This window comes from Astatotilapia calliptera, chromosome 23, assembly GCF_964374335.1.
Source record: "Astatotilapia calliptera chromosome 23, fAstCal68.1, whole genome shotgun sequence".
In the NCBI taxonomy this organism is placed as follows: Eukaryota; Metazoa; Chordata; class Actinopteri; order Cichliformes; family Cichlidae; genus Astatotilapia; species Astatotilapia calliptera.
In genome coordinates, this window is record NC_137443.1 from 41,514,336 (window position 1) to 41,632,261 (window position 117,926).

Below are 117,926 nucleotides of genomic sequence, written 5' to 3' on the forward strand. Positions count from 1 at the left end.
TACTGTTCACATCTTTTGTTTGCAAGGGGCAGCCAATCAGAAAACAGCTGGCTTAAGTGAGTGAAAAGGAAGTCAAAATAGTTTGTTTTCAGACAGAGGATGAACTGAACTGTGAATGATACAAGCTTAATCTGGTACAGTCCAGAATATGGAGCTGAAAGTGAGCGTGATAATAATACTGTTTTTTATGCATTTTTCTAATATAAACATATCAAATAATATGCAGTGTGATACAGATGTGGTTTGCCAAATGAGATGATGACATTATGTGGCATTTGCATTTTCTCTCTGTGCAGGCTTCCTGTCACTGGGCTAGTTTTCTCCATCAGTCAAAAGATTAGACTGCCACTTACACCCTGGTTCTGTGAGTCTTAATGGATCCCCGTCTATATGTCAGCGCTGTGAGTGGCAGCATATCCAGAGTGCAGCCCTCTTTTCGTTCGACATTAGCTGGGATGGTGCAGATAGTGCCAGGATGTGGATGGAGGCCCACCCTCTGCATTTGCTGATGTGACAGGTTTTCCTTATGTTGAAGTGCTTGGGATTGGAAATGTGGTTGAAAACCAAAACCAATACTAAACACTGCCAACACAAGTTAGCTTTAATGGCCTTTAAAAAAAATGACATGTCTGAAAGTTGTTAGAGTTTAAAGCTTTAAAAGAGGCTCTACCCAACCATCTCTTAAATGTGGTTAAAGCTGATGTCCCACTGCAACACTGCAAAACTAGAGAAAAGGGATGATGTCACTGAAGTTCTGCATCTTTTATTTATTGCTGCCACACAGTTAGGACACACTTTTGGTCAGTCAGTAGAAAGTGGTTTGGCCCGAAGAACAGATTAAAGATGTTAAACACTGTCCAAGAGTGGGACTTCTAAGCTCAGAAATCCCATCTTCTGCACTTGGGCTTTTCTTAGTGGCCTAAGGTGTGAAACAGTTATGATGTAGCACAGACGATGGTGTTTCTTACACCACATCTATTCGGTACATACAAATGGTTTAATTTTAAACATTCTATAAGCCTGCCCTGTAGGACCATGATGGTACTCGTGTTCCTCTTTAACTAATGTTTTCTTATGATATAACTGAAATTAAATTAAATGTAAGACACTTTACATACGCATCTTTGCTATTCTGGTTTTAAGCAACATGCACCATCCCACAGACTGAAGACAGCATGGTCCTGACCCCAAGCTGAAAACCTGCAGCATTTTTTTTAAAATATTTGTTTTGCATATTAAAATTCTACTTTCAAGGCCTTCGTTCTGCACATCCTGCCCTTTGGGTGCAGTCTCATCAGACTGCAGCTGGCTTGCAGCTAGAGTCTCCCTGGCTTCTCTTTTAAGGAGATCTTACAGAGAAAGACTCAAATATCCTGAAATGTCAGAGACAAGCAAAGCTCCAACGTTTTCACACTTATTGCACTTTGTCTGCATCGGGACCCCCAAAGGTCTTAACGCTCCTGGAACTGCAAAGTAAGTATGCCTCTACTCTAATACCCTTTAGAGAAATTCACTGCAAATGCTTTGCACAGCACACATGAAAACATACAAACATACCTATGTATATAAGTATTCTAGACCTCAGTATTTCTTAGCAAGAGATTTCAATTCAGTTGGGTTGACGTTGAATCCCAAGCACATGTTACACAGCGCAGCGGCTTTTAACGAGGTAGATTCAATACAGGAAGCCCTGGCGAGTGTGGTCTGCAGATAAAACAAGGCTAAATTAAATCATCCACACCTGCGGCTGTCTGGAATTGCTGCAAAGACTAAAATAGGCTTAGAAGTTACTGTTAGACAAGATAACGGCATCTCGAGAGAAGAGGGGAGCTCCTCTCTGAACTGCTGCAGCAGAGACCTGTCAATCAAAGAGGAGGGGGTGCAGAGAAGAGGGCTGAGGGGAGGGAGGGGATGCAGTGGTGGGGAAAATTGACTGGGAGCTGGTTCGAACCAAAATGGACTCCTTCACTCTGGTTATGATATTGGGAGTATAAACCACAAGCACACTGTAACATTACAGCCCCATTCACAAACACTGAAAACCTGACCATCAGTGGTGTAAGTAAGGCAAGGGTGCCATCTACAGGAAAATCTGAACTATTCTCTAGGTCAAAAGTCAGCTCTTCACTTGCAATGGTGTGTTTCTTATCACAATCAAAGGGATTTTAATTAAAAGAAAAGAAGAAGAAAAAAAGGATATTGTACCACACAGAGATCAGTTGTCTGGATGACTTAAGGGTGATGATCAGGACTAAATTCGTAGCAATGATTTGCTTGTTTCCAGATTCGGAGGAAGCTCCCGTGAAGTCTGAAAATATGAAAGCGTGTAGAGTATCAAATCAGAAGCAGCAACAAAATCCGTACAACAGAACAGCTGTTCAGTGGTTTACCAGCTGGTTAACAGCTTGTGAGCGAGTCTGATTCTGTGCAGAACAGGTGGGTTAAGAATGTTCTCAAGTGTAACGGCCCACAAGAAACTCGCTGTGAGCTCTCTGAGGTCCCAGCTTGTAAGAGAAATCTGAATGTACAGTGCGAGTCTGCACTGCGGTATGTTATCTGTTTGGCAGCAGTGCTTGGTTTAGTGAGATCTGCTCCAGTCTAAACAGCACCTCTCGTGTAATAAATTATACATGGCTATGTTACTGCTGGATTTTGTTTTGGTGGTTTTGTCAAACTGTGCATTCACAAAACACAGCAAAGACCACGTCCAGTGCAAAGATCGCACCTGTTTTCCAGCTTTGCATCATCGAGGCAGTGTGAGCGCGAGCGAGTGAGCCTCCTGCCCTGGTCTTGATTCGCTTATGACCGACTTATTTTGTCTTGTACTCAATTGCAGCCAAAGTTTAGTTAGATATCCACGAGATGATGAGGTTTGATACGCCATCTAATAATGATACTATCCCCAACATCCCTTAAGTAATATCACTGATTTGAAATTCACAGCTATGGCTTAAGTCAGATACAACTTCATAAAGTCAGCCTTGGTGAAGTGGACAGTTTTGAGTTTTGGCCAATATTATGAAAACTCACCCTCCAGACGCCCTCGAGTCAAGATAATAAACCGAGCGGTGGGTTTTTTCCAACCCACCGCTGAGATCTGAACAGTATCCAGGATAATGAGGATGTGTTAGGTGGAAAGACTGAATGGTGATGCTTCTATGACAGGGGTGGGCAATTCCAGGCCTCGAGGGCCGGTGTCCTGCAGGTTTTAGATCTCACCTTGGGTCAACACACCTGAATCACATGATTAGTTCGTTACCAGGCCTCTGGAGAACTTCAGGACATGTTGAGGAGCTAATTTAGCCATTTAAATCAGCTGTGTTGGTTCGAGGACACATCTAAAACCTGCAGGGACACCGGCCCTCGAGGCCTGGAGTTGCCCACCCCTGCTCTATGAGATATTAACCTTTTGATCAATACAAGTGAACGAAGACAAAATGAAGGTTCACTGGTAAACATCCCAGCATCCGATAGATGGATGGATATGGATAGATAGAGTGTGCAAATCAGAAGTAGAGTGTGGTTTGTGCTTCCTCTCCCTGCACAGTGGGAAGTCATTATACATTTTAGCTGTAGTGGGTTGGAAAGAATTTCTATATCAGAGCAAGTTTACAGCAGAAGTGAAGGAGCCTCCTACTGAAAAGACTGCAGCTATTTGACTAGTAGGTCATGCAGGGGATTTGATGTGTTGTCTATTACGCTGTAGCATCCTTCCATGAGTAAGTAAGCCTAAAGGCTCTGGGGCAGTCACCAGAGCAGAGCCAGACTTCCTAATCAGCATGCAGAGCATCCTAGTGTCACTGGATATGATGCTGCTACTTCAACACATGGCTGCAAAGAAAAATGCACCAGCAACAACACGCTTGATAAAAAATGTGCAACAATTTGCTCACACGTACTCGTTCCTCCATAAAGATGACATCTGATGACCTCCCCTCATCCCTTAATGATGAGTTTTGACACAACAGTATTTATCAATACAGACATGGTTTTTCCAAGGGTAGCTGCACAATCAGAGACAACTCTGTCTTCTGATGCACACTCAGACATTTTATTCTATGAGCAGGCCTGAAACAGGCGTACTGGGGTTAGTCCTAGTAGGCACAGTGCTGTATATGATTTTAAGATCTTTTTTTCTATAGATTTTTGCAATAATATATTATCATGATTGTCTGATGCTGCGACAGCCCTACTAGTACTTATAGCTTGAACAATAAAAGTTGCCATGCCGATATCAGCGCTTGTCTAGGATTGGTCAAAAATCAAACTAAAGCAAATGAAGATGCAAGTGAAATGTAAGAAAATGACTGCAAGGCTACAAGGAAATGCATCACTGAATGCATTTCCTTGTAGGCTTGTGGTTTCAGATTTAATCCGTCTATTTGATCTAATTCGCTTTTTATTTGTTTTCTTTACTTGAAAGCTAGCATTTATTAGGAGGTGTCTGCTTTGACATAATCAGTCCTTTCACATCTAAAGCTCCCATCATTTGGTGTAATCATTTTATTTATAATACACATCCACTTTCTCTGTGTGGACTGCATCTAATATTCAAACAGAGAATAAGAATGACCCAAGAAACTATGAAAAGCATGTTTGATCAAAGCTCTTCACATATGCTTTCCTGAAAGCCAGCTCCAGATCATCAGTGCTGCACTTACACTACATGAATTGTTCTGGAATAAGATTTCATGTCTGTGGAAAAAGTTCCCAGTAATCAACATGAAAACTGAAATACCCAAACAAACCATGAAACGAGATCAGTTGCCACATATAGTTCAATCTGACCTCAACCAGTAAAACCGCAGCACACCAGAAAACTCCTCAACAGCAACGATGGTAACAGAATTATACTCTCCAGGAGAAATAAGTTGTTAAAACCTTGATTTTTTAAATGATATGAGTTCATACATGCAGTTTATATGCCCTGGTGCACAGTGTTAAAGTTAATTTAGATGCTGCTTCAAATAAGTGCCCCAAGAAGTTACCATTTCAGCTGACAGTGCTGAAACTTGCTTTTGGAAAGAGTCGGCATGATAATTATAAATGTAAAAAGTAAAATATAATGAATAATAAACGTTTTAACATTTTGGATTGACACTGATGGCATTTACACCTCTTGCCTGACCACCCCTTCTTTCCTGTGTACCTGATTAATTGATGATTGATTAAAGGCACAGGGAAGAAGTGTGAAAGTAATTCTTGACAATAAACACGACCATTGACACAACCACCATCCTGCTTCTTTTTTCACCCGCCTTTATCCAATTAAGCTGCGCTGGAGCCTTTCCCAGCTGTCATAGGACAGGAGACACTGGGTGTAATTTTTCACGATGTCTGAACATTGGCCGAACTGATCCTTTAATAATAATATCAACAATAACAGCAACAGCGTCGCAGTTCACACGAGCCGCCGACAGATGTCAGTGCAGGATTAGTGACAGCCTGCGCTTCTCGAGAGTGACGTAATCCAGTGAAGCCTAAATGAAATCCAAAGGCATCTCCCTCCCCCCTTGGGCTTAAAGTTGTAAAAGCAAGAGAGTAAATTTTTTATGCTTCAGCCTATATATACCTAACAGGAAAAACAGCTGTTTCAGAACAACAGTAATAAAATTTATAAAATACTAAAAATAGACGTTAAAACCCGGAATGAGGAGGAAGAACTGTATTACAGCTTGGACTGATGGAAAGATAGAAGAGAAAAGTCACACAAGCCACTCACAGCTGCATTAAAGGGTAAACCAATCGGACCTGAGCGCGTGCTACTGGGGTGAGCATCTGGCGCGCGTCTCCGTCACTCTCCTCATCTCGAGCGCTCGCGCCCGCGGTGCTGGAGGATGCGTTGCCGCGGAACGGTCTCGCGCTCCGCCGCTCCAGCTCTCCGTCCTCCGTCACAGAAACCGACAGAATAACCGCACAAGCCGCAACCACGGGACGATGTGAGGCGCAGCGGAGGCCACTTCCATTTTATCTGACTTCGCGGCGTCGCGTGTGGGTTTGTTCCCGGTGAAAATGGCGACGGGGGCAGGCTGGCAGCCTCCGTACAACACCTCGACTAGCAGCACCAAATATCCCCCCTGCACAACCTCCAGCATGCTCTACGACGGGAGCCTAACGCTGGAATACACTCAAGACCTGCATTTGAAGATGAGCAAGAAGATAGCACAGCTGACCAAGGTGCGTGGACGTGAGTGAGTGAAGCTCCGTGGAGTGGTTCAGTCATTTAGAGCATGTAAATGAAGTATAACTGTGTAATAACTGTGCTGGTGCTGCATGCCATTTGTAAACATTGCGCTCATTTTTCCTGTATTTTTCATTGACTTTGGTGTGTTGGCATTTTGAAGCAGGTGCTCTGCACGCCTGCAGGGTTCAGAGGTCACCATTAAATACCCAGGCTGGGTAGTTGATAATCAGTGGCTGTGATTGCTGTGCAGTACTTACACACTTCCCCGTGCATGCCGGTAGTATACCTTACTCTGTGGCCAGGCTGTTTTTCCTATGGGTGTTGATAGCTAAGAGCTTTCCAAATGCCCAGAGGAATGTGTTAATGTGCATCCAGCCTCTCCCCACCACAGTTTAACTGTTTTCTGCCACCACTGGGCTGCCTCTGGTACCCAAGGACTGAGAGAAGTTATGTAATCTCGGAAGGATGCAGAGGTTTTTGCTTTCTTTGTAGTCCACCTGACACCAGGGTAGGATTCAGGGATACTATGCCCTGCAGTTGTAGGAGATTTAAAGTTGCAGCTACATTTTTAGAGCATTTAGGTTTTTGTCAGAGTGGAGCTGAGGATGTAATGTAAACAAAGCTGTTTATGCAGATCAAGGAGAGACAAAAGCAGGAGTAGATGACAGAAGATTTTACATAATACTCGCGGGGAATTAGACACTCTGTAGGGTTGGATAAGCTGTGCAGATATCCACAGTATATCGGGCAGATTGGAAATGTGGACATCCAGGATTAAAATTCAGTGTTTCAGTGGTTGATTAAAATGTATTTGGCGAGAGAGCAGCGGCAGCATTAAGGTCCACATTTTGTCAGCAATCCAACTGCGTGTTTGAACCCGGGGACTTTTTCTCTGTTTATTCTTCACCATGTTTCCCCCTCATGTTTGGTGTTTGTTTATGCGGTTTCAGGTTGTTTCCTGCTCCTCACCCCACTTTAAAAAAAACAAACAGCCACAAGCCACAATCATTGATCCAAATGAAAATGAAAATGAAAGATTCACCTCGCCGGCTGAATTACGAAGAAGATTTAGGACCTGCAATCAATCCCAAACTGGCTGAGGGATGTTTTACTTCACAACTCTAACTTGCAGATTGGATCTTTAAATACTTTGCCTAGTTTTTTGGAAAACAGCAGCTTGGCAAAATCTGTCATCTGCATGCCTCTCAGGCTTTTAAAGTATTTTGTGTAATCGATGTAAAATGTTTGCAGCCAAGCCAGCGGTGGTTTAACTTTTTCAGCAACTTCCAAATGAGCCTATTTTTGAAAAAAAAAAAAGATTGTGTTGATGGAGTTCCTTAGATCTAATAGCTACACAAATTGGGAAGCAATGCTGCATAATTAGATTGGAGTATGTGTAAAGCGGCATGTTGTGTGAGCAGGATCTGAAGCCGGAACAGTTTGTTGTATTAATAGATTTAACCAGCATAGCTGGTTAAACACTTTCAAGAAGATATGGTGAAAAGAGATACTCGGCATTTTCTCCAGCGCAGCATCTGCCATGTAGAAAAACAAGCAAACATAAAAATAATAGTGAGCCGCAGCTTCAGTGCCAGTCAGATTTGTCCTAAGGAGATCTCAGAAATCCCTCTGTGTTTAACTTGGATTTTAACACAGATTTAGAGCTTGTTTTGTTGCATCGTCCGTCCTCCCTTAAAGCAAATAGCACCTTCCTCTGCTGTGAATCCATGTGTCTTTCGTTTTTAAAAATTGAAAGCGTCATGGCAGATTTATGCGTCTCTATTTTGTTTGTGTGAGTGCGTAAGTGTGTGTTTATCTGCAGGCTACCGGTATCTGTGGCACATGTGTTACTCTTCTTTGGAAACATTTTAATTTCAGATGAGTGAGTCAGACATTCCCAGCGTTTCTATTCATGTGTTGTTCGTCCACGTAGTAAATCCGAGCTCTCAGCAGTGCTGTTGTGTGTATTTCGGTCATTCTGCCTCTGCCCACAGGACTGCCCACGTCTTTGCAATTGTGCTTCTTTGTTAAATTCACAGGTGCTGCATTGCCTTACCTTTTCATGAGGGTCATGCAGCAGCAGCGTTAGACGAGGAAAGTGGGCCATTTTCAGGCTGCAGCATATTTCTCAAAAAGATCGAACACCCGGTACCATCAGCAAAGAGATCAATGAAATGAAATTAAAATGATACCAAATTACCAAAAATTCATCATCAATCATCCACTGTATAATCCAGGATGAGGTTGTGTTACAGTAGATATGCTGCTGTGCTCTGATTCAGTGCAGTGCTCTGACATGCTTGATTTTTGCCCTAACATTACATCATCTTCACTGAAGAGACGATACAGTGACACGCAGAGCACTAAACTTACTTTCAAGAGCTTACAGCAACAGCTTTGAATAGCTGTATTAAACCAGTCTAATCCTATTGTGAACCTCAAGGTGGAACTGTTTTTATCAGCGAGAATGAGAAATGTCACTTTTACCTGACATTTAAGATGTTAAATCCAGCCTCATAATCAGAGTTGTTGATGCAGTGAACACAAAATTTGCTTTGACCCTAAAAGTCTAAAGGTGATTTAAAAAATCATCACCAAATTAGTGGAAAGTATTGATCATCTTGATGTGAGCAGCATCGCTAACAGCTCACGTTTCAGTGCAAAATCATTTCAGCTGTGTCCTCAGTGCTTAAACATCTGGCCGTGCATATAACCTATTATAAAAGGATTTTTCTGGGAGTACAGCGTTGATTAAATTGAAGGCTGCACTACAATGTCATATGTTACATTAGTTTTATTCTTTAACACTCCAATCTGTTTTAAACATAAGAATTTATTGTAAAGACTCTGTTTGAAACACCTGCTCTACATTCATTTGCTTTCTACTGCTTATCTGGAACCTGGTGGAGAAGGAGATGCCAACATCTCTCTCTCACCAGCTGCCGCCTCCAGCTCTTCTGGGGGAATACTCCCAAGTCATCCAAGAAACATAATCTCCAGCAAGTCCTGGGTCTGCCCGAGGGTTTCCTCCTGATATTTCCAAAACACCTCTCCTGTCCCCGCTTGTCTATTTCTTCCCTATCCATCCGAAACTAATGCTTCATCCCAAAATACAGACACATTTTCAGTTACACTGTAGCCTAGAGAGACTGACAAAACCCACAAATGAGGGATATCGTGATGGTTGGGCCTTAAGAATCATAAAATGTGGTCAACAGACACACCTGATCTCTTCTGTTTGTATTAATATATGAATTACATATATGCCTTTTGAAGTGTGAAAAAACCTTTACATATTAGGAACCAAAGGTACACAGAGGCAACAGAATTGAAAGTTTGTCCAGTGGAAAAAACATTAAACCTAACTTTACGTTCTGGCAGTCCAATTTACAACAGCTATTGGATTTCAGCTGTTGCAAAGGTAATTTATGCTTCAAAATAAATTATTTGTTGTGTTTAAAATGCCATAGAGCAGCGGTCTCCAAGCTTTTTTGCGCTGAAAACCATACATTTCACACTTGAACCTCAACTCTCGCGGCCCGGTACCAAACGACTCACGGACCGGTACCGGTCCGAGGCCCGGGGGTTGGGGACCGCTGCCATAGAGGAATCGGTAAATGACCGAAGGCTGGCTGATAAGACTGCTGGTTGATGTTTATGCCTGGCAGACACTAATGATTCATAACTCTGAAGCTTAGACATTAGTTTGATTGAGTGACCACTTATTAGAAATCCATAATTGCCCGTCTGGGTTTGGCTAATATGCTTTGCAATAACTCTTGCAAACGTAAGTCCGTATTGAAAGATTTATCTAGCCTGAGTTTACAAAAACTAGCTGACAGCAGTGAAAGTGTCAGAATTGAGGACTAATTAGCTAATTAGAGTTTGAATTGATCTGCACATTTGGCTGAAACTCTCAAAACTCTTATCGTCCACCAGGACACTAGCAAACCATCCAGGGTTAGGATTAGGTTTGGGTTTTGTTTTAGCCACATGCTAAATAGGTACGTGTTCAGAAACGTCACGTAATTGCTTTTTAGTCTCATTAAGTCCTCCCAGAATACTCCACCCGACTGTATCCTCAGTTGACGTCAATGATGCCCCACTTGCACTATACATCACATTATTAGAGCGCTGCTTTGCCATAATCCCTCTGAGGCAGTCCAAAAGTCTTTTTCCATGGCCTCACCGAACTCCTCCCACAGCTGACTGGGACCACAGTAGTGGTGATTAGGATGCTCTACAGGTCTGTCATGGAGAAGCGAGAGCTGAATATGAAGCACAGTAGGGCTGGGCGATATGGCCTAAAATCCATATCGCGGTATAATTGGAAGCATGTGCGGTAACGATATATATCGCGATATATTCTTTTCTTTTGTATAACGTATTTCCCACACTATAAGGCACACTTAAAATCCTTTAATTTTCTCAAAAATCAAGAGTGTGCCTTATGTATGAATTCTGGTTATGACCTCGAATCGATTTTGGCGTGCAGAAATCTGTTAAAAAATGTTTTAGTACAACTTTGGTAAGCCGCACTGCTTGATGGATTGTCAGAGCAACTACTGCCGTGGTGAGGAGCTTCGCGGAGTAATCTGGGTCCAAAACTCCGTCACTTCAGGTCCCAAAGTCAAACAAAGACTGAGAGTTAAAAACGGTCTAAATTCTTTCGTCTTTAATAAAATCATCAGCATTGCTGCTTTACCAGGTGTAACAATTAAGTTTAACATCCATGCATCCATGAAAACAGAATTTATTAAATTTAATTTAACAGTTAGAAGTCGCTAGTTTCAACCTAAACATTTCATAGCATGTTCTGACTGAGAGATTTTTGAAACTAATTAAAACGTACAGCTCTGCTACCACTTCCAACATAAATGAAGACAGAAAACTAAACAGCAGTGGCGTTTGAGGGGTTACTGAAGTTGGACTAGCTGGTATATAATGTTGTGCTACGTGATTGCTAGCGACACAGCTATGTTAGCATAACATTAGCACAGTGAAGCTGGAGGATGAAAGCTAAATTTTTTCCCACTCGATAAAAGTTAACGTGAGGGATTCTGGTGGTCAGGGACAAATGCAATTGCATAGCAGGATGCTATACACGGGGCAAACTTCAGTCAGGAGAACAACTAAGATTATTCATCCACAATACAAGATTAGTTGTTAATATACTGCAACAACATGGGAATCGAACAGCTGCGAGAGAATTCAACATTAATGAATCAATGTTACGGAAGTGGAGGAAGCGCAGTTTTTGGCTTTCCCCATATTTCAAAAGTGCTTCATCTCTTTGCTATATAATTATTATGCTATATAATAATATAATGGTTTTAGCCGCTGCGATGCTTTCAACCAAAACAGGCGCAGCTTGATGACATCATCAACATTCACTATCACGATAGAGCGGTATAGTCAAAATCTCTATCGTTTCTATCGTATATCGTTTATATCGCCCACCCCTAAAGCATAGCTGTCCATTTTTCAGTTGGTCTTCGATTGATCTACGACCCCACCCTCCAAAGCTATTCATGTGTTGTTATTCCATGTATTAAATCCCATTTCAGGCACTATCTAAAGCTCTGGTCATAATCTAATCTAAGAATTAGATTATGGATACAAGCGGCTGGAATGAGCTTTCTCAGCTCCACTCTCTCTGAGGATGGCTGGCTTCTCCCTTAGTGAGAGGATGAAGAGTACAGTCATTTGAGGGAGACTCAGAGTAGTGCCGCTGCTCTTCCACATTCAGAGGAGCTAGTTTGGGTGGTTTGGGCATCCGCCTCCTGGGTGAGGTATTCCAAGTAAGAGGAGGCACCGTGGTCGACCCAGGACACACTGGAGAGATTACAGTCCTTGGCTGGCCCAGGAAGCCTTGATGTTCCCCCAGATAAGCTGGAGGAGGAGGAGGCTAAAGAGGGAGGGATCTCTGCTTAGCCTGCTGCCCCCTGCAACCCCGCCCTGGATAAGAAAGAGAAAATGGATGGATGGATGGATGGAGTGCATTCAAAATGTAAAAGATACCTGGATCAGTCCACAGACAGCAGGATCAGTCGAGGCTTACTTTTAGGTTGTAACATGCTGTTATGGCTGTCACAGAAACATTTTTCTGTCAAAGACACAGTGTGCCTTTGTTCTTGCTTTCTGTTTCTGAGGTTGTGATGTAGCCTAGTGATGCTCAGGGAGGAAAAGTGTGCGTGAGCTGAGTGTCCTTGGAGCGCCTGAGCTTCGAAATGAAAACTGAAGGAACAGATGCGAAGTGTCTTTAAACCAGGAAAAAGTAAATGCGCAGTGCTCGTCGGCTAATTGGTAACAGAGCCTGTGTTGCCACTTCATGGCGCGTCTGGTGAAGGAAAACATTGGACTAAAAGCTCAAATGTCGAGGTATCCCATTAAGACTACAGCGCATCTGAGAGCCAGGCTTTCATTAATCCTTTAATTAGTGCATATGATGGTAATCCTCTGAAAATGACAAGAGCAGAGCAACAGAGTTTTGTCAGAGCCAAATGCTGCAGTTGTTCCTCTCCAGGCTTTAGTGACCTTTCTACCGCGGTTTGATCAATAGTGATCGACTTCAGCCTCAGAGAGATCCCTCCTGGGTGCTCCCACTGTCATTTTTAGCATCATCCCTTATCCATCCTGCACACAGAAGCTCTACATTTGAGGCCTCGGTGATAGAGGACTCCGACTGTAAATCCTGTGCATTACTGTTCGGAGGAGAATTTGCTGTTAAACAGTCTGTAATGATAGATGTGGTTCAGTTTGATTGATTTAACGCGTGCTGCGTGGATTTCAGCTGATCGACTTTAATGATACTCTTCTACGATGCTTTAATAGGTGTAAATTTTATACCACTCCGAGAGGAGTAAAAGGACGCAGCAGGAAACTTTTTTAATCTATTCACACCTAACTCAAAATTATTTTAAGATAATACTCTGAAATTTTGGCTTGCAGAGGGCAAAAAGTGGTGTTAACAAGCTTCTGTAGTTCCCTTTTCCTGTCCAGCTAGTCGATCAGCTTGAGCCTGGATGATTGAAAGTGAGACTTTGGTCAACAACGTCTAGAACAGGGCTGCCCAATCCCAGTCCTCGAGAGCTACTATCCTGCAGCTTTTAGATGCATCCCTACTCCAACACAGCTGAATCAAATGTACCTCTTCAGCATGCCATCATGTTTGGCAAAGGCCTGATAACAAGCCATTCATTTGATTCGGGTGTGTGGGAACAAGGATGCATCTAAAAGCTGCAGGACGGTAGCTCTCGAGGACCGGGATTGGGCACCCCTGGTCTAGAAGAAGTAAAGATCATAGAAGGCTTCTGTAGGTGAACCCCCTTGAAGATTAATTAATGGTTTGCTTCCAAGGCTCTACTTTTGGAAGCACTACCAAGGTGTTGCTCTCCATCACACTCCCAGGTTTCCTCGGGTTCACAGACAACCTGCGGTGGAGGCTGCAGAGCCATTAACAGGGGTTAGGTGTTGCCTTTGAAAGATGAGCTTTTTCACTGTGTTATGAATAATTATGTTAAAATATCAAGGCTAAACTAGAACTAGCATGGTAGGTCATGTTCTTCTCTGCATCTCATGTGCTTTTTGCAGTTTAGTCCACCTGTTGGGTTAATGGGAGATAAATACACTGTGTATCTATCTAGCTGTTCTTGAAGCACACTGTAGTTTTTTATTCCTAATGCCAGTAGAGTGAGATGAGCAACAGTAAAAGTGGTACAAAAAGGTGTTTCATGATGTTTTTGTGTTTTTTTTTCCAGCACTGAATAACTGTGTGTAGCTGCAGGCTGTTGTATTGCCTTTAGGCTTGTTTTGATTGGAGCTTCGGGACAGAAAATGTTCCTGTGAGACCTCCAGCAGAGAAGAAAAGAAGAAACTATTGGCTGTCGTTCTCTTCCTTTTGTTGTCAAACTTGTCATATTCAGCAGTGGACGTGTGCATGCTCTGCTTCACTTTCATGCATTTCTCTTTGGGAACCTGTTAGGTAAAAATAACACGGAACAAGTGCCGGTGCATGAACTCCACAACCCCCTCCTAATGGCTACATTAAACATATACAGATAAATAGATAGTTGTTATGTATTCAGCTGTGTGTGTTGCTTAAAATCACACAGTCGTGCTACATTTATCATGGCTGGAAGTTCCTCATTTTCTGCTGCTGCAAACATTAATCAGCTTGTTATGGCGTGTCAGGTTGCATCTGTGTGGTAGACAGATGCCAGTGAAGTCTGTTTATTCTGTAGTGCTCTGAGAGTGACACATATCACACCGTGTTTTCTTTTTTCACCCTAAAATCTGAGCCAAGCAAGTTTTACAGTCTGCTTCTATGCAACCACGCACAACATGTTTATCACCTTTGTAAATCTGAACTGCTGCAGATTTGTTTAATGTGGAAAAATTCAGAACAGCTACAGTAAAAATCTTAGGTCTTTTTAAAGAGTAAGAGCAGGCAGTCAAATAGTTTCACGTCATATCAACTATTAGAGCCTTACTGATATATCGGCAGCATTAATATATCAGTATCAACACATATATTGTAAAAAAGCAAATAATAGAAGGAAGAACCACCATGTAATCATGTTATGTGTTGATGTTGATGATGTAGTTTGTCCACCAGAGGACACTTAGATTACACTTAAAATTACACGAGTTACGTATCGGTATCGGTATCGGTCCGATACTGACCTAAATTACTGGATCGGATATCGGAGAAAAATAAAAAATGTAATCCGATCCATTAAATATCACGAAAGCACCTCACAAAACTTGCAACACCCCGTAACTCACCTCAGAACTTTAGCACGTCGAATGTTTGTAAAGCATTCCTGCTTTAAGCTTAACAAGCGACTGCCTCTTCTTGCTGCTACTTCAATCATGAAACTGCTTAAATGATCAGCTGATCGGCTTTTCTGTCGCGAGTCCGTCTCTCTTGTTTGCTTTTGGCCCACTTTGTACCAGAAAGAGGAAACCAGCGGCTGAACAACAGCAGCACGTTTAAGCTTGATCAGCTGTTGTTAGAATGTATTTAATATTACTTTCTACTCGAGGATCTTTTTCTACGTAGCTGACGCTGGTAACTGTGCAGGGGCGGATCTAGCAAAGTTTAGCCAGGGGGGCCGATAGGGCATTAACAGGGAAAAGGGGGCACAAAGACATACTTTTCTTTCTTATTCTCATTTAAAATGTCTAGCTTTTAATAAATAATTATCTGACACCCAAAGTTTTAATTTGATGCAAAATGAATAGAAGTCCATTACTGCATATAGTAACTATTAAGTCTAATATATATACCCTAGTAAGCTATAGTACTTTTTCCTTTGGGAAGGTACCATCTGTGCAGTCTGCAATTCTGTTGAAGAAAGATGTTGAATCTATTTAATATTTCTTGAAAAATAATTGATTTCTGTGCATTTTTTTTCACACTGCATCAAATTAAGGTTGATTACGTCGATTAAGCATCATGAGGTGGAGCGTGAGGGGTGGTTCCCTATCTTTTATTTATTTATTTTTGTTGTTGCTGGGAGTTGGAACCCTATTAGTTAGGTTGCTTAATATTTACGCTAAGTACTCTTTAAAATACCAGAATAGGGAGGATGGTGTAGGTTTAAGTTTATTAGATTGATCAGTATTGCTGAACTATGAAATATTTTTTTTTGCATACAGGTATAACAGAATAGCTTTAGTGTAGTTGTTGTTTTAAACTTGAGTATGAACTTATACAAAATGCAGCAAGATATTTAAAAAACAGTTTTGTTGATTAAAAAACACTATATCGGATTCATATCGGTATCGGCAGATATCCAAATTTATGATATCGTTATCGGACATAAAAAAGTGGTATCGTGCCATCTCGAATTATATTAGCAAGGATTTGTCAGATTTTTTAAATTGCCAAATATTGGCTTTGGTCTTGAAAATCCTGTATTGGTCCCGCTCCATGATCGATATCAGATTTAGATACTACTATAGAATAAAGGGCAAAAGTTTAGGTTGGACAGTTTTACATATTTTTTAATCCACTCTCACATTTAGAAATGCTTGTGTAAATTGAAGCTTTCTTTTAATTCTGGCTGGATGTCTCAAAGATGTTGCACTGAATAAATACATCCTATAATCGCAGAAAATGCTACAAAGCTCATCACAGACTGTCTTCTTATTGGTAATGTTCGCTGGCTAACCTCAAAACCAAAATAATTTTTTATCAGTGTTTCCCAGTGTACTGTGTGACCAATAAATTAATGGCCGATATGTGCAGCTGCCTCTTCAGTAAGATTCTTGTCTTGTAGATGAGCTCTAACTTCACTTTCATGGACAGCAGGTAAGTGCAGTAGTCGTTGCTCTGTTCTGCAGCCTCACTGAGCTCAACATAGCAGCTTGTTAACAACCTCTCCACCTCAAATCAAATCAAATCACTTTTATTGTCACATCACATGTGCAGGTACACTGGTACAGTACATGCGAGTGAAATTCTTGTGTGCGAGCTTCACAAGCAACAGAGTTGTGCAAAAAAATAAATAAAGTAAAAGTAAACACAGAAAACAGCTGTTGCTTGGGGGAGCTCGTGACGAGGCTGCCATACTCGGCGCCATCTTATCCGTAACCATCCATCCAGCCACCTGTCACAGGCTCTTTTTACACCTAATTTATACTAAGGTGTAGTCTACACAAGTAGCAGCCACCGTTGCCAGCATTTATACCTGCACATCATCATGTGCAGTTACATTTTTCGGTAGCTTTAAGTCAGATTACGGCATATGTTATGGTAGAGGGTTTCAGAAAGGTATGCGGTCTAAGTTTAAGTATTTAAGTATAAATCCCCTGTTAGAGTAGCCATCCAGTTCACAGAGTGTCTTAAGAGCTGAGCAAGAACTGTCATCACCACAGTAGTTCGAGAAGAGTCTACAACAGAAGAAGAGCCTCTCTAGAGGGGCAGCTGAATGATATCGAGGGCTGCCACAACAGCGACCTGATACATCTGCTGATAGGAAAATAGAAGATGGGCTGGGGCTAGTTGGTTAGAAGTATCCATCCATCCATCCATCCATCCATCCATCATCCATCCATCTTCTTCTGCTTATCCTAATTCCATTTGTCAGCTGAGCAGTATCTTCCAAGCCTCCTTGAGTGGCCAATTATACTTTTCCCACAGTTAATACACCTGGGCAGCGCTCCCAAATAAAGTCTATGAGTAGGAAACACTGTCATCTATTTCATGGTGACACCAAACATTGAAAAGCTGCAAATCATTAAATCTGAAAAGCCGTAATCAGAGAGTGTTTGACAGCTTTGCTAAATGATTTATGTAGCTGAAAAGCTTTGTTGACTTTTCTTTTTCATCAGTAAATTCATCACTCATTAACAGTCCAAGTCAATAACACTATCTAATTACCAAGTAAGGTTTTATCAGTGGTTAATCACAGCAGAATTTCCTTTCCAGCTGGGTTACTTTGACACAATTGCTCCGTGAGAAATTATTTATGGAACTCAAGTCTCACTTTTATACCATAGATACAAATAGAGATGTTAGGTATCTTCATCCCTGCGAGATGGCGAGACAAAGAAGAAAGTGTAAGAGAGAAGGGAGAGAAGAGAGGAGGAGAGATAAAGAACAAAAAAGGGAGATGAAAGGATTGGAGCAAAGAGAGAGGAGGGAAAGAAGGAGATGAAAGCAGCAGGCACAGCAGCGTCATTAAAATAATCATGTATAATTGAAGGAACAGTTCCACGGCAGACTTACTGCTGGGAATCAAGGCTCACTCTCAAAGAGAGTGGAGGGTTGAAATCCACCTTCCTCTCACTGATTTTGCTCCCAGCTTAAAAACATAAAATAACCAATGACAAAATTTCAGTTTAGCACCAATAAAAACATTCAGGCGGGATTGTTGTAAAGTGGAAAAACACAAATGAGCAGATGGTATGTCACTCTTTTAGAATACAGTTGTAAAGGATACCAGGCAGTGGTTACAGGGAAGAGAAATCAATTCTTTTAATTTCATTTTATTTCAGATTAATTCAGATTCAAGGCTTTTTGTTTTATTTTGCAATTCCTCGGCTGCAAGTGTGGGTCCACCCCTTCGCACTATGGCGAGTCAACCATTTTGTAGTGCAGCTCAAAGTCTCAGCTGCAAATTGCATTTATATGGGCTCAAATTGTGGTCATAAATATTTTGTACCTGTAAATCAGTTTTGTGTGTGTAAAAAAGGTTTGTGTGTGGACTTAGCCAAAAAATACGTGTGAAACTCTGCACTCAACTTTCAAGCTTCAAGTACGAATTTTGATCCTACTTTTCTTCCTTTCATCTGATTGGCCAATGTCATGTCAATCACAAATTTAACTATCCAATCAGAGAACAGATGGGTTTGGCTATTGGAGGGGTGCTTTATGGAGCTTCAGGTCCTTGAAGGGAATAAATGTCCTTTTACATGCCAGCCCAGCGTTTTCCTTCATCACCAGGAAGGAAAACAGTCTGTGGTGTCTCAGTTTGGTGATTTTTGTGTCACAGGTTTATGTGCTTAATACAGGGACCTCCAGAGCCTTTTCAACAGCGCTGCGGACCTCGAGGGGGGGGGGGCAGTGTTGTGGAAATGACAATCTTCACCAGTACAATCAGACCACTACATTTGGCAACAAGTGTGCTTGTAGCTTAAAACACTCACCGGTACTGAAAATACAATGAGGTACAATTATCCTATTTTACCTCAGACACGCAGCTAGATGTTGCTCCAGGTCAGTTGGCTCACTGAAATGATTTCTCTGCCTCCCACGTGGTCCCATGTCAACTTATTTTTTCTTCACGGTGCATTTTTGAGGATGCAACACATTCAGTGTACATACTTTAGACGGCAAGTTTGAAAAATCAAAATAATGCTGCTTTTAAAGGCACTAGGAGATCAAGTGTAATATAGAATATTAAACAGCTGTTATATTGAGTTGCTGTGATACAGTATGTATCACAGCAGTGGTTTTAGTATTTCTTGCTGAGTACAGGGAAGTTTAATAAAGTTGCAAATACCCTGCAGTGATGATTACTCAATTGTTGATCCCAGTGGTCTTTAAAACGTCAGCAGTGTTGCCCATAAAGGATAAATATCCCCCACCACTATACCTTTATGCCCACTTCTTGCTGTAGATTTGTATGTAACCTTTTCCTCTCACCTGTAAATGGAGCAAAAGGTGGACCCGTTCGTCTCGATGCCAACGGGGCTGTAATTCAGCTGACCGTGACTGAATATTAGCTGCTCTCCCTGCAGGCTTCAATTTGCTGAAGCTTAAGCTTTTTTCTTTTTTTTGCATATCATTTACCTCCAGCACTTGTAAAACCTACTTATATTCCTGGTAGAGAGAGAGCAAGCATGACTGACGAGATGTTATTCACTTAGGCTTGTGCAATGTGCAGCAACCAGTAGAGGGCTTTCCTGTGACCACAGGAACGTCTGTGCTTACTGTGAAATGTTCACTTATCTCCTTTGCACCAAATTTATTATCGAACACCCGACCCCTCGCCCCCCCACCTCCCTTTGTGGGACTTTTGTTGTGTTTTGTGTGTAGCGTAGTCCTGGCACAGTGTGTGACTGTCTTTAATCAGAACACGAAACATAATTCTCTCCTTTCCTGATGCTGTTGGTATTGATTTTGTTGCACTCTCGATGCAGAGCTGAGCTTAGTCTTCACTTCTATTGATCTGATATTGAAACAGTTAATAAGAGCTTTCTTTCCTGTCTTCTGGCTCAAGAGTTGGGAGTTCGCCTTGTAATTGGAAGGTTGCCGGTTTGAGCCCCGGCTTGGACAGTCTCGGTCGTTGTGTCCTTGGGCAAGACACTTCACCCGTTGCCTACTGGTGGTGGTCAGAGGGCCCGGTGGCGCCAGTGTCCGGTAGCCTCGCCTCTGTCAGTGCGCCCCAGGGTGGCTGTGGCTACAATGTAACTGCCATCACCAGTGTGTGAATGGGTGGATGACTGGTTGTGTAAAGCGCTATACAAATACAGGCCATTTACCATTTTCTTTCTGTGATCTAATTCTGCTCATTTCTCCAGGTAATTTATGCTCTCAACACCAAGAACGATGAGCACGAAGAAGAAATCGAGTCCCTGAAAGAAGCTCACGAGGACGAGGTACAGACACCGAACACCCTGTTATTATGTGGTGGAAAATACTCTGTGATTGATAAACAGCCGTGTGGTTTGTCACTTTTGTGGTGTCAAACTGCTGTGGGAATGAAAGTGTGTTTAAATGGTGTTATTTCATTTACATTATAAAAGTGTGGTGAAGCAGAATTCTCCTTAGTGAGGTTTCCCCATCTTCTGTTTGGTATTTTAGTCACTGGAGAGGAGAGGAGCAAATTCAGTGGCAAACTGCAGTTTTGTTATCAAGGCTAACCATGGTTTTGCTGTCTGCCGCCCTCCTGCAGCGAGCAGGTCAGCACTGCAGAAAGGGTTTAATTTGACTGAGGGGTGATTAGGAAAGTTAAACTAAAGATGAACTTAAATCTTAAGAGCATCTGTTACCCACAGCTGTTTCCAGATGCAAAGTTCTGACTTCTCAGCTGATTAATTCGCTTAACAGCTAAATCACCATGGCAGGTACAGATGTTTCCAGTGGTTTGTGGTATAGCTTCCTAAGGGCTGATGATGCTCACTGTTAAACACTTGACTCCAAAAATCTCCCAGAGGTATTAATCTGGGTCAAATCTGTGAAGAAGTCATATTTTACACTCCCTGTTCCCTGATGTCTATAGAAACATCCACATTTATTGGGTTTCTTCGTAATGTGTTCAGCCGTAATGTGCCACAGGTATTGTGAAATTACGTGATTAATCACATCACCAGTACTTTTTATCCCAACCTCACATACAAGAACATAACAGAAGCACAGCACAGCAGAGTTCCCCCAGATTGTCCACTTAATTCAAAGGGTTCAGCTGATTCAGTGTAAGCGGTGTGGATGTTTACTACCAGCTGCCTTATGTTCTAAATGTTACGATTTTCTAAACTGGTTTCAAAGACACAGAACAAGTCTGGCACCAAATCAAAACCCATTATATTCAGTGGTGGGCAGAGTTTATTTGAGGACGTGAACTTGGCCTTTACAAAAGTGGTTTAAACCTACTTAATTTCACTGGTATTTCTTTTAGAGGGAAGCTCTTGTGCACTGTAGTCTGCAAGATTGTTAATTAAATGAGTGTTTCTTTCAAGTGTTAAATTTTTAAAGTGAGAGTTTTCTCCCCCTGTTTTCTTGGAGTCCACGGTGTTGTGCTGGCACCTTTTTCTTATTTATTTTCACATATTTCTCCTTAGGTCTTATTTCCTGCTACTCTGGTTGTAAATTTATGATATTTTTCCACTTTGGAAAAGAACAAAAAAGTTTTAATCTTGCTCATAATCATCTTAATCGTAATTGCCTAAACCTGAGCTGAACTTTGTTTTAAATTCTGTTTTAAATTTAAGTTCTGTTCTGTTTTAAAGCACTGGCTGCTTTCTTTCCTCTTGCTCAGGTCCAACACATTGTGACAGAAACCAGAGACAAGATCATGCAGTACAAGACTAAAATGGCGGACGAGGTGGATCTGAGGCGGCGGCTTGCCAGTCTGGAGGAATCTGTAGAGCTCCACGAACACATGAAGAGACAGGTCATTCAGCGCTGCCGGGCACCACGTGGCTTCATTTAGTTTGGTTGTATCGAGCCAGGCTTTGCTTAGTTTGTGTATTGCTTCACATATTCCTACGTTGTCATCTTTAAGCAATAGTATGTTTTAATGTTGTAGCCTTTTAATATGGATTATTTAGGTGTAAAAAACTGGATAGTATCAACTTAACATATAATACAGGAGTGGGTGTGTTATATTGCAGTTGTATGTTTCCATATTTGTCTTTATGTAACACTGTTGTGCTTGTTGTCTTCAGGCTCTAGCAGAGTTCGAGATGTACAGACAGAGGATGGAGGACTCGCAGCTGTGCACAGAGGCCCAGCACACGCAGAGGGTGGTTTCTATGAGCAGAGAGGTAAGGTTGGGCTCATAACAAAAGTAATACCTGATTGTTAACTTTCATGCATGAACCCAATTATGAAAGGTGTTGGGATGCTGTGTAAAATGTAAATGTAATCACACATACACATGCAGAACATGCAAAACTTAGTGAGAAGATGCTGACTGTATGTGATTCTTGTTGTCATTTTTTTTGCTTCATGATACTCCAAATGTTTCACATGCAAGGTCTTACCTGAAAAAGATGGGAGCATATGTTGCTCTAAATCTGTATATAACTTTCAGCATTGCTGGTGCCCTTCCAGATGTGCAAACTGCCAGTCCCCGAGGCACTTATCCACTTACACCTTAAGACATAAGAGAGTTTTGGCCTGAGTGCAAATAGTTCATTTCTCCTTGAGGATAAAGAATCCACTTTTTCAGATGTGAATTCTTCTGACCACAGAACAGTTTTTCAACTCGCCTCCGTCCACTTTAGACCGTTTGCTCAGAGGATCAGCGCCCAGGGGACGATAGCGCTCCAGGATCATGTTAACATATGGCTTCTTCTTTGCATATAGAGCTTTAACCGGGTGGCACAGTGAACAGTGGGAGTGTTCCTGAGTCCATGCAGTGATTTCCATGACAGAATCACGTCTGCTTTTAATGCATGCTGCCCGAGGGCCTGATGATCGCGGGCATCCAGTATTGATTTTTGGACATTGGAGATTTCTCCAGATCCTTGGAATCTTTTGATGATGTCATGTACTGGATATAAAAATCCTTTTGCAGTTTCTCTTCTGTTTTCTATTTTGAACAAAAGATGAGTTTATTATATTTGCAAATCTTTTCCTTGTGTGTTTAATTACATATCACACAGCATCCCAATGTTTTTGTATTCGGGCTGTAATTGTAAAAATGTAAAGTGTGTTATGCTCTAAATGCACAACAGGAATGGTTTATTTGTGCTGAATGCAGATTAATCAATCAAACAAGACTGATACAAGCATTAGTGAGTAATACTACTTCACACCACAGACTTTATACCTTAATAGGTTATAACTGGCACATATGATAAAATTGATCAAATATGTTATATTATTGTTTAATTTATAAACTGAAAGACAACTTAAATTGACATCAATTAGATGTTGATGCAGGTAAAGGACGCTCGCTGTCATCAGGCTGTAACGACGGCATCAAAATAATTTAAAAATCTATAATAATGAAGCCCACCGAATTAATTCTGAAGGTGTGTGCTTCAGTCACGTCTTGATTGAAAATAGATTTTTTTTTATATCATTGTCCAAATACTTATGGCCCTAATTTAATATGCACTGTGTAATGCTACAGCCACATTTGGGAAAACAGCCGGTGGAGACTGTGGTGTGACCTGAAAAAGATGTATTGGAAAAATAATTATAACTTTTAAAACTGGGAGCCCGTTTGTGACCACTTGCAGTTAGCTGCCATCTTTAAAGCAACTTCAGTGCATCAAGACAGTCATAAAAGTCTGCAGTCAGTTTGCAATTAAATGGAGTCAAGTTGGCAATTATGTGTAATCTGTTTGTGATTGACTGAGACAAATCTGTTGGCATCTGTTTTAAATATTTTGCTGTCCAAACACACAGAAGTTCACATTAACTCCTTACATCCACAGTTCAGCCAGAATCTCACAGATCTGAAGCAGAAATTTCTCCACATATAGTAGCTGAGGGACATGGCACCCAGCTGAGTTTAGTCCCCGACTGCAGAGAGACGAGTTGCAGACAGGTTGCAGTCATCAGCATAGAAAGACATGCTGGCTGTCCTTATTTTTAAATTAGACAGCAATTATTTGCAAACCTTCATCATCTGAGAGTGATTGCAGTCAGTCTGAGTCAGACCGTGATTGTTTGGAGACAGGTTGCCTCCCACCAGGTAATCTGTGCAGACAGCGTGGAACACCCACAACCTCTGTGTCATTTAGCGCTACCAGTTTCACTATTTTAATTTAACATGTGGTACTAGCAGTCAGAAATGATGAGTTGGAGGGGATAGGTATGAACTCCTCTCTTAGATCAGAAAAATCAGATGCATGGCACGCATACTAGGAGACTGGATCTGCCTGTCGGTGTCTCTCTAGTGGTACAGTGTAGAAATAACAATTGAACAAAGGAAATACTGACAGTGTACATTACATACATAAGGCTATCTTTTACTGACAAAATATTATGTCTTACATACAGACAGATACACACACACACAGTTATGCTTGTAGAGTAGCAGCAACATGTTTTTAGTAATGCAGCATATGACACTAAAACAAGGGTGACACACCAGTCACATGGGCAGGAGCATCTGCCAGTGACACACGAGTGGTAAGCTGTTTACGAGCTGCACACAGCAGGGGGGATGTCATAATCGTTACTGGCATATGCTGATAATGAATACGAATTTAACTTTTAGTGCCACAAACGCGCTCTTCACTGCTGCACTCTTCTTTTGTACGCACCTCGCTCCCAAAATTAAAATTACACTCAGAATGAAGTGCTACTTGGCACGTTTGATTAGGAGAAGGCGGTAGATTGCTTATTTATACAGTAAGTGTTCACTTCATTATAAGGAAGTATGATTTCTACTTGTTATAGTCTGCTGTTACTTCAGTATTGCACAGATTATGTTATGCTACAATAAGATAGATAGAAGATAGAATAATCCTTTAATTGTCCCACAAGGGGAAATTTGTTGTAACAGCAGCCAGAAAGACACATATACAACAAACAGTACACAGAACAGAAACATACACAATTCTTCTTACATATTTACATTAAGGACAGTGGTTACTATAAACAGAGTGCTGTACAGTTATTCAATTAAAAAAATAGATATTAATCTAATATTGTTACATGTATCATGTCATCTGTCATGTCATACGATCATGTGACACAGTTTCATATGCACTGATGAATGTGGGCACAAAGGAACATCTCAGCCCTACTTAGATGTAAAGAGCTGGTGGGTAAATAAACTCAGCTCTTTATCTCTTACATTTGGATTGTTGTGTGTTATCTTTGGACTTTAAATGCTTTCACAGTGTCTGCTTCCAGCTTGAACAAAAAGATCTTTACCAGCACTAACAGTTCGCATTACATGACATATGACATCACATCACACGCTACATGTTTCTACATTTTCTTTTGAACTGTTTCAGATCTTGCGCTGCAAAGAACACTTTGCTCTGCTTAGAGGTGTACATAGAGAAGATTCAAGCTTTTATTTTGGTAATAACAGACAAGTGCTGAAAGGCTTAAGATGCTAGAACTGAATGTTTTGTGCCTCCCTCATTGTTACGGGAGGATTTTGAGGCGATGCTGCGATCAGTTAGCGTGACACCATTAGCGACTGGGCTAGCAGTAACACAAAAACAGAATAGAACATATTCCGTGGTTTCAATAGGTGGAGGAGATGCGTCGGGATTTTGAGGAGAAGCTGCGCTCGTTCAGCCAGGCTCAGGCACAGTTTGAGGCTGAGAAGCGGCGAGCGCTGGAGGAGCTGAGGACCACCCACCGCCAGGAGGTGGAGGAGCTCCTCAACAACCAGCGGAACCAAAGCGCCTCCTCCACAGAAGACCAGGAGAAGCTGGCTGAGCTTCATAGACAAGAGGTGGGCGGAGCTCGATTGAGCGAGGGAGATAGATGAGGTTTGGATCGGAGTGATGCATGTTGGGATTTTAGTAGAAAGTTGATAAAGCAAGTTTCTTTCGAGGGTAACTGCTGTTTTTTAAGGCTTATCAATGAAATGAAAGGATGTAGTGTGTTGTAGTGCAGTTAGCTTATGAGCACAATATAAACCCGGAGTGATAATAATTTGGCTATAGAGATTTGTTGCATGTCATTCTCTTATTTTTCTCCCATTTTTCTTTTCTCTCAACAATAAAAAGACTTAAAACTAACTTAAGACTAAACATAATGTGGTTTAGGGGCTTGATCTATTCAAGACTTGTTGTTTTTAAAAAAGGATTTTGGAATGTGTCTTGACAAGCTCTCTGTTTATCCATCTCTTGGCGTAGGTGGAGGCATTGATGGAGAGGGTGGAGGAGCTAACAAAGGATAAGGTCCGCCTGGTGGAGGAGTATGAGGCCAAGCTGGCCAAGGCTCAGGAGTATTATGAGAGAGAGCTGGAGGCCATGAGGAGAACACACCAGCTCACCACTGAGAACCTGCTGGCCTGGAAGAGGACGGAGGTAAAAGCTTATTCCTCTCCTTTTTATGACAGAGAAGAAGAAAAGCAGAAACCACATTTTAAGTACTAAACTCAGGCATTTAATTTGTTTTCATTTGTTAGGAGTACTGTACCGCTTTATTAAACAGAGTCCGAAACATGTTGTTCTGTATCAGGCCTGTAGCTGTTTATGTTCCTGAGAGAGACACAGTGCTCTCTTTATTAACAGGTGTTGTGTGTCTTAAGACAATTATTCCGTTGCAGTACAGCTACAGGCAATAAAATGTGTTGAAACAAACAGGCTTGTATAAAATTCTTGAAAAAAGTCAAGAAATTGGTCTAGAATAAAGCCGTCAAATAGTGCCGAGGGCTTTATTTCTCTCAATTTTAGTAGGTAGAAGCCCTTTATTGAAACAGTTTTATATTAGATGTGAGACCTTTTCTAATTCCCTCTGTTTGTTAAGTATAATATGTTGCATTAGTACAGTTTCCGCTGCAGGAACAGCTTCATTTTTGGGTCTGTTAATACAAAATCAGCACCTCCTGAATGCATTTCTCGTCATTGCTTAATATGATTTTAATTGTAAATACCATATGTAAGAACAGGCAGATGGTGTTAAAGTTAATAAATCAAACATAAGAGCAGCTGTTGAAAACAGCAGGGTGATATTGTTGTCTTGTAGATGTACTTTTGTGATTAGCTCACTCGCACACTTGCACGACCGACGCCATGATGGTGTTTTTGTTTTGATTTTTTTTCTTGCTCATTATTTGGTACATATTCGCTGCTATTTTTCTCAAGCTGCCTAGAGCAGTCTCTCCCAACTTTTGGAGCCAGCGCGTATATATTATTATATTTCACATTAGAAAAATCACACGGCACACCACCAAACTAAAATGCAGTTTTCCCCGCGCACCGGGTATAGCAATCGGCTCGGTTTGTCCTCAGTGTACCTTTTTTGCTTTCTTGTGACCACTACTCACGCTAGGGCCTTCATCTGGGTTGAAATGTTCCCCGGGACCCAGGTCAGATTGACTACTTTTTCTTGTCAAATATTTATCTATTTCTAATACACGCTGCGTTGTCTCACTCACAGCATGGCTATATAATTTCTTCTTCATCTTCTGTTTTACTGGACGTTGGCAACCCATTTAATTGGAGCAAAACGTTGTACTGCACTCTAGTGGAAGAGAATGTAATTGTTCTGCCTGTTTCCCATGCCGGTACCGGTCCGTGGCCCAGTGGTTGGGGACCGCTCGCTTAGAGTACTAATCAGGTGAAACCAGATAATTTTCCACAGCACACCTGATCATTTCTCACTATGACACCTCGGCACAGTTGTTGGGAAACACTGACCTAGAGAAAATGACCTCTGAATAACTTTTGTTAATTTAGGGAAGCACAGTATGCCTTTGTGAACACACACAAACTCACCATTAAAGGATTACCTAACATTAAGAATCTAAAAGCAGCATTAGTTGGTTGGTTTACTCACTTCAAACACAATGCTGATAGTTTACATACATTTTTCATGGGAATGTGTTTTTGAATGTGTTATTGTTAGCAAACAGTTCTCCGTTTTTGCCTTTAGTAGATCTACGTTCATTAGAAGTCATGTTTCTGTTTGATTACCAAACACGTTTAAGCTTACATGACTCCAGTGTGTTGATGTGAGTATGTCTTTGCGAGCTTACTTGCCAACTTTGTGTTTGCTGTTGGGCAGGTGGGTTGGGTTTATTCATGGTTTATTGCTCCCTGCTGCTGCTTGAAACGAGGTTAATTAAAGCCCTGAAAGCCAAAACTGTATTTGAAAAGAAGCCTGAGGTAATTACTCACACCTTTTACGTTACATACAGGCGTTTGATCTACTGTTTATATTAAAATATGGATTAATTAGTCCAGCTTTTATTGCGTCTTTGTCAGTGGTGGTGGACTTGCGTGTTATTGATACATGAGTAGCAGTTTTTGAGACACCGCCTTAAAGAAAGCCTCATTTATCTCAATGCACCTCTCAAGGTTGCTTGTGTCGTCTCCTTTTAACTCACACAGGCAGGTGTTGCTGGCTATAAGCGTTGTGTTCTTGTGTCAGAGTGACTAATTTAATTCTGTGTCCTCGTGAAGGTCGAGCTTCGTAAGGAGTTCCAGGCGCAGGAAGTGGCATTGCAGCGTTCACTGTCCAAGCTGAGGAGTGAGCTTCAGAAAGCTCAGGAGGAGGCCAGAGAGAACCGCGACAAGACCAACAGACTGCAGACGTCACTGGCCAACGCAGAGGGAACCATCAAGGTGTGTGGGGTACGAGTGGCTGAACACCATGTTTTATTGTCAAATCAAATGAATAAGACAAAACAATGAAAACCCTCTGGTCCAGATTCCCTTGATGTTTTTGTAATGACAGAAAAATAATGTAGCAGTATATACTAATGCCGCTACTGCTGGTTTTATCATTCATCTGTTTGCAGGATTTCCCAAAATAGTACAAATAATATGAAGAGTTTTTCTTTGCTTCAGTTTTAAGTACAAAGTGGGATAAATTGAATGGAAAATGTTTTCTGGAAACAGAAAGCCTCGGGGTGGAGAGTGTTTTTAAGAATCTTAAGGTGGTGGGAAATGTAGTGTGCACTGATGGTCCTGCAGGCAGATCTGTTAGGAAGTAGCTGGAGAGTCTGAGCTGAGGTTTTAAAATGCCAAACGTTGTATTGTTGTAACATAGCTGAGCGTGCGTGTGTGTGTTTCTGTGCGTGCTGCAGAACCTTCACAAGCAGCTGGAAGAGGCAATCCAGGACGGAGAGATCTGGGTGATGCAGCTAAAGGACACCGAGTATGAACTAGAGAGCAGCAGGGAACGAGTTCAGCAGCAGGCTACTGAAATCCTGCACAAAGCCAGTAAGATTTGACTGCTGGCGTTCACCACTGTGCAGTGCAGTGCTGTGTGCAGATGTTTCACACATCCATTAAAGAGGAAGTCTGCTATTTGTCATCCTTATTCTCACGATTGTGTTTCATGTTCCCCAATTTGCAAAAGAAATCCTCACACACTGCTGCAAACGAAAGCGATGTTTCACAACGTGTTTTATAATTGATCGTCGCTTGCAAATTTCAGCTAAATTTGCGAGTCCAGCAGAGCTCCTCATGCTTAATTAACCGATGTTGTAAATCTCGGCTTGTATGTTTAAAATTTGATGAGGTATTTCCATTTATTCTAATTGGTCCATTCGTGGCTACGTGTGGCTTTTAGCCTTTTCGTAGACCTCTGTAACCCGTGCAATAAAGTTTGCTAATGACATGATTTAAATTCAGCAGTCAAAACGTGTCTGCGTAGAAACAAATGCATTATAATTTGTTGTAATTTTATCAAAACCGTTGGAGTAAAACAACATTCAAAATCCTCAGACACACTGAAAAACTCTGCTGTTAACTGGACTCAAATTCATGTAAAGATTTTTCTTTTAGTTTGAACAACATTCATAGCCGTTCAGCTGTAGATTTACGAGTTTACATGGTGCACCTGAATGCACCACGAATAGAATATGTTGACTGATTTACAAAGCGGTTTAGACACCCAATTGATTAAAGTGTAGTTGGCAATATGACTGCAGGGAGTTTGTGTGCAGCTTTAGCAGTCACGGTCAACGCCTGTTTGTGAGGATATCACGCAGAGAGTGCGACAGCGGGGTGCCGGGCTCCAAAAATAGAACAAACCATTTCGTGGAGGGCAAAGTTTTATTTTGTCCAGCTGCCACAAACGAATGGTTGAAACACAGTTTTTTGCACCTTGAGGAAATGTATGTGCATGGATAATTTTTTTTCCCTCCAGCATTGGTGCAGCGGAGCATTTTTGTATTATGAAGGGAAAAACAGCTCATGTCTCGTAAGGTCCAGGTTGGTTAGTGATACAGGGCTCAAGCCAAGGGGTGTCTGCGTGTCATGGTGCCTGTGCTCACGCCTTATACTGTGTGATCTCTACAGAAGCGTCTATAGAAACTTTAAAGCTCTCCTATGATTACTAGATTGAAATTGAGCTTTTATGTCATAAATAGTCTGAATAAACTCATCCCACATCTTTTCCTTTGACTGCTTTTCTTTTTAGAACATCTGCTTTCCCTCTGGCTGCTCAGCTAACCACACTGTTGCACCACACTGTTTTTCTTGTTTGTTATTTAAAGTTTTTCCCACCAAGTTTTACAAGCAGCTGATATTTTAAATTAGCAGACTGCCGACTTCCTGTTTAATAACTCTGCTGCAGAGGCCACTTCTTTGTTCAAACAGCAATAACAATAACAAACATCTAGTTTAAACGTTAGCTCAGATTCCTGATTGTAGAGCCTCTTTAACACACACACATGATTTCAATTTGACTGCTTTCAGGTCAGATCGGCTCCTTGCAGGCAACCCAGATGGCCCACGAGGCGACCATCAGGAACTTGGACCAGGAGCAGAGCCGCCTCAAGGAGAAGATCAGCAGGCTGGAGGAGGAGAGGGAGGTTCTGCTCAGCCAGAGCCAGACCGCCAACGACCAGCACAAACAACAAGTGCTCAAACTGGAACAGGTACTTTTTTTTATCCTTTCTTTGTCTGTCACAAAAAGCCTTTTTACTTCCTCTAATCTGCCTCTTGTCCTCAGTCTCTGCGCGAGGAACACCAGGGCTATGAGAAGGAGCTCTCCAGGTTGAGAGCGCACTATGAGGAGGAGACACTTCGCTTCAAGGAGGCGCAGGTCAGAGCATTGGAGGAGCTCGAGGAGAAACACCAGGTGATGAGAGAGGAAGCCCAGCAAGAGAAAGAGGAGGAGAAGAAACTCCTCATCACGGTGAGTCCAGTGTGAAGGTTCGGTGTTGATGTTGAATCTGACGAATGGAAACTTTTTGGTCCAAAAAACTGTCCTAAAATCCTTCACAAGGTTTTCTTCATTATTTTCAAGGATATCAAACACTAAATATGATACAAAAAAGTAAAATATGAGGAGCAAAGTCATCATTTCAACACAGACAGTGTGACAGACAGATGGTATTGTTGCACATGTAAGATGCACACGAGCACAGTCGCAGAAACGTAGCCATGACACAGTAGGTCTGTTTGTACTTCATGATCTTAATGGGTTTTTATTAATTGCATTTGTTTGTGGTGTCCTCATTTGGTCATAACATGTTTGGTCAAAGTCTTCACATATTTTTAAAAGCTGAAAACAACATTTCCAACATCCTGATTTTCTCTGCCTCTGGATATAAGAAATTAGGTTCAAGGAACATTTCACCATCAAATTCTGAGTTCACTGCTACTAATAAATTTAAACACTTTGGTAATAATAATGTTGAGAAGAGCCTCTGCAAATGTTAAATGAAAGACATTAATTCTCTGTAGCTCTGAGCTGAACATTACCCGCACCATCATTTTGAAAAGTTGTAAGAGTTGAGGAGGGTATGTGGATGTTTGAGGCGGGAGTACCTCAGCGGTCCTCGGGGCATAGGAAAAATACAGAGTAACACAGAACCTTAAACCATCTGTCACAGAAGTGGACGACTTTTCTCATCCACAACCCGCTGAGTCAGACATCGCTGTGGTGGAGGACCGTGATTGGTCCTGAGCTGTGTCATCAGTTAGCTAAGCCTATAAACTGTAACCCATTGGTTAGCATTGTCCCGTTGAGACGCCTCGAGCCGTTTCGTCTTGGTGTTTTGAAACCGTTAGTGGAGGTCGGATCCATCACACCCCGATGGTGGGCATACCCAGCTTTACGGTCCTTTCCTCTCCAATGAAGACGGTTAATTACAAAATAAAAATCTTAAATTGAACTCTGCCACACTTTAAACTAGTGACTGAGACTATAAAGTCACCAGGAAGGGTTTGGGTTTTTTTTTCTGCAGCCTTCTTGTTACTATCAGAAGTCTTCACCTGGACGGGATGCAAGAAGGAACAGAGGTTTAAGGCACTTCACATTAGCTTTACAATTCAGAAGTTATGTCCATCATTTATAGAGTGAATGCTCCAGCTCCAGTAACGGCGGAAGCCATGGCTCACTCATTCTTGTCTCCCTCTCGCTATTGAGGGAGTATCCTGCCATCTGCAGTCTGATAAGTCAGAGCTACACGAGGGTCTGGAGAGTGTCATGCGGCGGTGCGTCTATTCCCCTTCAATCACTTTCAACCAAATTGAAAAGCCTTAAGTAGAGGGTTTTTTTTAAAGAAAATTAACACTCGTATGAATGAAGATTATGTTTCATAGACTCCAAGTAAAGGGCACAGGCTGGAGGCGGTGGGTTGGCCATTTCTGATTAGATGGTATTAAAATCTAATGCCATCTAATCATTTCTCTGTCTTTGTGTATTTTTAATCAGTTTTGATCAGACTGACTCTGTTACGTCTTTACTCTGCTGGCTGCATTTCTTTGTGTTGGCACATGACTGAGAATTTACATTTACATACTGCTGTCTTTGGCCAAACCCACTGTCAGTGTCACTGCAAGGAAATCACAAACTCAGCAAGTGTTGGTCACTTGGATTATTTTAAGATATTCAAACTAAAGGAAGATTGTTTGTTTTGACTTTTTGCTGTGTAACCATCTTGATCATCATTCTTTATAAAACGATAAAGCATGAAAGAAGCCATAAAGATGTTTTCGGGGGGGGGGGATAAAAACAGTAATTGGAACACAAACAGCCGAAGGTTTCTCTCAGGGTTTATGTCTCTCACTTTTTTCACGGAAGCATTTGCAATTAATTTCCCTCAGAGCAAATGGCTTTAGTCATTAAAAAAATATGTATCTCTAAAAGAAACGCGCAGCCCCCCTCAACATTTAATTAGGTCAACATTAAGACTAAAGACATGAAGCGCTGCATCTCTCTGTGCCTGTGTTTTCTCCTCTGCGTCTTTCAGTCTGTCGCCCGCTCTCTTTCTTTCTTCTTCAGCTTTTCTTTTTTTCACTCCTGATTTGCTCTCCTCTCTTTGACTTCAAAGGGGAGGGGTTACGTGAGGAGAATACGAACGGCCTTATTGCCAAAGAAGCAACGACAACTGATGAGATTACCCAGGTTAAATTAATTTAACCTGATCCATTTAATATAACAGCAACAACAAGACTGCTGGGCAGACTCCTCTCTTTCTTACTTGTCTCACTTATTCTGGATAGCTAAATAAGCAAAAACAGGCCTTTATACAATACAATACAATACAGTTTTATTTATATAGCACATTTAAAAACCCAAAGGCACACCAAAGTGCTTCACAGTAATATGGAGAATCAACATAAGTCAATAACAGGGTACAGATCGGGCACTAGCACAGACAGGATAGAGGCACTAACAGACCAGGAGAGTTAGATAAATACAAAATCCACTAAGAAGACAAAAACAGCAGTAAAATTAGTAATAAAATAATAAATTTAATAAAAGATTTAAAGATTTAAAAGTTTAAAATTTAAAAGGGTATTAACTGGTCAGGAAAGCCAAGTCCAATAGATATGCTTTCAATCTTGATTTAAAGGATTGGATAGAGTCCAAGGCTCGAATAGAAGCAGAGAGGCTGCTCCAAAGGTTGGGTGCAGCTGAAGGCACGATCGCCTCTGGTCTTCAGTCCAAACTTAGGTTGGGCCAGGAGTAATTGACCTGATGATCTTAATGCACGACAAGTGTGTACAGATTGAGGAGGTCAGTGAGGTAGCTGGGCGCAATGTTATTCAGGATTTTAAAAGTGAGTAGCAAGATTTTAAACTCAATGCGATATTTGATTGGTAACCAGTGCAGATCAACAAGAGCCGGAGTAATAGGGTCAAATTTTCTAGCTCCAGTAAGAAGGTGAGCCGCAGCATTCTGAAGGAGCTGCAGTCTTCGAAGAGAGAAGGCCTGGAGACCACAGTAGAGAGAATTACAATAATCTAACCTGGAGGTCACAAAAGCGTGGATACGTTTTTCCAGGTCCCCGTGTGGTATATAATGCTTAGCTTTAGAAATCTGGCGCACTTGGAAAAAAAAACAGATTTAACTACAGATGACACTTGCTTATCGAGCTTAAAGGAGCTATCCAAATAGACACCCAGGTTACGCATAGAATCAGAGAGAGAGTTAGCTAGGGGCCCCAGCAGGGCAACAAGCTGGTCTCTCAAGGAATATGGCTGTCGAACACCAGAACTTCAGTTTTTTTCTCATTTAAAACGAGAGAATTATCTGACAGCCAATCTTTAACCTCGCTCAGGCAATCGAACAGGGAGTTCAGTGGTGCTGCCAAATCATCAGTCAGTTGACAATAGATTTGAATGTCATCAGCGTAAAAGTGATAAGAAATATTGTATTTTTCAAATATGGAGCCCAAGGGTAGCATATACAAAGAGAATAATAAAGGGCCCAATACAGACCCCTGGGGAACACCACAACAGAGAGGGGCAACAGAGGAAGAGTATCCTCCCATCACAACAGAGAAGGATCTATCAGTGAGGTAAGAATTAAACCAGTTAAGGGCAGAACCCTTGATGCCTACAACATGCTCTAGCCTCCTCAAGAGAATATTATGATCAACCATGTCAAAGGCTGAAGACAGATCCAATAAAACTAAAACGGCAGCAAAGAGTCAGCAAATACAAGAAGATCATTATAGAATCTTAGCAGGGCCGTTTCAGTGCTATGGTGTGGCTTAAAGCCAGACTGGTATTTGTCAGTAATGTTATTTGGGGCGACCGTGGCTCAGGGGGTTGGGAAGCGTATCTGTAACCGGAAGGTCGCCGGTTTGATCCCTGGGCTCTCTGTCCTGGTCGTTGTGTCCTTGGGCAAGACACTTTACCCTACCGCCTACTGGTGTTTCCCAGAGGGGCCGATGGCAGCCTCGCTTCTGTCAGTCTGCCCCAGGGCAGCTGTGGCTACAACCGTAGCTTGCCTCCACCAGTGAGTGAATGAATAGTGGCATTGTAAAGCACTTTGGGTTCCTTGAAAAGCGCTATATAAATCCAATCCATTATTATTTGCAACTAAGTAAGCCTGTATTTGGAGAAAGATGCCTTTCTCTAAAATTTTTGAAAAAAACAGAAGTTTTGAGATTGGCCTATAATTGGCAGGGTCTTTCTGATCAAAATTGCTTTTTTTAAGAACGGGGTGCACTACCGCATGTTTTAAAGCAGTCGGGACACAGCCCACTACCAATGATAAATTCATTAAAAATAAGATGCAAGGCCCAATTTCCTCAAAACTTTCTTGATAATTCGGGATGGAAGGATATCGTGCACAGAATTTGAGTTTCTCAATTGTTCAATTATTCCCTTAAGAGTGGGGAGTGATAACACCTCAAAGTGAGAAAAGGTGGACATGCATCCTAAAACTCTTGTGCTGAACAGGATTCAGCACAAGAGAGTGAGAGTGTGAAGCCTTCAGTAATAAAACTTTTCCACTAAAATGATTAAGAAATTGCTCACAGAGAGCCTGAGAGGCTGAGCTCGAAGAGTCTGGACAGGGATTTATCACCGAATTAAAAATTTTGAATAACATTCGGGGGTTGTGGCTATTAGTCTCAATAATGTCTGATAGGAAAGCTGCTTTAGCTGCTTTTACTGAGTTCTGGTAGAGAAAGCGGCTCCTACAAAGAATGTCATAGGATATCTGAAGCCTGTCTTTTTTCCACCTCCTTTCAGATTGACGGCAGACACGACATAAAGCTCGTATAGTGTCATTTAGCCATGGTTGATGAGAAGTTCTGGGACGTTTCATCTTTATAGGGGCCACAGTATCTAAGATGGAACAACAGGTGGATAGCATAGCTTTGGCAAAATCATCAACCAAGGGAGGTGTGTAACAGTTAGTATCAGTGAAGTCTGGATCAAAAAAGGCAAAGTTTAAAAAGGCCGTAATGAAGTTAGCCACAGTCTCAGAGTTAATGATACGTACAGGGCGATGACAGCCTTTAGAATTTAAATCAATTGCACATAGCTCAACATCAAACATGACCAAAAAATGGTCAGAAATACCAGCATTATCAACGTCCATAGTACAAATATCCAAAGCATATGAGAGGACCAAATCCAAGGTATGGCCTTTAAGATGAGTTGGTTCCCTGACCCACTGTGTAAGGTTAAAACAGTCAATTAGGGCATGAAAATCCTTGGCTAGGGGGTCATCAGCACAACAAATATGTATGTTAAAATCTCCAGTAATAAGGGCTTGGTCATAACTTAATAAAAATGACCCCAAGAAGTCAGCAAATTCACAAATAAAAGACCTATTATATTTAGGTGGTCGATAAATCACAGCACATAGAATCGTTGGGGGTCCGGCAAGCTCCAATAGTTGAACCTCAAAACTAGAATAGGTAGGAGAGGGCAGTTGCCGAACTTTTTTAAAAACAGAGGCCACGCCTCCACCTCTTCCCGAGGGTCTCGGTGAACTGAAGAACACACAGTCCGGAGGTAGTAGCTCTGAAAAGGAAGAGGACTCACCAGGACGAATCCAAGTTTCAGTCAATAACAGAGCATCAAGCTGAGAGGTGAGGAAGAGGTCATTTAAGATGAAGGTTTTATTCACCAGTGATCTTGCGTTTAATAAAGCCATCCGAGAGATCGGCATCTTATTTCTGCTGGAAGAACGTCTTAGCTGGCTTAAATGCCTGTGCCGTACACCATCGCTGGGGGACCCAATCCAAACACGAACAGGCAGAGAGACTACCGGAGAAACCGGACAGGCTGTTTACCGACCGGACAGATCCAGCGATGGCTGAGCAGCCTGAAGGACAATGGACAATGGATCCCGAGCGGATGGAAGTCGTATAATCCCCGCGGTGGTGAGGGAATTAGCTGCAGCTGATGTTTTAAGGTAAGCCTTAAAGCGAACCCGAAACCCACTCCGTTTGCCCCGCTTCCTGTAACGCTTCTTAGGTGGGGGGCAGAGAGAGGAACCGTATGAACCAGTGGAGAGATGATACGTGGAAAGGAAGCAGCTCCCAAATTCCAGCCTTGATCCAACCCAGCACAGGGGGAAAATGAAGATTTAACAGAGTATCCCGGTCATAGGTGATTAATGCATAACCATCTGGGGGGCATAGTGCCAGAAAGATAGCAAATAATAAACAAATATCAAGGAAAAGAGCTGAACAACAGAGAAGACGATGGCCTGCCGTACACGCTGGCGCCATCTTACTCTCTGTAGGTATGAACTTATTTTCAACTACAGGGAATAGCTGTCTAATCAATGGGCACAGACACTCGTATTCCCCATGTTCAGTAATAATAATATATACTTTATTGATCCCTGTGGGGAAATTCCTCTCTGCATTTAACCCGTTCACTCAGTGGGCAGCCATTGGGCGCCCGGGGAGCAGTGTGTAGGGATGGTGCCTTGCTCAGAGGTACCTCGGGGGAGCCAGTCAGTGGATTCAAGCTCTCGACCTTCCGATCATGGGGCCACTACTCTACCTACTGAGCTATCCCTGCCCCATCAAGGTAACTCTTAGAATTTCCACCTTTTAGTTATAGCCAAATTAACATCTTTTCAATTCTTTGTGTTTAGCAATAGGTGGGCTTGTGTTTTTCTCTTTGTTTTTTTCTTTTTTTGTGAGCTCACATCTAAAATTGCTGATCTCCTGTTCTGTGCTAAAGGACAACTGTGGGCAAAGTCCTGTCCAAACCTTGTCTGGGGTTAATCTTACATTTCTAGTATGTTAGCTTGTTGATGCTGAACCTCGGAGAGTGCTGGCAGCGCCGTGGACCAGGTTGCTGCGGCACAGTGTGAAAGTTGTGAAAATCCACCCACACCTTTAGTCACAGGCCTGCTCGTCACATGAGCACAAAATCTAGGATTTCTTGTCAGTTTTTATTCATTGATTTTGATCTCCTGATGATGTACTCGTTCAGCTTCTTTCCAACTAATCATTTGATAAAACGAGTTCAGGATCAGGAAAATGCAGAAGGTCAGTGTTTTTAAAATCACAATAATCTAATTACTTCATAGTGATTTTACTTATTTAAATTTCCTTTAGGGCTAAAAGAAATAATATAGAAAAGTCAAATCAATTAAGAAACCAATTTCAAAGGATATTATCCTATAGATTAAGGATAATAGGATTAAGACCCATAACATTTTAAAGGTTCAACTTTTTAAATGATTTATTTCTGTCTGTGTAAAATTATATAAGCCTATAAGAATTAAGAATTTTGCCTATATTAAAAAATATTATTATAAATTGGTTCTGACACACTATTTCAGATTTCTGCCATCTGGTTATTCTTACACACACACGTATAATATCAGTATCTTCTTTAATATCTGTAACAAATTTCTTTGTTTTAAGCCTCACGTGAGTCATAAGGCGATAAAAGTCACATTAATGATCTGCTTTGACAAAATCTTTTGATCACGCTATTACACTAACTAGCAGATGCCTACGCTGCAGTAATGTTTAGTCTATTGTTATGTGGTTGCTAGGCAACATGACAACGTCTCATAAAATATCACAGATAATCAAAGTTTTGCAGATATGAAGTAGACGTTATTGTGATAACGCTGTAAGGTGTTCGAGGTGGAAAAATGTTCAAAGCAAGTCATTTTTGCCCGTTGCCCCTAGCAAGGTGGTTGCTAGGCAACATGATGATATCAAAATGTGTGACAGAGATATATAGATGTACCCCTGTGCGAAGCTTAGATGATTGTGTAGGAGGAGTCTGTGGACAGACAGACAGAGAGAGGTGTGGCTCAACTGTGGTGGCTCGATCAGACTGAAAATCTGATTTTTCACTTGTTTTGTGTCTTTTAAAATATTGTTAAAAAATTCGAATTGAGAAATAATGAATGAATATTGATTATTTTTTATATGTAAGAAAAACACATGAGTATCAAATTGACTAAAGTTCCTGATTATCCTGAATGTCCAGTAACCTCTAACCTTTCCATCAAACTGTGTCAGGAAGGATAAACTTATATTGAGCAGTATAGTATGACCAAGACATGCCTTACAGCTTCAGCTGGTCCATGGGTGCTGCACGCTGCCTGCCCACTACTCCCAATGCTTAAGATGGGTTAAATGCAAATCACTCTATGGGGCTCGGTAAAGGCTGCACTGCTCTCTTATCTTATTATCCTATAGGCCAGTATGACTGTTTTGCTCTGAAAAGGCAAAAAGTGAGCAGAATAGTAGGTGCTATTGTTCTCTCTTGTTTATATCTGTTGCAGCACATTACACCCCCTTTATTCACGCTCACATGGCTCCAGCTGCATTTAGAGCTGAAGTTCAGCAAAGGACAGCGTACATACTGGAGTTTGCTTCCATCCAATTAAAATGAATTAGCTAAGAGGCATGAAGGCAGTGTAATATATGACTGGCACAGAGTAACACAAAACACTTTGTCTCAAAAGTCATTCCTTTAATATTAAAGCCTGCCGTCCAAAATGAAGACGTATCTTGTTGGTCTGAAACGATTAGACGCTGCATTTTAAATCACTTTGCGCTCGGTGTTTTCTCTCTTCCGTCTCGTCCCATATTTCTCCTCTTTCATAATGTTGCTCTCTCTCTTTTCCTTTCTTTTCGCCCCTCGTGAGCTCACACTTCGGATGCTGTTTGAAGCTGACTGCTAATTGGTTGATTTTCATTGACATTAAATCCTGCCTCTAAGCCAAGTGAGAGTCGTGCATGAGCGTGTGGGCGTGTGTGTATAGATTCCCTGAAAGACAGAGCGACGGAGAGAATGGATGGAGGGGTTGATGAAAAAGGGAAATATTATGTAAGTCGAAGCTGCGTTTAGATTAATGTCTGCTTTTGTTTGGGCTGAAATGAAAAAGGGGATGCAGGACGAGAGACGGTGAGACAAAGATGCAGACAGAAAAGAAAGAGACAGAAGTGGTAATTTGGAAGAAGAAGAAGAAAAAGGCGATTTATTCTAAAACGTCTTCATCTTTGTACTTGTTAGTTTTACGACTGTCAGCGGATATTAACGAGTTCTTCAACCGAAGCAATAAAGCGACTAACTCTACAAATTGCTTGTGCTGTATTAATTCATAATTCACCACGGTCTACTTAAGGCCAGATGAGACAGCAGTAGAATAAAGACTTTTCATTGGTGTTTCTAATGTCCCTGCACTGCTGCACATGTAGATTCATTCCTCTGATGGGTTTGTTTGCAGGTGAACGCAGCTTCTCTCAGTTTAAAGAGGACAGTCAAAAATGAAAGTGTCCATAATGAAGTGATAGGCTTTTGGCATTGATGCAGCTTTCTACTCAGTGTCAGCACCGTGTTGTCTTTTAAATATGGCAGCAGCTGAAGCTTACGAAAGCGGCCAACTGTCACTTTCGGCATTGTTTACTGTGCTGATTGTTTTCTAGATCGGGGATGTCAAAGTCATTCATCGAGGTCCACATAGAGCCTGTTTTGAGCTTAAGTGGGTCAGACAGGTGGAAATCCCCTCTCTGTCACTTTGAAGATGTTTAACTACACATTTAATCCCTGAGATATCTCATTATAAGAAGGAGAAGTGCAGTTTCAACAGCTTGTCTCAGTTTTTCTAATAAAGAAATGCTGCTGTAGTTAGAGAATTCTGTCTATCAGTAAAGACAGATCTTGTAAGAAATAGGGCTGGGCCATATCATACCGTTCACGGTAATACCGGTATAATGTTGGGCAACGACAAGAAAATGAAATATCGCGATAGAATATGGGTAAAACGTACATGCGCAGTGCCTTTGTTTACATACATACATGGCGGCAACGCAGAATGAGAAGGGCGAAAGCGGATCGTTAAATGAAACGGATGAACCAGAATTGGTTTGTGAAAATGCTGCAACTTCAGTGGTGTTGAACTGGTTTGGCTTTCGTCCGTCAGATACACAACAAAGCACTATTTTTGGTGGCGCATGCTAGCGGGCCGTCGTTATTACCGTGTTGTTTGGAAAATACGGCACACTTAAAATCAATCCTTTGATTTTTCTGAAAATCAACAGTGCCCCTTATAATCCTGTCTGCCTTATGTTTAAATTCTGGTTGTGTTTACTGACCTCGAAACGATTTTATGTACACGGCGCTCGAAAATCTGTCAAATGTTTCAGTACGACTTTGCTGAGCTACGAAGCCGCACCGCTTGATGGATTGTTGGAGCATTACGGCTACCGTAGTCAGGAGCCTCGCGTAGTGATACGTACTGTGCTTCAACATAATATTACCGTATTGTGTGTTTGTTTAACCTCTTTTAAAGTTTTGTGGTTATGCTGAGGATATGCCGGCCAATTTCCACTGGAAATGCCTTTTGGTCAAACTGTCAGCAAGGAATTTGCACTGTTAAATTTTTATATAACTTTAATGCACATAAAAAAACAGCTGCTTGTTTAAGTGAAAATACATTGATTTTTTTTTGCACTAATAAACTTGTGGAGTTGTAAAGTTTTTGTCTAGTGTCAATTATATCGTCAGTTATATCGTTATCGCAAATTTTCAAATCTATATCGTGATAAATATCGCCCTGCTCTAGTAAGAAATGTATAGAATTATAAATGATTTGTGGCAGCACATCACCTCCACAGTTTTGGAATTATAAAGCAGAAAGTTTTTATTTATTCATTTATTTATTTATTTGACTCTACATTGTAAAAAAATAAAAAATAAAAAAACACATTTTTATAGCCGATATTTAAAAAAACAGGAACTTTTTTCTATTACGTCATTACTTTAGTGTCGTATGATGGCTCTAGCGGTGGTCTTTATCAGCAGGAAAAGCTGTAAAATTTATGAAAATGTAATTAAAAGTCCAGTATTTTTGCCCTCCTTTACAAAGGGAACATTTCCAAAGATGGAAATAGGCCGGACTGGAGTCTTTTCAGGGCCACCGTATTTTGACACCATAGTTCTAGATGAATTGTTTGGTTTTTAAACAATCGTAAAAATGTCCTTAATCAAATTTCGTGTTCTCTTTTCTATTTGTGAAACTTGAATATGTTTAACTGAGGCAAGGATCGCTGTAGTCAAAGACGATTTCATTTCCACTTGCAGTCATTTCAACACAAACACTATACGCGTGCGTACGGGTGAGGAAGACCCCTCACAGACCAGAGCAGTAACACGAGATTTGACATGGATTGAGTGAAGCACTCTGTGGAAGGTGGTGCTGGATTGCAAAGCAGCTTGTGGATGTGCAGCAACTCTAGGCGGGCTAAAGAAGCTTAAATATTGCAATCCTATATGAGATCATCAGTAGGACGAGCCATCAGCTGGCGTGGGCCGGCATAACTGTTGCCCATTCAGTTTGTTTAAAACCCCTGTACATTATCAAAACAAAGAGTATGAAGAGATTACAAGTTCCAGCAACAGTGCAGTGGCCACAGTGAGGTCCATCCACCAGTTTTCCATCTTAACCATGTAAGAAATCCAGGGAGTTGGAGACGATCCCGCTCTCAACAACATGTGAATCAATATCATATAACTAGGTGACATAAGCTAAGCAGCCCTCACTATTCATTTAAAAGTGAAGGGTTTCTTGTCCTTGACCTGCCGATTGATAGAATTATTGCCCCATCCAGGTAAAAAATACTCTTAACCAGCTCTACTTTTATACACTTTCATCCTGCCGTGGTGTCAGCGATGTATGACTCTGCAGGTGATGTTTGACACATCGCTGAGGTGGATCTCTGGCAGAGAGTTGAATGATTGAAATGCTGCGTCTCGCGCTATAAATCATTTCTAAGTTCTCAAAGCTTTCAGTTTGTTCACATGTCTTTGTTTCACTTCTTCTGAGACGTGATCTAAATATTTATTGGCTGAAGACTTGCACTTGCGTGGTGGTGTGACCGGCATGTTGTAATGCTGCAGGTTTTATTTGTTTGCTTGGCTTTTTTTCCCTTCCAAGAGTTTGTGCTTCTCACCTAATTCAAATCTGTGAGTCGGGGCTACAAGAGTACAAGCTCTGATTTAATTTTAATCTTGTGGCTCTAAAGCTGCATGGGAAAGGTGGCTCTCCTGTGAGTGGGTTAAAGAAAGAGGATGTGGATTACTGGGTGGCTCCCATGTGGGAAAGATTAAAAGGGGGGTTGCTTTGTATTTTGCTCACGTCATTGAAGAGATTCTGATGGATACAACTTGCCTCAACCCAACGGGGATGTCAAGATGATAAATAATAGCTGCAAATTAGACACTAATGACTGAACCCTTATTGATCACTGGTAAGGCAATTGCACAGCTGAATAAGTAGATGTACGTGCCCTCTTTTTGTATTCGCCTGTAACGAACATCAGATGATCAGAAGATCCAGAAAATATTCTAAATTCACCTTTACAGTAAAATAATAGTATCTGCAAAGAACGAACAACCAGAAACCTGTTGCTCAGCACTGTTAGTACAAACAGAGCTCAGTATTGTTTAGGTGTATCATAAAGCATAGACAGTAAGGATCTCAGCAATTTACTGAAAAGAGAGACTTAAGAAGTAGATCAAAAGGAGATTTTCATAAGAGAAATCCAGAGTGGCCCAGAAAGGATTTGACGCTCTGGTTTGAAGGATTATAGAAACTGGATGTTTTGAAGAGATGGCCTTTTAAGTGTAAATGACAGTTCACGTGTCTTTTCCTCATTCAGTAGCCCTGCGTCACGCTCAAACGCTGCCATGACTCCACATTGTGGCAGAAATTGGATTTTCTCCTCATTTTTTTTAGAGACTTTAAGTTTATATCAGAGGAAAACGGGCAAAAAGCATTTTCATATTGAAAACATGCATTGAGAATTTGTCTCACAAAGACATTTTAGACATGGAAGAATGTAGAATAAATCTCTAGTTTCATGGTCCAGCACTAATCAACTTGCCCAATTTCTTGTCCTATTATCCTTCCCGCTCTTCTCATCCGTCTTTTCATCCAATCTCGTTCCTTTCTTCCTCTCTCTCTTTCTTCCCGTCTCCAGAAAATGAGCCAGGAGTTTGAGATTAAACGGCTGTCATTAGAGGAGCAGAGAGATCGCCTCCAGCAGCAACTCGACAACTTGAAAGAGGAGCTTTCGGCCAAACTCAACATGGCCAATCAGGAAGTATGAGTCAGCTCTTACTGGAGCGCTAACGCATGACCAGCATGACCTGATCGTCTCCATGCATACCGACACGTCTCAATCAACTGAGTGGTTGTCTCCTCAGGTGTCCCACCTTCAGGAGCTGGTGAGAGAGGGGGAACAGAACCTGAATTCAGCTCAGATGCAGATTACCTGTCTGAAGGAAACTCAGGAGAAACTCAAGATAGAGCTAGACGCGACTCGAGCCCGCGTCCGAGAGACGAGCAACCTGCTGACTGACCTACAGGTGAGGAGAAAACAAAGACAGTACTGAGGTTTGGAGAACCTGAAATGAGGGTCCTCCTGCATTAACGCCCCAATAAAATAAAGTCTTACTGAGGATAATCACTTCAATATCAATATCACATTTATTTCTATAGCACATTTATAAGCAACAAAGTCAGTGTAAATTTGCTAAAACTGCAGTGATGTGTTCATACGTTCTAACACCTGTTAGAAGACGCGCAGCAGCACTTTAGATTAACTGATGGAGACATGAGTGCTGAAGACCCAGAGAGAATTGCAGTAGTCCAGTGTGATGAAGGCATGAATACGTTTTTCTGCGTCTTTAGGAGGAAGATAAGGCTGAGCTTTGGCAATTTCAGGTAACTGATAAAAAAGTGTTTTTCACAACTGTGGACACTTGCTTCTCTAATTTAAAAGAGCTTTCTAAAAACACTCTGAGATTTCTTACAGTGTGGGAATGATGACGAGCAAGAGGACCAAAGGTATCAGTTAACTTATCCAAAAGGGGCGTGTCTTCCAAAAACAATAACTTCAGCCTTATATTTTAGGGTGAGAAAATTTTGTGTTAACTGGTCTCTAACATCATGTAGACAGTTAAGCAGAGACTGCAGTGGGACAGAAACAGAAGTAAATTTGGATGTCAGCATAACAGTGGAAGGAAATGTTGTATTTCCTTCAGTAGTCACAGATCAGTTCTTAATATTTGTTTTAGAATCCTGTAAGATGTAAACATACAGAGTGTCAAATTACACAGATTGGTTATCAGTGTCACACTCAGATATTCAGATCTAGACAAATGAACAGAGCGTTAAACTGCAGCTGAGAATATGCAAATTCTATCGTCTTTGTTTTGTTTTGTAGAAAGTGTTGAAAGTATTAAAGGTGCAAATACTGAAGTAAACATTTGTATAAGCATAAAATTAATGTAAAAGTAAGCCACTGATAGCTTTCTAGTCTGTTTTCTTTCTGAATCAGATTTCCTTATAAGGTCATTGCCCCTCAGTGGGCTTCCAGAAGATGGCCAATCAAAAGAGAGTGGGCTTTTAGGGACTGGAAGAGGACTTTTTATGGCTTTATTTTTGATAGGGACAGTGAAGACTGACAGGAAAGTGGCGGAAAGAGAGAGGGGAAGACATGTGGCAAAGGACCGCGTATCAGACTCTAACCCTGGCCGGCCGCTCTCAGCCGTGGGGCATATGGTCGCCTGCTCATTCCAGTGAGCTAAACCGGCGCTCCCCAAGGATAAACTTAGAGCTGTTAGTTTCTGGCTCTTGTTTTTTTGTCTAATGCACCTTGTTACACACACTCAGTCACTTAAACTTAATGGATTAAATCCCAGCTTTTATTTTACCAACTTTCTGGGACTCAGATTTTACTGAATTGAAGTAACCTTTGCAAAAGTCTTGACAGGTTGGGTCAACCAGTCAAGAGTTTTCAGACCCGACACTGAGACTGGCAGATGGTAATTTGCCTCCTGACATAGTAAGTCAGTGTGACAGCCTGTCTCATAGTCTGACAATAACAGCTCAGTCAGTCAAATAAATGTGGTGATTAAAAAAAAAGCCTTCACTGATGACCGAATAGAGAGAGACAGAGGGGGGGGGGGGGGGGGGGGGGGGGGACACAGGCAAGGATCGGAGGATAGAAGGATGGGAGAGGGGAAGAACATTTTGAAAGCAGGAGAGCAGGAAATGAGAGTTAACTGAGAAACAAGCGCGGTGCTGAAGGCCAGCTGTGAGATAATGATGATGAGGCCATTATGAGCAGAGTGGGCCTATGTTTGAAAAGAGCCCTGCTGGTGTGAGACGCAGGAAGAGCGTTTGTGATAGAGAGCGTGGCTTACTGGCAGGGGAGGAGGAGGAGGGAGCGACTCGATCCTTTCATTAAAATTATAGCTATTAATACTGTTATTAATAATAGGGATGATATTTGTATTTAAAGGAACTTATTCATGATAATAAGTCATCAAATGAGAATTTGGGGAGGCTGAATCATCATAGGACTGTACAATAAAAAGGTTTAAAGTAGAACAAAAATGCAGAAAGGGACAGAAAAAGTGTGGAAATGTCTTAGCTTCAGTAACAGGAATTAAAACAACTGTTAATAAAGGCAGAAAGAAGAGTTAATAAGAAGCACAGTGCAGAGAGGCTATAAGAAGAGCGATAATTAAATGAAACTGCAGAATGGTGCTCTTTGAATTCCCACCAGGCTTCTTATTTAAAGGGCTATTTAAAGAGCAGGACTGGGGCAGTAAAAAAGCCAAGCTTGACACAGGATTGTATCCTGTGTTCACACTGAGCTCATTAGCATAGACACAAGCTCAACACCAGCAGAGGCCGGCCTCACAGTAAATTTAGACCAGCTATTGTTTAGCACAGAATGAACCTTTAAGTAGATTACTAGGTTAGGAAAAGTAGAACGAGAGATGGTTTCATTTATACTCATGTTTTATTTCTACCTTAAATACAGAAAGTTCACAAAATTAAAAAAAAAATGTTATAAACTATGATGTCATTGTAGAGATTACATCATGTGTTCCTCAGACAAGCAGCCTGTTGTTAAGTCATGAGTACTTGAGCATGTTTCGTGCTTTCGATGTGTTGTTAGAAGTTCCACAAAAACAAACTAATTTCATGTTTTTTTTCCAGTATTTCACACAGCGATTGCAAACATGCTGGTTTTATTTTGGATGCTTACACTATTACACTTTGCACAAAGAATCTGAACGTTTGTTTTCAGCAAGTCTCACACATGCCTCCTGATCAGTCTTAGCCCATTTTTCTTTAGTGAATCTCTCAAACTCCTCCAGATTAGGTGGTCAGTGGCAGTTAAGTCAGGGGTTTGTGCAGGACAGTCAGTAACATTCACTTCGGTCTTTGTCGTGTTGAAGACAAAGCGACGGCACAGACCCAGCTTTGCTCCCGACTTTCAGAATCTTCACACATCCTTCGTTTTTCATTGTTCCTTCCACCTTGATGAGATTCCCAGTTCTAGTTTAATCTCATCTGACCAAAGGACATGCTTCCAGTATGAATAGTCTCCTGGTCATCTTTAGCATACTTCAGTCTGGCTTGAAGGCTATTTTTCTTTCCAGAGTCTTTTTTTATTTGATTTTATGAGGTTTAAGCATCACAGAGTTCAAGTAGAACAGTAGTTTGTGCTATGGCTCACTTAAAAAGGTCCGCTTTTAATATTAAGCTTTGTCATTTTGATTTTTTTCTGAAAAAATTCTTCTATTGTGTGCAGAAATGTTTATAAATGCTCTGTTAAAAAAAGAAATTCATAAGGGGGCTAATAGTTTTAACCTCAGCTTTACATTTTCTTGTTATATAGACTCATTTAAATTTATTTTTATTCTTAACAACATATAAATATAGATGTACATTTGTAGTGCAAGATTTATCTTGCGACACTTTGAAGGGCCCCACATGCTGGAGTGAACTGCACCACCCTCACTAACCTCTGATGCAAATCCAGTCATTTTGTCTATAAGCAGCTAAAATATGACGGAAACTGAACAAGGCGATGGTTACTCACAGTTAGCTTTAATGTAGGTGGGTAAGCCTTTACTATAGTCTCTGATTTATCAGAAATGAATGATTCAGAATTATAATTATTCAAGTGAAAGTATAATGAAACAAATACAGACTGTTTAGGATAAAGTAACAAGTGAAACATGAGTCATGTCTGTGGGTTTTTTTTTTTGTTCTTTTCTTAATTTGCCGTTGAGCCCATCGGTCGCTTTTTGAGAGAAATCCAGCCCACTGTGGCTTACTGAAGCATATATCTTTATTACTATAAATATCTAGTCCCCAGATAACCTGTGAACTGTTCCTAAAAAAGGCTTTTAAATAATGAACAGTAGCTAGTAAGAGTCACAAACACTCAAATCCAACTGGTCATATGTTTCTTCCTGCATTGCTCCTCCAAAAATCATCTCCACTTGTGAGAAATCTAAAAGCACAGATTTTTTTTAAAATCTTATTTAGATTCCCAGAAATGTAAATTGTCCTCACAGTGGATTTAACCACTCATGTGCTTCCCCTTGCAGCTAAACAAGAGAGCTTTTAGCTCTTCTAATGAGCTCATCAGCACTTACAGCCTGCAGCCTCTTCAGCAGCTGGAAACAGCTGACCCGGTGAAGTTTGTTTCTGCCTTGAAACCAGCACATTATAAATGCCCTGTAGCCATGGCATTATAAATGCATGTGGAAGTGGGCATTACAGTATGAGTCATCCAGCTTCAGCTATTGAAATATGGCATCTGGTCAGAGATGCAGACTTGGAGAAAAAAGAAAATGCACTTTTTTACTTTATGCGGCTTTAAACTTACACTATTAGGGCATCAGCACTTTAAAAACACCAAGGTTATTTTAGATATTACCTGCCTGCTTTATTATAGATTTTACTCTGAAAGTCTTTTTTTTACATATTTATTGATTGGGGCCTAAAATTATGTCAAACGAACCAATACTGTTACTAGAATCTGCCACAAGACAGTCAGTCTGATGTCACACTATGATTGAATGGGGTCAGGTTGACAATTATAATTACAAATTCACATTCAATTATTACATTTGTGCTCATCAGTCTTCCTGTCCTATAGGAATATAACCAGAATACAGTCCCTTCAAGTTGTGCTTATTGACAAAGGCTCATTCAGCTCATTTGTGCTCTGAATTAGGAGGCAGCTTTGCCAAGCTACTGGTCAGTGTGTCCAGTTGATCAGTTTATCATCAAGTTTTCTCGGCTACCATTATCTCAGGATGGATGCATGAGGAGATGAGCACTCTTGTTCGCAGTAATCTCAGAGTTCTTTAATTTATTTAAAAAATATATATTTGTTGTTTTCCTGTATTGATACAATATTGCAATTTTTTTGTTTTGTTTTTGTTTATTTGCCGACCTGCAAAGAACTCAAACACAAGCTGTGAAACTGAGTCGTCTTGCACACTGGGGTTAGGGACTGGGACTGGGATGCAGTTATTAGTGGAAGAGGTCACATATTCCAAGACTGAAGGTGGCACTTCACGCTGTTAGCAGCAGCAGTTTTTGTTTAGCTGTAAAAAACAAAATCATTAAACGGGGCCCTGAGATAAAATTACCATAAATTGAAAATCTAAATATCAGATCTGTTTATGTTGAGAATGAGTTAAATTTTATAATCTTGAGATGCTTACATATATAATTTATTTGGTAAACGCTTTTTTGGGGGGGTGTTCATTTGATTTCCCCAAAATGAAGTCTGAGCTCAGCCTGCTATGGGTTTAATATGTATTATCTGTGGCGGTGATACAATAAAACATGATGTCTCCTCAAATGTGCAACTCATAAACAGTGCAGATGTTTCTTACCAACTCAATTGCTGATTTCAGACTAAGATAGCAAAAGAAAATATCAGGAATACTGATAGTGTGTGATTTCTGTTGGAGTTCAAATTTGTGCACCGCTTTGTATTTGCAGGAAGAGATTGAAACCCAGAAGCAGCAGCATGAGGCCAGAGTGATGTCCATCAGAACAGAGGAGAAGCAGAAGATGGACAAGATGGCAGATGACTTGGATCGGAAATGGAGAGATGCACTGCGGTAAAAGAGAGAAAAACAGGAAGCCCATCTCCCCTGATGTCTTTTCTCATTCGTCTCTGTCATCTCACAGCCCTCTTCACAATCACACTTATTATCCCAACAAGTCGGCGTCTCCCCAAAACACTCATGTATATTGATGAGAACGAATAGGAAATGAACACAGTCGGAAGCAAGTTTATAAACGCATGCAATATTTACAGATGTCTTTTAGCAGGACAAAACCGAGCAGCGTGAACACACACGCACACTGAATGTACAATGTAATTAATTTAGTCAAACTTTGTGTCTTTCTGTAGGGAAGAAGTGCGTTTGCTAAAGGAGGAGTTGACCGAGGAGTATGAAGCAGACAAACAGGCGGCCATGACTCAGCTCTCCCAGCAAAAAGAGCTGGAGATGATGGCAGCGAGGGAGGGCTGGCAGAGGAAGGTCGAAGACCTGCTGGAGCAGGTAACGCACACATGCGGACACTGACACGTGAGGGTCCGGCCTGTTTTGGTTTTGTAAGGTTACCACCAGTGTTGGTCAAGTTACTTGAAAAAAGTAATCAGTAACTAAAAACTGATTACTTCCGCAAAAAAGTAATCCCGTTACTTTGCTGGTTACTTATTTTCAAAAGTAATTAATTACTTAGTTACTTAGTTACTTAGTTACTTTTTAAAAACATGATGAGGTGATAAAGCGATAGATCTTTCAGCCTAATTTTACTTTTTCTGCATAATCCATCATACAAAATGTAATCAAATGGAAAAGTCTCTTTTTTTTTTAAACTTGTTTTGTTAGTTTTAATCTTTTAACTTTATGCATCAAGCAAAAATTTAATTATATGCAACATTCTCTGACTGGAAGAAATTAGTTTAACATTTAAACCTATTTTCTGCACATTCCAGCACATAAAATAAAATATTTTTTGTGTTTACACTCAGTCTTTCAAATAGATGCAAGTAAAACACAGCAGAAAATAAATAACATCAAAGACTCAGCGGTCCTGTTGCTCTATTTTCACCTGTAAAGCAGGAGTAGGGTAGGCGTAGGTTTACCCTGGTGCAGGTGTGCCGCGGTCAGTTGAAGAATCCGCGAGTTTCTCTGTGAGTTTCCCATTACGTGGTAGCGCACTCGGTGCTTGTTTAGGGGTTTTTTTTCGCTGTAAAAAGAAGTTTTCTTCCCACGCACAGCGGACGCTAATGTTTTTGTCACTTTTTATGGAATCAAACTCACAGTAAGGTCAGTACTTCCACGCTTTAAACGCTGCACGCTCATACTCTCTCCCGCACTCGATATATGATCCATTGTTGATCTGCACACAGCTGTTGTCACGAACGTTGCACTTGCTTACGTCACTGTCATGAGACATTCTCGCAAAAAATCACGGTTTTAGTAACGCAGTAACTCAGCGTTCCTACGGGAAAGTAACGGTAATCTAATTACTGTTTTTGCAATAGTAATCCCTTACTTTACTCGTTACTTGAAAAAAGTAATCAGATTACAGTAACGCGTTACAAGTAACGCGTTACTGCCCATCTCTGGTTACCACATACAAGGTTTAAGGGCTTTAACTCCAGAAAGCCTGAACCATAAAATAATTACGAGACATTTGTCTGTTTATCATATCTATTTTATTATTAGAGTGCCCTCCAGGTCGTTGTGAACATTTTAATAAACACTGTTAAAACACAGTTAAAATGTTGATTAATTGACTGTATTTATTTTATTTCACAGACATTGATTTAACTGTAAGGCTAAGTGTAAATGTATTGCATTAAACTATGACATATATGGAACTTTGATATTCTGGATCTTTGTTTTCTCTAACCGGACCTCCTTACTTTTTAATTGAATACCCCTGCTGTTCAACATTTCAGTGATGTCAGCTGTAGACATGTAGACATTTCTCCCCAGACATTGATCAGTTTCATTTTTCTGTCTATCAAACCATACCCACCGACTGTGTCAGGAGGAAGTATTCATCCGCTGATGATGAGACGCTCACATAATTGACAGCAGGGCAAGATTTTAACATTGTAGAGACCCCCCGTCAGCTGAGCTTTCATGTTAGCTAGTCGCGCACTTCTTTTAATTGGCAGGCAGCAGAAAGAGATCTGACGTTGCTGGATCCTTTTTTTCCTTCTTGTGGTGAGAAGGACATGATTTTTACAGATATTTTTAAAACTGCTTTTTTTTTTTTTATGTATTTTTAGTGTTTTGAGAACCACAGGGTAAGTACCATTTAGTTTCATCATATACAAGCAAAAGTAGACCTTTATATGGCTGATGGCTCAAAAACTGGGAACGTCACACCAAAACAATCCAGATGGATAAATAGCTCTATAGTAAATATGACTTGCTGTTGACGTAGCAACTCTTAAACTCTTATTCTTTTCTTAGAGCTGCCTTACAAACCGACCCCAGTAACTCGTTTACTATGTCAGCTGATGATAACAAAAACACAATGGCAGCCTGAACCAAGAGAAAAGAAAAGGTCATGTCAGTCTGAGAGACGGCGAGAGGCTGATTTGACCAACTTCTTCTTCCATGTAAACGATTGGCTCTCGTCTTATAGTAGTTACTAACCAACGTTGTTAGTATGTTTGACTTTGCCTTTATAGTCAGACCCACAAACAGTAGCTTTCTGAGTTTTCTGTAAACAACCAAAAGCTACAACATGAGGTCGGGAGCACATGCTGGTGATGCTGCAGTCATCACTGTTTGCAGTATGTTATAAAGCATTGATATCACATGCAGGTGAACTCTGTTAGTATCCGGGAATGCAGTTGTTCATTTTTTATGCATTTTTTGTTCTTTGACAAGCAGTTGAAATTATTTATCATTTACTTCAGGTTTCTTGGTCTATTCCAGAGTAAAACTTGATGTAATTCAATGATTTATTTGATAATTGCTTGTGGCTATTTAGTCCTTAGAGTGCGGCTCCGCATGGTTTGGGAAAATAAATTAGAAGTATTTAGCTGAAGTGTATTTTATTTATGTTCTTTTTTAAACCTGTACTTCTAAATTGGAAGATTATTGTGATATTGAAATAAAAAAATAAAATTATATTCTATTATTTTTTTCATCGCTCAAAATAAGCTTCAAACTCGCGGAAGCCGGTGTACCCGCCGAAACGCCGTGCATTTATCGAGACTTTCAGCCCCAGGTAGGCCAGTTATGGATCTTCGGATCCACATTATGTCAGCAGCTCCACCATGAACTATGTTAAAACAAACACCGCTCACGCCTCACAGATGACAGCTTACAGTCCTGCGTAAAGATGAAAGTGACTTCTTACAGCCCCGATCTGCAGACGCTGTGCGCAGAGGTTCAGGAGCAGAAGTCCCATTGTAAACTTATCACGGCAGACCCGACGATGTTTCCATGAACAGGCTTTTTAGCATCTCTTTATTGACCACTTTTCACACACGGTTGCTGTACGCACACAGCCGGCTGTACCTTTTCAGTTCACAGCCCGACAACACAACAGCAGAGAGAGCACAGACTTTAAGGCGGCGAGGCGTGATCGCGGGTGCCGCTCAGGTGCGTCCACCTCCCCTGCAGCGGCGCTGCAGACCACGCCCCGCCACACACATTAACCAGGTAAAATACATATTTAGGCAGAATTTTGCAAATATCTATTTTTCATCTTTCAGCAGCATAGAGCTTTTTTTCCAATTATTTTTTAAAAGTCAGCTCAAGGCTCCAAAAGCACAAAGGAGATATAAGGGTGGCTCACAACAGTTTTTGTTTGCTGGATCATTTTAGTTCAGCTGGGTGTCTTTCCTTTTGTTATATTTCTTTAAGAGTTCAAAATGTGTTAATTACATAAATAAAAATGTAATTTTCTCTGCAGCACTTCATGGATTTCATAAGCAACACACCTTAGTTGTTCACACAAAGCATAAAGATAAAAAACAATATATACAGTGTTATCTTCATTTTAGATGTCACAAAGTATTTGCGGCTCTCAGTGTTTTCTTTTGCGTGGAAACCGGGTCCAAATGGCTCTTTGGTGTTAAAGGTTGCAGACCCCTGACTTAAGGACAGCCTGAAGCAAAAAAAGAAAATCCAAATCAAGTCTCACAGGCATTCCTGTCTTTCAATAACTGTGTGAATGTGATTAACAGCAACGCTGTAAATAGCTTCTTCACCTGCTTCACAACTCATATAACTCCCACAGCAACAGTAAATTGGTATGAAAACAACAAAGGCTGTAACAGTGTTAATTTTGTCCCGTCATAGTGAGGTAGAAGAAAAGGAACAGCCTCTTTTTTTTAAACCAGGTTGTCTCTAAGCCATAGTGATGCTTGAATACATACAGGGAGTGCAGAATTATTAGGCAAGTTGTATTTTTGAGGAATAATTTTATTATTGAACAACAACCATGTTCTCAATGAACCCAAAAAACTCATTAATATTAAAGCTGAATGTTTTTGGAAGTAGTTTTTAGTTTGTTGTTAGTTTTAGCTATTTTAGGGGGATATCTGTGTGTGCAGGTGACTATTACTGTGCATAATTATTAGGCAACTTAACAAAAAACAAATATATACCCATTTCAATTATTTATTTTTACCAGTGAAACCAATATAACATCTCCACATTCACAAATATACATTTCTGACATTCAAAAACAAAACAAACAAATCAGCGACCAATATAGCCACCTTTCTTTGCAAGGACACTCAAAAGCCTGCCATCCATGGATTCTGTCAGTGTTTTGATCTGTTCACCATCAACATTGCGTGCAGCAGCAACCACAGCCTCCCAGACACTGTTCAGAGAGGTGTACTGTTTTCCCTCCTTGTAAATCTCACATTTGATGATGGACCACAGGTTCTCAATGGGGTTCAGATCAGGTGAACAAGGAGGCCATGTCATTAGTTTTTCTTCTTTTATACTCTTTCTTGCCAGCCACGCTGTGGAGTACTTGGACGCGTGTGATGGAGCATTGTCCTGCATGAAAATCATGTTTTTCTTGAAGGATGCAGACTTCTTCCTGTACCACTGCTTGAAGAAGGTGTCTTCCAGAAACTGGCAGTGGGACTGGGAGTTGAGCTTGACTCCATCCTCAACCCGAAAAGGCCCCACAAGCTCATCTTTGATGATACCAGCCCAAACCAATACTCCACCTCCACCTTGCTGGCGTCTGAGTCGGACTGGAGCTCTCTGCCCTTTACCAATCCAGCCACGGGCCCATCCATTTGGCCCATCAAGACTCACTCTCATTTCATCAGTCCATAAAACCTTAGAAAAACCAGTCTTGAGATATTTCTTGGCCCAGTCTTGACGTTTCAGCTTGTGTGTCTTGTTCAGTGGTGGTCGTCTTTCAGCCTTTCTTACCTTGGCCATGTCTCTGAGTATTGCACACCTTGTGCTTTTGGGCACTCCAGTGATGTTGCAGCTCTGAAATATGGCCAAACTGGTGGCAAGTGGCATCTTGGCAGCTGCACGCTTGACTTTTCTCAGTTCATGGGCAGTTATTTTGCGCCTTGGTTTTTCCACATGCTTCTTGCGACCCTGTTGACTATTTTGAATGAAACGCTTGATTGTTCGATGATCACGCTTCAGAAGCTTTGCAATTTTGAGACTGCTGCATCCCTCTGCAAGATATCTCACTATTTTTGACTTTTCTGAGCCTGTCAAGTCCTTCTTTTGACCCATTTTGCCAAAGGAAAGGACGTTGCCTAATAATTATGCACACCTGATATAGGGTGTTGATGTCATTAGACCACACCCCTTCTCATTACAGAGATGCACATCACCTAATATGCTTAATTGGTAGTAGGCTTTCGAGCCTATACAGCTTGGAGTACGACAACATGCATGAAGAGGATGATGTGGACAAAATACTCATTTGCCTAATAATTCTGCACTCCCTGTATGCATGCTATGTATTTGCAGCCTTTAAATAGGTTCTTTAAAGAAAGCCTTTGAAATTAATGCTCCTTCAGATGTTCCAGTAGCTACAGTTCAGGAGATTTTATCTTATGAGGACTGAAGTTAGCTGCTAGGGTCAGAATGAAAGCACTGTAGGAACAGAGCGAGCCGTTTGACGCTGGTTTGGGAGCTCAGACGCTCGTCTGCTTAGACTCATGTAGCCGTTCCTGCAGAGCATACTGCCTCTGGGTAATTCAGAGCTGAGTCACAACTGAAACCTCAAAGAGGCTCGTCCTGAGTTTGCCAAGACGCTGGTGGCTCCAGATAAACATTTTCTGACAAGCTGGAGTCACCAGTGCCAGCTTGGCAACTTTTCAGACGCCCCCAACCAAAACCGTGACAAAAGCAGCTCATGGCAAAACGAGACAAAGTTAAAGAGTGATCTGACTTTAACTCCAACACAAGATACAAGAGATTCTGTTTCACACAAAGTTTTGTTCTTCTTCATAAAATATTTTCGTTTACCAAAGAAAACTTGTCCTTTGGTTTTGAGACATCTGTTTGTGGTCGGCGGCTCTGCGATGGACCTTTGACCTTTGATATAGCTACTGTGTTGGAGTTTCTTAATTACTCCAGAAATCGTTTGTTCTGCAGACTAAAATGTAAATATTTATTTGCTTAATTGAAAAAAATGTGCAAGCTAAGGTGGCAGTTTTCAAAAGAATCACCAAATATCCAAATAAATGATTGCTACCTATTTGTTTCAGCTATAGATATGGTATCATTTTAAGATGAAAGGAAGCAGTCCTCATTGATGTGGCTGTAATAATTAAGATGGAATTTCATAGTGGGCTCTTTAGGGAGCATCATTTCTTATCTGCAGCATCTGCAGATTATAGATGCCAGATTAGGAATCATGTAAATGTGGGTCACAGTATAAAAAGGAGCATTTTAAAGTTATAGTGCCGAGTGGCTAAAAATAAACTTCAAACAATATCACAGATCAGATATCTAAGGAGCTTACACTGTATGTGTACTATATGTGAGCCTCTGCATGTGCGTCTTTTTTTGCCCTCACAGGGCTGTGTGTGTGTGTGGGTGGGTGGGTGGGGGGGGGGGGGGGGGTTGGTTTAGGAGCAACAGAAAAGATGGCTAATGTGTGTATATGTAATACTGTAATCCACGGATATTATTAAGTGTATATACACTTACCGGAATCTCTTTAAATGTGCTTTGCTAGTACCTCTTTTGATTTCAGATCTGCATTCATTCCTCGCGGCATAATTTCAACAAAGTGCTGGATAAATTCTTCAGAGATTTTTGTCCATATTCACACGACAGCATCACAGAGTTCCTCATCACAAAGGTGCTCTATTAGATTGGGATCTGGTGATTGTGGAGCCCATTTGGGTTCAGTGAACTGAATGTCCAAAAAAACAGTTTGAGATGATTTGAGCTTTGGGTAAATACGCACGTAGGCTGTGGCAATTAAATGATGCCTACCTGGTACTGACGAGTCCACAGTCTGTAAAGAAAATATTCTCTACTCCATTGCACCACGAGCGTCATAAATCATTGATACAAGGCAGGATGGATCCCTGCTTTCATGTTGTACACACCGGTTTCACACCCTACCATCTAAATGTTGCAGCAGGAGTCAAGATTTATCAAAGCAGGCAGTGTTTTCTAATCTTCTGTTGTCCAATTCTGGAGAATTATAACCTCAGTTTCCTGTTATTAGCTGGCAGGAGCGGCATCCAGTGTGGTCTTCTGCTTTAACATTTGCATGTAGAGATGCTCTTCTGCAGACTCACTTGTTACAAGTGATTATTTACTATAAGTGGTTGCCTCCCTGTCAGTTTAAAGCAGTTTGGCCATTCTCCTCGGACCTCTGGTAGATGGTATTGGCCACCAACCAGAGGTAGAGGATTTCACCCAGAGAACTTCTGGAATTGAATTGCTCTGAGTTTGATATGGCCGGGGGCACCAGTACAGCATTAAAGTGAAGTGCAGATAAGCATAATTTTCAAAATCCAAGACCATGCTTTCAAAGGCTACATGAACATCACCTGAAAAAAACATTCCCAAGTAGTTTAATTCATGCTTAAAAGATCCTTTTCAACCCAAAATATTTAAATTTAATTTGAAAGCCCAGTTAGGAATGTTTTAGCTTATCCCCGTAATACTTTCAATCATAGTCTTGCACAAAGATTAACTAGAAAAAACAGCAGACATGCAAGCTGGGCCACTATGAAGACAAAAGCACGAAAGTATTATTACAGTGATCTGCACGGTATTGACCTACTTACAGCTCTGCAGAAACACCAGCCCTACCGGGGGCTCAGAGACTCATCAGTCACAATGCAAAGAGAAACTCGCAGTCCCCTCAGATATAACACATCACGTTGCATTTTAAGGACAAATCTCAAACTGTTCACACATAAGCCATGATTACAACTAGCATCTGTCAGAGTGATAACGGAAATATGATGGATGTATATTGGTCGATTACCCATTAATAACGCTAAGAATAATAAATTCTCCGCTTTATTTATCAGAGAAGGGGATATTATATTAGATTGTTACTTTCCTGGTGTGGTTTTAAGGCTGTCAGTGCTTCTCTGTGTCTCTGCACCTCTTCTGTATCATCCTTACAAATTCAAGTTATTGTGCATTCAGACAACACCAATCCCATAATTGCATCAACATTCCACCCTCATGGTGTGTACAATTTCTCTTTCAGTCAAAAAGTAATTCCAGTAGCAACTACTGCATTTCTTTTGATCAGTGTTAATACTTCATACGCCGACCCTCCAGCCTGCCAGATGCTCAGTTTGCTCAGAACAGCAGAGCAGTGAGCATGGTGGGACTCTGTTCTTGGTTGCTGTGTGATGGATTTAATGGTGGGACAACTGCCATATTGCTGAATTTATTATTTTAATAAATTTCAATACAGATCAAAATTTAAGTAGATGCAGGGCCTTTCCTGGCTAGGAGAGGGTCTTGAGGGGCAGCTACAACTGTCAGCACAATTAGTCTAAAAGTAAGGGTTTGTTTTTCCAGGAAAACCCCTGTGATTGATAGGGTAGTTTTGTTTATTAACTGGAAATGAAGATGCATACCAAATCCAATCAAAATGTTTCCCATTTTTTCAGAAAATCAATTGTGATTTAAAGGTACAGCCATTAATTTTAAGCATTTACTTTTCTTCTGCTACATCAGAGTAAACAGACTAATAAAACATGGTTAATGCATTTGTTCTTTCCATACCAGTCTGCCACAATCACTTATTGTCTGCAGATTAGACAAGCAACTGGCCCATCTCCAGACAGCTGACAACTGTTATGGCTAAACAACAACAGCTAGTTACAAGCTAACGCAGGGGTGGGCAACTCCAGGCCTCGAGGGCCGGTGTCCCTGCAGGTTTTAGATGTGTCCTTGAACCAACACAGCTGATTTAAATGGCTAAATTAGCTCCTCAACATGTCCTGAAGTTCTCCAGAGGCCTGGTAACGAACTAATCATGTGATTCAGGTGTGTTGACCCAAGGTGAGATCTAAAACCTGCAGGACACCGGCCCTCGGGGCCTGGAATTTCCCGCCCCTGGGCTAACGTTATAAATGTAATGTTTGGCTCAAGTGTCCTAAAAATCACACTTTCCCTCTGATAAAGAGTTTGATTACATTCTCACATCGTATCAGCGTTCAGTCATGACGTTCCTGAGTCCTTAAAAGTTGCAACCATTACAAAGACAGTTTCAACAGTTGCTAACAGAGGCTAACAGCTAACAGTGGCAAAAAGGACCTCAGTATTGCTGTCATTATTCACAACTGAGCTTTTTTGACTCCATATTGGACTCCTTTCACAAAGTTTTATAGCCTCTTCCAGAGTAAATAAAGATAGATGCTTCTCACCCGGCTTTGACAGCTGAGGTAAACAGTGGACTGACAGCCTTCCACAGGAGCAAAGACATGCCGGCCGGCTGCATCTCTTATAGCATTCAGTCTCAATTGAATGTTTTTGATCTCTCTTGGCATGTTTCATTGCCAGTGTCAGTGTTATTTCTATTCTAAAGTTAAAAACAACAAAGTATCCAAAGTCTTTACAAGTTAGTTAATGAACAAGCAAGATATAAAAAGAAGCAAATATGATATATTGTGACAACATAAAAAAGCTACAGTGGCTATCCTACAGCAGCCACAGTAACTAGGATTATGCGCTTGAATTGTGAGGGTACAAAAACAGACCCCAGTTGCCTGCAAAATCTGCAATCTACTGACATTTGGCGCTGAATAATTTTACTCACTAACTTTAAAGAATTGCCAAGACTCAACAGGATGAAAAAATTGAATGATTTCCCTTTTGACTGTTTTGTGCAGACACACTAGCAGATGTAGTTAAAAATCACCCCTGATGTCCTGAATTTTTGATTAACCTGTTTCAGTGAAGCCATTTATGCCTTTGCTGCCTTAGCCTCTCATGTTTGATGGACGTGGCAGCTACATGTGCTGTTAAAGTAGAAAAAGACATTCCTGAAAGCCCTTAAGTGAGCGCAGGTCCCGTGCGGTATTGTGCGCCTGGGCGGATGTGCCGTCGTTATCTATAATGACTTCTTTTTCATTAAGATATTTTCATTACCAGGTCCGAGCCCGAGGCTCCAGTTTGTGCGAGCCAAAACTTGTGCGCTTGGGATTGTGTTTAATTAAGTCACAGAGGGCTGGGTGCATGTTTTTGCAAACAAGGTCGCTTAAGGTATTTCCACATTGCTAATCTCACACATCCCATTATTTTGCTGTAAATGTAAAAATGATTAGTTGGAGTAGACAGAGAGGATAAACTGTGCAGGCCATCTTTTTTTATCCGATGTAGAACCTCAGAAACTTCATCCCAGCCCTGCTCCTCATCCTCTCATTTTTAAATCCATCTTACCTTACACTTGCTAATGTGGTACTTCTTCAGCACTAAACCCTGCGGGGGATTTAACTGCAGCGGCTCAGAGAAAGAGTGGCATGTGAAGGGCCGGAGGCGTCTGGCTGAGAGAGTTCTGCCACTCACCGGCAGTTAGGCCTCTGATAGCTGCAGTATCTCCTCGAAACAAAACACTTTGGCGTGCTCTGATGGGGCTTACGCTTGTTGGCTTTTGTTATTGGGCCGTGCGCGCTGTCACTCGTCGTCGTGACGGGCTGTCAGCTCATTGACACGAGTGGAGAAATCTTCATCCGCAGCCCTGAAGTGGTTTTATTACATCTGTGTGTCAATATCACCACCAGGGAGTGGTTGTTAGAAAAAGGGGGAAAAACCTAGGCTCTCTCCCTGGTTAAGAGCGATGCATTGGAAAAAATATAGTGGAGCAAAAGAGAGAGTTTTTTAATTAAATGTGTGTGCTCTGTTAAGTGAGTTGCTTCTTTCCTGGAGGTATGTCTTCCTTGTAAATTAAATGTGATGTCGCCGCACAGTTGGAGATAGAGAACCACCTGGAGAGAGACACAGTGTTGTCCCTGCAGTTCAGCCTGTAATTACTGCTTCTATCGGATGTGGGCACGCTGACCTGTTAACATTTGCTTTTAATCTAATTTGTTCTGTCTTGTTACTTTTTTCTTTTTTTTTTTGAATAAGCCTTTGCTCATTATAAACACCTAAACACCATATTTTTACTACTTCCCCCTTTACGTCCCTTTTTCCTCAGATCTCTCTGCTGAAACAGTCCCTGGAGCTGCAGCTGTCTCAGTCTCAGTCAGCTCTCCAACAGCTGCAGTCTCAGTTCAACCAGGAGAGAGAGCTCCTGAGCCAACAGCTCAAAGGTATGCACGCGCTTCCTCCACGTGGCGACTGCGGCTACAAGCTGCCGCTGGAGTTTCAACATTTCATCCTAAAATAACTTTCTTAAAGTAGCGATTTTGCATTTGTATGTGATTTTAACTTAAAAACTTAAAAACTTTAAAACAAGAGATTTTTTATTTTTTGATTATGGGAATTTGAAAGAGAAGGAAGGTTGGAGCTATAACAGCCAGTTTGAGCTGTTAGATGACGAGTTGCAGTCTGACAAGTTTTATCAGGGGAAACCTGCGTGCCTCTAAATCAGCCATTCCCAAAGTCAAGAGTGCTGCAGCCCACTTAAAAACCTGAAGATCCATTGGGGCCACCCAATCTTAAATCTTCACTCTAATCAGAATCCATGAGAATGTGATGTATTCCTCGAAAAATGTCTTAAAAATAAATAAACCACACAGGAGGATGTTGGCTATAAATTGCTAATGCTACCTAGTCATATGCAAAGTGGTAAGGCTAACTGGGACATAAACTTTAATACAGGGGAAGTAAATTTAGGTCAAAATATAGTAATACCACCTCCTATTTCCTGTTTTAATTCCATATTTATATAACTACATTGATATAAATATGTAACTGTGCATACTACTAATTTCAAGTTGAATTTCTGTTATTATTGCAGCCAAGCAGCCATGAAGGGGGCCACTGCTCCCTTAAAAACTTTTGGGAATCACTGCTTCAAAACATCCATGAGGGAAATAACTGAATTCACAGCCCAGGATGTTCACTAGCATGAGATCGTCAGCATGTCGAGACAAATCATGCTGCATTGCACTGTAACACTGCTGAAAACGATTTTTTATTTTGTTGTGAAGAATAAATAAAAATCTGAAATGTAACCTAAATATTTAATACAAATAGTCCGAGCATCGAGTGTGTAAATATTTTGTTGTCACCTTCTGTTCAGCGGCGCATCTCCTGCCGCTGTGCGACTGGCTCAGATTGTCATATTGCCTTATCGTGTCAAACAGAATGGAAACACGTCTGCTGTTGATGCATCTCAGTGTACACGTTGATATCTCTGTGTTTGCAGAGATGCAGAGAGAACATCAGAGGAGAGAGCATCGATTACAGGAGGCTCACTGCTGTGCCCTCAGCACCATGGAGGAAGCCAGGCAGCACCAGATAAGAGTACGACACACACACACACACACACATATTTGCAAGCATGTAGGTTTGCATCGGTTGTCTTGGGATTTGTCACATAGTTGCACGACACTACCTGCCTTTTGTTCTCTCTGAAAAGAAAAGTAGAGCAAGTTCTAACTAACTTCTCGGGGGCTTTTACTAAATACATTACAGTAGCCTTTCTTGTTCCACTGTGGACTTCACTGCAGTCTTCTTTGAACTCATCTGTTTGTACCCACAGTAAAAGTGCGACGAGGACAGTTTCAACAGCCTCACTAGTGCAGCAACAACAGCTGCTAAATGCTACCATCGTTCACTAACAAGTGCTGTGACTGAAGCAATAATGTGCTGCAGTAATTCTAGTAGCAAAAATGCCTAACTAAGTTAATAAAATCTGTGATTTTAAATATGATTTAAGCAGCAAACCTTTGACTACTGAATGCAGCATTTGAGAGATTTACTGTTGCTTTGTACTGTAGTATTAACGTGACTCTAGAACACTGTATGTTGGTGGATCCTGTATGGCTAGGCTGGAGTTTGGTGTTGCAGAGATTTCAGGGTGACGATTTTTTATAAAATTTGGTTTGATCTGTCACCTCAGCCGAGTCTGGCATCAATAAATGTTCAGTTTAACTCAGTCTTATTTATATAGACCAGCACAAGTCACTTCAAGGCACTTTATATTGTAAGATAAAGAAAATAATACAGAGAAAACCTCAACAATCAAACAACTCCCTTTGAAGAAGAGGCAAAAGTGGGAAGGAAAAACTCCCTTTTAACAGGAAGAAACCCCCAGCAGAACCAAGCTCAGGCAGGGGCAGCCATCTGCTGCGACTGGTGTGGGTGAATGGATTTGATAGTTAACTCAAAAACAGGATGATGATGTACCGTACTATTAGCTAGTATTTTTTACCTATGTGATTAAAAATGACTACAAGGCAACATTTGAGCAGAAAATATATTTTATATATTTTCTTCAAGTCATCCAAAGCACATGTGACAACTGCAGCAATAAAACTATGAAAAGGTTAGCACTGCATGTGAACCATGATTGGTATTCTGTCCAAAGCTAGCTCTGCTTATAGGTTGATTTAGCTGCTTGAACAGCAGAGTAAGCAGTGACCTTGTGTTGAAGTAATGTTGACTGAGATTTCTTGAAGAAATGTTTTTGACTAAATCCATCAATACAAGAGCGTGAAACAACACGTAAAACAAGACCACTCAGAGAGCGCAACTATCAAAGGGCAGGTTTATTAACACTGATGTTTTATTACAACATGATGATGTCAACCCGTTATGTCATCATGGTGACATCATAGCAACATCATAGGGACAGCAGTCAAGCTCATGTTTAGCCAGCATATGTAATCATGTCCCCCAAGGCCTAATATGTTGCTGTTATCGGTATCACCATCACAGAAAATCTGAAAATGCTGTTTTGAAAACTGTGGACAAACAGACAGAGTACACACTCCCTCCATTAGGGAGGAGAACAAACTAAAAACTTGCTGCTAAACTTAAATTAAAGAATTAAAGTGTCCTTTAGCTGTCTATCGGCAGGAGAGTAGAGAATTGTGCTTCAGTAGCTGATATATCCACAATGTCGCTTCCCGTGAACTTTGTAATACACAAGTAAACGCCTATTACCATTATAAAAAAAATGAAAGAAAAAGACTGACAAAAATAAGAGTTGACCTATCGTTTTACTTTTAAATCATCAAATTAGTTCATGTGCTCCTCTGGCTGTATCCTGTGTCTTTTTATAGTTCTGTAAAAATGTGACTTTCAGTACAGAAATCTGCAGCTGCTGTTCCTCTCTTTTCACCTGTGTTCTTATCTACTTTTTTTTATGTATGTAGCAGTCTGTGATCAGCAAAAGTCCTTAAAATAGTGCTTTATAAGAGGTACACAACTTGATTTGTCGTCCTGGGAGCTTCTAGTGTCTGACGTTATTTCTTCCAGAGAGGAAATTATAGTGTGGAAGGTGCTGCAATTTGAATTTCCAATATAGTCCACAGCACAGCAATGATTACGTGTAGCAGAGTATCCATTGTGAAGTTCAGCGAGTGCTGGTCAACAAAACTACTTGAGACCAAGTAAAAAAGTTTTTGAGCTTTTCTAATATTGTTTAATGATCCTTTTATGTCTGCCACAGAGTCAAGAAGTGCAGAAGATTCATAGCACAATCAAACCCCTGAGGAAATTCCCGGCTTTCTGAGCCATTTTATTTGGATCATTTACTTTAATTTCACCAATTTTCTTGTTAAGTAATATTAAAATGAGCCAAACGATATAAATTATGGTTGAGGTAGTTTTTTTTTCCGTTATGTGGCACTGAGAGGATGTGTCAAAAAGCTCAGTGATTTTATACTTACACTCTTTAGTCATTTTCAGCCTGTTGATGGATCTCGCTGTCAGTTCTGCTTCCTGAAGCTGAGTAGCTTCCTTTTTTTATGCAGTACATAGTGGGACAGTCTCCAAAAGTCTTTGTGTGTTCTTAATATTGTCACTTTTCCTGTGCCAGTCTGTTACTCAAAACCAGCTTGGAGCTGTGGTTCGATTACACTGTTCATTTTCTCTCTTTGTCTTCTGGCTTTCTTTTTACAACATTTCACTTTTATTTTTCAGCCAAAAATAAAAAGGAAATATTGAGTCAGACATCCAAACTACACTTTTCTCAAAACCATATTTTTCATGTAACATATTGTGTCTTGTCATCTTCGTCCTTTCTCTTCTCCTTCCTTTCCGTCCCTCTATCCTCTTTAATCTCCCTCGCCGTGCCGTCTGCCAGGCCCTCGAGGAACGTCTAAAGCAGGAGCAGCGGGAGGAGGTTCACGCTTTGAAGGAGGCCCACAGGAGGACTTTAGAAATCCTCAGACAGCAGTCGGACCAGGAGCTGCAGACACTGCGATTTGAATTGGAGGACGAGGGGAAAGCAAAGCTGGGTAAATGATGATAGATATAGTAAACGTGGCTTTGACACGTCTAGGTTTGTAGTTATCGACCGGGGTTGTTTCCACACTGCCAGGCTCGCTCTGTGGCGTGGTTTTAAATTGCAGCAATGATTTTTTCCCCACCCTTTGGTGATTGTGTTTCTACCTACTGAGACGTTCTGGTTCTGTTTCGGCCTGCTGTGATGATGTTTTTGTCCATAGTGATTACAACAAAATCACCTTCATTATCTGCCTATTGCTGTTTAGAAGAATAGGAGAAGAAAGAAACATTTGGTGGTTAAATCGTAAGACGCTTTAGGAAACCAGGATGAAATTAACTAATGGTGAAATCAGCTTTCTGAGATCTGTGAACATGTGCTAGGTGATAAAATTGATCTCAGTAGTTGCCTCCAATATTAAACCAACTAAAAGAATAAGTCGTGAAAGTACGATGTAGGAAAGGAGTCACAAAACATGAGAATATCTTTCATTTCTTCGCACTGTTGTCATTTTTCTACATAAACTACATAAGAAATGATCCCTCACATTACCTGTGGCGTCTCTTTCCTGCAGCCTCTCTTCGTGCAGAACTGAACCACCTCCACGCGACAGCCATCGAGCATCTGAAGCAAATCCACCTCAAAGAACACGCTGCCACCAAACGAGAGCTAGAAAAAGCCATGGAGCACAGCCAAAAGCAGGTGACACTGACAGTGGTTTAGTTCTGTTTTTGTTCTTGTCTCTCAGTGTTTCGCCCTAAGTGATCTCAAGGTTTAAAAGCCTTCTAGCAAATAACTGCCTATTCTGTCTTATGTGCATCCTCTAGGAACAAGATCTCTTAATTCGTATCTCAGACCTGCAAGCGGAGCTGTGTTCCCGTAGCAACCGTATCACCGATCTGGACCATGAGATTCACTCTCTGAACGAGACCATCGACACGCTAACCAGAGAGCTGGAGCTGAAGGGCAAAGAGGTGCTGCGGGTCCGCAGCGAAGCTAACCATCAGATAAGGTTCAGTAGCTCAGCAGACATTATCCTCCCATTACCCTTAAATACTCTTGCTTATATAAGAGTATTTAAGTAAATAATATTTGTGAAATTTTTGCATCAACCATCCAATTTTAAATATGCATTCACAGCATAAAACTAGAATTTCACAGCTGCCTTTTAAGTAAAGATGACATCACATTTGTGAAATCATGTTAAACTTGCGTCTGTATTTTTAGTCTTTTTCTGAGGATTTACTGAAAAAAGTCACGTTTATTCATAAGTGCAGTTTTTTCAAGCCACTTTACATTAGACGTGTTTTTCACAGTCTAAAAATATATTTTTATTTCATTTTCACATATGTAAATTTTTTTTCCAGTGTAGCTCTGTCTGACCATTTCAGTTAAAACACCAGTACTTTGTTTATTGAAGCCATAGCTATATAATACCCAGTAAAACAACAAAGTCTATAGATGTCCAGATCTATCAGTGTAAGCATTTATTTATATTAATACTGTATTCTGATCAGTTTCTGGTGAACTTTAAACATGTTTTGCTCTAAATCAAGCACAGTGTTATCAGCATCATGCTTTAGATAAAGTGGGTAAAGGACCTCTCAGCTCAGAGTTTCATGTTTTACACGCCTGCTTCCACAACTCCAGCCTATCTGTTCTAAGCCAGCAGAGTTTGTATTGACTTAAAATGAATCAGTGTTGCCTTCCAGCTTTACGACAGGCAGTATAAAAGATGGATGTAGCTACCATGAAGACATTCATGGTATTTAATTGCCATCTTGGTTTGGAGCAGGGCTTGGTCTGTCTGCATATTATACCCTCATTGTCAGTCACAGGTGGCTAGCCAATCAGCATAGCCCAGATAATCCTCCGTTTTGGAACATGGGATGATCAAGATTTACAAAACAGACTTAATTTTTTATTTAATAAGATCCAAAATTGGCTCATAAACTCAGCAGGAAAATGTTTATAGAGGTCAACACACAAACCACAGGTTCCCTTTCAGTCGATTCACTCGGTACAACACATAAGTATGGGATATCACGCCCTCGCGTGTCCTGGCTGAAGAAACCTTTATTCACGCCTTTACGGCAGATGACGTGTGATGACACGCGCAAGGCCCCGCCCGCACATATAGCCGCTGCCATCACCGTCATCCCTCAGTTCTTACGCTCTTCACCTCGCTGAGAACACCTCTGCTGAGTTGGGCTAGCTAGCTACTGCTAGTTAGCTCCGTTGTCTGCCAACTTGAACCTAGCTTAACTGCCCCTGTTGGTGTTAGCCTCCACCGCCCAGCTGGTGCGTAGGCTGCCCGCGGAGCGCTATTTTCAAGTTTTTCTTGTGCAGCGTTTCGCTTTGCGTTTTGGGAATGGACTCCAAACCGAAGCGAGCAAAGCAGAAATCTTCTGTTCGCCCCTGTCCTCAGGGATGTGGTTTCTCTTTGCACGACAGCGACCAGCACGATGCCTGCCCTGTCTGCCTGGGGATCGTCCACGCTAGGAGAGCGTTGACGGAGCCCGAAGCTTGTGCGTTTTGTCGCCAGCTCCGACGCTCGACCCTGGAAAGACGGGTGACGTTTGTGGAAAGAGTGCTGGGACGCTCGGCTGTCGCACGGCATGACCCTCTTCTTTCCGAGTCTGGAGCCCCGGCTTCGTCCGAGTCCGAAGACGAAAATTTTCAGGTCGATGTCCCCGCGATTAGCTGGGCTGACCACATGGAATACGTTGACGGGTTAGCCGATGACGGACCGGAACCATGCAGGAGCGCTGACGGGCTTCAGCCTGGGTTGAAGCCCGCCAGCGCTCCCCAGGAAGACGATGACGTGCTGGACATCGGCCTGGACATCCATGGTTTGTCGGAGGATGAGCAGGAGAGCTCATTGTCGACCCAATATGCCGCCGCTGCTGCGCCGGTCGGCCACGATGACACCTCTCTTTTCTCCCTGTTTCGCCGTGCCGCTGAGAAGCTGCAGGTGGACTGGCCCTCTCCTCCACCAGCTCGGAAGCCGTTGCGGGCTCCGGTGGAAGGAAAAAACCCGCAAACCGCGACGGCCAAAAACTGCCTCCCCATGTTCCCAGACTTTCTCTGCGAGCTAACAGCGTCATGGGACAAACCTCTGTCTACCCGCGTCACTGTGCCCGGCTATGGACAGTACATGGAATTGGACGGCGCCGAGGGAGCTTGTTTAGCTAACCCACCCCCTATGGAGCCGTCTCTGGCTGCTTATCTGGCCCCGTCCCATAACCATGGTGTCGGTGGCCCCGCAACTCTGCCGTCCAAGCACTGCAGATTCTCGGCCTCGCAGCTGGAGAAGATTTATCGGGCTCAGGCCGGCACCGCTCGAGCCATGAGCTCCGTCACCATGCTCCAGACGTACCAAGCAATGTGCCTGGCGGAGCTTGGATCGCTGGTTCCGGAGGACAGCCCGCTGTCACCTCTTCTTAACGAGGTTAGAGTCACCACGGATTACATCCTCCGTGCGTCTCGCTGTGCAGCGCTCTCCCTGGGCAGAGGGATGGCTTCGACAGTGGTGGCGCAGAGGCACCTGTGGCTGACCCTCTCCGACGTCCCTGATAGAGACAGAGCTGTGTATCTGGACGCACCAGCGTCTGCGGCTGGGTTATTCGGACATTCACTTGAAGCCATTCAGGCTAGATTCGATCTGAGGAAGAAGCAGACGGAAGCTCTGCGCGACATCATCCCCAGACGCCAGCCCCAGCCCAAGCCCACTGCTAGCTCTCACAGGCCCGCCGCTCCTCTGACAGCTGGCAAGAGACCGGCGCCCACTGCTGGAGTGGGAGGGCCGCCGGCGAGAGCACGTACTCCGGCCCGAGCTCCACGCCAGTCGGCCTGGGGCAAAGGCCGGGAGACGCAGGGAGACGCTGCTCTTACCCCTCTGTTGCCGCACAAGAGGTGCCGCTTAAGTTCTGTTCAGGTTGTCAGCCCCAGAAGGCGCTGCACTTCCCTATCGCGGTCTCCCAAGCACATAACCCCTGCACACGGTTCAGATGTGTTGAATGTTCAAGCGACCACATCGAGTGTTCCCGCTGTTTTTCATTGTTATGCCCCGGAAAAGGTGCACCCAACAAAATGTATAAATGTACATGTTCCCATGTTGCAATCAATAAAGAGTGTTGTTTACTCTCAAACAATCTCAAATGCTCAACCTGCAGGCGAAATGAGCCAGGTCAGGCAGGGGATGCAGTCCCCTGCAGACACACTGGGGGGCGACGGCGCCCCGCCGTCAGTGCTGCAGGCCAGCCGGCTGGCTGCTCACTTCCCTCAGTGGCGCGCTTGCGCCCCCTCTCCGTGGGTGCTGCAAACCGTTGCCATGGGTTACCGGTTGCAGTTCCGGGTCAAGCCGCCTCGTTTCCAAAGAGTCGTGAACACGATTGTCAACCCCGAGGCAGCCTTGGTACTCAGAGAGGAAATACAGGCGCTATTACAGAAGAGAGCAATACGGGTGGTCCCCGCTTCGGAGACGGACAAAGGTTGGTACAGCCGTTATTTTGTCATTCCGAAGAAAGGGGGAGGGCTTCGTCCCATCCTCGACCTGCGAGTCTTGAACACGTACCTGCGAACGTACAGGTTCAAGATGCTAACACTCAGACAGCTCCTGAGTGCAGTCGGCCCGGGAGATTGGTTTGCGACAATCGATCTAACAGATGCTTATTTTCATGTCGCTATACACCCGAAACACAGGCAGTTTCTGAGGTTTGCGTTCGAGGGCGTAGCCTACGAATACCTAGTGCTGCCGTTCGGGCTGTCGCTCGCTCCCCGCACCTTTACGAAATGTGCCGAGGCAGCGCTAGCGCCCCTCAGGAAGAGGGGCATCCGCATCTTGGCCTACCTGGACGACTGGGCTCTCGTGGCTTGCTCCAGAGAACAGGCGGAGACGCAGCTGTCGCGGGTTCTGTCACACATTCAGACACTGGGGTTCTCTGTGAACTTTCAGAAGAGCTCGCTAATCCCAGGTCAACAGATCGCTTTTCTCGGTCTGGACATATGCTCTCTTTCCAGCCGCGCACGGTTGTCAGAGCACAGAGTGGCCGCGTTTCATCGCTGCCTCGCTCAATTTCAGCTGGGACGCAGACTGCGTTTCCAGACGATATTGCGCTTGTTGGGCATGATGGCATCTATGATCGCCGTAGTGCCGCTTGGGCTGTTGAAAATGAGAGCGTTTCAACGCTGGACTCTCTCTCACCGTTTGTGTGCTTCGCGTCACCTCCGGAGGAGGCTGCCGGTAACTGCGTCTTGCATGCTAGCTCTCCGTCCTTGGAGGGAGCCCGGGCTACTGCACCAGGGCTCTCGGATTGGGAGGGTGTTGTTTCGCAAGGTGGTGTCCACAGATGCTTCCCTAAGTGGGTGGGGAGCGCTGTGCGAGGGTGCGTCAGTGAGAGGGATCTGGTCCGCGGCTCAGCGCCAGCTGCACATCAACCACTTAGAGCTGTTGGCAGTGTTCTTAGCTCTAAAGCGTTTCCGTCCAGTCCTGCAGGGCCAGCATGTCTTAGTCAGGACGGACAATTCAACAGTGGTGTCTTATATAAACAGGCAGGGAGGAACACGCTCTCTTCCCCTGTTGCAGCTGTCTCGCTCTCTGCTGTTATGGTGCAGTGTTCATTTTCTGACTCTAAGAGCCACCCATGTCCCGGGCCACCTGAACCTGGGGCCGGACCTTCTCTCCAGGGGGGGTCCTCTGGTGAGAGAATGGAGGTTACACCCTTCAATAGTGGCTCAGATTTGGGATCTATTTGGCGAGGCGCAAATAGATCTTTTTGCTTCCAGGGTGAATGCTCACTGCCCCCTGTACTTCTCCATAATCGACCACGATGCACCCTTGGGCTTGGACGCGCTAGCGCACCAATGGCCAGACGTGCTCCTGTATGCATTTCCCCCAGTGGAAATGATATCTCCAATTCTGGAGAGGGTGCGTCGGCATTCCCTCTCTCTGATCCTGGTGGCCCCTTGGTGGCCCGCGAAGTCGTGGTATGCAGAAATAATCAGCCTGCTTGCAGCAAGTCCTTGGCAGCTTCCTCTCCGCAGGGATCTCCTCTCTCAGGCGGGGGGGGGAAGTGTTTCATCCGCGCCCGGATCTGTGGCACCTTCATGCTTACCTGCTGAGAGGTTAAACTTGGTTGCTAAGGGTCTGCCACCTAGTGTGGTAGCGACGATTCAGAGCGCCAGGGCCTCGTCTACTAGAGGCTTGTACGCTTACAAATGGCGAGCCTTCGAGCGATGGTGCCAGGACCGCCACACTCTCCCATTTCAGTGCTCTATTGTGGATGTTTTGACATTCCTGCAGGAGCTGTTGGATAAAGGCCTTTCGTTTTCAACGATCAAGGTTTATTTAGCGGCTATATCTGCTTGTCATATCGGTTTTGACGGGGTGACACCAGGTGCGCATCCCCTCGCCGTGCGTTTTCTGAAAGGGGTTCGCCGGCTGAGGCCCGTGCTTAAGTCCAGTGTCCCGGCTTGGGACTTGTCTTTGGTGCTGGAGGCCCTTTGTGGCCCTCCGTTTGAACCCGTTGAGTCGGTAGATATGAAACTTCTTTCGTATAAGACCGCATTACTTCTCGCTTTGGCCTCGGCGAAGCGAGTGGGGGACCTTCATGCGCTGTCTGTGCATCCTGCCTGCACACAGTTTTCTCCTGATGGCCGCAAGGTCGTATTGCGTCCGAATGCCGCCTATCTTCCCAAGGTCATGCCTGCATCTTATAGTTCAATGGAGTTTGAGTTGCTGAGCTTTTGCTCCCCTCCTTTTGAATCTGAGGAGCAGAGGAGGGTGCATTCTCTTTGTCCGGTGCGTGCGCTACGCACCTACATTGAGCGCACTCGGGATGTGCGTTTGTGTGACCAGTTGTTTGTCTGCTTCGCTAATCCGAATAGAGGTAGAGCTCTGTCCAGACAGAGGCTGTCCCACTGGATTGTGGAAGCTATCTCGCTGGCATACAGCACCGGAGGTTTTGCGTTGCCCCACGGGGTGGGAGCTCATTCCACCAGGGGGATGGCGACCTCATGGGCTCTTTTTAGAGGGGTGCCTGTGGCTGATATTTGTGCAGCGGCTAATTGGGCGTCGCCGCACACTTTTGTGCGGTTTTATCGGTTGGACGTTACAGCCCCTTCGGTGGCTCATGCTGTCCTTTCTGCTGGGTCTACCACTCACTAAGGATGTGGTGGTCCCGTTCCGGTTCGGTGGCTGCTCTGCGGGGCGTGTATATAGGTCCCATACTTATGTGTTGTACCGAGTGAATCGACTGAAAGGGAACGATTAGTTATGTCTATAACTTCTGTTCCCTGAAGGAGAGGAACGAGGTACAACACAGGGTGGCCCCACTGAGCAGTTGGCTCGGTGAAGAGCGGCTATCGAACTGAGGGATGACGGTGATGGCAGCGGCTATATGTGCGGGCGGGGCCTTGCGCGTGTCATCACACGTCATCTGCCGTAAAGGCGTGAATAAAGGTTTCTTCAGCCAGGACACGCGAGGGCGTGATATCCCATACTTATGTGTTGTACCTCGTTCCTCTCCTTCAGGGAACAGAAGTTATAGACATAACTAATCGTTTCTGTAGGATCCAGTCTTTTTGTAGCCACCACTGTCGCCATCTGGTGGCTAGAATGCAAGTTAAGGCACTCGTGCACTGGTTTCATTTTTCTTGCGTGGAAAAACGCCACAAAGTCTTTTGCCTACCGCATTTTGACTCCCGTGCTCTTTTTTATAACCTAAAGACCACTGTGACTATGTTTGCTTCTCCAGCTTTAATGAAGTATTCCAACAGGGTAAATGTCAGCGTCTTTCAAGCTTAATTTGTTGTTCGTAACACAGACTTTCTGTCATATTTGTCTGCCCCAATGTGAGAAAACACTAATTATATTAGGATAGTTTTTTTTAAATTAAAATTCCTCAAGAATTGCTGAAATGCCCTTTTCTAGTGGTTTGAGTGCTACTGTCCAGTGTTAAGCTTGTAAAAACAGTTACTTTAATGAGTGAGTGATGCTAAAAAGAAAATGTGAAAGCAAAACCACAGCCATTAAAGACGGATGTTCGTCCGCTACTCGTGCAAGCGTTGGCAGCCTGTGCCAGTAACCCTGGCTCTGCTTCTTCACATTTCTTATAGGAAGTTTAATTCTAATGGTCCCCATATGTAAATGAAGCACACTCTTCATTACGTTCTTTAACTTAGATTGCAGACACATAAATTAACACTCTGACATTGACACAGTAAGCACTGAGGGACCGGATGCTCCCTGTACCAGCTGTGCTTTGTGTCCCAGCAGAGTTCACTTTGCAGCTGCACATCTTGCTGTCGGCCTCTATAATTTACTGAAATGCGATGTCAATGTCACAGGTCCCCCTTCCGGGAAATTAAATGTACTGGTATAGAGGCAGAGGAAAAGTCCCAAAGTGATTATTATTTAAGTGTAAACTTGTGATACTTGGTGGCACTTTAGGAAATATGCATCTAGCAGAAAAGTTCGCCTAATGATTTATTCATTTATGACTTCTGTCTTTGCTGCAGAGCTCATGAACAAGACCTTGCAAAGAGACACGAGCGAGAGATGGGGGAGCTCAATGCAATCCATCAGAGAGAAACACAAATCATGCTGGCTGACTTCAACAAGGCCCAGGAGGTCCTCAAAGACAAGATTTCTGCTCTACAAATACTGTAAGACATAAAACCGTGTGATGAAACCTCTTCTGTGGCTCTTTTGGGCTGCTACTGTTTCAAGATAGATCAAAGTTGTCTCTGTTTTGTCTTCCTTTTGTCTCTCTGGTGCCACACTTTGTTCCTGTTTATTTAACTCTTAATGTTTCCTGGGTGCGTCCAGGTTGGAGGGCACAGAGGAGAAGTTAAGAAACAGAGAAAGCCGACCAGAAGACCTGCATGTGATCGCAGAGCTCAGAGAGATGGTGACTGAAAGAGAAGCTCTGGTCAAAAAGCTGGTGGTGAGTAGACGCGGGGGTCCATGAGTCCAGATCTTGGCATGGGATAGTCTCTGAGGAGTAAACTGAAAAATAGACATGCAGTTCGTGAGAAAGTCTAAATCAAGGATTAATCGCTGGAAGCGAGGTCAAACAGTCAACAGTTCTCAGGGTTAAAAATGTATTTCTTTGAAAGTTCCTTCATCTGACTGCATGTAAGGGTCTCGACCAGCAGATGTTGTTTACTTAGGAAAGAAAAGTTAGCGAGCAAGCTGCGTCTTTGGGATTTGATAAAGATCCTGCGATGCAGTTAAATGTTGATAAGCAGAACTCGGTTTGAGCGATGTCTCTACTTCTTCACTCTCACTCCTTGTGCGTGGCCCTTCGAGGCACTGTGGAGGACCTGTGTCTTTGCAGCATGCTGCTGATAACTTCATGAAGTCTTAATGTGGAACCACCCTTTGTGGTTCTGCTGTGTGTCAGTCGGGATCTCAGTAGACTTTTTTCAAGATGCTGATCCACAATTCACTTTGTTATTCTTTAAATTATGAATCCATGTGTGTAAACAGGATCGTGTATGTGCGCTTGCTTATCCTTCGAATGCAGGACAGTGAGTCAAGAAATTATTGATTTGGTGTAGTTTTAGTTGAAAATACTGAGGGAATGCAAACTTTATGAAACTGTGACTATTAAAAATGTGTGTTGGCAAACAGACAGAAGAATAGTGGAGTGTGTTTTGATTGGGGTGGAGTTTGACTGCAACATGTTGTCATTTTTTTATATAGGATGACAAGAAGTTCTACCAGCTGGAGTTGGTCAACCGAGAGACGGGATTCAACAAGGTCTTTAACTCCAGTGCCAATGTCGGTGTCATCAACCCTCTTATTAAGGTGAGTGGGCTCATTCCACACTGCTTTTTTTCACTGTGAATGGTGTGGATGCTTCAGGCTTACAGCATACCAAACTTCTGTACAGCTGAAGTCATCTGCTTCACCTGTTTACCCGGTAAGTATTAAGTCGTTTTCACACATGAACTCTGGTGGTCCCTTCTGACATGTAGCGCACAGCAGGACATACGATGCCTGCTCGCTTGCTTTTAACTCTCTAGATAATTGCCTGCATTTAGTTAATTGCCACAAACAAGGACCACACGGGTTAAAAAGAAAACACTGTTTAATGCCGTTCCCACTGCTGATATTGAAAAGTTCAGGCCTGCCGTGCATGTGTGAAAACGGCTTAAATGTATGACTGAGTGTTTTACTGTAAGGATCTATCTTTAACACTGTATGAACTCCAGAGAATGTAAAGACCCACATCCACGTACCAAACACATATTTCTTATCATTTATTACATACTCAAACACCCAACATATGATATATAGTGCAAATGTACTGAGATCATCCTTGAAGATAAATGGAAGTAATCCCCTTGAGTCATAAATTCAAACCAGTGAAACCTGTAAAGGTGAGCTGCACTCTGCAATGAATCAACTCATCCAACAGGCTGAGGATTGGAGAAACACCAGGGCAGTAACTGCATGCGTCTTGGCATAGTTACCCAGCTTTGTTTACAGCCGCCAGATGAAGTTATTGATCATTATCCCGCCTAATGAGGGTAGCAAACATAATTTATCCATATAAACTATGTTTCTTTATTATGTAGAAATAGATTTGCAGCAAGAGAAAAGCACAAGGACACTAAAACCTTCTGTGTTGCTATTGTACCTGATTATCTTCACGCATTGTTCTGCTACCAGCTGTAAGAAAAGAAGAATGTTTGCGGCCCGTGTGCTTGTGTAATCTTCTTGTCTTCCTCTTTATGCTCCCATTTTTTCGTCTGTTGTCTGAGCGCCATTGAGCGTTCTTCCTGAAACCTGGTGCCCATTGCACACGACTCATGATAACTGTTATCTTTGTACAAAGCTGCTCATCATCCTTCATGTGTGAACACAGCTGTCACAGCTTCAGTTTGAGTCATTCAAGAACAATAACACTTGATTTCAGTATCATAACATCAGCTCATCGTCTCCTCATTTCCATCCTCCTCCTCCTCCTAATCGTGCCTGTGTTGCTCGCTGTGGGTTGTTTATATTGAATAACATATGCATCTTCAGTCCTTCGCTCACACGTCTAAGCTTCCAATGTGTAGGACTGGAAAATCTCTCAGTTTGCCAACTAGTGGGGATATCAAGAAAGTGAGGAAGATAGCAGCTCTCTCTCTCCAGCAAGTCCCCTCAGGGAACACTGAGAGATTATTCAAGGCTACTCTGTGCCTATATTTTAATTTATGCTCTTTTTTTCATGCATTCTTTGCTGACTTGCGCTAAACATATTTGGTTGATCCCCTACAAAAATATTGCAATGCCAGTGTGTAGAAAATATATTAATGAGGTTTTGCTGCTGCTTGTTATAATATGTAATCTAGTGCATTGTGCATTTGGCCATATGATAAACCCTTGTGACAGCCGTCCAGTGACAGTTGAGGAAATGTACTTTTCGCCGTACACCGACCAGGCATAACATTATGGCCGCTGACAGCTGAAGTAAATAACACTGATTATCTCTTCATCATGGCACCTGTTAGTGGGAAATATCAGGGAGCAAGTGAATATTTGTCCCCCGAGCTGATGAAGGAGAAAAATGGTCAAGCGTGAGGATTTGAGCGAGTTTAACGAGGGACAAACTGTGATAGCTAGACGAACAGGTTAGAGCATCTCCAAAATTGCAGCTTTTGTGGGGTGTTCCCAGCCTGCAGTGGTCTGTATCTATCAAAAATGGTCCGAGGAAGGAACAGTGGTGAACTAGCAACAGGGTCATGGGTGGCCAAGGCTCACTGATGATTGGGTACAGAAGGCTGTCTGACCTGTGTGGTCCAAAAGATGATCTACTGCACCTCAAACTACAGTGGGGCAAAAAAGTATTTAGTCAGCCACCGATTGTGCAAGTTCCCCCACTTAAAATGATGACAGAGGTCAGTAATTTGCACCAGAGGTACACTTCAACTGTGAGACACAGAATGTGAAAAAAAAATCCATGAATTCACATGGTAGGATTTGTAAAGAATTTATTCGTAAATCAGGGTGGAAAATAAGTATTTGGTCACCTCAAACATGGAAAATCTCTGGCTCTCACAGACCTGTAACGTCTTCTGTAAGAAGCTTTTCTGTCCCCCACTCGTTACCTGTATGAATGGCACCTGTTTGAACTCATCATCTGTATAAAAGACACCTGTCCACAGCCTCAAACAGTCAGACTCCAAACTCCGCCATGGCCAAGACCAAAGAGCTTTCGAAGGACACCAGGAAAAGTATTGTAGACCTGCACCAGACTGGGAAGAGTGAATCTACAATAGGCAAGCAGCTTGGTGTGAAAAAATCAACTGTGGGAGCAATCATCAGAAAATGGAAGACATACAAGACCACTGATAATCTCCCTCGATCTGGGGCTCCACGCAAGATCTCATCCCGTGGGGTCAAAATGATCATGAGAACGGTGAGCAAAGATCCCAGAACCACACGGGGGGACCTGGTGAATGACCTGCAGAGAGCTGGGACCAAAGTAACAAAGGTCACCATCAGTAACACACTACAACGGCAGGGAATCAAATCCCGCAGTGCCAGACGTGTTCCGCTGCTGAAGCCAGTGCATGTCCAGGCCCGTCTGAAGTTTGCCAGAGAGCACATGGATGATACAGCAGAGGATTGGGAGAATGTCATGTGGTCAGATGAAACCAAAGTAGAACTTTTTGGTATAAACTCAACTCGTCGTGTTTGGAGGAAGAAGAATACTGAGTTGCATCCCAAGAACACCATACCTACTGTGAAGCATGGGGGTGGAAACATCATGCTATGGGGCTGTTTTTCTGCCAAGGGGACAGGACGACTGATCCGTGTTAAGGACAGAATGAATGGGGCCATGTATCGTGAGATTTTGAGCCAAAACCTCCTTCCATCAGTGAGAACTTTGAAGATGAAACGAGGCTGGGTCTTCCAACATGACAATGATCCAAAACACACCGCCCGGGCAACAAAGGAGTAGCTACGTAAGAAGCATTTGAAAGTCCTGGAGTGGCCTAGCCAGTCTCCAGACCTCAACCCCATAGAAAATCTGTGGCGGGAGTTGAAAGTCCGTGTTGCTCGGCGACAGCCCCAAAACATCACTGCTCTCGAGAAGATCTGCATGGAGGAATGGGCCAAAATACCAGCTACTGTGTGTGCAAACCTGGTAAAGACCTATAGTAAACGTTTGACCTCTGTTATTGCCAACAAAGGTTATGTTACAAAGTATTGAGTTGTATTTTTGTTATTGACCAAATTACTGACCTCTGTCATCATTTTAGGTGGGGGAACTTGCACAATCGGTGGCTGACTAAATACTTTTTTGCCCCACTGTAGTTGATGCTGATTCTGACAGAAAGGCGTCGGAGCATCACAGTTTGTTGACCAGACACGGTGATCATGGTGATGATGATGCTTTGGGCAATCACACAGTCTTCTGGGAAACATTGTGATAAACGTTGTGTCCTGCCATCCATGTGGATGTTAATTTGACACGCACCACCTACCTAACCACTGTTGCACACCGTGTACATCCTTTCATGGAAACAGTATTCCTTGAAGGCTGTGGCACAGAATAATCTGCCCTGCCACAAAGAAGAAATGGTTTGAGGAGCACAACAAGAAGTTTGAGGTGTTGACTTGGCCTCCAAATTCTGGACCAATGCTGGACAAACTAGTCCAATCCGTGGATGCCCCTCCGCACCACTTACTGGATTTAATTCAAGGGTAGACCAATGCAATATTAGGCTGGTGGTCATAATGTTATGCCTGATCAGTGTATGTTGAAACATTTTAAGGCATAATCTCTGAAGAGACGATAACTAAAAATCTAAAAAAGATTGACGGTTGTGTTAGCAAAAGCTGCCACAAACTGTATTGTATTCCCCTACCATGTGGAAGGCGGTCCTTCCAGGTAAGATAATACAAGGTGGTGATCAAAAAGTTCTATAAGCTTTACAAACAAAAAAATAAAAGCCACACATCCCAGATGAAATATTCCTGCTCTCCCACTGTGCACCTCTGGTCTACTTCTAACTTGGACTTTTAGATCACTGGGTGCCGTGTTCTGACCACTTTGTGGTCTCTGCAATTTTTTTGCACACAAAAATCTCAACTTCTGTGTCAAACTCACCAACCTTTTTGGATGAACATCATCACTGGTGATGAGTTGGGTCTCCAGCTATAAGAAGATGTGGTACATCAGGTCACAACCAACACCAGGAGCGTGCTTTTCTCTTTTTTTCCCAGTGTTGACACATCTGAGGGAGAAAAACATGGTGTACCTTAATATACCCACTCAAAGTGCACTGAAAACAGTTTTATTGGCCATACCAATGCAAACTTTGTATGACACTAGTTAGTTTGGACTCCCTCTGTCGTAAAATGAAACTGATATAGTGGAAGAGATCCAACATTAATACCTGAATCGAATAGGACGTAATCTTAAAATACCAGGAATGGTACTGGAGTTAGTCCAGACCTGCACGAGGAGATTCCTTGAAGAGGATCACAGTTCATTTTAAATCAGGTAAGATTTCCGCTTTTTATGAGTGGAATCACAGAACTTTTGATCACACTTAGTAGACTGGAATTTGAAAGATGCGTATAAGCACTTTACTCCTGCTCTTCACTGGATTTGCTTAGGCAGGGATGCAAGTTTAGGTTAAAGGTCATTATCTGAGATGATGCTAATAGCTTTAACCACTTTGGTTACCATGGAAACTACACAGCATGACAGGCACGTTGTTAAAACCAGTTAGTAGTTTGATCTGAGTTAGCTAAAGATAGCCGGCATTCATGTCTCGCCTCTCTATGTGTGTCTGTAGTCAAAAACAGGCAGCCAATCAGATCACCGCTTCACCAGCTTTCCTAGCCATTCAGCTCTCCGATTCGTCAGCCCTCCCACCATGACTCATGAAGGACAGGAAGAGGAGGGACGGGAGGTGGAGGAGGTAGGATCAGGAGGCCCTTTTGCGCCTCCTAACTCCCCCCTCCAGAGATCCCTCCCCCGACTTAGGAAACCCCTTCCCCTATTCAGCCCTTATCCTCCTGCTCCTCTTCCTCAGCATCCTCCTCCTCCTCCTCCTTCTTCTCCTCATCCTCCACATCATCCCATGCCAAGCCTTGCTCTTCCTCATGCTCCTCATCCTCAGGAATCTGTGGTGCAGCATCAGGGCCTGCAGAGCTTCGGGAGGTGAGAACTAAAGTGCATTTCTGCTACTGCTGCCCACCGTTCACCTTCACTTCACATATTCAAGCAGTGAATTATGTGATGTCTGCTGCTGCTTCCACTATCCCAATCTTTCACCTCACTTCTTAGTTTCCCTCCTTTCTGTCCTCACCCCCTCACCCTCAACCGAGGTGAGGTTTATATTTGATCAGCACTTATGGACCAGCTGTTACTCCTATTTTTTCCTTTTGTTCTGACAATGTCCAGAGATGAAATATGAGAGACAACTTCTTTTTCTTTCTGTTCTCTACTTTTTATCATTTTAATTTAGGCCCGAGCTAATACGAGTGCAGCATTGATCTTTTCATTTCACGGAACACTGCAGCCTCGCTCCATTACATCGGGGTCAACACCCAAAAATAATGAACATGTAATCTCTTTTTGATACATTACGCACATTAACATCACATTTTTCATTTTCTCAATGTGGCGCAATCAAAGACAGAATCATCTTTGAAATGCACTGTAAATCCTCGTAAAAAATATTTTACAAAAAGATGAGAACCAACCCGGAGACAGTGCACTTACAAATCAGTCTCAGTGGGACTTTAAACTGGGAGTGAAGCAAAGAGGCAAACAAATGATTGCTTTGAAAGCTTTGCAGCAACTTGCAAATGTAAAACTTGAAAGAGAAAGAAATAAGAAATAGTTTTGGGCTTTGTTCTCTCCACAGAAGGCAGTGGACAAACAAATGAAGGAGTTCTGTTTGCTGCGGCCGTTGATTAGAAATCACTGGGAGGTCTGAGGCTCGAGGGTATAAACTGCAGCTGAACCGCAGACTTTGTTTGAAAGTTCTCCAACTTTTTCCCATCTCGTAATCGAGCTGCAGTTTAGTTTAAAGCTGAAGTCTGTCATGTTTTTGTGTTGTTTTTTTACTTTACTGCTTCTTTTGTGCTCGTATTGTGCAATCTTGCTATATCTAAACAGTTACCAATCATTGCCACCACCCGTTATGCCATGGATCCTTAAAAGGAGCAGCCAACTATAACAAAAACTGTTTTTGTTCATTTAAAGTGTCCCAAGCTTTATGCAACATGTCCAAACTTCCACTGACCTGTGCACTGATTGCAGGCTCAGGAATAGCATGGAAACTGAAGCACCTGAGTAATATACATATGTGTCCGTACATTTACATCTACAGTGATTTACATTTGGCAGTAACCACTCTGCTCTGGGACTCCATTCTTCTGCTAACACATTCAAGGAAAGCATGGTGACTGTATCAGAGGGGTGGAGGTGGGTTGCAAAGTATCTTCCACAAAATCTGCAGAATAAGCAATGAAAAAACTTACAGGCAAGACAATAAATAAACCGATATTAACTATTTGTCAGTATTTGCATTTGTAATGGCTTATAAATGTTCAAAAATAAAGAGACAGGAGAAAAAGTCTTTACCATAGTAAGAGTGTTGACATTAAAAAGTTTGTCCACTAGAGGGCAATCTGCAGGTAATCAGAGCACACTTGGGAGAGAATAAACAAGTAAATAAATAACCACTCAAACATTAAGGAAATCTGTTCGCATATTGTATGCCTGAAAGAAAATATCGGCTGATATGTCAGAATATCAGATTTTTTAAATCGCGAGTATTGATATTGATCTTAAAAATCCAATATTGCAGTTATGTTAGTTTCCAGAGGGAAGGGGGTCAGCATTGCTACCTGATAGCAAAAAGGTCCTATTGCTTCTCTTTTAGACTTATTTTGTGAATGAGCATCCCACCTCATCATGGTACACTGGTGGCATGTCCAATTCAGGATGTAGAAAAAGGATTTGGTGATTTGAAGTTTGCGTTATTTATAATTTTAGGTTTGGTGTTTTAGTCCCAAGCTCTCCTTTGTGCATGTGTCCTTAAATGTGGGCAGTCTAAGTCTATGTCCATGCTGGATTTTGGACATTACACCACCACTTCTTCACTTGTATGACATCGAGTAGGAGCACTCACTGGATCTCCCCCATTATGCTCTGACAGTGGCTGCTGCCAACGATCACAACAAACAAGGCAATCACTATTATTTTCTGTTCTGTGAAGCTCCCGAGCTTGTCAGCTAAAAATCTGTGACCATCTGATTGCATACATCTGTAACCCTGTGAATTCCTGACAGAGCATTTCTCTGTCCTCGAGCTTCTGCCTCCTCATTATTCTAACAGATGTTTTTCTTCCCTCCCTCAGCCTTCCTGAAGCCAACTCTGCGACACCATCGGACCCTGCGCGGATGAATCCAGGAAAAAGCAAAGAATACGTCACAAAAGAAGAGGAGCTGTACGCCCAATACTTCACTTTCTGACTCGCTAAATCCCAACTGTGTCAAAAAAAGGAAGTAATGGGACAGAGAGCTAAAGTTGGACAGCGATCAAACTGCAGGTTTTCACAGTCATTTGGGCGACATGAATATGAGACGTCCTCTCCTCATTGCAGCACTCCCATCTGTCGTGTGCATTGCTGAGTGAATTTAACCTTAGGGCTTCCATACGTGGTGAGCACGATGAGCAGTGTGGCTTATCAGTGCTTCATCATGAAAGTGTGCATGGCAGAAAGAGGTGACATGAAACATTAGTATACAACGATTTGTCTTTTACATTTATGCCATCTGCTATTCTGCAAAAGTGGCCATTTGTATGAGCTCTCATGCTACCCAATGTGAAGAAAATTACAAGTTAGAAAGAATTAATGTCCTCTGAATTTAAATTTAATAATTTATATTACACTGAAGTTTAAATGCGTGGCATGCTCTGCAGAGATTTCCCAAAGGGAGTAGCATGTTTATTGATGGCGAAGCTGGTGCTTTTAATGATTCCATCTCATTCTTTTAAGATTTACCGGTTGCCAAGCGATGTGAAAATGTATCCTGTTGTATTTAAAATCTACAAATCAATATGAAGACTCTGATTAATAATGAGAGTAACTCTACACGGTGCTTTTTTGAACACCGTTCTTAGGGCTGCAGTTAATTACATTTTAATCTTGATCACAATTTTGGCTCCTAACAGCTAAAATGTATCACCTGCAAATCAAGTGCTCACTGAATCACTGCCTGCATGTGCCAATCACAGCTTCCTGGATTGTTCCTGGATGTAACCTGGACGAGTAACAACAAAACATGAACTACACAGACCAGATGTCAATATAAAATTCAAATGTCCGGCATGCTTTAAGCGGATCATCGTTATCATTATTTGGAAACACTTCAGATTTTTGGTTTTAATTGCTACAAAGCGACACAGCTAACTAACACTAGTGTACAGAATGCAGTAGTTTGTCATGACCCTACAGATGAATCATTAAATCATTAACTCCTTAATGCAAATCCAGAGCACATTTTAATGACCACTAAATCACTGTGACTTTTACTTTCAACAATATATTAAAACTAGAGATGGACCGATCCGATATTACGTATCGGTCCGATACTGACCTAAATTACTGGATCGGATATCAGAGGGAAATAAAAAATGTAATCCGATACGAAGTATCACAAAATCACCTCACAAAACGCGCTACTTGGCGTAACCCAGCTTGTCGCATGGGAGTAGTAGGTGTCACGTGACAGAGCGGCTGTTGTCTGCGAGACCTGTCAGCGGTCTGTTGGCGCATTTGGAGCCTCGGTACATGCTTCCTAACTGCAGCATTTGATCTCAGAGAAAACTATTCCAGAAAAGTAAGTGTGTAAGTTCATCCCTGAATGTTTGCAGAGTATTTCCACGTTAAGCTTAACAACTGATATAGTGAGCCACAGCTGGACTGGCCATTGGAGTTCCATATTGAGGTGAAAAGGCAGCGATTTGTCCGGTACTTCAGCTAGAATTAAAAAAATAGACACAAAGCTGGAGTTATTCTGTCTTTGCTCCACAGTTGCATCTACTTCTCTCATTCGCTCCCCTTCCCTCTCCTGTTATTACTTCAAACATGAAACTGATCATGATCAGCTGATCGGCTTTTCTGTCGCAAGTCCCGTCTTTCTTATTTGTTTATCGCCCACTTTGTGCCAGAAAGAGGAGACCAGCGGGTAAACAACAGCAGCATGTTTAAGCGTGATAAGCTGTTGTTAGAATGTATTTAATATTAATTTCTAGTATCAGCTGATGTTTGCTGGAGCCACAGCTGTAAAGCTGCTGGTCATGATATTGGTTTGGTTATGTGGTGAGAGGGAAACATGAAGATGAAACCAGGAGATGTCCTTACTGAATCATCAGAGCTGAACAGGTGATGGAGAAACAGGTTTACCTTTTAGGTGACATGAATGAGTTGAAGTTATGAACTGTTTCTGAGAGACAAATAACACCAGGATCCTTTTCTATGTAGCTGACAGCTGGTAACTGTGCAGGGGCGGGTCTAGCAAAGTTTTGTCAGGGGCCAGGTTGGACATTAACAGGGAAAAGGGGGGCACAAGGAAATACTTTTCTTTGTTATGTCATATATTCCTTTTTTAAAATTTTTACAGTTCAGTAAGTTATTTTTTTTAAAACGTTTAAGCAGGATTTTAAACATAAATCACTTAGTTATGTTTAAAAACTTTGAATAAATAATTATCTGAATCTTACAACCAAAGTGGTCATCTGATTAAATGTATAGAAATCCATTATTGTATATAGTAACTATTAAGTCTAATATACACCCTAGTAAGCTATAGTACTTTTTCCTTTGGGAAGGTACCATCTGTGCAGTCTGCAATTCTGTTGAAGAAAGATGTTGAATCTATTTAATTATTGTAGAAAAATAATTGATTTCTGTGCATTTGCTTTACACGTGCATTAAAGTTGATTATGTCGATTAAGCATTGTGAGGTGGAGGGTGGGGGGTGGTTCCCTAATATTTTTGCTGGGAGTTGGCAACCCTATTAGTTAGGTTGCTTAATATTTCCACTAAGTACTCTTTAAAATACCAGAATAGGGAGGATGGTGTAGGTTTAAATTTATTAGATTGATCAGTGTTGCTGAACTATAAAATGTTTTGGGTGGAGTGTATTTTTTGCATACAGGTATAACTGAATAACTTCAGTCTCTTGTTTTTTTAAAACTTGAGTATGAACTTCTACAAAATGCAGCAAGATATTTATAAAAAAAAAAGTTTTATTGATTACAAAATACACTATATCGGATTCATGTCGGTATCGGCAGATATCCAAATTTATGATATCGGAATCGTTATCGGACATTAAAAAGTGGTATCGTGCCATCTCTAATTAAAACACACCTTTCACCTTTTGGTCACATCAAAATAAAACAGATGTGACGGTCAACACAAAAGTTTTCAGACATTTTTCATGGTGCATGTTGGAGGTTTATTTTTTCATTTCCAAAAACATAATTTGTTTATCACAATTCAGTGGGCTACATAGTGGAAACAAAAGTATCCATTCTATCACGCTAGTATCAATAGCGGGGTTGGTATCAATACTATCGATGTTTGATGATCCACCCTACCAAAATCAAATCTTTAAAATTAAAAAAGCATTTTAATGTTGGATTCAGTGGGCATTGACTTGATTTTGGAGCCAGCCCCAAGTGGCCATTTGGGGGACTGCTATTTTTACAATTTGGGGAGCTGCTTTGTTATTATTCAGCAGTCTAACTCAATGGTTTTTTTTTCCAACAAATATGATGAAATAACTTAACTGTAATAATCCTTAAATGTTCTGAACCCTTACCGATTTCAAACATTCAGAAAGTTTAGATAAACACTTGGTCTATATAAAATTATCATTTGAGCTCATGTAAATGTTCACGGTGTTGCAGGTACAATTGGTGCGTTAAACAAAGTTTGTCTTCACAGCTCATTAATGTGTCTTACAATTTGTTGTCTGACTAGAAGTGCTTTCAGAGTTCGGACAGGACAAAGTGATAATGCCTTGATACTTGCCTTTAGTCTTTAATACTGTAGGTCCATCTGTTGTATAAATATGCATTTGTCATTCAGACGTGATCTTGAGGGGATTGGCCTTGCTGTTCATTCAAGTTGTGTTTTTGGCATCTGCAGTATGATAAACTGGAGTGCGCCACAATAACGACACCAGCAAAAAGAAAAAGACTAACTTTAGCTTGCTGTCCCAACACTTTGACCGTGTACATACAATAAATGTTTGAAAGTCCTTTTCAGATCTCTGAGCTATCTGAGGGGTGCTTGATTTACCACTTCAGACGCCTCAACAGTCTCAGGAGGGGAAACATCAAGGTAAAGTGAATCAAGCACCCCTTATCTTTTTATTATTCAAGTATTTATATTGTAATAAGCTACTGTTTTTCTACGGTCTGTTTGTGACAATGGTAGCCCTGAGACGTTCAGAGGAAGAGTTCTGTCAGCGACACGCAGACATTGGTTGACTCCTAGAAACTTTTTTAATGCCAAGGAGTGTTTAGTTCATTACCAGCTAGGAGTTTGTGTCAGTGGCACAACTCTTGTTGCTGCACGTCTCTGCCTGCAGAGCAGACCGTAGAGCATGTGAAAACAGGAACACTATCATAATGCTGCTGTTGCTCACTTGAAATCTTTTCTTTGGTGTACTGTCTTGTTTTTTTGTTTCGTTTTTTTTTTTTTTTTACTTGACTTGAAAGTTTACATAGTTCCTTGTGATGAAGTCCATTCAGTAATCTGTACAGTTTCCAAACTGCATGGTCGTCATCAGCCTGAAAGAGGCTCTATTTGTTACTTCTTAAAAAGCGGATGGAGACAGTAATCTGAAGAGCTTACTTCCTCTCACAGTGACACCGCCGGGTTCCACCTAACCACAGAGACACGTTTCAGCTCAGTGTGATCGATGATCGATGCTCGTCTTCCATAACAGGCTCGACTGAGGCTGCAGGTTTCAGGAAGTGTTTGGTCTTTCACCGTTTGAATTCATTGTTTAGGTGATGTAGGACGGGGGCAGATGAAAGGAAAAATCAACACCGAGTGTCATAATAGAACAATCTGTTGTGTGTGTAAAACTTATATATATTAATTCCATTTTAAAGTCTTTGCATATATTTGAAAGAAAGATTTAAGCAAAGGTTTATATTAACTTTGCTTTTGACTGGAAACTCCCAGTTTAAGATTATCTGTACCTCTGGGACTCACTTATTGACTTGTTTTGTCTTGCATCTCATGTGTTTGTTGGGTTTTTTTTCTGAGCCTGTCATTCCCATCTCCTGGCTGGGGTTTCTGAGCTGGGCACACATTTAGTTTCAGTTAATTATGAACGCAGTCTGGACTGACTGTACAAGAAGAGAACAGGCATGACCCATGATAAATCATTGCGTTCATATTAAGATTTTTTTTTTAAATAATTATAATATTAGTGTCACCAGCGATCAGTCCTATCAGGGACGCAGAGGCCTTGTATTTACTTAAAACATCACTCCTATCTAAATTTACCCCAACTGCAGATTGTGGAAGCAGTCTATAATACCCTCAGTTTTTTAGTATGTGTGTGTGTAAGGTGTAAAAACTTTCATTTGTCAACGAAGCTTCTATAATGTGTGACATGTTGTGGAAAACTCATATTGTGAGAGTAGATGTTTGCAATCTGTCCATGAGGAGAAAGGTCCTCGATTATTAGTTCTCGCTGTCTCTCGAAGACCAGAATTGGCTCCAGAAGGTCTCATGTTTCTGCTCTCAGTGAAGCAACTACCAAGCATAAACAAGAAAAGCAATAATCAGTAATCAGCTCTTTTTTTGCGTGATATATATGTGTGTATCCATTTTCCTTTGCTCGTAATCATCATTCTGTTTTTGAATGTCCTTTAAGATCACACTACCCTTGATATCTGCAGATGCTCAGAGTTCAGGTGTAGTTAGTGGATCATTCATAAGAAACACTCAGTGTTCTTTCATTCTGCTCACTTAGGTGTATTTACCAAGCGTGACTGAAAGCAAGCTCGCAATTACAGCCTGGTCTATATCAATCTTCTCGTTTGATTGAAGCTAATATGACAGACAGGCTGTCTCATTAAAGTGAAGAGTTAAACACTTCCTGAAACCAGATTGAGACATGGTTGTCTGTATTTGTGGCATATGGGAAGGATGGCAAAAATGAGCCATTACATAAAGGAATGTGACAGAAAGTACTGCAGAGCATTCTGTGGCTGACCCTGATTCATTTTCATCAGGTTGAGAAAATAGATTTCTATAAACAGAGAACTGATCAAATGAGAAGTTTGGCGGTGGCGGCATAGTGTCCAACTGTCCCATATGACAAGAATGCAGCGTCATGACACCGAGGCTTTAGTTACGCCGAATGTCATCATTAATTACACTAAAAGGTCCCACTGTAAATACTGACCCATGACAAACCCCAGCAACGGACCAATACGTGAACGTAAACTGGCCATATCCTTCCTGGGATCCTGGCCACGGTACACCGAACCACAGCTGGTTCGTTCCTCCATGCACACTGTGAAGATTTATTCAGATAACTCTGCTTTGAAATCTCCATCCAACAATGCAGAAGCCTTCTGTTTCTTCTTAGAGCTAAGTTCTAATACATTTTCCTCACAATCACATCTGATTTTACTGCCTCTCCTTTCATTTTGCTTGAGCTCACAGCTCTTTCACTCTTTCAGTGCACACTTTAGTTGCATTGTTAACCCCAGCTGCAACCAAGAGGCACACCTTGGGGGACTGTCCTGATAGTTAGAAGATTGTTCCGGCACTTAGAGGCGTTTCACTCTCCAATCAGTTTTAAATTATTATACTATGGTTTAAAATCATAGAGAGACTTGAAAAATGCTCAAGAGAGGTAGCCGGTGGCTTGAAGCAGCTGTTGAGGAAGTAGTCAAAGATTTAATTCTTAGAAAATGATTTTCCTCATCAAGAGGAATTTTTCTGTTTGTTGCACAATTTATTTTTTTAAAATTGTTTTCTGAGCACTTTACGGACTTTTTGTCCATGTTTGTTTGAAAGTTGAGACGTGGAGATCGTTCAGCAGTTTCACCAGGTCCATTAAGTGGTATTTCTGGAGTTCTCAGATGTTCATATAGACGAATCCAGAACTAAATGGACATTATGGTGAGACTGATTAATTTTAATGAATGAACATATGGTACGGTCCTTTAAGTTTGACGTTATTTAGTGGTTTGACATAACCTAAAGGGATTATTTATTTATTTATTGCTGTTTTGTTTTTAGATTCAACATTATGTCCGTGTATTTGGTTTTGTCATTAAATGTACTATTTGTTTTGTACATTTTTTGTATATGCTTATATATTACTTTACTGAGTTGATACTTTAATTTGTTCTTACATGTCCTGCCTCTTCCATTACACATTTTCTTGGCTAATATAAGATATTGTCTTTAAAATTTTAGCTTTTCAAAATGAATTGGGATTCCTTGGTAATATCAAGCAGCCATTGGAGACCCATAGAAACTGCAGAATCTGCAGAGAAATTGAAGTAAGTCTGACATCGGTCCAGTTACAGGTAAATACAACAAATGTGTTGCACTTTGTAACAACTGAATTAAAAAGTAAATTAATGTCTCCCCTGTAATCTGTCACCTAATGATGTCTGTCTTGTCATTCTTTTGGAAGTAAAAAATATATACCAGTAATAACAATAACAATATTTATTTATATTTATATTAATTTCTGTTGTATGTTACAAAACAGTAAAATTATGATTGTGAGATAAAAAGCTGTTGTTGTGCAATTCTTATAAGATTTGTGTTGAATCTACATCTAAATATTAATGGTACTTTTTTGTACTCTGCACATATCTGAACTTGCAGTATTTGAGGATTTTGAAATACACAATTGGATATTACAGATATTTGTCTTTTCTGTTTCTATAAAAAAGAAAAAGTAATTTAGATCTTTTTACTTTTGTAAGCCACCAAATGAGGAACTTACTTTGGCTAGCTGCTAGCATGCACTGTATGCTAGGTTAGAAAAAGTTGGGGACAACTGCTCTTTACTTTTTTACTTATATAAACATGTCTTTTTATATTTGTTTAAGACTGCAAAGCATTTTTCAGTTGTTATTTAACCTACATATGTAGATTTTTAAATGTCAACACTTTTTTCAGAGTCTTGTTTTTTTTTCAGTGGCCATGACAAAAGCTAGCAGATTTTGTTGCTAACACTATGCTCAAAACAATTGTTCGGCATATGGTGTTCAGATTTATTGTTTTTTTGATTGACACTACAAGTAACTATGATCCAGTTAAGACAACAAATGGTGAAACAACTAAGAGAAAACTGGTCGAAGGAGATTTTCAGAAGGCTTTTTCACCCAGGTATTTTTCAACATTACTGAAATTATTACGGAAATTATCCATCTATAAACATTAATATGCATATTCTCAATATGTTTTGGGGCTTAAAAATCAAACATTTCTTCAGACTTGCAGACTGTTTTTCACAATAACAATAATAATAATAATAATGAATAATGTAATGAGTGTTTTTAAGCATTACTAATAAATCAATGCATTTTTTCAATTTCTGAGTATTTGCTAAATAGAACATCTATAATAAATGAGTAAATGAAACAACATTTAAATTTTTTTTAAATAGAATTCAATTCACATCTGGGTAAATAGTCCCTTGGCTGTGGGTGGCAGTGGAGATTTCTCTATGTTCTGGTGATCGCAGGTCAAGAGAAAACAAGCTCTTGGATGTAGGCAGGCGTTCAAAGAGCTGTAAAACCAAAACAGTATGCACATGGACTCTACGGACAGTTAAACACAAAGGATTTCACTTAAGTCAGACGCTACTTTTAATTGTTTTGACATGCAGTTTATTTGGTGTTCCACAGTTTAAAAATCAGGTGGAAGTTTTTCTAACGTACATACAAGACAACAAAAAACAACTAATTCATACTCACCTATGTGCATCTCATTTTTTTTTAACATTTTTAGTCATAGTACGTTTCAAAAGCAATGACATGATTTTATAATTAGGTATTTTATTCCAGCGCTGAAAACAAACAGAGTCTAGCTGCAGTAAAGAAAGTGGCACTACGTGTAATCACACCATGCAAAGTGAGCTTTCTTTCACAACTGATAGTGTATAGACTGCATGTACCTGTAAAGCAAACCTTTCACTGTCACTTTCAGGCTGTGCTTCACACACGCTCGTTAAAGGTCTGCAGTACTTAGAAACGTTCCTAAGTATCATATCAAATATGTTTATATATGTTAATTAAGAGTAAGAAACGCACTGAATAAAATGGCAGACATGCTGCACCTTTGGGAGTGAGCTGACTGGCTCAGCATTATTAGTTCAGACAGTGATAACAGAGCTTCATTTTATAAATAATGCCATGTATATTTAAGATATGTGTCAAATTTCTCAGCAGAATTGATGAAAAACAGGGTAAAAATAATTTTACATTTAAAATGATCCACCATGTCTTTTGTGATTTAACCACTGGGCGGCGCCAGAGGTTGAAATTTCAATAGAATTCCAAATTTTTTAATTTTTTCATCTTCTTCTCTTCTGAAGACGTCCTCAGTGAAGAAATCTGAGTGTCAGTGATAGTGAAACCAGTAGGTTTACATTGTTAGGCGAAAGCAGGTTTAGCAGCGTATGTAAGTGAATTGTAGCCTCCATGATTGGGTCTATGCCCATCTGTTGTAACTGTGGACCAATAAAGAGGGGCAACAACTCAACTACTCAACGGACATCACACATGGCAGCTTTTCTAGGGCAGCAACATTACATTTTGAGGCTCATCTCAGACTTTCTCCCTGCTACCTTTTGCTAAACTTGTGTTGCTGAAAGCTTCTTTTTTTTTTAAACAATAAGCAGTTTCAGGAAACCTCAGCGAAACCTCAGTGTTTTCCTGGTTTCTGTCAGCGGCACACCAAGAAAGACGTGAAAACGCTCATGGAAAAAAAACATTTCCAGCCTGTTTATCTTTCTGCTGGGGGGTTTGGGTTGGGCGGGGGTTTACAGGAAGTAAAGGGGGGCAGGCTTGTGGGAAATAGAAGTCAAACATTGGTGATGTATTGATATTTCAGCATCGCTGCACTTACTCGTGCTTATGCGTGCATGGCGGGAGTCGCTGTCTTCTGCAAGCGAGCACAGTGTGAATCTGAATGAGCAGCAGGAAGAGGTGAAGGTTACAAACTGCTGGAGTCGGGTCACTTTTGATCGTTCCCTTGAGACACAAACAGCGCAGCTGATTCCCGATCAGCTCCCACATCACCCTTGAGCTTTGCTGTGAGTTGAGAGTTTGGCCAATGCCTCTGTGATCCTTTCCCTGCGCCTTGCTGGTAAACGGGGTTAAGCTGATACATGCCAATTATATTATTGCTTCATATCTTTTTTTAAAAATAGATCTGCATGTATCAGTGAAACCCTCATCTTTGCCCAAACTCTCTCTCTCTGCACGTGTCTCTCAGCTGCTCAGCAGGACGATGATGTAGATGAGAAGCAGGCAGATGAGGATGAGGGTGAAGTTGACGAACAGCTCCTGCAGGTTCCTCTTGGCCTGCGGGTTCACCTCGATCTGAGACGCTCGGCGAATGGCCGATTTGGTCATGTGCTGAACGCGCTCCATGGAGGCCGGTTACAGTTTGATCCGCTCGATTGGGAGGCGAGGGAGTTCAGGTCAGGCTGCTGGGGCCTGTTGTTGTAGAGATGGGGGGAGGTGTTGATCTGAAGATGAGCTCGGGTCAGATGGCAGTCACTTTATCTTCTCCTTTCTAGTGGCGAAATAAAAAAAGACTGTTAAACACACATGAAAAATGGGATTTCAGAATCACCCCAGGCCCTCGTCCCCTCATGTGACCTTTCCATATCAGCACTACAGAGTGTGATGATAAGACGGGTGCTCAAGAGGCGCCAGCTGAGGCCTGATGATGTGTTAAGCTGGAGTGTAGTCTGAGTGGCGGCAAGACAACTGTCATGACCACAGTCCTGGGACATGTTTGCAAAGAGGGAGGAGGAAACAAAAGAAGTTTTTCATGACTTTATAATATGTTTTGTCCTCCCTCTGTCATTACATCCCTATCAGCTGGGGGTCGTAGATTGTAAGCAGAGTGCGTAAGCAGGAAATAAAAGCACATCACACAGTGCAGCTGCAGGCTCTCGACACTGGCTTAAATCCCCCTTTGTCATCTGATCTGTGACTTTCCCCAGATCAGAGGCACCGTGACAAGGTCACCGTGCTCTCGCATTAGAGGCTCCTGCACACAGCGAAAAAAAAGAAAAGAAAAATATTCCCACTTGTGCATCGACTGTGCCAAGTTCTTTTCTATTTTTAACAAGATTAAAATCCACGCAGGCGCACCCCTGCTGGGTACATTGTACATTACATCCCACATTACAAAAAGAGGCTCAGCAATCTACACACAGCTTAGGAACCTGAGAGCTTTGCTGCTAGAAGGTGTAGGTGTTAGGGTGGTAATCCAGGAGTTTGGAGGTCCTCTGTGCAAAGTTTGAAGTTTATCCTCAGGGTGGCGCTAAAGGAAACGTGCCCCATACTGCATATATTATGACTTATGCTTATGATACTTGAATTGCACTTTCAAACTCTAATGTGCCATTTTTATTTAAAAAAAAAATCTTGTTTCCTTGTGTCTGTAAAAATAAAAATAAAAAGGCAGCCATGGCTATTTTTAATCATTTCACTTTTGTTCCTTCCACCCCCGTAATCTTCCTCTGAGTCACTCATTATCACTTCACATGTTGACACTTGAGCACACAGTTTCTCAAACCCCACGGGTTAACTCTCCAGCTCGCTTGCTTCAGACCTCACTGAAGTTTAGCGTAGAGTGGCTCTGGAAGAAGGAGGTTTGAGGGGTCTGATTTCTGGAGTGATCGACCGGTACACGGTCGTGTCTTAGCTTTAGATGACCTGTGTGTGGAGGCGTACTGACAGAGTTCATTAATTCAGCGTATTAACCTGATTAAAGAGTACATATGGTGTTTAATCAACACAAGCAATCACTGTTACTCATAAATCCTTCAAAGTCTCTGTATGTCCTCGAACAAATGCACCAAGAATGATCAGAAAGTAATCATGCTGAACTTTTCCTGTCATCTGTTTATGAGTTTTCTTCTTTTCTTCCACCTCACAGAAGCAGCCAGCGAAACTCCTCTTCCTATCAGTGTGAAGAGGTTTAACTACACATTGAACCCCTGACATATATAAACGAGGAGTGGTTTCAACAGTACGTCTCTTTATCTACGTGATAAAATAATGCTGCTGTAGTAAATGAAAGAAATCTGTCTGTGCTGAGTCTGTGCTTAGACAAATCTGGTCCTCAGGCCTTATCTTTGACACCCATGATTTAGAGCGTTTGCGTTCAGTCTGGACTTTTAAACTCATTAGATTCTAAATATTTTGCTCCACATAGAAGTAGCCTTTGACTTTATCAGCTGTGGAGCTTCAGGGTGGCCTGAAAGGGTCAGGCTGAAAGTCCTGTTTGGTTTGGGTCAACAGGTGGCGCTCTTTCAGCTCATTATTTGTGGTTAAGGGCTATTGTTTTGAGGTATTTTCTGTAAGCACAACACCTCAAAATGTTTTGTATTCATGCTGGTAAAACGTTGTATGGGTGTAGAGCGGGGTCATGTCGTCCACTGCGGTCTTCAAGGTCAACTCAAAGATTTATTGGTTGAAAATCAACAAAAAGCCTTAAAACTTACTGAAAACGTACTGATTCTTACAAGTCAACATATAAAAAGTACAGTATAAAGATTTAAAATGTCTTGTCACATTTGACCTCTGACCTCTTCTTCAAGGTCAGCAGATTGATCTGAAGGTCAAAGTGCTAATAATGCTAAATAGAACTGTGACAATGACAGAAAGCTTTCAGACTGACACAACTATGCTTTTTGAGTACAGTTGATACAGGTTATAAAATAACTCTTTAAATACACGTGCAATCCTCCTGAATAAGTATTATGTTTGGCGTTTCTTTTTTAAACCAAATAAACTTTTTTTTCACTTCGTATTTATCACTAAAAATGTCAATTTTTACTAAACAGTAAAATGAAATCTACACATCTCTGTGTATTTCCTCAGCTCCATCTAGTGGTCTGCAGACAAACTGCTTGGACTGAAGCAATCAAGAAAAATCTTTGCTTGTGCGTCTTCTGCACAGACAGTTTGTATTCTGGGCTTCCCTCTGACAGCAGCTCAAACTACACCTAAAGAAATGAATATTCATCCGCCCCGGTGTTTCCCTGCCCGGCTCTGTTCCTCTCAATCATCCTGTGCCCGAGGTCATGAGCCTTCCACTCATCTTTCTCTCCTCCGTGCCTCCTTTTCTCACTTTTTATATGAGAAATTGACATTTTTGTGCAGCTTGTAGTTTGATCTTTGAGGTGAAATTACATTCACTCTGTATGTCAGTCTGCACACCGCGTGTCTGATAACAAGCGAGCCAACGCTGCTCAGCTTCATCCTCGGCTGGTCAGCCAGGCTGTGCTTTTCTTTCTTGTGTCTAGAGTGCAAATAACCCTCATTTGCACTGCATGAAATGAATGAAAATGAAATGTTGACAGTAGATATAAAGCTTTCCTCTTTTTTGGTCCACATAGGCACACCTACATCCTGATGCAGTGCATTCATCTATTTTCTTATTTTCAGCAAACTCTTTACTCGTCATCGTTTCCTACTTTGCTTCTTAGCCTGTTTATACGTCTCATAGGGCCACACAGACTCAGCTGTTCCTCTCTCAGAGATTAATCCACACTACTATTCCCAAAATAAAAGAATGAAATGGGAATATGATGGAATCAAGTGGCTTAAAGCCAAATGTGTCACAGGGAACATGGTCTAGCTAACTTCACAAGCACCTTTATTTAGGTTGAAGCTGTGGCCTTTATTTCAGTGGTAATTCTGTAGTTTAATGGAACACATGAGCCACTGTGTCAGCCCCAAAAGGGCTACTGATTAAACCTGAGGGATTATAATATTTAATAATAAGCTCCCAGGCTTCTAAAAGTGTCGGTGATAAAGGATCATTAGCTGAATGCTATCTTGTGTCCTAAAAAAAAAAAGTAAATAATCTCAAAGCAACTCCAGATGGATTCAATTTCAAATTATTCCAACAATTCAAAAAAAAAAAAAAAAAAAGAGAGTCAAGGTTAACTGTAATTTCCCATCTTAGCCACATCCTGTAATATGGAGAAGGTCCCAAAAAGTAAGCAGTAGATCATTTGGGTGATATTATTTTTCCTCCTGCAGTTTCAGTAAAGCAGGTTAGGAAATGAACCCAAGAAGAATCTATGTTTTCATTCTGCTGCTACTTTTAAAATGTATCTAATAGGCCTCATGCAAAAAACACAGTCCATTTAATCATTTGATTGTATTTACCGTGCAAAGCTCGAGGAGAAGCCTGTTTTTATTTTTAGATTATCACCGTTAAAGTGCAGATTGCTCCTCTGGGCTGCTGAAAGGACCGCATTGTCCTATAAACACAATCAGCTGTTGTTAGCCGTTCTTGCCAAGCATTAGATTTCTCCAGTGTGACCAACACAGAAGTGGAAAATAATGGTGCTGATGTTACTGGTAATAAAGTTTTTAGAGATGGAAATAGTTTATAAATAAACTGAAATTTTTCTCCTGTGAGTTTTGTCGCTGTGTGCCAGATCGCGCAGGTACACGCACGCCACTTTCTGCCCACTTTAGAGTCTAAAGTGACGCTAAAAATAAGTCATTAGCGATGCTTTTTGTCTTTGCAATCAATGTCAGCACTTGCAAGAGAGGTAGCTGGTTGGCATTTCCTCTTAGAAAATGATTGACAGCTGTGAAGTATGTAGGTTAGACAGATGCATAGGCTTACTGATGTTGACCTGCTACTCTAATTGGGTCATGGCTAGCTGCGCCCACTCTTTGATAGCAGCTGTTGGGAGCCAATACCTCACATAAATCACTTTAAATTTGGGGGCATATATATATATATTACTCTAAAACATTAAATAGATATAGTGTCTGAATATAGGCGTAATTATACGTCTATTAAAACAACAACATAATGTCAAAAAATTTAAGGACTTTATCATAAATATACATATGTAACAATATATACATGTGTAAAATTGCATTGTATAGCATGATATAAACATAGTTAGTTTCACAGTCTTAAATATAATTGATTTCTTTTTTTACCAACTGTTTTTTGTATTTGTCACATGTCAGAAAGAAAATCTTACCACCCTCTTCTTTCTAGTGTTGCCTTTTTATGCGTAACTCGCTCCATGTACCGTATCTCCTTGAGAGGTCATTGTGAAGTAAAGATACATCTAAAAGTAGCTTAAAAATCTTCCTCTTATTATTTTTTAATGGAAAGGCATCTAGAAATAGAATAAGATTATCAAATGGAGCAAAAACAAAGAAAAAAGAAATACAGTGAATTCTCCTGGACCACACTGGGAAATATTGTATATCGTACTGTAGCATTAAGTATTATTAAGATAGAGTTGATTTGACTCCTGAGTGCTTTTAAATGAAATCATGTGTTTGAGATAGGAATGTAAGAAGCTGGGATGAGTGTTTATCCCTCTGGGAGTTTTAGCCCAGTCCCTGTTCCCCTGCTTCTTTCTACAAAGCTTTATTTACTGTAAGTGAGCAGTGATTCACATCGTGCTCCTTAATATCTTAACATCAAACATCTCCTGTAACCGTTTAACTTCTGCAAGTACAAATGTCCTTTATGTCCCCAACCAGTTAAGTACCTGACTCAAATAACTAATCTCAGCTACCAATAATAATACGTTTTAATGACTCTTCTTATCACAAGATCCACCCTACTGGGCTTTTATCCTGTCTGTATCATCATTTATCATCATCGACTCTCTGTCAGCCTTCCTAAGGAGCAGCTCAGAGGATGCTGGCTCTTACCTGTCAGATGAGAAGAGAGCTGGTTGGAGTTTGAGAGAGAAATGTCAGATATGCCGTCCTCTCCAAGGCTGTAAACACAGTGAGAGATGGAGAGGGAGGGAGGGAGGGGAGAAATAAAGGAGAGAGAGAGAAAGAGGCAGGACATCCCAGCAAAGATTTCAAGAGAGTGGGGATACCAAATTTGTATTAGGGCTTCTGAATTATACATGCAGCCACCGGCACGTACTGCTGCATTTCAGGGTTCAAGTTTGGGTGAGAGTTCTGAAAGCTGAGATTGTGAGGTCATTCCCTCGTTTAAAACAACTCAGTCATATACACAGATGTTACAGTATTTTTTGTTTCTACCTGCTTTAGAAAGACACCAGTACTGATGCACTGTGCCCATCTGGGAAGAAAGAGATGCTTTATGTGTTACTGCCATGCCATTTTATCCTTTGTTTAATGCATTAATGACGTGGCTGCTGGGAGGGGCCAAACACGTCCCTGTGATCACTTGAAATCTGGCTTCCGATCAAATACCACACCTAGACCATCCCTATTGTCTTCATTATCCTGGCAGCCTGATATACACTTGGCACATGTGTTGTACTTTTGAACAGCTGATGACACCTCTAAATTTACAGTATACATTTGGCCATGACCACATCATTGAAGAGCCCGGGTATTGATCCTCCAGGACCTTGAAATTGTTGAAGCAGCCACAGGAAAGTTATTTCTCTTCTATTGCTTAACTCGCTAACTCTGTCTTTTGCAGCTGGTGGAGAACAAAAAACAGATTTGTTTGCCTGGATGTGAATTTAACGTGTCACAGTAATACTTGTGAAAGCTAGTCTGCTTATCAGATCCATTCATTTTGAAGCTATTTTAAATTTGTTAGCTGTGAAGTTGGGACTACCTGACATTATATGAATTTCATTAAAAAAAACTATTTTTATCATTTTGTGTGTGTGTTTGCGAAGTGTGTGAAGTCCTGGACAGCACCCTCCACTTTGGAGAAATCAGTCGAGACAAGGTTTCAAAAAGAAGTCTGTAAAAAGTAAAAATAACCCCCCTGCTGTGGCCCAGAAAGCATTGCATCTGCCTTATATGGGGAATCAGCATGTAAACAGGCTGTCAGTCACGTACTGGGAAGTCTGCTTTGTTGATGTTGCTGGTCTCTACTCCACATGGATACACACTTCAAACAGTCCAAGAACACGGGTAAGCAGATAGTTCTATCTTTTATGACAGCTGTATTTTTCCCAAACATGAAGTGGAACCTTGATCCTCCCTCTGGGAGACAGCGCCACTGTTTCAGGAACATTTGTAAATAGAAAATTAACATAATAATAAAATAATATTAGCCGAGAGTCAAAAGCACAGTCAGAACTGTTCGGATGAAGAAGAATTTGCTGTGCACAAAATCATAAGAAAAGGAAGTTTAGCAAGAAAACAGACTGAAATTAAATCTAAGGAGTAGTGGACGTGCTGTACTTGGGACATTATTTCCTGATACATTCTGAAATCCAAAATTAGCCATTTATCCTGGGACTAAATGTGTCCAGATGTTGTTGAATGTGCAGATTAAAAACAACAGATTGTTCTTAAGCCTGCTTGTCGTGAGTCATGCGGGGATAGTAACCTTTGAAAGTCTTTCGTTAGAACCATTTAACCTGCAGGACTGTCTGGAGGCACCTGTGACATCCTTTGCTACCTTGGATGAAAACTTTTGGCGACCCCGATTTCGTAACAGTGGAGAAAACTTGTCAAACAGTCAAAAATTATGACTGTCATCTCCAAAAGGCAGTCTGGGAAATATCAGGTGGAGAAACCGGCTGCGCTGACCGCAACGGTGACGGGAAATTTTCAGAAGAGCTGATTGTTTTTCAAAGCCAGTAGCCAGATGATAATGCACTGTCCAGCAGCTGTGGATAGATAAACAGGGCTGGTTGTCAGAACTATAATGGCACAAAGTAATATGGAAATCAATACATTCAATTTTCTTGGGTTATATTCGATCACCTGAATTTTAAAGGTGTCCAAACACTTGACAGACTATCACGTTTGGATAGCCTATAGCAGTAACGCTCATGAAATCAAGGACAGATGAATTAACCCCTGCCAGCAACACTAAAATTGAAGCCTAAAAGGTATTTTTTCCAATAACTATGTAGTTAGAGGAATGAGAGATACAGTGCAGATTGTCTTTTTAGAGTTGTTGAAGTTGCCATAAAGGTAGATTTCAAACTACTAACTAAAAATCTATCAGTAATTGCTCTAAAAAGTCAGTATTGATCTAGTCGACTGACCGACTTTGGCACATGTAGGACAAAAAAGAATTTGGTATCAAGCTGATGTATTCATGTGAAATATATTTGACATACGCTTGATATAGACAGATTTTTGGCAGCAGAATATTACTGCTGATAATCTGCAGGCAGTGGTGAGGTGCCAGTAGCCGACTGAGGGTTAGAGCTCATCGTGTCTTTGTGTTTGTTTGATGCCAGGACTGAAGGGATAAATCTAAGTCTGGAATGCACAAATCAGTTGCAGCTCCAAGGTGCTCTTGAGCGAGGCTGTCGCACATCTGAGAAAGCTCTTCAGCTGTGGACAGATCCAGCTCCTGCTGCACTGGACAGCCTCCAGGTGTGGAAGTGTGGGAGTGGGAACTGGAAGTCTAAAAATAACACTCTTGGCAAAAATAATCACTTCTCTCCTGTTATGTAAAGTCCTTTGAAAGTGATGATAAATATTTGCGTTTATCTGGTAGATTAAGTGTCTCTGCACTTAATTTTCATTGTCATCATGTTCTGTCTTGCCTTCATGAGCACACAGAGCCTTTATGTCCAGCTGAAAAGTAATTATAAAATCTCTTACGCTAGGAAAATAGTTTCCTCCTTTTTTTTTTTTTAAATCCCTAGAGTGGTGCAGCTCTGCAGCCTTACATGGTGAAATACCAGACTGCTCTAACCCAAGACTAGCAAGACAGAAAGATTCAGAGGGAAAGAAACAACTTGACTCGAGATATTAAAACAGAAAACCCAGCAGGGCAGAGAAAACAGACAGAGCTGCTGCTGCTACCAGTCAGAATCAGAGATTTGCTCTTCAGAGACGCAAAAAGAAAATACTGCACTTAAAACTTTTTTTGTGGTTAAACCTGTAATGAACACACCTGGGCCTTTCTCTAGCAGTCTAAGGTTTTACACTCACTCAAAATTCTCGCTGCACACATACAAAGAAAATATATTTGAGTAGAAGCTTCTGTGTTCCCCAGAGGATGAGCTTCTTGTATTATAGATTTTTTTTCATAAACTGTAAAATGAATTTTAATGCTCTGAAGGACACCCACAGGTCCTGAGTGTTGGATCTGAATGACAGCAGCTCAAAGACAACAACAACATATGCAAGTTTTGACACTTGGCAGCCATCTTGAAATGTAACCTGGCAATTAATTATGAGATATTTTGAAGCATTTTCCAAATTAACAACAGCATGTGTAGAATCCGTCAAGGGTCTAACACATAGAGACAGACAGACATTCACACTCACGTTTGCACCTTCCAGAGACTTCAGTGGAGGCGCTTGTGGTTAAACCTGTAATGAACACACTTGTCCTTGAGCAGATCTCATCACCACTGCAGTTATTTCTGTTACATTCTGCTAGCCACCAAAATCAAATAAAGGGCGACAGGTATGCCCATACCTTGCACTTAGGCAAAATACAGCCCACTGGTTGGAGCTATGGACTATTTTAATCCAGGCGAAGATCCCCTAAAAAAGGAAAAAACAAAACAAAACCCAACAATATCCAGAAGACAACAGAAAGTCAGTACCAGGCCTCAGTCACACAGGTAAGAGACTAATCCGAGACCCCCTGCTCAATATTTCCTGATTGTTTGATAAGAGAAATTGGTGATAAAGAGGTATTTAGTGGTGCCCTAAGAATCTCTTTGCAATTGCTTTAGTTGCTTGCAAATTGCTGCAGATTTGTCTGCAAACACTTGTCAACTATTCACAGCGGTAAAACTTTGAAAGTTGCAACTCAAACCAGAAACAGAGATTGTCTCTCTTCGGAGTACAAGTTGCGCTTTTTGATTAAAGTGTTGGTTTCTGTTGTAAAGCACAACATTTGCTTTCAAGGCTAACAGTCTCAATTTCTGGTTTGTCTCACACTTTTCATTGTTTCACTATCACTTGGCGTCTTCCCTGCAAACTTCGGGTACCCACAGCAATCTGCCGCTGATCAAAGTAATGAAAAAAGAGGTTTTAGGTCCAGCAGCTTCTTTGAAAATTTGCTACATTGACAATTAATGATTTCATATGATAATAGTCAGCAACCCCAAAACCCCCACTGTCCAATGCATAAGTTTTACCTGCTGACCAGAGATTTCCAGGCAGTCTGAGACCAGTCCTCGGGTCAGTAAACCTAAACGGTAGTAACCAGACTGAAAAGCAACGCACATTTCGGTGCTTTTTTCCCCCTGAGATGTCACACACTTTGAATTCTAGCCAATCATTTTACGTTTCTGAGGATAGTAGACGGGCCCAGGTACGTACGTTCTTTTAGAGCACAGCTACAGATTAAAAATACCCAAGGCGAAGTGGTCAAAAGTCTGGCTGTACTTCACAGCAAAATATGCAAACTCAGCAGCAAGTGCTTTAAGGTGATACTGTGCAAAGGAGGTAACTCCTCGAATCTGATGAAACACCTGGTGACGTATAGCATTTTTTTAAAAGCCGAGAAATGTACCGTATCTGATAGCTTGCTGCGAGACCTCACACCGTGCACATCTACTGCGGGTGGGTTGCCTGTTATCGGACCCGGAGTTAGCAACATCCCCCAAGAACCCGAAGAGGAGAGTCCTGGCCCCTAGCCCTGCCAGTGTAGCAGAAATGATGATGGATGATGATGGCAGCAGCAGCCGGTCTTCTCTGTGTGAGTCGCTTAATGTTGTTCGTGTGTAATTTACGTTGAGTAGGCTAACCATGTTATTAAATTAAAGCCAAAAAGGCTAAAATGACCAAAGAAAAAGTGGAAAACAGCTAAACATGAGAGGTTTTTGAACAAAGTTTGTGTTTTTTCCATTGTTTAAGCACTGCTTCCAGCCAAGAGTGATACCATATATGTCCTATAGCTGCAGAAAAGGCTAACATTGTTACCTTTTTACAAAAAAACAGCTAAACATGAGAGGTTTTTGGACAAGGTTTGTGTTCTCCATTCTTTAAGCACCGGTTCGAGCACCATTTAACCACCAGTACTGTTTCAAAAGTACCGGTTTGGCACCGGAATCGGATAAAACCTAAAGAATACCCATCCCTAAGTAAACCTGGGCATGAATAACTGCAGTGAACATGAACAGCAGCAATGTTTGTAGGGTTATTGACGTTGGGCTAGCTGGCATACAATGGTCTGCTACCTGGTGTCCTGCTACAGAGCTATAGTTAGGACAATATAAACACATTAGCAGAGCAAAGATGGAGGACGAATGGGAAGTCAATGGGAAGGTTCTGAGGGGCAGAGACGAGTGGCAGGAAAAAGATGCTAAAAACAGACCAAACTTCAGTCAACTTCATCTGCGATGATCCATCTGTCACACCAGGTGAGTCACTAGTACATGAAAAATTCATATACATATTGAGCTATAGGACCCAGAAGCACGGCTGATATGTCATCACTTAACAAGCGGATGGCCCATGTCATCCAAGAGTGACCACTTCTTGATGTGCACAACAAAGCTCCAGTTACTCACTCATCTCACAGCTACTTCACACATAATAACCACACATTGTTGAAAACAAGTATGTAAGTGGAATTCCTGAAAGACTGCACACACAGTGGTTTGTGGATGTTAGCCGAACTGGGAGGATGATGAAATGACTGTGCTGTGAAGTTTGTACTGGAACCAGGAGAAGAATTCTATAACATGCTGTGGATAAGTCTATAATATATACTTATATACTTCATAGAATAAGTATTGCCTAAGCATTCACTAACAAAAGGCAGCTGCCTTTCATCATAGAGCTAATATACATGCTAACTGATTACATATTAGCAGATTTTCCTAGCATTCATTAGGCTTTCAAAACGTTCTTTGTTATTCTGTCAATAAAGTTGTCCTAATTATGCATATTGATGTATGGATGCATGCATAGATGGGCAAATAGAGGATAACAGAGGGTGAGAGCATTTTAGGGGTGAAGAGGGATGGTTTACCCCATCAGCTGTGTTTACACTGGAAGACTTAATGCAGCTGTTGGCGGCTTCACACACATTCTCTCGCTCTTTCTTTCTTCCTGCTCTCTGTTCTCCAGATATAGCCAGCTATGCGGAGAAGCCCACAACTAGCTTTTCCTCAGAGGCCCTGTCTAAGAGCAGGCTTTATCTGATATGGGCTTCTGAGGAACAATGCTAACAACTGACACACAGCAACAGCTCTCTTCTCTGACTCACTCTAACGACATTAACATGTTTCTGAAGCCAAGATTAGATTTCGAAAAATCACATTTAGAAACTCAGGTGGGTTAAAGAGATCCTTGGGTGGTGTTGGGAAAGTTTTCTTGAGCATTTGCAGACAATATATACTCGAATCCTTCGTCACCAGTGGGGCTAAATATGTGAAATGCCTTGCTTTCAATAGCGGATGAAGTACACCTCAAAGATCTTGAAAGGACTGCCAAGCTCAGGTTTTAGCCAAGTTAAAATTAATCATCAATCCTTTACTGAGCAGGGTTGCAAAGCATGTCCTGGCATTTCTCACACAGCGATTTCTTCATCAGTATTCACGCTAACGCACTCAGCCTAATGTGATTACAAGACTGCTCCAAATGCACAGACCACACACACCTTGGTCTCATCTAATTTTAATGACTTGTTTGGATCTTTAATGTCTGCAATTAAGACATGCAGTGATTTTGATATTTAAATGGCAGTGGGAGATGCATGTTTGGGTGAGTGTGACTGTGTGTAGGTGCTGATGTCACATGTTATATATATGAGCTGTCAGCTGAACAGCAAAAAAACTGCGTCATTTAAATACACTTGATCCAGTAGTTTCTTTACATTTTAGTGGTTGTAGAAGGTGCAAGGCAACACAGTTGCTGAATGTGTGACATGATCGGTCCTGACATGAAGGAAGGGAAAGCCTGTTTGAGCCTGTAGGGAAACATGTCAGCCTGAATGATCAACAAATGACACATACAGGAAAGTTCCTGTGATGCATTGATTGTGAAATTCTGAGCTAATGCTGTTGTTAGGAATTGCAATTTGTTCACTGTCAATGCTAATATATTTTCTGAGTATTTAGTATGTTTTTGTTGATCCCTATTCCTCTCTTTGTTATTATTATTATTATTATTATTATTATTATTATTATTATTATTCCATCTTAATAATTAATATCTGTTGGAAAAAACTCATGTTCAGACCGAATATCTGTGGAAGTTCTGTGTGGAATTTGATACTGATGTTACAGCAGTACACCCTATATCAGTTCTAAAGTTTTACATATCAGGACATAATAAAACATTATCTGGTCCTTTCCTTGAAATGAGATAAATACAACCTGAGATGAACAACAACACCCCTACTGGTTCCATAGGAACTAGGAGGGTGAGCGTTAGTGAATTTCCCATAATGCATTGTGCCACATCTGGCAAATGTCAAACATAGCATATGAGCACAAACACCTCATACCAACCAAATATTCCAGAGTCAAACTGAGATCATCTGCCCAACAAACAAAGCTTTGTCAAAACTGAGTCATGCAAGAGGACAGTGATACCAAGCACAGCAGCAAATCTACAATGAAAGAAAAGAAAAGAATGAAGGTAAAGTCCAGACCTCAACCCAGTTGAAATGCTGTGTGTGATGTTAAGAGAGCTCAATGAAATGAGGCAACAATGTAAAGAAGAGTCTGCTGAAAGTTAAAGACCTGGTAAGAACTAACTAATGTTTTGTCTCTTGATATGTAAAACCTTAGAAGTTGGGTCATTTTTTCCCCCATTAGGCAAGGCAAGTTCATTTATATAGCACAATTCAACAACAAGGTGATTCAAAGTGTTTTACAGAGACATAAAAGAACAAAAACAAATAAAAAGCATGATTTAAAATTGATTAAAAAACAGTAGATAAAATCAGAACAGTAGATAAAATCAGTAGTTAAAATGTAAGTTTTGAAATTTAAGCTTAAAAGTGTGGATTTGGTGCTTTATTCAAATGCAGCTGAGAACAGGTGAGTCTTCAACCTGGATTTAAATAAACTGAGTGTTTCAGCTGATCTGAGGCTTTCTGGGAGTTTGTTCCAGATATAAGGAGCATAAAAGCTGAATGCAGCTTCTCCGGGTCTGGTTCTGACTCTGGGAACTGATAAAAAGCCGGATCCAGATGACCTGAGGGATCTGGAAGGTTCATACTGGGTCAGGAGATCACTGATGTATTTTGGTCCTAAACCATTCAGAGCTTTATAGGCCAGCATCAGAACTTTAAAGTCTATCCTCTGACGGACAGGCAGCCAGAGTAAAGACCTCAGAGCTGGACTGATGTGGTCCACTTTTTTGGTCTTTGTGAGGACTCGAGCAGCAGAGTTCTGAATGAGCTGTAGTTGTCTGACTGATTTTTTAGGTAGACCTGTAAAGATGCTGTTACAGTAATCAAGCCTACTAAAGATGAATGATGAATGGACTAGTTTTTCCAGGTCCTGTTGAGACATCAGATCTTTTATCCTTGAAATATTCTTGAGGTGATAGTAAGCTGACTTTGTTATTGTCTTAATGTGTTTTTCTAAGTTTAGGTCTGCATCCATCACTACACCCAAATTTCCCGCATGGTTGGTGGTTTTTAGGTGTATAGATTGAAGTTCTCTGGTGACCATTAATGATGTTTTGGATTTTTTAACTATATATTTATATATTTAAACTCTAAGTTTCACTCTGAGTTCTTGGCTGGCAAAGTTTAATCTCTTAGCTTTCTTAAAGAGTAATTTTACTCATGGCCTTATAGGCTTATGCCAGCGGGTGTATTAGTGTAGCACATGTCCCACAGTTAAACATGTGTTCAACCCTACCCTGAACCATGAGTGCACAAGGCGTCAAAGACCCCACAGGGTAAATCCTGCAGACGCCATGTTTTTGTAGCCAAAAGCACTGATGTGAGATTGATGTTAGATTTCAGTGATTTTTGATTTGGTTCTTTTGACCTTTTCCAGAGTGTGACTCAGAACATTTGGCTGGAGACACCATAGTGTACATCCTGCAGACATCCATGAATGTCTGCAGGCTTAATCTCATAACTCTCTCAGCCTGCTGAGGCATCCTCAAGCAAAACACTGAATCCTTCACATCCCAGGGATACTGCACCGCTTAGATAAAGAGTTTCCTCCTCAGGGATCAAAAGTCCCACTGAAGAGCTACTAAACTCAGATACCAGTGGTGTCAGTGTTAAATTACTGTGAATCAAAAGCTCCCGATCTACTTAAATCAGTCGTTTAAAACTAGACTAGCCATCATCCATCCCTATGACCCAATATAAAAAATACACTCAGTCTGAAGTATCTATCTGTCACATTGCCTTATATAATCAACAAAGCCACCTCATCTAGCCAACTAAAATAAATCAGACACACTCAACCTGCTAAGAATGACACACCACAAATCCATCAGTGACAATAGCTGGCATCCTGCAGCCATACAAATCCGGCCCACCTAAAGTGACTCAAATGACTTCTAACCGTTGATGGACCAAAAAGGCCAAAAGTAACCACAGCAGGCTACTGTTGTAGCACTAATCTGGCGCACTCATGGTCGGGCATCATACTTTTCAATAAACCTCATAAAATAAATGCTGCCAGGTCTCCCGATATAAATACCCCACAAATCCGCACCACCTGATCGGCGCTGTCCCCTCTGTCACGTATCCAAAATAATCACTCAAATCCAGTGAGTCCAAAGGACGGCATTCCCTGGAGATACCCGCGGACAATCGCTTAAATTCAGAATGTCCTGGGACACTCGTTCCTCTAAAAATAACGCAAATCCAGTACACTGGAGTTTTGTGCGCACTTGTCAGGCATCTGAAAATGGAAACCCAGATTGGCCTACTGTATCCACTCTGATATCAGGACTGCAGTTTGGATTTTATACAAAGCGCTCGTCTGTGTCTGAAACACAGAAGTGAATTCATCTTCATATTTTAAGATTAAAAGCAGCTGGGACACTTTAGTGACTGTTCCTTTCTTACTCCACACATTCGCCCCTGCTCTGTTTATCCCTCCACAAACACACGGCTGTTTTAAGATTTGTCTCATAATCTCCTCTCAGCAATGCCAATAAAACCTAAAATTATCCCACTTTTTGCTTCTCTTCGAGCGCCTCGCGAGGGAAGTTGAGAGCTAAATGGTGGAGGAGCTGCTTAGATTACAAGGGAAAAATAGGAAAGATGATGACTAAACAATCATGTACCACCAGAATACAGACCTTCTTCGTGGCTTCACTTTTCTTGTGTGCTCATACATTAAACAGTGTTTATCTTTGTTGCAGACAAATGGGATTCGGGGCCAAAAACAAGGCTTGTAGTTTATATTTCCAGAAAACACAGAAAGGAAGCGACAGCTACTTTTCAGAATGGGACCCTCATTTCGGCAGGAGTGCACTGAGTCACAGAAACTAGTGAAAGCGCTGATGTCACCACTGATGTTGTTGTTGTTACTGTTGCTAATGTTACTTGGCACTAAAATCTCCTCTATCAGTCTGCCTCCTCGTCCTCCTCTCTTCTCTTCCTTTTTTAGGGAACAATCAAAGATTTTGCAGACATGGTATAAGTTTCTTAAGCACTGGTTTTAGGTAAGACCTGCAAACATCCTTGATATTACAATGACGTGATTCAGTTTAATTTAGTTTTATTTATATAGCAATAAATAAGAAAAAAAAAAAGTCAAATCGAGGTGCTTTATATTGTAAGATATATACCGTAGAATAATACAGAAAAAACTCCAACAGTTAGATGAGCAAGCACTTGGCGACAGTGGAGGGTGAAACTCAATTTTAACAGGAAGAAACCTCCAGCAGAACCAGGCTTCAAGAGGGGCGGCCATCTGCCTCAATGCATTGGTGGTTAGGGGAAGGAGACAGGACAATAGACACGCTGTCGCAGACAGAGAGAGATTATTAATAATTAATGATTCAATGCAGAGCGATTTAATAAACACACAGAGAGTGAAGAGGAAACACTCAGTATGTCAGATGTCTTCTGTGTTTTTAGGTGCTTAGCTATTGCTATTCTTTTTAGGTGAAAGAATAGCAATAAGCTAGCAATAAGCTATCCCCACAGCTACCTGTGTGAGTCTGAAACCCAACAAGCAGCAAGCTGAGGGAAAAAGATGCATCTTGACATGTAGTTAATTGACCCAATAGTTCAACAAAAGAAGTCTCTGATCCAGTTTTGAAAAAAAATCTATTATTACCAGTGATTACAGGTAGTACGTGCCATACTTCCCACAAGCATAACTAAATGTCCTTATCACTGGGCGTCATTAGCGCTCTGTGGGTGTTGTTTCCACTGGTACAATATCGTGTCTTCACATGGAGTCTATAAAAAGACTCTACAAAGGCCTCTTCAAAAGTATAGCAGACCTGACTGAACAGCTCTCTGACAGGGGTTCTCTGAAAAGACTTCCCTGTAATTTAGATGCCACAGCGTCTGTCTTTTACTTTCATGCTAATGAAGTGATGCATGATACGTACGAGCCCGCTGAAGCAGAGGCTTAGCTGTGTGGCAGGAAATGTGGGCTGACTCTTCAAACCTCCCCGGCGACTCCCTGCACTCTAAAGCCTCACACTGCACATGTGATGTGCATGACGGATTTATATTTCACTTAATATCACAGGGATCTCTGCTGTTTAGGTCACACGCTCAGAGTATGTGCTTGTCGAAGGTCATGCACCTCTGGGACTCTGGGATCCACTTAAAAAAGGGGCCCAGGTGCTGCAGTTTAAATGTTCTCTTTAGTTTTAGGACAGTCTGTTCATCCCCCCCCCCCCATGATCCAAAAGTGATGACCACTCTGGTTTGACGCAGAACAGATGAAATAAATGATTGGCTGCGGTTATTTAAAGTATTTTCATATGATGATGAACTCATCCGAAATGCTCTGATTGGCTGTTGCAATCAATGTAGTGGATTGCGATTGGATGCTGGGGTGTCTAAAGGGGTTTGTGTCCATCTGATGTACAGACGTGTTGGACCGGAGCAGCGGAAAAATAACTGATCTATTTATAAAGGCCCATTTAACGGCAGAGGGTCATCTGTGCCCCTCAGAGGAAACGAGTCAGTCTGTCTCCATCACAAGATCACATCAGGACTCGTGGAAAGAAGAGAAAAGCTGTGTTTCAAGTTGACAACAAATCAATTTTAACCACATATTAAACTGGGAATAATATAACCAGAAGCTGTTTTTACCTAAACCCCTGTTCTTCTTTTATATAAGCAAAACATTTCTACCGTTAAAAGCCTTGCAGAATAATAGATTTAAGAGTCATTAAATCGTTTAAAGTCTCTGGGTTTTAAAAATGCAGAATTTTCCTGTCTGATTTTGCACAGTGCAGGCATTACGGGGTCAAAAGTGTACAAGGAAACCTCTGTGGTTCCAAAGACTGAAACAACCACACACTGACACAAAGTGACAACATGAAACAAAAGCTTGTAAATGTTATTAATATGATTTAAGCCTACTGGTTTCTCATTGTGAGAAGTGGACGCGGTTTTACACCAATTTATTCAGCTACTCACATAAATCCTGTTTGTGTAAATGTATAATTTATCCAGTATTAAAATCATAATACCTTATAGGTTCTTCATGTTTTCAGCAGCTGTTTGTACTGCATGCATGTGTAATGTAATGGCGTCACCCTGTGGACAACTGCGGCACTGTTAGAGCATCACTCTTTAGAGCTTTGTGTATTCTTATTAAAAGCTTTGTTGTCTTTGCAGTTATGAGGAAAGATATTAAGTCCTTATATTGCAAAGCATCAGCAGCAACTGAGCATTTGTCAAACTGTGAGTGTTTTTATGTCATCTTCAAAGCTACATTAATATTAACAGTCACACAGTGGAACAGCTGTGGAAACTGAAAACAGTGCAGGATGCTCAGCTGGCACCTTTTCTACTAGATCAGTAAACAAACCCGGGAAGATTTTTACAACTGCACATATTTTTTCTCAAGCTAGAAAAAGTTTGACAACCGCTGACCTAATTTAAGGTATTTTATTTTTGTTTTGTTTTGTTTTCATGATATTTTTGATAAGTGATACGTGATATTGCTGTTGCTTCTTGTGGTTTTGGCTGACACAATGAGCTGTGCAAATTTTCACAAACGGTGACCCATCATGTTGAATTCACGTTATGTGAACACAATTTAATCTGATAAATAGTTATCGAGATAAAAGTACTTCTAAAACTCTAAATGCTACTTAAAAAATACTTCAAACAGCAGGATTCAGTATTGGAAAAAAAAACATCAAAAGCAAAAACTGATGACATTTAACCTTGGAGCCATTTCCTGTTATGCATGTTCAGTAATAGCTTTTCAAGATGTTATCAACTGACCAAATGTGATGTGCATATGCAGTTTACTACATAGGACAGACTGCTTTTTCTCCTGAGGTCTCGATACAAACTCAAAGGTTATGTAACTGAGTGAACTTAGACACTGGAGACCAACTTCTTCTTCATTTTGCCTTCCATGCCAACTGATATACTTGAAATTTGGGGATAATTGTATTGCACAAGGCACTGGAAATAATGGTTTTAGGATTGCAACAGTCATTTTGTCAAATCCTGCTTAACGTTTCTGCAAAAAGCAGTTTTGTTCCCACACCAGCTGCATGTAAACACAGTTAAACGAAGTAACAAGTTTAAGTACAAAAAACAAAACCAAAAACAAACTGTCAGTGCTCTGTGATGTGAAACCCACACACTGAAACCAGTATATACAGGTACCTGTTAACCACAAGTGAGAAGTGACATTTTTTACCAAGTAATACTTTTCTACTCAAACGACTACAGGAAGGATTCTCACAGTATGCACACAGAGATGTTTATTTGTCTTAAATACACATAAAATACATCTGATCATAACTGGAAAAAGTCCTGACATTCCTAACATGCTCAAAAAAAGGAAATGACAAGATAATCATGTTTCACTGATATGGCTCAGAACAGGTAGTTATCAAAGAGCTGCAAGAACTGGTATAATGTAGTCGCTTCCTTTGTTATGTGTTTTGAGATAATTGTAGCCTGCACACTGTAAACTACATTACAGTAGTTAAGTATAAAAGAAATAATAGCATGTATGACCTTTTCTAAGTTAGAATGAGACCGGAATTAACACAGTTGACATACCTGTCAAAGCTGAATAAAAGAGGACTGGAGAATTTTAAAGCACCTGTGGTGGTCTGTGGCTTGACAAACCTGAGAGCTAACAGGTGTCTAACCTAGATTTCCCCTTGGTTTGCAGACATTTTTGGGTACAAACCCCAGATTAAAGGAAACATCAACGGTGCTGGGCAGAGAATGTGTAACTACAATTATTTTAGTTTTAGAAAATGTATTAGGTCTTATTATCATAGTAGGCCAGACAAAACCTAATATGAGAGCCATCACTAGTGATGTAGGGTTGTGCATTGTCCGTGTAGCAAAGAACATCCATGCTATATCAGCACAGAATTTGTCCAAAGTGCAGCATGTAGATCATAAATAAAAGTGGACCCAAAATAGACCCCTGTGGAACTCCACAAGAAGTAGCAGCACAGGAACATGAGGCATGAGGCACCACATCACTGATGCCAGCACTGCTTCTCAGACATGTGAAGAAAATATTTTGGTCCACAGTATCAAAGGCTGAACTGAAGTCAAGAAAAATGAAAACAGAGAAGAACCCAGAGTCAGCAGCAAGCAGCAAACCTTTTGAGACCTTGACCTGAGAGTTTTCAGACCTACAATGAGAGCAAAGATCTGCTTTCTATTCATCAAATGAGTCTGCTAAGTCAGCGGTACCCAACCTTTTTTGGACCATGGACTGGTTTATGTCCAACAATATTTTCACGGACAAGCCTTTAAGGTGTTGCGGATAAATACAACAAATAAAAACAGTACCGGTACCAGTAAAAGGAAGATTTATTCATAACACATGGGAAAAGACCCATGTGTCCCATAACAATAAAATCTGATAAAACCATAAATTTCACACTCGAGCCTCAACTCTCGCGGCCCGGTACCAAACTACTCATGGACCGGTACCGGTGCGGACCGCTGCGCCAAGTGACAACAATCTTTTTTGAGATTTCTGGATAAAAATCAAATCTTGAACATAAACTCAGGGGATCGAGAGAGGGTTTCTTCAAAAAGGTAGACTGATATTTCAAATAGGAAAATCCCAGATCACAGAAAGTAGTTTATAATAATTAAAATATCAGAACCAGCTGTCCAGAACACACCTTTTAAAAACCAAGCAGTGCTACAGTTTGACAGGCAGGTGGAAGAATTAGAAAGCGTCATAGCATCTTCCAAGGTTTCTCTGAACTGATTTAAGATTTGGCTTTGTTGACTCAGCCTCAAACTTGGGATGGAATTCTGGAATTTTGTGATTAAATTAATCACTTTCACACTTTACTATGGAAGGACCAACGACTGATTTTTATTGATGGATAGCCTTGGTTAGCGATGAACTGTGACAGACTGATGTTCCTCGCTTCCCTAGTTATGGCAGAAGCAATTAATTTGCCCTTTTGCACTTCCTCTTGGCCTTTCTGCATTTCCTCTTCAAAATTCTTAATTCCTCATTGACATTCCTCCAGAATGGGGATATCAAAACCAAAATGCTTGTTAAATGATTGTTAAACGTGCTTACAAGCTCGTCTGTGGTGAAGTTGTGTTCGCTGTTGCTGAGATAAATGTAACATAACATAAATGTAACTCGAATTTAGTGAACAGGAGCAAATCATTGCAGATGATTTTGGGGTTTTGAGAAATAACTGGAATCTGGAAAGAGTGACATCATCCACACACACATCAGGAGATCACCAACTCAAATGTGTTCCCATCTTCATGGGCGAACATGCTTCCCCTGTTGCGTCTGATTAAAAGACTCTAAAGGTTCGATGAAATCAGAGCCAGATTCAGATGATGAAAGGAAACACAGATTGGCATTGAAATCTCTGAATAAGCACTGTCATAGTTTGTCATGATAAACCTGATCTGAAAATCCCCGCAGCAAAGTCATCTGTATATTTACGTTTAAAAAAAAAAAACAACAACAACAATGCATTCAAATGAGTTTGTCACACAGTGGAAAATTGTGTTTTTATGTTTTGTTGTTTTGGACCATACTGTGTATTGGTACATAGTGTTGATTTTATTTGCATGATTTTATTGTGATATTTATATTGCATGGTTTTATCCTGATATTTATATTGAGTGTTTTAGTGTTGTTGCATAATATTCTTTTAATCCACTGTGGACTGGCTGTGCATGGGACAAATTAGCTGATAGGGATCACATGCTGAGGCATGGGTGTGTCCAGAGGTGGCCTATCAGCTGTGTAAAGACCTTTTAAAAGCAGGCTAGCTGAGCACTGGAGGAGGAATGCTAGACGGCCAACGTGACATGGCGACCCAGTCCTGACAGCAAGGAACAGTAGGAGACAACGCGTGTGATTGGCAGCAGAGTCTCCACTGTCGTTTACTGGTTGCAGCTGGGTTGGTAGAGGGTTGCCATGGCTATAAGCCAGGGCCACTTCTGGGACCATTGTTCTGGCCCCCAGTTGTTATTTTACCTGGCACCAACGCAAGGGGAGCTGTGGTGGCATCGCATGACAGATTCGGGTGCAGAACACAAGCTGGGCTGGGATGTGATGGGCCCAGTGGAAGGGCAAGAGGATGGGAGGCTCCTCCTCGTCTGCCAAAGACAAGGCTGGAGTGGACTCTGCTCTAAAGAAGGAATTCCTGGCCTGCTGGTGGACCCATAATGAACATGTGGCATAATTATATCAGGGGGGTTTAGTGAATGTAGAAAATGGTAGTTTTATGGGTTTTATTTAGTAGATTTTAAGCGTGTTTTTATTTGTGCTTTCTGGCTGGGAAATAAACTGTTTCCGATCAGACCTGCTTCATCTCTGTGCCCTTGGTATCTGACTCGCTTGCTCCCCCTTGGATTTTAAAGAATCGTTCTTTTTAGCATGACATTCTGGCGGGACCGCTTTAGTGTCTGCGTGTTACAAGTATACAACAAAACACGTAAAAATACAGGATGGCAACATCCTTGCAGCTAGGAAAACAATCTGTGGATGCTTCGTGATTGCACTGAACTTCTTTGCATTTGCCAAGTAGTTGCAGTGAAAAAGTGGCCGCTCAGAGGTTGAGTGTGCAGTACAATCTCTGTATGAACACTTTTGATTGCAAGGCAATTGTAAGTCACAATTCACAATTGTGACTTGGTTCCAACCTAATACCAAGTAAGCACCACTTGCCACCTCCAACATCTTACTGCACATGCTAAAGGATCTGAGCTTCTCCAAGAAACAGTCCTGTCGCCCACTTCTTGTACACAACATCACTGTTGGTCCTTGAATCAAGTTTGTCATTTGTGAGTAAAAGTTAACAATAAGTACCTGTAGCTGGCCACTGTTTCCAGATCCTCACCCGTGGTATTAATGGGCTTTGTTTTTTTCCTCCAGTAGTTAACCACCATCTGTTTACCTCATTGACATTCAGAAGTAGGTGACTGCAACCACCACAGTGTCATCAGAGAACTTCTGCAGGTGGCATGTGCTAGTGTTATGCCGGAAATTTGAGGTTTACAGACTAAACGAGAATGAGACCAGTACCATCCTCTGTGATGCCCCAGTAAAGCTAACTAACCACACCAGACAGGGAAGCCCACATTTGTACAAACTGAGGCCTCTCTCACTGACAGTTAGTAACCCAGGAGACAGTAGATGTGGTGACACCAATCCTGAGCAGTAAAAGTGGTTAGATGGTACATAAGGCAGTAGAAACACCCCCAAAACAAGTTCCTCACAATGGCACCAGCAACATGCAGGTGAGAGTGAGCACAGGTAAATAACAGCATCATCCACCCCCATAAGATGCTGGTAAGCAAACTGATGGGACACCAAAATGACCTTAAATTTAAAAACAAAATTCCATAACTTTATTTAACATATTAAAACACTTTTTTAGTTTATAACATCATAATGGGATATTCAATTTCATCTCTAGTTTCATTTCATTTACTTTCCTTACAGAGTGATAATTAAAAAACTAAATTTATCACCCAAATTAGGACAGGACAGGACCTCTTGAACATCTCTAACTGGAGATCACAGATTATATTTAAATATATTTGCTGAGGCAAGAAAACTTAAAAAGCACAGTCTTTGTTCTAAGTGTCACATTTGCTTTGTTCTTTATCTATGAAAGCAGACGAGGCCTCTTGTATCACGCACATGTGATGATACCATACTCTGACAGGAAACAGCCTCTAAAATGGAAAGCGGCTGTTAGCTGAATGTGATGAGAATGGCGAAGAAGAAGATGGCTTCTGCTGCCACCATCGCTGTGGTTCTGCTCTGCTGCTTCATCACTGCCTCCACAGGTACGCTACACTTCATCTCTGTATGCTGTCAGGTGTAGTTTTTGCAGACTGAATAATGTTTTAACACATCACAGACACTTGATCTGTTGCTATGTAGCATGCAGTGTTTTATTACTGCACTGCATGAGTAATTCTACTTATTTTTAAAATATCAGTCTTTACATAAAGACATTCGATTCCATAAAAAATACATTTACATGTTGAGTAACATAATCCATGTAGTTTATAGTCAACCACACACAGTGTTCCTCTGCTTCACCTCCATGTGTGGAATCTATAAGTCATGAACTGCATCACTTCACTTCTTCTTAGTTTTACTTTGAATGTTTTGATTATGCAGCTGTAAAACTTTGGCATTTTTCAGGAAACACATTTTCATGCAGGAGTTACAGGGAAGTGGTAATGGTCGTTGGC

At 41.5% G+C, this 117,926-nt stretch overlaps 1 protein-coding gene and 1 non-coding gene across 3 annotated transcripts; one reads left to right on the forward strand and one right to left on the reverse strand.

Annotated features, from left to right (window-relative positions):
• The first annotated feature begins 5,799 nt into the window (after nt 1–5,799).
• On the forward strand, nt 5,800–90,727 carry fam184aa (family with sequence similarity 184 member Aa). Of its 2 annotated transcripts, none has more exons than XM_080297486.1 (23): nt 5,800–6,177; nt 20,219–20,296; nt 21,676–21,810; nt 22,085–22,183; nt 25,585–25,791; nt 26,198–26,371; nt 28,472–28,633; nt 29,098–29,233; nt 30,716–30,897; nt 30,972–31,157; nt 44,185–44,307; nt 44,411–44,572; nt 50,034–50,155; nt 50,452–50,602; nt 61,704–61,818; nt 62,880–62,977; nt 65,766–65,919; nt 66,481–66,608; nt 66,734–66,918; nt 74,427–74,573; nt 74,737–74,854; nt 75,616–75,720; nt 83,292–90,727. In XM_080297486.1, exons 1-23 carry the CDS (start codon nt 6,013–6,015, stop codon nt 83,298–83,300), a joined length of 3,141 nt encoding a protein of 1,046 aa, XP_080153612.1. In that variant the 5' UTR covers nt 5,800–6,012; the 3' UTR covers nt 83,301–90,727. The 2 variants fall into 2 exon arrangements, with proteins under 2 accessions (XP_080153612.1, XP_080153611.1); XM_080297485.1 differs by lacking the exon at nt 83,292–90,727 and adding an exon at nt 80,715–81,626.
• Nucleotides 90,728–91,792: 1,065 nt separating this feature from the next.
• On the reverse strand, nt 91,793–99,593 carry LOC113016019 (uncharacterized). The gene is made up of 2 exons (XR_013905311.1): nt 98,891–99,593; nt 91,793–93,743 (listed from the first exon to the last, which is right to left on the reverse strand). It is a non-coding gene; the product is annotated as an uncharacterized LOC113016019 (transcript).
• Nucleotides 99,594–117,926: the final 18,333 nt, after the last annotated feature.

What these genes read in the sequence shown, in the direction of transcription:
- fam184aa (XM_080297485.1), top strand. Translation starts at nt 6,013, where the DNA reads ATGGCGACGGGGGCAGGCTGGCAGCCTCCGTACAACACCTCGACTAGC. An exon ending in TGGCCTGGAAGAGGACGGAG is followed by an intron (nt 26,372 to 28,471) that starts GTAAAAGCTTAT and finishes GTCCTCGTGAAG; the next exon opens with GTCGAGCTTCGTAAGGAGTT. An exon ending in CCTGAGCCAACAGCTCAAAG is followed by an intron (nt 61,819 to 62,879) that starts GTATGCACGCGC and finishes CTGTGTTTGCAG; the next exon opens with AGATGCAGAGAGAACATCAG.